The sequence below is a fragment of the Gambusia affinis genome, linkage group LG18 (assembly GCF_019740435.1).
Source record: "Gambusia affinis linkage group LG18, SWU_Gaff_1.0, whole genome shotgun sequence".
Lineage (NCBI taxonomy): Eukaryota > Metazoa > Chordata > Actinopteri > Cyprinodontiformes > Poeciliidae > Gambusia > Gambusia affinis.
Window position 1 is genome coordinate 10261806 of NC_057885.1, and position 121896 is coordinate 10383701.

General features: G+C 38.9%; 7 protein-coding genes and 1 long non-coding RNA gene across 21 annotated transcripts in view; 6 read left to right on the plus strand and 2 right to left on the minus strand.

Annotated features, from left to right (window-relative positions):
• The window catches only part of nelfa (negative elongation factor complex member A), a 6232-nt gene extending 4866 nt beyond the window's left edge, over positions 1-1366 (minus strand). The window contains exon 1 of the mRNA XM_044097729.1: positions 991-1366. Coding sequence (XP_043953664.1) covers positions 991-1200 — 210 coding nt within the window. The 5' untranslated portion in view covers positions 1201-1366. The remainder of the gene's footprint in view (positions 1-990) is intronic.
• lg18h4orf48 (linkage group 18 C4orf48 homolog) lies at positions 504-5667 on the plus strand. Of its 4 annotated transcripts, none has more exons than XM_044097732.1 (4): positions 504-646; positions 2664-2799; positions 3341-3429; positions 4673-5667. In XM_044097732.1, the coding sequence occupies exons 1-4, from the start codon at positions 542-544 to the stop codon at positions 4742-4744; spliced, it is 402 nt and encodes a 133-aa protein (XP_043953667.1). In that variant the 5' UTR covers positions 504-541; the 3' UTR covers positions 4745-5667. The 4 variants fall into 4 exon arrangements, with proteins under 4 accessions (XP_043953667.1, XP_043953670.1, XP_043953669.1 ...); XM_044097735.1 differs by lacking the exon at positions 504-646 and adding an exon at positions 660-765; XM_044097734.1 differs by lacking the exon at positions 504-646 and adding an exon at positions 1788-1849.
• Positions 5668-12106: 6439 nt separating this feature from the next.
• nat8l (N-acetyltransferase 8-like) lies at positions 12107-28488 on the plus strand. Its single transcript, XM_044097745.1, has 3 exons — positions 12107-12837; positions 14033-14197; positions 24815-28488. Exons 1-3 carry the CDS (start codon positions 12528-12530, stop codon positions 25180-25182), a joined length of 843 nt encoding a protein of 280 aa, XP_043953680.1. The 5' UTR covers positions 12107-12527; the 3' UTR covers positions 25183-28488.
• Positions 28489-34236: 5748 nt separating this feature from the next.
• LOC122820373 (DNA polymerase nu-like) lies at positions 34237-99487 on the minus strand. 11 transcript variants are annotated; one of them, XM_044097738.1, is made up of 28 exons: positions 99387-99478; positions 93517-93695; positions 93158-93242; positions 90974-91255; positions 90240-90898; positions 82473-82591; positions 80183-80893; positions 79449-79618; positions 79211-79296; positions 78388-78524; positions 77273-77341; positions 77136-77196; positions 76872-76936; positions 73945-74028; positions 73701-73796; positions 73218-73274; positions 72965-73021; positions 68303-68368; positions 54337-54394; positions 52593-52670; positions 49101-49212; positions 45407-45489; positions 42922-43053; positions 39143-39253; positions 38789-38867; positions 38312-38379; positions 37055-37116; positions 34497-36622 (listed from the first exon to the last, which is right to left on the minus strand). In XM_044097738.1, exons 2-28 carry the CDS (start codon positions 93647-93649, stop codon positions 36542-36544), a joined length of 3801 nt encoding a protein of 1266 aa, XP_043953673.1. In that variant the 5' UTR covers positions 93650-93695; positions 99387-99478; the 3' UTR covers positions 34497-36541. The 11 variants fall into 11 exon arrangements, 8 of the variants coding, with proteins under 8 accessions (XP_043953678.1, XP_043953677.1, XP_043953673.1 ...); XM_044097737.1 differs by having other exon boundaries at positions 78403-78524; positions 79211-79323; XM_044097736.1 differs by having other exon boundaries at positions 34498-36622; positions 79211-79323.
• Positions 66677-70635, plus strand: LOC122820377. The gene is made up of 3 exons (XR_006368781.1): positions 66677-66825; positions 67512-67561; positions 68162-70635. It is a non-coding gene; the product is annotated as an uncharacterized LOC122820377 (long non-coding RNA).
• Positions 99488-99561: 74 nt separating the features above from the next.
• LOC122820375 (prostaglandin reductase 1-like) lies at positions 99562-105126 on the plus strand. Its single transcript, XM_044097744.1, has 9 exons — positions 99562-99654; positions 100011-100132; positions 100246-100291; positions 100397-100456; positions 102404-102571; positions 102939-103212; positions 103300-103405; positions 104541-104659; positions 104746-105126. The coding sequence occupies exons 2-9, from the start codon at positions 100027-100029 to the stop codon at positions 104854-104856; spliced, it is 990 nt and encodes a 329-aa protein (XP_043953679.1). The 5' UTR covers positions 99562-99654; positions 100011-100026; the 3' UTR covers positions 104857-105126.
• Positions 105127-106382: 1256 nt separating this feature from the next.
• On the plus strand, positions 106383-115954 carry LOC122820386 (prostaglandin reductase 1-like). Its single transcript, XM_044097756.1, has 9 exons — positions 106383-106595; positions 108087-108208; positions 110083-110128; positions 110468-110527; positions 111925-112092; positions 113223-113496; positions 114208-114313; positions 114445-114563; positions 114696-115954. Exons 2-9 carry the CDS (start codon positions 108103-108105, stop codon positions 114804-114806), a joined length of 990 nt encoding a protein of 329 aa, XP_043953691.1. The 5' UTR covers positions 106383-106595; positions 108087-108102; the 3' UTR covers positions 114807-115954.
• Positions 115955-117312: 1358 nt separating this feature from the next.
• Positions 117313-120786, plus strand: LOC122819829 (thioredoxin-like). The gene is made up of 5 exons (XM_044096809.1): positions 117313-117453; positions 118740-118844; positions 119252-119317; positions 119513-119578; positions 120659-120786. Exons 1-5 carry the CDS (start codon positions 117430-117432, stop codon positions 120719-120721), a joined length of 324 nt encoding a protein of 107 aa, XP_043952744.1. The 5' UTR covers positions 117313-117429; the 3' UTR covers positions 120722-120786.
• The last annotated feature ends 1110 nt before the right edge of the window (positions 120787-121896 follow it).

Consider the following 121896-nt stretch of genomic DNA (forward strand, 5'->3'; position numbering starts at 1 on the left):
GGCAACGTATATATTTTAATCGCAAATCAACAGGTTGTCTGCCTCAACATGATTTCCGCAGATATTTGAATCAATGAACAAATCTTAATAGTTTAAAACATTAAATGATGTTTTAACACAAACATGGTGATTTCCAAATTGCAAGCTGACTAAAATATGAAACCCTACAAATAATGCTATTTTAGCCAAAATAAAGTGAATTCTTGTCATTTATTGTCATTATTATAATGAGCTACAATTTCATTGAGACAATTAATATTCGCATTCATTTATTTAACTTATTGATAAAATGATTTGCTTTTTAATTTTTTATTTTATTTTCAAATATATTATAAAACTTCACAATACTATTTTTAGTGATTACTTTTAACTTTGTAACCTTTAGCATCGTTTTTTGCTCGTCTTAAACTGTAGACCCAACTAGAGTTAGTATCTACAAAATGAGGCATAAAGAAATAATGTAAAAGCAGGTTCTGGTTCGGGACTCTTGCGTGTCTAACAAGATGACCGAAAGCTGCATTCGGCGCAGCTGAAAGCGGATATGTCGGGCCGGGTATTGGTACCGCCCTCCAGCGCAGCCAGATCCTGCGTCAGCCCCTCATCCACCACAATGTCTGCAGGAAGCCGCCAGGCTAATGTTGCCCGCGTAAGCTGCAGAGTTTCTGCGGAGAAAACCAGACTTTCTGCGTTGCTAATTTAGCCACGGAGCAGCCCGCCGTTCGCGTTTCATCAATATTACACGTAAACGGCGGTAGAAACGCCTCGGTTAGTTGCAGAAAGTATCCGTCTGCTCTTCCAAAGTTAGCTCGACCTGTTAGCGGTTAACGACAACAGTTTTAGCTTTCGGTTAGAAAACAAACGTATCCGCCGCTTTGTGATTTAGCTCAGCCATCTGCGAACGGAGCTCCTCTCCTGGATGTAAACGGGTTTTACCTGCGCCTCCCACTTCTACGCTTTCGAGAGTAACTTAACTGAAGCTCCGCGACCCACCTCGTCAACGGTCCGCCTGGGAAGATGCAGCATCCCGAGCAGCAGTTTGAGCTTCACCGGCGGCGACAGGCTCGAAAAACATAACCGTATATTGTCGATTACTGACACGGTGAGAAGGGAGGCGATGCTCGGAGGCGTCCACAGCTCGTCCGTGGAACCTAGTTTGTTGTGAAGCCACAGGCCGGTGTCGCTGTCCTTCATCGACGCCATCTTGGAAAAAGAAGTGTTTTGAGTTCGGGCATTTTAACAGGCTACCTAAGAAAAACAGCAGTCAGGACCCCGCCCACACCAGTTCGGGCGACGTATATAAACATTGAACTATGAAAAGTGCAGAAGGAAAGCAGGAGTTTATCCCTGCTGTGGAAAGTGTCGTCTGTCTTTACAATTGCGTCTTTTTCTTTGTGTAAAAGATCAGTTTGAATTGATGTTTTGACTTCTACATTTGCATAACTTAAGTTAAGCAAAATATTGAGACAAGGGGGCGAAATACAAAAGTATACTGTACCTGCATGCAGGCAAGTTTTAGTTTCGCAGTATCTTCATTTTAATGCATATTTAAAACTCCAAGCTGTATAAACTTGAATGCTTATTGAAAATAAACATATCAGCTGATGTGTATGTGTTTAATGAGAGAAGGCGGGGCCTAAGGAGATCAATACCCTAGGTGTGCATAATTATTAGGCAGCTTCTTTTTCTCAGGAATAATGGGCCATAAAAGAGATTTAAGTGACTCTGGAAAGTCCAAAATTATAACTCACAGGGATGCAGCGCACTTGAAATTGCTAAGATATTGTGGCGTGATCACAGAATCATCAAACGCTTTGCTGCAAAGAGTCAATACGGCGCAAGGAACGTGCTGGTATGTGCAGGTTCTACAAAAGATGAGCTAGTTGGACCGTTTTGGGTTGAAGATGGACTCAAAATCAACTCCCAAAACCTGCTGCCAGTTTTTAGAAGACACTTTTTTCAGGAAAAAGTCTGAAAAGAAGCCTATAATTTTTATGCAGGACGATGCTCCATCTTATGCATCAAAGTACTCCACTACGTGGCTAGTCAGTAAAGGCCTTATAGATGAAAGAATAATAAAGTTGATCGTCAACAGATCAAGAAACTGACAGACTCCACGAATGGAAGTTCATGGAGTCTGAAAATAATGGTGGCTATATTGGTCACTGATTTCTTTTTTTTTTATGTCATAAATGTTTGTCAATTTAGAGTTGCCTATGTATGCCTATACATTTATACATTTCATACTTTTATTTTATTTTTTTTCTATTTGCACAAGGCTTTATTTTGAATGCTGCCACCGGAAGCTTTAACTCTGTTCTGCAAAAGCTGTGTTCAGGTATCCTTCGGCGCATGCGCACGTCGCTGTTCTATATAAATCATTGCTCGGTGGGCATTTTAAGGCTGATCTGGTGGGTTTTTAAAAAGCATCCTCGGCTCATTGAAGGTAATTAAATATAAAAACTACGGAATAAGCCACAATAATTCTGTATATGGCGCATTCATAAAGGCGGTGTTCTGCGAACTGAACGTATAAATTTGATCAACAAAGCCCGTAATGTTTTTGTGATTTGATTTCCTGGCGGCCTTTTTATTACGCTCTCCGTAGCTTTTTCATCTGAAATGATTTTTTTTTCTTCTTCCACCCTCCAATCTATAAATAACAGGAGGCTGACCGGACCATCGCCATGGCGTCCAGTGGATCATATGTGCAGGTAGCGCTGGTTCTGCTGGCGGTCCAGCTCGTCTGTGTCGGAGCCGCTGAGGCGGATCAGGAGACGGGGACCGTGATCCCTGCCGAAAGTAGGTGGATCAAAAAAAAAAAAAAAAAAAAAAAAAAAAATTAAAATAGAATCTGAAACGCTGAAAGAGATGAAAATACGTCTTCCTTCGTGGTGTTAGTCTTTCATCCGCTAATGATTCCGCATCCCACAGGGAGCACACAGTGGAAATTATGGGTCATTCTTTGTAATGAATGCGACCATTTATCTCCTGGGGGCTTAAAAATAAGACCGGAGATGACAAAAAACCTCCAAAAAGACCCCACATGCAATTAATGCTTGTAGCTCCGCGTGAAGATGGAAACTGAATTTAAGACGAAGGCTCAATACTTTTAGTAATGACTAGCCAACATTTTCAAACCAGTTTTATTCAGTAGTTTTAAATTTATGTCCATTTCCCGTTAAATTTGCCTCCTGTTGTAGTAGAAGATCACAGCCTTGTCTCATTTTGGACCCGTTGACCTTATTCTGTACTGACGTTACTTGCACCTGTTTGATATAAATAAAAAGTACAAATTAAAAAAGCTAAACTTGTTACATTTCTTAACACTTTGTGCTTGCAGGTCGTCCATGCGTTGACTGCCATGCCTTTGAGTTCATGCAGAGGGCGCTGCAAGATCTGAAGAAGACGGCTTTTAACCTTGATGCCAGGGTCAGGGAAACTTTTAATCTGCTCAGACTATTAGAGCATGAACATCATCTTTTTGCTTTACCTTGTGGGTGTTGTAAGTAGAGCTACTTAAAGCTTTTAAGTAGCTCTACAACAATTTAAAAATTGTCTGAAGAGTTTATAGGGTCGGTTTATTAATCAAAATAAGTCACTTTGCAGTGAAAAATGGCTTTTCACTTTGAAGATTTATTCTGCTTTTGCTCGTCAAGCTGATTTTTATACCAGAACGCCATTTTTAAATTACAAATCGAATATATTTTGGTTCACTGCTTTTTGAGATCCTTTAAACCTGCTTCATGTCGTCAGAGGGGTCCTAAGTGATTACTTGATTTTACCCGTCAGTCCTGGGTGTCGACAAATTTAACCAAAACTGTATCTGATCACAGTTAATTATCACAAGGAAGGCAATTATATTTTCACAACAGGCCAGGTTTGATTGGGTATATTTTTGTCTCTCTAAACAATTATCTGAGAAAAACAGACATTTAGAGCTTTGTGACTCATCTTGTTAGAATATATTTAATGCAGTAAATACTGAAACTAGCTGACATATTAAGTCATCAAAAAGCCCAACTAAATGATCATTCTTCCCTCTTGAATTTGATAAGTCCAACCTGACCTTCTGCATCTTATAGGGCATTTATCATACCATTTATCTCTTATTGAGACAAATTTCTTACCATGATAATAATTTTGATTTATCATTCTCACGGTAAATTAAAATGAATTCTGCTTAAAAAAAAAATAAAGAACCGTATTACAAATGCACATTTTTCCAGAGCCATATCTGTGGTTGTGGGGCTGTAATTGTTGTGCCATGCAGTCACAACCACACATTTAATTAAAAAAGAAGCAATAAATATATCTTATTGTCACTTTTGTTATCACAACTATACCACAAAATATCGTGATGAAGCTTAAAATCCACCTCCGCTTTGTTGCTACAGCTCCAGTCAGAAAATATCCATCATTCTTGGCTTTTTAATATTGCATCTTTGCAGATTAATAATCATTCCACCCTGGGGGAAAAAAGAAAAACAAAAAAAGAAACAATTCAATCGCATTATTAAAATATCCAAATTAGGATGAAGACTAATCCAGATAATGAGTTTATGGAAACTTCCCACCGGAACTGTTTTTCTTTGGGCAGTAGCCTCTCCAAACAATCGTAATCTGGCAAACGGGATATCTGACGTCTCTCACACTGGATTGCTTCCTGTTGCAGACGGAGACTCTGGTGCTGCGGGCCGAGCGGAGGGCTCTGTGCGACTGCATGGCCACCACCACGCTGCGCTGAGCCCCGCCCGCTCCGACACGCTGACAACGATCCGTCTCAGACCTCTACACATGTACAGAAACTCCCATCTGAACTTCTCTGAACGACAGGCACTTTATATGATTTGTTTTCATCACATTTGGGTGCAGCTCTGATTTCCACCACAGGGGGGCGTCATTGTTTTTTTTATTTATTTTTTATTTGTTTGTTGTTTTTTTTCGTGTGTGTCTTACTTAAGACGCTGACGTTGATGTTCGCCACACCTCTGGATTGTCCTCATCGTCCTCGTCGGAGCATAAACGCGTTTTTCTACTTTCTAGTAACTGACTGTAAAACGTAGACACAGTAGGATGCATCTGTATATGATTGTGCTGTATGAGGTCACTGTTTACACTTTGAACTGTAGCATCAGAGTTTATTTGACTGCTCACAATAACAGCAGTTCGACATAGTAATTTAAGATAATAAGAATAACCTGACTGTCATTTAAATAATTGTAATTAGCTGACTCAGAGCGGATGGGTGACTTACAAAGGAAGGTTCTGTTTCCTCCACGCTCAGCTGTGGAGACGTTTTTTGTTTCTGTGAAGATACTTTTAGGAAGAACACGCGTAGGTCTTGGTTTAGCGCAGCACTGTAGCATGAATTTATAGCACTTTTGTTTCACGTGGTAAAGGTCGGTGTGGTGCAAATGGTGTGAACGCGCTTGCCGTGCGTCTGCGGAGCTCGGCCCGATTTCCAGGCGTCTGCAGGAAAAGTGATGAGGCGGGCGGGATCGGACGAGCTGCGGCATCAGCAGGGAGGGGAGGAGGGGATGGAGAGAACTGCAGCAGGGAACAGAAAATGGTCTCACCGTTTCATTAACAATGTAGTTTGCAAGTCACAAGAGGCTCCACTTACAGTGATAATGTTGTACCTATAAATAAAAACACCAAACAACCGTCGTTGCTCCTTTTCTTCTTTTTCTTGTGGGAGGCGGGGGCTGACCGGTAACAAAAGAGAGAAAATATAGATTTGTGACTGCTCTAATGAATAAATGCAACAATTTAACTTAGTGCCACTGGAAAAGGGAACAACTGTGGTACAGCAAATGCTTAAAACCAACAAAAAATATGATTAGGTAGTGAAATAAACCAAAAGCTTTTTGCTGGTCATCAGTTATTTCCTGCCGTAAAGCATCACCAAATTCACATCCTTTTAATATATTAGAATAAAAGTAAATTCAATTCAACTATAACACTCAGAGTCATCACACACAGAATGATGCATTTTAAGACTTTATTCCTGTTAACCTAATTAATCATGACAAACCCAAAATGTTTCTCCTAAAGGTTTGAATATTCTAAACTATCGATACAAAATGTGGTCTCAGGAAAAAGTCGTGGTCTACTCAAACTTGGAGAAGACAGTCGCTGACGCCTTCAAGAATCAGAGTGCTGTTCTCAAGCTTTTCCGTAGAAAGTTGAGTGGAAGGAAAAAGCCACAAGCAATATAAATAACTGCAGCTTTGAGAGGACTGAAGGAAAGCCTGTTCAACGGGCGGACATGTTTGTATGGGAACATAGTTTCATATCCAGGATTAACTTCTTCTCAACCAGAAGACGTTACAGTCACCGAGTGAGAGGACATACATTCGCTCACACTGGGTTTTATTTGGGGGTGTTGGGGTAGAGATGGTTCAAAACATTTGACTGTCACACATTTCAGATTTTTATTTGTAAAAAGAAATGATGAAACCCTGGATGCCTTTACTTGAGCCTCACAATTATGACCCATTTCATGTCAGTACCACATAACTCTAGTTAATTACGTTGAAGTTTGTGAAAAATAAGTTAAAGGAACAATATGAAGAATTTTGAGGATTTCTTTTGGGATTCCTCCAAACAAATAAAAATATTCTAGAGCAACGTTCTGAACCCTGGCGCCGCTTTAGTTCTGGGTTTTGTGCAGTGAGGCAACAAAAGTAAAGCTCTAACATAATAATGCTGTTTCTGCTTACCTCATCTCTTCCTAGACACACATACAAACATCTTAAAAAAAAAAACATTATTTAAAGCCGTGATTACCACCAGGAGGAGAAGGAAAACAAGAAAATGAAATCCATCACCTCAGTTAGGCTCTTATCTGCACCAGCAGGAGGCGCTCCGAGTGCAGGCAGGCGGGCAGCTGTGTCGCAGCACTGCGCCACTCTTCTTGCTTCCTGGTGTGTGGAAGCTGGCTCCGAAAGCGGTCAGGCCGAGATTCTGTAAACAGATACAGGCAGGGAAACGCCGAGGAGCCCCGCCGGGCGGCGAAGAGACTGCGGTGACCTGGCAGGTTTCTCTGCTGCCCTCCTGAGGGCGCTCCAGCCTGCCGGGGCCGATGGAGGTTTAGACTCGGTAACTTCTTCCCCCAATCCAACTTCTCTTTCATCTGCTCCTGGAGAATCTGACTGCATCGACAGCCAGCTGTCAGAAAGTCTCCAGAGGAAAGTCCTCAATACTTCCAGTCCCTTTTAATCCGTCCTTCATCTGGGTTCGGGGCTCCTCTCACCGAACCACAGGGGCTTCCGCTCGTTGTTCTGTTGTTGCAGAGCTTCTCAAAGCAGATCGCAGGGAAACCCAGGCAGAGCCACTGAGCGGGACAAGCCGAGTTGTTGAGCTCAGAATATAACTGCAGAAATGGTCATTAGAAAGAACTTTATGGGCATCATTATTTAGATTTCAACTAATTATTTAAGCAAGACCTAGTTTAAGGCACTTCCCCAGGGAGTCAAAATGTCAGGGGGCGGTATGAATGCTAAATAACATTGAAAACAATCAGCTGCACCCCAATTAAGTCTTTTTTTAAATTTCTTTCCAGCTCATCAAGTTAGTCAAACTGGAGTTATAAAACCTCCCGAGTTATAAAAGACTGTAAATGAAAGAATGACTGTGATCCTGAACTGCATCACCAAGCATAGATTATCACTTCAGTGTTAAAGCTGTGACTCTTGCATCCGTCCGGTGCTCTCTCCCTAAACAACTGTTTCACTCTCACATGCCTTGGGCCGGCTCTGCCCTCTAGCTTAAACAGTATGTTCACAACTGAGCCGCAGGCAGCCATTTATTTTCTCCACTCCCGCACGCTGAGGGAGTGGAGATACAAACCCGCTCTGTGGGGGGCGCTGACGTCGCGAAGGGCAGATCTAAGATACGGGATTGCTGCTGGTCGCAGAATGTCAGCTTTGTGTTTTCCTCTGCACTTCAATCAGGACGACGAGGCTCGCTATAAGGGAAACACCGTCGCACATCGTCGCCGTTCTTCGTGAGAACAACCAACCTGCTCAACTTTTCACATTCACAACCCTCAGATGTTTTTATCGAACAGATGGATAAATTAGTTCACGCTGTGAGGCATTGTCATGGGAAAGATGGAGAAACAACCAAAACGCATTTTCTTACTTTTGCTGTTCTAAAAATACTCTTCCCCACCTCCAGCCGCCTTACAGAGGAAACTCATTTCTGTCCGTCTTGATCCAGAACATCTTGACCACATGAGGGTTACAAGCTAGACAAGCTGGTCAACCGACAACTTCCATTTTTATCTCAACTTTCCTTCCTCACAACAGACTGGAGCAGTGACAAATTTACAGCCAACAAGACTCCAAATGCTCCACCAATCTCCTCCATTTTGCCATTCCTCCTTAACAAGATCCAGAGATACTTGAATTCCTCGCCTTGAGCCAAAGACAGACCCCCAATGGAGCTGACTCTCATCCCAGCTGTGAACACAACTGCATCATCTGCAAAAAGTAAAGCAATTTTGACTTATGTAAAAGTGGCTAATGGGTTAAACTCCTCAATTTGGATGTCTATGTTTACACTAAAAGACAGCAGCTGAGAGTTTTCTCTGAGATTTTCCACTAATGAAGTTTGGAAAACTGAGTGTAATTCACAACACTCCTCTGAAAATCCACACAAAAAAACGTAAAAAGGGTTTTTCTGTCATCCTGAAATCAGGCAGCTGAGAAACCTAAATATGTCAATAGCGACTGGGTTGACTTTGCTTGAGCTTAAATGATTCCCAACCTGCTGAGCTTTTGTTTTTACTTCAAACATGCATCAGATCTCTGTAACTTCCTGTGAAATACGTCACCTAAATGTCAGCTGAATCAGTGGCATCCCAACTTCATCTTCCGACTTGCAACTGACAGAGACTCAAACACAAACAAGCCCAAAGTACGGCTGTCACACACACAACAAGCCATGGCACACATTGTAGGATTTACTGTATATTTTTAACTTCTTACTGCAAATATGGTTAAAAAAAACTAAAAAAAACTCAAGCAATCCATGAATTCTTAATAGTTTCAGTTCAGGAGAGAAGCACTGGTCAGACGGATTGAATCTATCAGAGATCTAAGATCAGAGTTTATAGAAGACGCTTCCAAAGCCTTCAAGATATGAAGACAATCTGAAGGTCAAAATGGGTCAGGATCACACCTGAGGCATTTGTCAAACTGTCGATCAGCACAAACGTTCCTACCAAGTATTGAAAAATATTACATGTAATGTCTTCCCTTGTTATTCCAGCTAACTGAAGGATTATTTTTCCATTCCCGTATATGCATGGACTACCTGGATTACAACAGGCATGCGGGGTGAATTACATGTGAACAGGTGTGTCCAATACTCATTTTCCCCGCTGTGAATAACTGACAGAATATTTGTTGATTTAAAAGTTTTGGTTCGATATCAAAAACCGACTTTAATCTCAAAGAATAAAGTGGATTTTAAGGGAAAAAAATATTTTTTTTTTTTCCACCTTTGCAATCAATGCACACAGGTGGAGCGAACAGCAAAAACCTCACTTATGAAATTAAATGTAACATTCATTGCCTAGTTTTTGTGCCATTGCTAAGAGTGTTTACAACCTTCCCACTCATGCACACTGGCCTCGTGTTGCTACATTACTGGCAGCACATAAAGGCAGCACTCCAACAGGGCAGGCAAAGTGACGCACTGAGCATGCTCAGAGCATCCCGCAGCCGGTCGAATCCACTGTAGATGATGTTCCGATCTAATGAATAAAAAAAAAGAAAGAACATCTTCTAAGGTGTTTTTTTTTAGAGGAGAAAATGTTCACGCTGAGTCAACGGTATGAAGATTTCTGCAGGATGTCTGCCTTCTCCTCCTCTTCCTCCTGGTGCTCGCTGAGGAGGAGGAGGAGGCGGAGAGAAAGATGCAGCCTCATCAATAGAAAACTAGTTCTGATCCAGTTCAAACTAGCTCTGCTTTATTAGGCTGCGAGGAGATCCGCAGTTCCACTTTAAATGCTGCAGACAGAGGGCAGAATCGCACAGGGAGATCTGCACTTCTTACTTTACGCAAACCAGCAAACCTTTCCGTTTTCCAATCCTCAGCCGCTCTTCCTTACGTTCTTATCTCTATGCGTGCGTCACAAATTGCTGCAAACGTGAATTCAGATCAATAACAACTTCAGTCTTTGAAAAACAAATCAATGTAATATTAATGATTCGTCCGAGTGAGCTGCAACCGGTAACGGTTAAATGTCGCCAAGCGTGCGACGGGAGACAACAAAGGAGCAGCTCCAGCATCATCATCATCATCATCAACCTAACCACTGCCGCCTTAAAAAAAGCTGCGGGTTATTAATTTGCAACCAGTGTCCAATAGATGCTAATGGATGGAGTAGCAAGGCGAAGATAATCTCCGTGTAGGGAGAGATTTCTGGCAGAAGCAGGGTGGCGCGGCGGGCTGAAGAGACGGAGGATCACTGCAGTGCAGCAGAGCTGTCACTCACAGCCCCATTGTGAGTCTGGCTCGCACAGCCAGTCTCCTTGGGACTCGTTCTGTGGACAAATCCTGCTCTGATGTGGATTTAAAGAAGCCACACAAGGGCAGCTGTGTATAAAACAAAACAAGAATATTTCAAAACGATTCTGGTTTGGAATGGTCTGCAGTCGATCCACCGTGACGCAGCTCGCCTCGTGTCTGCATCCTATAAAACGTCAGCCTCTGATTCTGCAGCGACGGGGCTTTACGCCCAGGGGAGAATGCCCTGGGAGGGCGGCAGGAAACAGAAACACCCAGGACTGAAGCCAAATCTCTACCGGTCAAATCTGGGATTAGTTATTCTGCTGTATATTTAAATTCTGTAAAACAGCGTCATTTGTGTGCAGAGAATCTATTGTTTTCTGTCCATGTATTGATCAGTATTTAATAAATCGATATTGTTGATTTCTTCCCATTTCATAAGATAAATATCACAGCTGCAAAAGGATGTCGTGCAGAATGAAGTAAAAAAAAAAAAAAAAACATAAATACTGCCAAGCTTGTACTTTTCTAACATAAAAGCCAAGAATTTATCCCCCCAAAATTTTGTAAAAGATTTATAAAATTTGTATTTAAAATAAATGCTAAATATTTTTTTTATTTATACAAATATTTATTTTTTTAATTTAAAGGTTTTAATTGAAAATAATTACAATTTTTAATTTGAATTTAATTTAGAGTTAATTACTGAACAGTTGTATTCAGTTTCATTTAAAGCTGAATAAATATGGCACACATAAAAATATTAATATTTTTATGTGAATGTGTAAACTATTATTTAAGCTGTAATGTATTATGTGTTAAACTTACTATTTTATCTATTTGTTTCATATTTTCAGACAGATTAAATAAATACTGACTTTGAAAAGGTTTATATTTTTAATTAAAGAACTGCAGTTAATTACTGAAGTCGTTTATAAAATTGCTAACAAATTTAGATTATATAGAAACATTTATCTATTAAATTAATTCAGGTACTGTCAAGTTTATTGAAGATATATCAATATATTTATTAAGTAATTTATGTATTGAATTATGGCACTAATACACTTGGTCCTTAAAACTAACTATAAGGTATTATGTTATGACTTAAACACAATAACATTTCAAGACTGCATTAATAATTGGCATATTTAATTATTTATATATGCAATAAGTTGACACATTTGTGCAAATATGTAGTATTTATTTGACATGTTTCTTACAGAGTTGTCTAAAATTTTAGATAAACATTGCTTTTACGAATCCCTTTCTTATTAGATTTGTTTGATTATGGCAGTTTTGTCCCATGATAAATTATTTCTGATCAAAGTGATCCAAAAATTAGATTTTTAGATCGTAAGATAAATTCAAGATGTGCTTTCACATGACTATAGAATAAAAATGATTTCAACACTGAAATAACTATATTTAACTTTTAATTAAAGTTCTTCCATTTGTAATTATTTGATTAGGGATTTTAAAAAATGGAATTACTTAAGGATATAATGTATTTTAAATATTTATTTGATGATTAAAGACATCCCCCAAGCTCCCCGGTGGCGCCTCTGAAAGAAAACCAGCCTTTCTGCGCATCACCATCTCCTCCCTCCTCATGAGCCCACTTTCTCGAAATACATCCTTCGCCCCAGCACACACCAGCTTGCTCAGGCCTCTCTCGTCCCTCATCACCGCCCTCCTCCCTTGGCCGCCGGCATCCAATCTGAGTGGGCGGGAGGACCTCCCCAACCCCTGAACCCGCGTCTATTCCCGCCCCTGCGCGCTTATAAAACCGGCCCGGATCGCGCCGGAAAGTCTTGGGTCTTCAGAATCGCTCAGGGTTGCAGCAGAACATCCCCCTTCCTCCGTCTTATCCCTCCCCTCTCCATCATCCTCACTGTTTTTTAGGAGACTCTTTTTACGCATCATCCATCCTCACCCCATCCACCACCACCACCGCCACCACACTCCACAACTGTAGCGGGACCGTCTTTCTGCAGGCCAGTTGCATGCATTGTTCGTCTCCCAAAATGGTTTGCGAGACTAAAATCGTTGCGGACGAACACGAGGCTATACCTGGGACCAAAAAAGAGCCGATGATGTGGGGCTCCCCGGCGGCCCCCGGCGCGGCTCTGAGCCCCGCCGGCGAGCCCAAGGATGTGCGGAGGGACGGGGTGTTTATCCGCGAGTTCGAGCGGGAGGACCAGGAGGAGGTGCTGCGCATCTTCCACGAGGGCATCATGGAGCGGATACCCAACTCGGCGTTCAGGGGTATCTGGCAGCAGCCCCGGACCCAGTTCTTATACGCCTTTCTGACAGGTGAGCGGTCAAAGGAGCTTCCCCCACCCCCACAGCAAACCCACCACTGTTAATCTCTATGGTAACTCCAATCTGATTTAATTATATTTGTAATCAGGACCACACAATGCGTAGTTACGCAGAAATCTGTTGCCGCTTTTAAACTTTGCCCACCGGCGCACCGGCGTTCTGCTCCACCACGCAGCCAACAAAAGGCATGCGAGGCGCATGGAGCATGTGTAGAGAGGCGGATGGTGCTGATGCTGTGGTCACATGCCGGCAGTTTGACGATCGGCCCACAGGGTGCGCCCATCGCTCAGAAAATTAAAACAAAAGAACGGACAGAAAAAGAGAGAAGGGGAATAAAATCCCTCCATGCGCCACTGAAATTCTCTCTTTTGTTCATTCAAATTACAACCTCTTGACTGGGTGAGGTACCAGGAAGACATAACAGATTTCTACCTCTAAATCCTGCGAAAGTGATTAGTGAGAAAAACTAATGTTTGCTTTAATCATTAAAAGTGTTTTACTCTGTTGAGTAAATAGTTGCGTGGAGCTCAACATGCGATGCGTCCCATCTATCACTATTGTCTGCGTTTCCCTTTGCGCCCCCTAGCGTCGCACCCGACTAATTTCCAATCAGGCAAAAATTGATTTAATGCCGCCATAACCTTACGAGCATGCTCCGCTCCAGAAAGTTCAGAAAGAGGTAAAATGAAAATGAAACTTCTCTCTCAGTGTTGCAGCTGAACTCACGTGTCTTTCTCAGGGTTCCTAAACATCCTGAAAGTGAAAATTCAGGTGGTGGTCAGTTACTGAAGTATGAAAAGCAAAGTGCACTATAAAATTAACTGGAAATGTTTGCGCAGAGATCAGGCTTTCAATAAAAAAATTTGCAAAAAAACCCACTAGTTGGATGGATACAAAAAAAATGATGAATTTATGGATGATGTAAATAATGAGGCAGGAATCAAAATCTAGAAATAGTTAATGGTTTAACCTGGAAACGCCAAACTTCCCCAGAGTGTGTAGGAACCCTGGATACAGAGTAACTCTGCTCCCTGTCAACAAACTGTTCGTGTTCCTCCGTGTCGCCAATCTGTCTTGAACCCTTGCTGTTCTGTGTCTGTTGCTGGATTCAAACCCTGCCAGAACAGCCAGCTTGTGATTCTCTCTTCTGACAGGTTTCGCTTACTTTTCTTCCATTTCTCCACAGCAATGTGCTTTTACATGACCAAATCTGTCACGCTGACCTGCTGTGCACCGCTCATTCTCATGGGTGCGCGCTACTACTACAGCAGGAAAGTTATCCAGAATTATTTGGACTGTGCTCTGAACACGGACATGGCTGACATTGAGGCCTATTACATGAAACCCACAGGTAAGGAACCGCTTCTACTCACTGACGTCTCATTGGTATGTGTGATTTGTCAGCAGGCGGCTCCACCCGCAGTGTTGCAAAATAAATCCCAAGATTAGACCTAATGCTCGCCTCGGCTTGCTTTACACAGCAGCTTTCAATTAGCGGAGAGGACGAAGCCAAATAAAAGTCAGTGTGACTGACAGATACATGACGAGAACACAGTTTAGTCCTCAGGCAGAGGAAAATAGTTAAATATGCAGGTCATCCTTCTGCTTTCCTTCCTCGTTGTTCTCACCCCTCCTCCCTGCGTGTTTCCTGCTCCTTCCCCCCACCGGCTTCCTATCCTTGCTGCTCTTGGCCTCTGGAGTGGGGGTAGAGGGCACCGCAAGGCCTATTGATTGCACTGAGGAAGACTGCTGATACTCTCTCTGCAGTGAGCTCGGTGTCGTCGAGCCTCATTTCCTCCACTAAGGTTTCTAATTAGAAAAATCAATCAGACTATTTATTCTCCTCCGGCTACCTACAAATATGTGTTGGTTTTACCACATTCCCCTGCCTTGCCTTCGACGCACATGGCCGACACCAAAAACAGGTGTGAGTAAAGCCAGTCAATTGCCTTCCCATTGTGTGCTGCTCTCTCTCGCGCTGTGCCCACTTGCCTGATAATCCACAGCACACAGTTGCAGTTTAGCATTCCCATTATTGCTGCAGAGCCACGACGGTTCAGAGGGGGTCAGGCGTCGCTGCTCCTGGACAATGCTAATGATTACAGCCGCACAAGCCGAGTGGACCCAGAGGGACGAACACCGGGGTCCGATGGAGAGGCACCACTTACACTGCTATCATTTGTTACAGAAATTTGTGCTGCTTTTTGCTGTGTTACAGCCAAAAACTTCAATGTGTCTTCTTTTATAGGCTAGAGCAACACAAAGTAGAGCACAGTTCAGATGGGAAAGGACAATTGTTTTATAAATAAAGATAATGTTCAGCCCCTTTTACAGCAATAACTTCAAGAAAAAAGATCCAGATCAACCAACTGCCTTAGCTAACACAAGCCATGTCTCTAAAATTGCGCAAATTGGAATTAAATGTATAATTACATATACAACTAAATTCACTTACTGGGAACATGACATTTAAATAAAACCCTGATTTTTTGCTAAGTAGTTTATTCAGTAGGATGAGGTGGTTATCCGGCTGCATCAAACATTTTTTGCAAAACTGCAACGCATCACACGAGTCATGTGATCAACAACCAGATGTTGCTAGTGGCGGAAAAGACGGAGAAGACGACAGGAAGTGGTAGGAGGAGGACGTCGCAGCTTGTTTTAAAATTGCTTATTGTATAAAAACTTATTTACATGTGATTTTGATTGCGCTTCGTATGTAGTGGAGACACTGAAATTGTGTTTTTATGACATTAGTGGAATATCAACCAAGTTTTGCTGGAAACACAGCTGGCGTTCTTATTAATTGGATTTAAAACTCAAGCATAAGTCCAGCTGTTCTGTGAAGTTCTCAGAGAATTGTTGGAGAACATTAGAAAACAAGCAGCATCTTGGAGAAGAAGGAGCACAGCAGACAGGTTCAGGGAGAGAGTTGTGCAGAAGTTTAAAGCAGGATAAATTTACAAACCAATCCATCAACAGAAAAATGGAAATAATCGTCTTTCTGAACTAGCCAAGTGAGCAAGAGCCGCAACTGCTCAGATGTTTAAAACAGAGAACCTGCCACATTATGACTGGTCCAAGTCTGGATGAGCCTGTCCAGATGAAATAAGCTCCAACCTCTGGAACCCGTTCATCGGTTCCAGTTCTTCTTCTGCTGAGTGTTTTAACACAAACGCCTACAGTGATTCCCATAAACACTCTGGTCACTGTGGCTCGTTGCTAAAAGCTGCGCAGCAACATGGCAGTTTAGACTGATTGTGGTGCAGTCATGTGTTCAACTTTTCCTCCGTCTTTGTTAATGAATATGGGTGTGACATTGGGCTAAACACCCTGAACAGGATGGCAGCAGATACGGCAGAGCTTGGTGAGACACATCTTTATGTCATTAAGGCAAAAATAATCTCATAGTTGGCAACAACCAGATGGTCAACAATCATTAAATCACTTTTTATTTGTACAAACTGCTAAGGTTTTTGCAGACACAAGCGATCGCTGTTATGTGATTTAGCTGTCATATGTACATTCAATTTTACATTCAAAGTTATTGGTTTTATCTATCTTGAATCTATCAAAAATTATGAAAAATCTGTGTTGCTGAATCTGCACTGCAGTTTTCTCAGTCAACATTAGAGAGGAGCTGGATTGAGTTGTAGTCTTTATGTATTCATGTTCATCTGCTTTTCTTATCTCACTTGAAATGAATCTCTTTACTCATTGAACCCATGGGGCACTTTAACTGGTCTAACTGGTTTTAGAACATGTGAAGCTTACTGAAGGGTTACCCCTTCAGTAAGTTACCCTGGAAGTAAAAACAAACCCTGTCCGACTCCAGCAACACCTGCTGTGTACTAACACTGGTGTGGTTTCATAAGCACAAGATAAGATGACAGATTAGAGAAAATGGGGGAAGAAGTGCTTGAAAGAGAGGCAGGATAGAAAAAGAGGCAATGAAAAGGACTAAAGTTTATATGTGTTAGAATAAAGACACCAGAAGCTTCCTGGTCACCAGCTGGATAAAGAGAGAGAATATTTCAGATTTAAAAGACATACGTACCTCCTGTAGCGCTTCCTGTTGTTGTATTTTGAACCACTCTGTTTCCTTTCTTCCAAGTCTCTTTTTATGTGACCCGTGGTCCACGATCCAGACACAAAGGAAGTAATTTCTCCAATGAAAAGCCGTCTAAAGTGTTGATTGGTGGGAGGATACGGCCGTTGTTCCCTAATTTCAACAAAAAATGTATTTAAGCGTTTTAAGATATTTTTTTTAGACAAAAGAAAGTGCAGATATAGAAAACATCAGCATCTCTATCGGAATGATTGGTATTTCTAAAGTGTTGAAGATGCAAAAGTTGAAGTAAATAATCCACAAGCATTGACGTTCTGCGATCTACCACTTTGTAGCACAATGTGATCAGCAGCTGAGTCAACATGAGCATCACAACTCTGAGTTGTAATATACACCACACATAAAAACTAATTTTCAACACAAATTTATTTGTACTGACTGCATAATAATGCTATTTAATCTCTTGCTACGCTATGCAGTGGCTTTGTCTGCACCAATGAAGATTCAGTCACCTCTGCATGTTGAAAGCCTGAAGTAGCTGACACAGCAGGGGACCTGGCAACCTCTTTTGAAATAGTTCAGCTAACTGGGGGCAATCAAGAGGACAAATAAGCTTTTTGCTACAGATTATTTGGCCGTCATCAAGTTCCGAAATAGAAACATAAGATGGTTACGTCATGGCCAAAATGGCCGACTTTGTCCTGAAGTAGTAGAACATAGCAGAACCTATTTAATACCAATTCTTCACTGTTCTTAATTTCACCACGTATGGAACCTTATATGTTTTATAAAATATATTCTTGGATACGCAAACATAAATATCAAGAAGATAAACAAAAAGTGACATTACGATCATGGAAAAACGTACTGAATCATGCTAATTACAGGAGTACAATTAGAAAAATTTAAAACTGATCAATTTCATTTTCCTGTGAATTTTCAAGTTCTCTGAAACATCACACACACACACACACACACACACACATTGTGAGACTTTAAACGCGACACACTGCAGAAATCTTTCCACTTTCTTTCATCCTTGGTACAGACGTGTGTCTGGTTTATCCAGCGTTTGTAAGAAGTGGGAATCATTAATAATGCACTGAAGTCTCACTATCCATCTCTTACGTTTTACGTTGCTATTAAATCAATACTTAACTGAAGCGCACATTGGAGAGACTAAATGGTGTGTCATCAGCAGCTTCATTAATTGTCACGTTGAGCTTTTTCTGAGTCTCTGGCGATAAATTGAAAGGATTAATCATTACATAAAAGCCTGTTGTTTTTATCTGACCGATTACTTGTCCCCTGTAAAGATTTAGAGTTTGCAGTTAAAGTCGAATAAATCTGGACATTACACTGATGGGGAAAGTTAGTTTTTACTGCCTTGGAAAACCTCATGAACATTTCCACGTTTGTGATGTTCCAACTACAAACTTCAGTGTTTCCCATTAGGACACGTAGAACCAACACACAGTTAGCATGTGGTTGTGATGTGGAAGGAAAGTGATGCAATGGTTTTCAAATGTGCTGCGTGCGTTCAACCCTTTGAGTCAATACAAAACCTGAAACGTCACACACAAACACACACGCTTTGGATTAAACCTCTATACTTAATCCAAATATAGAGGCTGAAATTGCTGCCATACTTTCCATAAACCTTCACTTAGACTTTAAATCGCAACACTTGAACCTACTTTAATCTAAAAACCGTCCCATCGCAGGTTTTGTTGCGTGTTTAGTTATTGTCCTGCTTGGCAGGTTCATCCTACTTTCCAATTTCACACTACTTTAGGGGTGTCTGTCACATAAAATGCCATTAAAGTACATTTATGTATGTAGCTGTGACATTAAAAAGGTGGACATGTTTGATCAGTATGAAAACTTTGGCAAGGCTCTGATTCAGTGATGCATTTGTTGAGCATTTTCCATTGTAAGTGATATTGTTCTGGTCTTACATGTAAGGTCTAAGTTTAGCAACTTTTCGACGTTTTTTGAAAATTCGGATGAATGCGTTAACATGAAAGTAATGACCTGGACACAGTTAAGACCGGGTTTATGCAGGTTTCACCAACTCAAACTTCAGATGTTTTAAGACCATTTTGACAAACATTCGAGGCCTAAATCACTATATTACGATGAATGCGTCAGCCGCTTGTTACCGGTACACTTGAATCACAGAACGCAGTGAGCAAAGACGTCTGCATTCGGCTCAAACTTCAACCTGAACGAAAAGACACATGAGAAAAAGCCTATGTAGAATATATGAGTTTAAAAAGTGCTGCCACGTCAAAATTTAAGACCTGTAATTACTTATTTAAAGGTACATTATCTTGAATTTAAGACATTTTAAGGCCTTGATTTTTAAGGCCAGGTTGATCATTCAACCTGCCCAGGCATGCTGATGGGCAGCAAGGCTGTAAAACTGAAATGCACACAGCGAGAGCTCCTAATGGAGATTTCAACGCAGAGAGAGAGAGAGAGAGAGAGAGACAGAGAGAGACAGAGAGAGAGACAGAGAGAGAGAGAGAGAGAGAGAGAGAGAGAGAGAGACAGAGAGAGAGAGAGAGAGAGAGAGAGAGAGAGAGCATGTCTGCAAAATGCCACATCCAGGCAGCAATTTTCTCTGCAAAACAGTTCAGGCTGTGATGAAAACGACTTCTGTTTCAAATCCTCACTTCTCAACAAATGAATTATTTATTCACTGCGTTTCTGCACACGTGCACAACGTCTGACAGTCCACTCTCATTTAACGGGGGAGGAGAGAGAAACTGCTGATGCTTGAGTTCTCTGTGGCAGGCTAATCCATTCCTCCAGCGTGAACTTTGACCTAAAGTGCGGGGCGTTTCTTAGCGAGTGCACCAAGGAGGCTGTGTATGTGCACGGGTTATGTATTGCTAGATAATTTTATTAATATATATAAAAAAGCATGGATGAAATAATAGTAATGAAATTAATACATTCACTTTGCTTCTTATTGTTGTATTAAATTCAATGAAAGAAGTCTAGCAAATTAAAATTGCTTCCTCCAAAAATGACAATAGGCAGAGACAAACAATGCGATACAAAGAACGGTGCTCCCGTCCTGAGCGTGTTCACGCAGCGCGCGTCTTTTTGTGGAAGTGAACTACAGGACAGCGAAGCCGAGTCTAGACGAAACGCTTATCAACTGAATTAGCCCTGCAGGTTTCATCTGAAGGAAACAAGAATAATCCTGTTAGCGATCAAATCCAATCCCCAGTGCGCTTCTCTGGGTGTGTGTGTGTGTGTGTGTGTGTGCAGTTTGGGGGGATTTCATGCAGGCTTCCAGTCAGAGTATCACTGAGTGTTTGACACTCCCACACCGATGCCAGTACAGAGCAGTAATCAGATTTTTTTCTTCATGTAGGATGCATTACAAAGGATCTCCTCTGCTCTTCCTCTTTTTCTCGCCTTCGTGTTTTTCATCTGTTGACGTCCCTCCCCCTGCGGTATTAAAGGCAGATTATTCATCATTCTGTGCTCCCCTCTTTGTGCTTGGATGTCCTTTAAGGATCGTCACTATTACTGTCAACACAGAAGCCCCTCTAGTTTCTACACCTTCTTATCCAAGAGACATGAATAATTTCTTCTTTTTTTGTCCCTCTTTCCTTTCCTCCCCCCTTCCATGTCTTTTTTTTCCGAGTGAGTAAGCTCATTCATTCGACTCACACACAAACACTAAACCACTGGTGTTTAACTATAGCAATGCTGTCCTGAGCTCCTGCAGCTGCCGAGCTGCATCAACAGGGACCTTAATGCCCCAATGGAAAAAAAGAAAAAAAAAGAGCTGTCCCTCCACATGCCTGTGCAGATAGTCTCCTGGCTTCACAAACTGCACGGCTTGACTTTTTACGTTCTGCACACACTAATGAGCAGAAAACAGAAGCAAAAATGAATTCAGACCCAAAAACTACACAGAACCTCTGACTAAACAGTTACAGCTTCAACTAAAACAGGTATAAAAAATGCAACGTCTTTGTTTGCATCAACTGATCTCTACTTAAATATTTTCATAAATGCCTCGAAATCATTGAGCAGTGAAAAGGACAATGAAAATGCCCCAGTATAACCCGAAGTCAACATGCCAACAGTTTATTTCGGCCAAATTATAAACACTTGCTATATTTAGCAGTTCTTTCCCAAAGCTAACAGGGCAGAATATCACATCTTTTTTTTCCATTCTGGTCTTCATAGAACAACGCAACAAGCTGATATCAGACCATCATGCTATCTGCTCAAATTCAACCTGTCGTCCACAGGCTAACGCAACACAAAAATACTTTTACCCATCCATCCATTTTCTATTCACCATGTGTCCCTAATGGGGTCAGGAGGGTTGCTGGTTCCTCTCCAGCTAATGTTCCGGGCGAGAGGCGGGGTTCACCCTGGACAGGTCGCCAGTCTGTCGCAGGGCAACACAGAAAACAGACAGGACAAACAACCATTCACACACACACTCACACCTAGGGAGAATTTAGAGAAACCAATTAACCTGACAGTCATGTTTTTGGACTGTGGGAGGAAGCCGGAGAACCCGGAGAGAACCCACGCATGCACAGGGAGAACATGCAAACTCCATGCAGAAAGCCCTTCTTGCTGCAAGGCAACATCTCTACCAACTGCGCCACTGTGCAGCCCTATACTTTTATTAAATGTTTAAAAACAGCGACGGGTTAGAAAAAGTCACAAGCGGATGTTTTATTTTGCATCAACTATAAACAGCTCTGTCCTCTCTGCAGGTTCTCAGCTGTTGTCAATATGTCTCTCCAACTTACTTTACAAGACAAAATAAGAGATGCAGTTGGGGGGCTGCAGGGGAAAGGGCTATTTCACACCGTTTTCAGGTTTTCAGTGTAGCTCTGTGTCCCGTGCGTTGCGTCTGTGAGGCAGGGTTAAGTAATGTGAGCAGAGAGGCAGAGCGCCGCTTGCTGTCCTCACGCCTGGCGCAGGCTCAGCTCAGACAGATGGTCAGGAGGGCTTCATGGAGGCGTAATGCAAAGGAGTTGACACTGCAGCTTTGACTCCTGCTCAGGATAAACGTTCAGTTCATAATATGAGTAAACTCTGTGAGCTATGAGAGGAGTTTGACTGACCAAAAACCAACTCACATCAACACTCTGTCATTAACTGAAAATGTTCTTTGTTCTGAATTGAATTAAACAGCTCAGGCTCCCAATTTGAATATGTTGTGGAGAGACTCAAATATATTCATACCCCCTCTGATATTTACTAAAAAGGTTTCTTAACACGTAGCAGCCACGGTTGGATATTTGACCCCTGGTCCTGTCAGAGGTTGACCTAAATGAACTGGTTTCTGGGTTTGGACCGGCCGTTGAGACACAGCTGATGAGCTGGGTTTTACTCGCCCGTTACAGAAGCTTAAAGTTAAGCTGCTAGTGATACCGGTGCATTACATAAAAATAATGGGATAATTAAGGACGATTATAAAAAAAGAGAGACAGAAATAAAGAAAGACAAAAGGAGAGAAAGAAGAAAAGAAAGAAATGGAAGAGAAAGAATCAAATAAAAACAAAGAGAGAAAGAAAGAATTGATTTGGACTTAAAGTATGGATGGACAGAAATAAAAAGGAAAATCAGTGAGGAAGCAGGAAGGAAGGATGAAGTGAGTGAGCTAAACCAACTTGTATTTGCACAAAACTAGTGCAACTTCTGTTCTCTTCTGACTGATTCTTTTATAAATTAATTGTATTTATTGCACCACATAACTAAATAATGGTGGGAATAAGGAAAATAAAAAAAGAACACAGAAAGAAAGGAAAAAGCCTGTAGCGAGGACTACAGGCTGTACATAACCAGCCATTAATTAAAGCCTATAATTGAGGTAAATTTTATGATTCTTCTGTCTAGTTTACTTTATTTTCAAACTGATCTGCACTGAAGCTGCTTTCATTTTAAACTGTTTGTCACATCAGTATCTGCGTTTATGTGGAAGTCCCACCTTCAGCGATGCGGAGCCATCAGTGAACCAGTGTTTGCGCGGAGGGAACATGGGACCGTCTGCTGCCGCCGCGCCTCACACAGGTTTTATTCTGCCACAGAGGCGTCCGGATGGGCTTAACACAGGCCTGCAGAGGCATCCGAACCCCTGCTAACACCTGGGACTGCGGCGCAGGCTGATGTCATTATCAGCTGTTTCTGTGCGTGACGGCGTGAGATGCTCAGCTGGAACTCACAGCAGAGGAGTTGTGTAAGAGCAGAGAGAGATGCTGGATTCAGAGGTAATCGACTGCAGGTCAGAGGTCAGGCTCAGCCCGTCGTGGGATCGTCCGATTTAGTTTATCCGTAGCAGACAGATGGGATTTTGGTAGGAAAGCGTGTAACTGCGGCCAACGCATGACTTTAATCAAAAGGGGATTTTCAGCATAGTTACAGAAAACGGTTTTAATAATAAAAAGGTAACAAAGATCATAACAAAGATAACAAAATAATCATTATAACAAAGATCTTATGAACGTCCCTACTGTGTGTCAGTCTAATGTGTGTCATTAGCTTTGAAAAGGAAAATTAACTGACTGTTATCCAGCTAAACACATCAGAAATGGCATCTTGGATGAGAAGAAAGTTGATATTTCATGTTATTGTGATTCTCATGGTGGAGCTGCACAATTTGCTGGCAGGTTGCTCTAACCTTGGACCTCTGTGTGTGTCTGACAAAGTCTTTTTGTCTGTGTTAGTTCACAGTGCACACTGTGAACTAACACGCTGATCTAAGACTGAATCTTTGTGTTTCACTTTGTAATTCCTTTTATTTGACAAATATGATTTAAATGCAACTGAAAAACTGCAGCTAACAGGTAAAAAAACGGTTTAGTTTCTTTCAGTCTCTTTGCTTTCCACTTTGCCTCTGAGTTCATATTGACCATCTGTAATCCCAGAGCTTTTAATTAGTGGAGTCTTAATGAATAGCTGATGTCATTAGACACCAGAGACTGGTCATTATTCAAATCCCTGTGCGCCTCTCTCTGGTTTTCCATCTTTTGGTGTTTTAAGCAGATTCAACCCACTGCTGTTTAAATGTTTAAATGTAGGATGTTCTGATTCTCTCATGCAGCTGAACGCTCATGTTTGGATTTTCTGTCAGAAAAAAACCCATCTTATGTGATAGACTGTATAGCTGTATTAATGTATCTCCCAATAGAAAACAGTTAGCAGTAAAGATTATTACGATTTAATACTTATGTGAAATAAAGTCTGAGATTTTACAGTGTAGTTTGGTAGCAATATGCTATTAGCTGCAGTTTAGACATCTCTTCCCCACAATGTAATTCAAGATTAAACATTTTGTCTAAATTAAAGTGATTGAAATCCATATCATATATTCTTTCAAAAATGATTTGCTTTGGAGTTCATGTAACGTACATTTAATCAGTGTTACAGGATCTACATTAGCATGATTGCACATTAGATATTATCTGTATTCACTGTAGCCTCATGTTTGACTCACTAATTGAAATAGAGGCATAAATATAAAAAGTAAAAGCTTAAACAGTTTAATGCTAAACGGTTAGTGTTTGATTTTTATTTAGACGGCAAATCTTTGAGATTAAATAAAACACCGCAGTTATTTTAAAGGAATAATTCAACATTTTTAAAGCAGGCGCTCATTTTTAGAGTTTTTGTAAATTGTTAACCTACAAACAGCAGAGAGAGGCTAGATTTACAAAAGAAAGAGTCTAACGTTGTGCAAATTGGTTAATTTCTCATTAAGCTAAGCTACAGGTTCTGGGTCGCTCCAGTGACAGGTTTTTGCTTTTTAAGACTTTTAATCATTTCATTTGTCTTTAACAGTTTAAGAAGTGTAAAGGCCACATATTCAGAGAGTGTAATCTCTAATCTTTTCCTGTTAAACCTCATCAGGCTCCTGCTTCTGGGTGGCGGTCCTGGATGGGCGCGTTGTGGGCATCGTGGCAGCGCAGGGCCACGAGGACGACAACACCGTGGAGCTACGGCGGATGTCCGTGGACTCTCGCTACCGGGGCAAAGGCATCGCGAAGGCCCTGGGCCGCCGTGTTCTGGAGTTCGCCGTGCGCAACAACTACGCCGCCGTGGTCCTCGGAACGACCGCCGTCAAGCTGGCCGCCCACAAGCTGTACGAGTCGCTGGGCTTCTGCAGGACGAGCCAGAGCGAGGACTACAGGCTACCCGGGATGAGCCGCTCGCCGCTGGAGAGGCTCTTCTTTCAGATCCGCCACAGCCGCTACCGCCTGCAGCTCCGTGAGGAGTGAGAGGTGACGGAGAGAGAGATGGAGGAGGGGGAGATGGAGGGAGAGAGGGACAGAGAGAGCAAACACCCTCCTTCACCTTTGAACCCCAACCGCGTCCTCTCCTCTGACAGCTTTTATTTATTTTGAGTCATTGTAGTTATGTTTGAGTAATCCTTTTACTATTTCATGGTGAAGTCACTAATGTTTTTTATTGTTACACTTTTCTTGCTATAGTTTTTGTATTTTAATTTTACACTGAGTATATATATTTTTAAGTTTCATTAACCTAATTTTTTGGCTTTCTTGTCCCTCCCTCTCCATCGGAGAAATAAAACTATGTATTTTTACATTTAGCTGGCATCCAAACCAATCACTGTCCAGCCTTTGACCCCAGATTATGTGGTTCAGATCCAACCCACTGGAGGGGGTCGGACGCCACGGGGTGGCTGAGATATGGTTTTCTTTCTAGAGAGGTGAAGAAGTTTAATAATTATTCGCAGCCCTGGTAAAAAAAAAAAAAAAATCATCTTTAAAGTAAATGGTTCTCATTTTATGTTTCACATTTCTCCAAAAACGTTCCCATACAAAGAGTGTAAAATTGGAAAAAGCTTCTTTTTACACGCTTTTCTGTCAAAGTTTGTCTGCCAATCCAAGAAGACGTCTATTAACTAACTATTTCAAGACAACAGAGCAACTCGAGACCTACCTCTTTTGTTATTTCAAAAATAATTTTCCCATTCTGAAGACTAGTTAAGAGAAATGGGCCTCAGTAGCTGCGTTTCCATTGACCACATAATTCAGAAAATTGATTCCAAAATAGATTTCCTTAATGGCAATTTTGAAAAAAAAATTTTAAGAAAAAGTTTTTGCAATAGGATTGAGGTTGTTTTTCAACCTCAATGAAATTAGTGTATTTCACAAAACTGCTGTGGAAACATTTTCTGTCAACAACCGGATGTTACTACTGGCAGAAAAGACGAAGAAAAACGACAGGAAGTGGTCAAAGGAAGTTGGCGTGAACAATTTCTTTCACATGATCTGACTGCGTTAAAGGAAGCAGCAAAACTGTGAAATTGTGTTTTTTCTACATTAGCAGGATATTAACAAAAACACAGCTCACTTTATTTAATACCTCAGGAAACAGGAAGTCACAAATTAAAAGCTTCAACAAACTAAAAAAGGGGTAGAAATTGCAAAATGCTTCCGTTAAATTCATGTAATAGGAATTCTTTTTATTGACAATAATTAAGTGGAGATTTTGTTGAATAATTACTACAATTTAATATTTCTTTAACACATCTTTACCAGGGGTGCAAGGAAGTGTGGGACACAGTCATACTTTGCGTGTGCATTGTGATGTTTAATGTAACACAGAGGGAACTCATCTGACAGCTGGCCTCCGTCTGAAAAAACCACATTGAAGCACAGCGAGAGCCGAGTCCCGCAGTGAGGTTTAAGGACGACAGGATGGCCACCAGAATATGCTCAGGGCATCCAGGACGCATTCAGCAACGCAGTGAAACCTCCTCAAACACTCGTCTCTGTTGTCCTTCCAAACAAATTACTGAACTTCTTCTCTTCTTGTTTTTGAACTTATTTAATTGATGAATCACTGGTTTTATCTCTCCGGAGCTGTGGATGGGTTTCTGGTTTAAGGTGGAGGAAGGGTGGAGCTCAGAGCCTGAGTGTGTGTGATAACTGAGAGCTTGTCATGGCGTATGTATGCAGATTCACGAGGCAAGTGTGGTTGACGTGACACGAGCCTCAAGAGTGTGTGAGGAATCTTTCTCTTTGGCTAAAAGTCAGGTGTTATCTAACTTAAATTACTTTATGTGTGTGCTTATAAATTGTTTACTGATTAAATCAAGTCAAAGTCTAACATTTTGGATACGTTAACAGCCTAACTGGAAAATTTGTAATTTTCTAACAAAGTTCCACGTTTAAATATGCAAATTTTGCTGTCAAAACTACGACAATGACTAAATAGCTGCAGTCTACGTTTAATAAACATTCAGGTTATTGGGTAAAACACGACTAACTAGCAATACTTTGAAATGTACAGTACATGACTGAGCACAAATTACAACCCAGTATTAGAACCCATGTATTGGCATGACCATCCCTTCTGTTCTGCGTGTTCTTACTGTGTATAGAGCTGAAAACTCATGTAGCAAATACCGAAGTTTCTCTCGTACCTGCTTACTCCGACCGAACAACCAGCAGCAGATTCAGCAATCCGTGACTCTGAGCCTACGTTGTGTCATCAAACCATTTTTATAGTGTTATATGTACAGCAAAACATAACAAAACAAAAAAAGCACATAATGAAAAAAATAAAATAAAATTGAAAGGGGAAAACATGAACGTCATCGTCACAAATCAGCACCATCCCTCACTTTCCTTCACCCTCCTCCCTATTCATGAATCTGACTGCAACCCTGGGCTGGAGCAAACAGCCCATCACTCTGTCCACCCACAACCTTCTGCATGTGCCCCCCACCCAGAGCCTTGCTGCAAAGCTTTAATTACTCCATTTCAAACTGGTTGGACCAGTCCAAGGCCCGGTCCCCGATCAGAGATCAATGCGACGCCACCTCTGCAGCGAGGGGACCGACTGGCGCCAGGTTGCTCATGATGTACGGTTGTGTGTGCGAACGGGCGTGATGCGGAGGAGGCGGATGTTGAGAACGACAGGCCGCGGGCGCGCTTGTGTGGCTGAGAGTTGGTGCAGACGTACAGATCACGCTTTACCAACTGCAGCGCTGCCTGGACGACATTCTGCCCGCCGGCTCACCAACTGTAGAATGCAAACAGCAATGCAAGTGTGGCATGCCTCTGTACCCAGTGTGTGTCCGGTGCCTGCCCTGGAAATGCATAGGACAAAAAAAACAAAACATATGTACTATATAAAAGATTTATATATCTATATACATATATATATAATAAGAGAAAATACACCTTTTTAAGATAAACATATGAGATAAATGTGTTTCTTTAAAAAAAAAAAAAAAAGAAGAGTTGTACCATCTGCATGAAATGTGTCTTTGAATGCAAATATAACTTTAAGGAGAGGAACTCTGACCACATGGCTACAGAAAACACTTGTTTACATTACTTTGAATGGTCAAAATTATCTGTAATATTTATTACCAGCCACAAGCCAGTACTACAAATCTTCATGAGGACAAAACTCATCTAATAGCTGCAGTTATTCAGAGTAAATCCATCACTGACTGAGGGAAAAGAAGGCTTGTTTTTTTTTTTTTGTTATCTTCTGATAGATCAGCTTTAAAACGTTTAGAAGGCATTGGATTGAAGTGCAAAAAGCACAAATTACAAAATCCTGTAGGTGTTTACAAAACTAGATGCACCAGCGGACCAAAGTAAAAGCCGAACTTAAAGTTTAGCGTATTTAAATATCTAAAACACTGTACCTGTTTACTCTAGGCATGGGCCGGTAGGAGATTCTCAGGGTATAACCTTCAGTATGTTTTCACTGCATCACATTGTTTACACTAAATAATTAAAACAAAAATATTTCACATCGTTTATTTGCTTTATTTAACTCAGAAACGCAACTATTATTTCTTCCTATTGCAGAAATTGTATAACACAGATGCATTACATGTACAATTACTGTAATCATGTGTATTATAATAATGTCGCTGATAACAGTTATTTGATATGTTGACCTTTGGAAAAAAAAAAAAAAGCAGAATAAACACCTGCTACTTTTAGGAGTAGTTTTTACGTGCTTATCAGAGCTTAGTCAGCTGGTGAATTAGTCAGGTTATTTGCTCCGGTAGGGCTGACAGTCAGCTGCTTAACAAAAACTCTGTCTGCAGCTTTAAAACAGTTTTACCACTGATGGTTTCCACGTTATCTCTGTCCAGAAACGTTTCTAAACAACTTTCTATAACTTGTCAGTGAAGGAAGAGAAGAGGGTATAAGATTTATATAGCTGATCAGCAGTGCTCAAATTTAAGTCTCGGTATACCCTAGATTGCTGTAACTGGCCCATGCCTACATTTCAGCTAGTTTTGAATTCCATAGCAATGATTTTTGTTTGCATTATACCAACAATAGACAGAAAAAGCTAACCTCAGTTTGCTCTCGAAACACACATTTTATATCTCAGAAGCTAAAGGAGCTTCTTTTTTGTTCAACCCATGCGGAACAAAACACTCATCTTACACAACCACTCTGTTTTCTCACACTCTTTTGAGCAATATTTTCCTGATTTCACACTAAACTAACCACAGAGATAGGCAACATGTTAGCATCACAGCACAACAGCGCCACAATAATTGGACTGTGCCATTTTACTCCAGATCAACTCTGGTGAGAAGTCAGTGGTGCTGACAGACGAGATCTCCGAGCAGAAACATGTCAGAGGACTTACTTTGATGCAGATGAGACGGTCTTTCTGATCACTGTGGGAAGAAGGAGAAACCTGTCAGCTCTGCTGCTGTCATTTTCCCAATTTTAAGATTTAAAAGCTCTTTCACACATTTTGAGAGAAATCATTCTTGCTGATAAGCATAATTACAAAGGAAGGTCATATTATTCAAAATGCTTTTGCCAAGGCCTTTATGCACTGGAATCAAACATGTGGACTGCATGGTTTAAACTAGTCTAAGGGCAAATTTAGACTCCTAAAGACAAAGTGCACTGACTGTACTATAATGCATTTACTTATGGTCTGAGCAATGTATGTTTTCTACTTCACGTGAATGCTTTGCCCTGTGAAGTCTTACCTCTTTTGAAGACTTGGTCTTGCATATCTAATGTTAGAATGTAGTGACTTGTATTGAACATCAGTGTTAGCTAACATATGCTGTACATTTAGTTATGCTCCATTCTTTTTAAATATTCTGCTGATGTACAATCCAAACAATGAGTTTATGTTGTATTTTTCTGTTTGAGAGAGAGAGCGCTTTCTTTACCACGCTGATGTTTGACGGGCTTTGGGGAATCTCCCGTGATTGTTTTGCTTTTTGAAGCGGCCACAATAAGTTTAAAAAGGTGATCAATTTTCTTTCAGTTTATTACTGAGGAAAGAAGCTCATTGTTATTATAAACTGCACAAATGTACGGACTCTGGGTGTGGCGCTCTTAAGCAACAGCATTAAGAACAAACGCTCGCTGGTATGAATGTAACCTGCCAACCTTTTCCCTCATTATTTTTCTTTAATTGCTGCTTTCAATTTATTTTTTACTTTCTGAATGAACAAGACCTTTTGCAAAAGGTTTCGAGCGCCTGACGGTTTTCAATAATTAACTCAACCGCCCTATTAATGATCCAGCATTTCGAGTGATTGTAAATAGCTGTATCTCTACCAACTGCTTTTTTTTTATGCTTAGTTACCTGTCAGCCTTGCTGGTTTGGACGGATCCTGATGAGTTTGTTTTTGTGTCGCCGGGGAGCGCGCCGCCTGACGATGAGGACGATGAGGGTGGAATGTGCCAACACTGGCAGTCAAAAAGAGGGGGCTTTGTGGGGTTCAGCGCTGACTCCCTCTCTCTCTCTGATGCTGCTGCTGTAGAGGACTCTGGACTGAGGTCACACGATCCAAGAACGCCTAAGCACTTGTAGCACAACTGTCTCCTGTTTTGCTATTACTGTACAGTACTGATTGTTCTGCTTTTTCGTCTTAACATTTCCCATCAAGATTGTGGATGCTGTTTCCCTTTCTCCTGTATTATCAGTTGTACGTATGATAAGCAGATATACTGTATACAGGGCTTTTGCTTTTTGTGGAGGTGAAATAATTGCCAAAGGTGTCAGTACAGTGATTTACAAAATGTATTAATACCCCTTGAACTTTCCTAGGTTTTGCCACTTTTAAAAAAGTCTGCGTTTGTTGGACTTCATGTGACAGAGACCCACAAAGAAGAAGTTAGAGGGAAGATAAATTGTTTTAATGTTTTTTTTTTTTTTTTACAAATCAGTGTGCTGTCCATTCAGTACCTTGTCTTTTTATTGTAATTACCAATGTCTCTACTAGCCTTGCAAGTATACAGATTGAATTATTCCCTCAAAGTCCTAAATGGATGATCCAGCCTAATTCGCAGTACCGTAATTCCGCCACACTTTCTGCCATCTGACAAATTCCAACGGTTTCTGAAAGGGGAGACGTTGCGCTTTCCAGCCAATATCGGGTTATTACGGTAATTTCATCCCCGCCGTAACAGGAAGAGAAATTAATTTGAAGGGCAATCTTTTGATAGACTGTAAACTGCGAAAATAACTTGCTGGATATTGAAAGTTCCAGTTATGGATAAATGGGAAAACATATTTACTCACTGGACATTTAAAAAACTGCTTACAATTCAAATAAGGAAAAATATCCATTAAAATTTAGAACATAAAGGGTTAAATATGGAGGATATGTAAAACGTTTTTTCTCCCCTTAATATTGTCTGCTGTTTAGCTCCGTCAAGTTTCCCTGTGCCTGCTGAAGAAAAGCATCCCCACAGCATAATGCTGCCACTGCTAAGTTCAACAGAGACCACAGAATCTTGTGTTTCGGTTTTCTTCTGCAGCTTGTGTTGCTTTGTCTTGATGATGCTACTCGTTTACTAATGTTCTCGCACAACCTTCGGCTGGATTTGTGCAGAGATTAAATTAAACACAAGGCAGACTATGTTAATCAATAAAGTGGTATCGTCACAGAATTGGACTGGTAGGTGTCAGAGCAAAAGGGGCAGAATACACTTTTCAGAAAGTTGCTACTGTGTGTTGGTCTATCGCATGAAATCCCAATAACACAGATTGAAGTTTGTGATTCAGAAGTGGCAAAATGTTGAAAACTTCCAGGGGTGTGAATATCTTTGTGAGGCACTGTAAGTGTTGCTTATTTCCCCGCTGACATTACACAAACTTTGTCATACTCACTTAAAAATATAGGTTGTTTCCTTTGGAAAGAACTCCTGCCCACGTGCCATCTAATTAAGCAATAAGTACAACCAGACAAAACATGAAAGTAAGGAGCCCCTACACAGATTTTCCTGGAAAAGACGAGATGCTGCATTCACATCACTCCCCTTCGATGGCACCTATTGCAGTGGCACAGATGCCAGCAGACTATTGGCAATGACTTCTCATTAAATCAGCCTGAAGGGGAGATTGTAAAGTGTTTTTCTTGTTTTGTATGTTTTTGGGTTTTTTTTACTCAAAGCTGAAGTGCACAGGTGTACCTCTGAATAATTGTAAAGATGCCAAAAAGAAATGACAGAAGAGGGATGACGGATGCTAAAGAACATACAGTTCAAGCAGACATGAGGAAGAAACGGCGCAGCTGCTCTGAAAGCGGTTTTGGCTGTAAACACCTCTTAACTCAGCTCCTAGACTCCCGGTTAATTTACTCCGCCAAGACACACTGAACATGTTAATCATGCAGATGTTTTACTACAAGCGAGACCGACAGCATTTCTTTAAATCTCCTTGCTAGTAACTGTAAAACTGTAAAGTATATTTCAATGTAAATAGCACTTTGGGTCACTTTTACACCTTTTATAACTGTGAATATGGATTTAAAATTTATATTAAAAATTCTATTTACAAATGGTTTCAGAGCCTCAACAGTGGTGCAGGTGCTACCTCACCGCAAACCCACCATGAGTGGCAGCAAACCCTTTCAGAGGCAGCGGTAAGCGCCATCTTAGCCGTGGTTCCTGTGACCCGGTCTTTGTCCCGCAGTGACGGGTTCGGCCACGGCCTTTTCTCTTCATGCCTGTCTGCTTGAACTCTGCAGACGAGTGTCAAAGCGCTGGAGGCAGCAGCTTTGTGGGCTTGTAGCTCAGGACCGAGCCTGTGTAGCTACATGGAGCTGCTGTGATGCAAATGCACTCTGTGCCCCGGAGCTCTGTCGTGGCTATTGTCTGTTACTAGGAAACCGAGCTGCACAAAGAACAGCAGAGGACAGATACGCAGCCACACTGTGGGGAGGCAGACTGGTCAGGCAGGATGGAGGGATGTCAGAAGTTGCCACAAGGGGAACAGTTTAACAATTGTTTTAAAGTTTAAAACACAAAAAGAAACAATGGAATAACATTGGCTGAGAAAAGTAGGGTGTAAACTGTTGTAAACACAGATAAAGTGCCGAGTTAAGCTTTGCACATTTAGGATGTTTTCACACCTGGTAGTCCGGTAGACTTTCTTCGATTGGGGAACAAAAATTGCAAAATTTGTCATATTGTCAACTGCTGCGGTTCGCTTTCCCACTGTACTGTGTCAAAGGATCCAAAATTTAGAAAAAAAAACCCTCGCCTGTGGTGGCGCTGTACCAAGAAGAAACTACACAAAAACCTCAGAAGAAGACATTAGCTTACATCCTTCTTCACAAAATGTAAACAGATTTTAGCGGTTGCAGGATTTGTCTTTGGTAAAAGACTACGGGTCATTTCCTAGACGTTAGTGTTTGTTCTGGCTGTATTTACCCAGAATGCCCTGCTTCTGAAGCAGTCTATGGTCTGCTTGGCATTCATATATGCATTTGAACCGTTCCAGAGTTCACTTTAACCGAATTGAGACCTAGGTTTTGTAGTTCACTTTCTTGGTCCGCATCAAAGTTTGATAGTGGATTCACACTTCCCCAAACAAAACAGACTATCTCGGCAAACAGACTAGAGTTGAAGTGAAGTGGACTAAACAGGGCTGGTATGAACACACCGTTAGTGATCTCCAACTGGGAATAAAACTGAGTAGGCAGTAAAACACCATGAAGGCACGGTGGGTTCAATCAGTCTGCCCCATCCTCAGTGAGGCTGCACTGGAACGCTGTCTGTTAGCCTTCAGCTCCCTTTGTGTCATTCCTTTGACAGAATGCTGTAGTATCACACCAGGATTGCTATTATTATTGTGACTATAGCCCATTTCTTTTATACTGACAACTTGACATTGTATAGCTGTAAAGATTGACTGAAAGATGACATGGTGCGCATATGCTGTATCGATTAAAGACAATGCATTGAGCTTTTACATGCTCGAAAAAGTCAATTGTGTTTTTTTAAAATTCCAAACATAAAGCCAAGAGGAGGATTTTAGCGCCGTCAATCAACACTGTGTACGTGCTGCTAGTTATCTAAATGGTGGAGAAACAACTTATTGATAAAAAAAACCTGTTTATTCAAGATCGTAGGTGTCCATGGTAACTAGCCTGAGAATACATGGTGAGGTTGATTGACAGCGCTAAGACCCGCCTCCTTGCTGTGATTATTTGTTTCTACTTATGAGAAGGCAGAGCAGCTTGATTATCGGTCTCATACTATAATATCATGACATGGTGATAGTTTTAACAAATATGTAAGAATATGTAAAAAAAAAAAAAAGTAATTTTAATAAAAGCAGCTTTAAAAGTCAAATAGTGAATTAACCAGTTAAAAAATTTAATTAAGCTGTGCTGTAGTTAATCCCGATTAAGCACCCGATCTAAATATAAATGACAAAAAAAGGGAATTATTTAAAATACATTTCTTATTGTCTACATAACAAAATAAGGATTCTTTTCAATAGTTATCTGGAACTTTAAAAATTATAAAAGCAAAACTTTCAGACTTTGAAGACTATTTAGGAACCTCATACAAATAAAAATGCAAGGCACACAGTACCTTGCAGATATATTCATACTTCTTGTCCACATTTCGTAATGTTACAACCACAAACTTGTTGTAGTTATCCCAAAGTCAAAATGGTCAAGCAAACCTACATACAAAGCATTATATCTGGTGGACACGCCGTCCCCGCAGTGACACATAGAGGGAGCAGCATTATGCTTTGAGAGGCTTTTATTTTAGGAACAGTAAAGCTGGTCAGAGTTGATACTAAGTCGGTTTTAGTAAATGTTGCTTTTTAATTCAATCTTGACTAAAAAACAAGCTTTAAAGTGCTAAAAGACTTCAGATTAGTGTGGAGTAATATCTACAAAATGTAGCCGTTACTCTTTTCCTGTATTAAAGCGAATAAAAAACTGGATAACAGTGTCTGAAATGAACTCCAAGAACCTTTAATTCCCATTGAAAACAGCTTTATCAGTATTTACTTTACTGAATAAAAACTCCCGTTTCCACAAGTGCCTACGCGCACATACCAGTCTCACGCCTCCCTTTCAATAGAGGCAGGCTGGGGGGCTTGCACACTTAAACCACCGAACAATGAAAGAATAGAGGGCCAGATTTCCATAACACTATCCTCTGCTCTTGCTATAAAGGACTTGTGATTAAAGTTTTTCTTATGTCAATAAATTCAGAGTACATTTTTCACATTAGAAGACAAATGGACCATTAAAAATGACTAAAAACGTCTATAATTGGCTTAAATTGCGTGAATATGTTGGGCTCTGCCAATTTATTTCCAAGGCTAATTGAGGGGCTGGGAGGAAAATAGGGTGACATAAAAAGGGAGTCTTGCTGTGGCTGTCAGACAAAAAGAAATTTGGTCAGTGTGCCAGAGAGCAGATGAATGTGTGAGCATTTGTGGAATGTGTGAGAGTGAAAGAGAGAAAGGCAAAAAAAATTAAAAAATAGGGTGAGTGGGTTTGAAGCAAGTGAGCAGATAAAAGCTGAGCCAGAGAGAGCAAAGAATGGATGCTCAAAGACGAGCAGAAATTAGATCAACTGCTTTAAATCACGTTAACACATGCAACAAAAGGTAAAGTTTACTGGAAACGGAATGAAACCAAGATTTCATGGAGTCTATTCACCTCCTGGGCTCAAATTTCTCTTGTGAAAAATCCATTATGGACTACACTTCTTTAATCAGAGCATCAAATATGGGGATAATAAAAGATGGTTTTTAAATTAGCTTAAAAAATTTACTTGGGGTGGAAATCTGGTGTGTTTAAGTAAATCCAAAAGTCTCAGCATCAAAAATATATTAACGATAAAGACTGAAGAATATTTGGTTATATCTAGAAGCTCAACTAACAACCAATTTTAGGAACCAATGAACATTGAGACCTCTTTAAAACATGAAACTTCACCTTGGTAACGAGGCAGAGGAAACATTTTTAGTCCTAACGAGATGTTTGTGTGCGTGAGTGAAAATGAGTGGGAGAACAGGAGGAGGTGGACAAGAGAGAGAGGGAGAGAGAGAGAAAACAGAACTGGTCCAATCCAGTCAGCGGTTGCCCCCAGAAACAGAAAGAGTGGAGGCAAGAACCACGAGCTGCAGCTGCCTCGTTTCCATAGCAACCTGGATGCTGGACGAGTGAAGGAGGAGGCAGAAACTGGAAGCTGAGAGAGATGAACAGGATAAGAGACCAAGTAAGGGTCAAAAGATGAGTATGTAGCCAGCAGAAGGGTCAATGGAAAAAACTTGGGCCATAAGAACGGAGGAGATTAGATCATTTATCTTGGTGTCGGAGGTGCAGAGGAAGATTCAGGAGACAGAAGGCGGAGTGTGAAGCTCTGACATGGATCCCCAGGACTTGCCAACGGAGACCGCCACCTTCAGGGGTACCTGGGAAACACATAGAGGGGAAATGATGGCGTCACGTCACAAATACTCACCCAGTCAACGCAGAGTATTTATACCAACTCAGTGTTTTTCTAAAACATATTTTCTATTAGTAGAAAAAGTTTCCATTCACCACAGAATTAGTCACCGTAAGATTCCTAACAGAAGTTTGAATAATGTCACAAAATCTGAGAAAGATCAAGGAGGTATGAAAACCTTTTTATTAAACTCATAGTTTATTAACTTTAGCCACAAGATAGAGCCACTTTTTCTGAAACAACTAAAGAAAACATGCATTTCTAATGAGTTTCTACTGAGTTTCTAAATACCTGCATGTACTTCTAATGAGTTTGTTCTCAAGGCGACAACAAAAAGTTACATTTTTACTTCATTAAACATTGAAACCAGGAACAGAGTCTTTTCACTTCCCCTCACCGTCAGATGGACTCCTACATGGTGGATGTGCTGAAGAGACTCCATGGTGCTTTTCACCAAACCTGCACAAAATAACAAATGCAGATGCAAGTCAAGAAGAATATACAAGATAACAATACAAGTTTAGACTGTATTAATGTCTCTAAATACCTGGACTAAAGAACCTGGCTAAAAATATCATGGATAAAGGGAAGGTGAAGTAAGTACTGCTTCAGTCGACACCTTTTCTTTGACTTTGGGTTTTATGATTAGACTGTTTGTTTTTCCAGTTTTTATTGCACATTAATTAAATAAATCTATAGAACTAAAAATAATAAAAGGTAACCAAACAATAAACATAGTATGAGACTGTATTGAATTAAAATCTATTAGAAATGGTGCTGGATCAATCAATCAATCAATCAATCAATCAATCAAGTTTATTTGTAAAGCACATTTTAGCAACAAGGAAGTTCAAAGTGCCTTACATCATAAAGACGCAAAAATACAAAGTCATAAAAGACTAAACACAGTCAACAATTGAGGAAAACAGTAACAAACATCATATTTTATTCAATGCCGTCATCATAATCATCAATACTTGTGCACTGGGTATAGTTCTTTTCTGAATAGACATTTAAAGCTATATTCTATGTAGCTTCACAACAAACATCTCAATGAACTCTACAAACAGATTCAGTTCATGTACAGAAATAAAAATGTAACTAAATCCAATCATGAAGACAGACACAAAGTCTGTTATATATTTTCCAAATTGATCCTAGTTTTAAAGCAAAGCACTGAAATTCAGTTTGTTTACCACTGGTAAATGGTGTTATTTCTAATGACGTTTTAACTTGTTTTTGTATTTATTAAGTATCATGTTGAATGTGAAAACCACAGGAGGTAAAAGAAATGATTCAGCAAGTTTAGAAGAAATCTAATATGTGTTTAAATGATTTTCCCCCCTTAGACGTAGCTGCAGCGACAAACTTCAGTGTATCTGCATCTGGTTTTCAACAGACTGAATTACATCAGTCACCTAATACTATAATAACACGCATTTAGTCTCAATGTTTTACATGTGGTCAATATATTTTGATATTTTTACAAGTACTAATGCAGTAAGACATTTTTGAGAGGGATAAATAAAGTAGAATTCAATTCAATCATGTCTAACACACACATAACAAAAATTGAGGCCCTATAATAAAGTTTATATTAGTTTTTTTTAATAGAGTGCTTTTTAATTAAGTTTCTTAGGTGAAACTGGTTTACCTGCAAACTGCTCCACCTGAGAGTCTTCCACTTCATAAAGAAGCTCATCATGAAGCTGTGCTAAAAGCCTGTTGTAACATAAAACAATCAGAAACACATAAAATGCTGTTTGCTAATAAACAGTTATTGATTATCTTTTTCAAATAAACCAGAGTGAATGCGTCAGTACAGCCATGTTTACTTTGCACATTGCTAAGCTAACACATGATCAGACTGATGAATTTGGCGAATGCTTCAAGTGTGTTTACTCTAGCTGACTGCTTGCCAGAAGCAGTCAGTCTCAACTAATTTAGTTGGCTGGGGAGCCTAGGAGTGTTGTTTCTGTGTTCTGGTGTGAAAAACTCAGTCACTTCTCCAGTGAGACAACAAGACCACCTGTGGGCACACAAAGCTAAGATCCTACGTATATATTACTGCTGAGTCTTTTTTTACAAATAAAAGAAAGCTAATACAGAGTTTTATTTTTATTGTTGGTACCTGGCAGAGAGCGAGGTGGAGGAGGAGACCAGGTTAAAGATGGTGATCATAGCCATCTTACAGAGATCAGCAGCAGAGCCTGGATTTAGATAAAGCACAAAAATACACCTGTCTATTCTCAAAATAAAGCAGGAAACATTCAAAAGTCAAAGAAGATTTTTTTTTCCTTTGTGCTTAACAGACTAGCAGTTAAAAACACTTCAACTTTCTTTCAACACTTGTAGACTTCTCCAGATCTGGGAAATACTTTTATGAAATTCAGGACTTTTTCAGATTGAATATGAAACCTGCTGCCGACAGCCGGAACAGAGTGGAGCTGGTTCTGACCGGTGGTAAAAGTATCACAACTCCTACCCTGAACCACAAAGTTGACGGCCTGCCTCTCAGCCTGCATGCGGATCCCCCAGTCTGGGGAGCTGATGTTGGGAAGGAGACGTCGGCGTCCCATCAACGACACCACATAACCTAAAAAAACAAAACCAAATCAAACACTAACTATTTTATCAGTAATGCACACATTAAACATGGTGTTTATCCATTATGTGGAGGTAGAGTAACACATTATTCTTACGGAAGACAATCCGTTTTATTAGAACACAACCCGTAAATCTAAAAGCAACAGTTCACAAGAATTTTCCAACAAAATTCAGTAAGGTTTGCTTGCACTTTCTTAATATTTTAGAGTTCCACAATAAAACATTTATTGCCTTGCAAAAGTATTAACGTCCACAGATTTTTAAATATGTTTAAAAATGATTCTTTTAAAAATAAATATATACATAATTTAAACATTTACAAAAGCAATATAAACGCAGTTGCATGCATAATTATTAAACCTTCTTAAGATGAAAATGATTTGATTGAAACTGGTTGCAGCTCTATCTGTATGTTGAGGTGAACCTCCACTTCAGTCTGCAACTGGTTTTTATACAACAAACTGGTTCTGTAGACATGTATTCCCACTAGGACTGCACAATAAATCACCAATTTATTGTTTTTATTGCAACATCACTAATCTGTGTGGGGTGCAATAAATATGAGCTAATATTGTAAGTACCATGCAGTCAGGCTCTCTAACTCTGAAATATATGTGGTGAAAGTTGTTAATGCAACAAACCACAAGTTTTATTTATTTATTTTTTTATCTCAAGTTATATTATTATCACAACATTCACCAACATCATCACATTTTTTTCTAAAACTTTGCAGGCTTAATGCCCACAACATAATGCTGCCACCATGTGTAACAGTGAGGATGGGATTTTCCATATAGGCAAAGGGTTGTTATGCATAACACATGGACAGACACATTATTATATACAATTATGCAAAACCAACACATGCTGGTACACATGGGTGACTAGTACATTCCACCAATCTGGACAATAGATGAGGCTTTCCACCTAAAACCCCTCCAGTAGCCCTTAGTGTCAGCTAAGCCACCCAGGACATGAAACCTGAATGACCTTTGAACACAATCATCCTCAAAAACATCCACTATTCAGTAAGAAATAGGGCGAAAAAAACAGGGAGCAAAAACCACAAATCTGCTGCTCTGCTGACCTCTGGAGCATCCATATGACCTTTCCCAAGGAATGTGATCGTTGTTATGGGGCCCAGTAACTGTGATGTTTAGTGAGTGTTAGTAAAAGAATATCCCAGGAAGTGTTTCTGTAGGCAGACAGGTGTGACCCGAGTCCTGCTGGAATGTGTTTTCGGCCCCTGATGTTTTTGCTTGGACAGAAATCTAACAAAAAAAAAAAAAACATGTCTTTTCTTTTTTTCCATAAGGTTCTTTGGATGGTTTGAAATGGAGTATTAATATCTATCTACAAGCTTTTTGAAGCTTGTAGATAGATATTAATAGAATTAAGTAGAATACAGTCTATTACAGAAAATACTTCATTACTATTTATTTATATAAGCCGTGATGCTGAGAAATGATTTCAGCTTTTTTCTAATTGGCATCAACATTTTAGCACCACCTATTAATAATTAATATGTAAAAAAAATTACAATGTATCTTTAAACTGAACAAGTTTCATTTTTTTTATTTTTTTTTTCAAACTGTCTCCCAAACTGATCTGTTCGTCACAATCATGAAGCGGCTAAAATCTTTTAGAGCTGCTAAAAGCACAAAAAAACGATTAGGTCGTTTCACAGCCTCCCGATGTCTCCAGTCTGTTTTTATGTGTTTACCACAAAGAGTTTGAAGACTCAGGCTGAAGTCTTTGGGACTTTAAAGAAAACGGAAAGAGAAAATGCTCCCTTTGAAAATGATCTTTGGCATTCTTAAAGGTTGATGCTGCAGCATTTATCCAAAGAGCTTTGATGAAATTTGCATGATATAAAGAGCAACAGTGATCTCATTCACGGCGGTGGTTTTAACTCACTTAAACATCAAGGCAAAAAAGTCAAACAGAATTTAAAACATGACAAAATAACAGCCCAAAAAATTTGCCTGAATGAAAATCGGTAAACTCCTTTGATATTTTTGGTCACCGCTTTGCTTTCTTACCTTGTCTGTCAGCTGTTACAGCTGCATTGTGAGACCAGGCTCACCTTCACACAGCCCTTTAAAATATATTTTCAACAAATATGACATCAGCTGAGCCTGCATCGCTCCCCTCATCTCTGCATACCCTGCCGTCATCCATCCTCCCAGACAAAATATTGCCCTATCAGGTACCAACTGTAAAGGTGGCGCAGTGACCGAAACGCAGGAGCACAAATTATTTCCAAGTCCACACAGTAAGACAGCCAGACAATTTGCTGTCAAGACTTTAATTCTTCTGCCAGGCAGAGGACCGTTTTATCTTCATTTTCAGGATGGGACTAGGATGAGACAGGAGGTAGAATTTTAAAATCAGTGACCAATGAGATAAAATAGAAGTAGAGAGCAAATTCAAGGTGACAATAAACCCAGCAGAGTTTCTGAAGCTGAAGGTTTGGTGAATCATCGTTCTTCACCTGAGAAGGCGCAGGCCTCTCCGATCTGCACAGCATTTTATTACAGCACATCGATTAGGGAGCTGCCTCCGGAGAAAGAGGACATGCAGCGCGAGGAATTGGGGTGTGTCACTGCTGACGGGCTGTGACACAGCGTGTGACTGCAAAGCAGTGTTTGAAATAATAATTTAAAAAAAAATTAAGAAAATGAATGAACGATGACATGAAAAGTATCTAAAGCTTTGATGTTAGCCACAAAACAAGTTTTTTTTCAATGCTTTTCAGAATTCAATAACAACAGTGTTCCATTAAAACACTGTTACACAAATGCATCTTTATATTTTTAAACTTTACACTTTTTCAGGAAGGCAAAATAACCCACTCAGAGTATAAATGATAAACTTGAGACACTGAGCTGCTTGGCCACAGACTGAAATTTTAATTTTTTCACAAAGCACAAGTGTGGTGCATTGTGACATCATTATGCTTCATGTCCACTCTTGGTTGTGCTCAGTGAGGGTTTAAAGTGCAGACTTCACACTATTTTGTGTGAGCATGTGCAAGTCAGAGGTGTGCTGCGCTGGCAGTTCAGTCAGAATATATAAATAAAGTGTCCCGTCGGAACCATCAAACCCTTCCCTTCCAACCCTCCTTCTTGAAGCGCCCTTCAAGTATTGACCCGAGGCAGTTTGTCTCATTCCTGCCAATGCAAGCACATCTTCCTAACTCTTTAGCCAAACACATCCAGAGAGATGTGCATGTAAAAAATTCAGAGAGCACCCCAACTGTCAACAGTGTGTTTAATCAACATGTATGCAGCTATTGGACGAAGACAGCTTCTGTCACTGTCACTACAGTCCTGGGAAAAGTCCACCAGGATTCAGAGACCTGGAGAACAAGCTGTAGCAGAAAAACCTTAAAGCAGCTGTTGCTATCCTACTGTGAAATACGTTTGGTCCCACTTGTCTTTGCACAGCTCTGTTAGTGTTTCAAGAAGGCCGAGGTCCAGTTTTAACTGGGTCTCTGCGGTGTCACCACCTCCAAACAAAATAGCATATTATAAATATAATATTTGTAATATGCTCTACAGCTCTACTGTGTATTCGTCCTACGACACATTCGTTTCAGTATCAGTTTGTTTTCGGAGCACATATTTAATAACCGTGATGGCAAAACAGTCCGACCTTGCTTGTGGCTCTGCTGGATGGTTCTCTGGATGAACGCCTGGACTTCTCTGTAGGTCTGGAGGAAACTGTCCTGGAAACGACTAGCCTGCTCAACGTTCACCCCCAAAATCCCTGACAGACGTTCACGGCCTACACAAAGTAACACGAAGTGGGATTAGAGCCGGCTATAGTAAAACACAAAGTCCACTTAATGTATTCGTTGTTAATAGATGAATAGCTTTGAAATAAACCATTTTCTCAAACACTCAAATTACTAGTAGTGAATTCAGATTAAAAACCAAAAAAACTGACCTTATTTCTTTTGCCTGTTTCATTTTGATGTTGTTTTTATTGTGTTTGATCAGCCACTAAATATAAAAAGCACTGAAGTCCCTTTGGTGTAGTTTTTACTGTCCTTTTCACAAGAGCAGCTTTAAGAAGAGATGATAAAGTGTGGCTGGAATAATGCATTGTGATACGTGTATTGTGTTGAGAATAAAGAAAAATCCATTAATGATTTAATTATTATCATGACTGGCTTGTTAAGTGGATAAGAACGTGTTCTAAATGTATTGTTTTCAGACATTTTTGTTTATTCATATTGAGATTTTATCCACTGTTATGCAACTTTGTTGTATCTAAAAAGGTGTTTGATGAGGTTGGACATAAAAGTGAGGCCTTTACTTGGGCCTGTTGTGTTTTGTGTTGCTCTTGTGTGTGCAGGGCCCCACATTCCTGCTGAATGAGGTCAGCACTGAGGTGAACTTTGACCTTTATTACTGATGCCCTCTGTGCTGCTTGCTTTCACACCTCTAGCATGGCTTTATATCTTCTTTCCTCCTTTCTTTCAATTTTCCTGCCCTGTATCTGACGCCTTTGTCCCTGTTGAACTGTAAATTTGAAATGGAAAAACTCCTACTGCCTTTCAGATGTGCTCATTCAAGAAACACACATAAAAAGGAAAAACATGCACGTTCAGTCAAATGTAATAAAATAAAACCTGAATATGTATCTGTTGTTTGATAAGCAGATAGTTTACCTTTGACTAACCTCCTTCATGCCACTTTGTTCACCAGCATCTTTGCATTGCTCCACTATTTTCTTACCTATTTGTGTACATATGTCTGTGCATGAGTCCATAGCGCTGCTGCTGTTGTGCCCCTCCTCCCTGGCCTGATTGTCTCATGGAGAGAGCTTTCCTTGGTATTTAGTAACCATAGCAACGCATCCCTCCATAAAGAGCGGTCTGTCTACGCTGATCAGGATCTCCTCGAGGGCTCCTCCTTTTGTGTGTCTGTACTGTTCCCCACTCACCTAAGTTATGAGCGATGATCTTTTGCTCTTGTGATTTGTTGTACTATTTTTCAACAAAATCTGATCATTTATGCGCATTTATTTTTTTATATGTTCATCTTATTAGTTTAATTTAAGATGGCAGTTTTTTCAAACTGTTCAGACTATAAGAAGATGAAATGCGACAAGTGCTGCCTTGCAATTTATTATTTGATTATTTAATGGGTGTTCCTTATTATATTTATTATCGCTTTCTTAAATACTTTTTTATGTGGCCATTTTTATTCATTTACAAATATATTTATTATTTTGCTGATGTATTACTGCTAATTTTTTTTGTTAATTAGATTTTTGTTGTTAATGTTACTTAGTTGTAACTTAGTTGTATCCTTCAAGTCCAAGAAAACCTTTACATTTTACACTCAGCTGCCATTTTAGTGCAACACATTTGGAACAAGCTAAATTCTTTCAAAACAAAAGCCAAAATTAAACAGCCTTGCAGTGATTTTACAAGCTGTTTTGACATTTGGCTCTAAAACTTTAAGTCACTGGTGAAACTAGATGCTGATGTTTTCCTGTTTGTCCATACGAGTACATATTCAAGAAAACACACACATTTTAAATTACCATTATTATCTTTTTACTTTGCTTTAAAGAGTCTGTGGTCTGGTAGTCTCTTAAAGTTGTCTGGCTCATTAGTCTATGAAGGATTTTCTTTGTACTTTGGCTGTTTTCATAAATGTTAGGTTACATGTTCTTCCTGATCACATAGTACATGTGGTCTTAAAAAAAATCCTTCAACCAAACTTTATTTTTACAGCACTTTTTATACTGTCAAGCGTAGAAGATGAGGACAATGGATAAATAAAAGCTGAAAAAAGCTGCACTCTATGAACAGTAAAAGACGGTCGTAACCAAAGAGAAGAAGGATTTTTCATTTGGTCATCAACTGTCTGCCAAGTTTTTAGCAAAAAGCTCATTAAGAATGACTTTGTTGTTGCTAAAATGCTTCTGTTGGGTCAAAATTGTACTCTCTTTGGTATTTTCCAAGCATTTCCCATTTCTTTATTTGAATCCTTACATGTTCTTCTTCTATTTCTTACTGTTATTCAGACAGTATTTTATTTATTTTGGACCAAACATTCAGCTGAACACCAAGGTGCATGTTTGTTTTTTTTTTACTCTTATTCAAATGGCAGTTTGTGCTCACCTGCTCCATAAACCACAGAATATACGATGCGTTTGGCACGCTCCCTGTCTTCAGGAGTCACCTCATCAACACCCACCACTTTCCTGGGTGACAGAGATAAAGAAAAACACCTTTACATTTTTATATAACAAATAAAAGTTTGATCTAAAGTCAGTTTTGAACATTTTTAAATACAGAATAAACAAATATTTTTAACCCTGTTTTCCAAAGGTTTTTGTTTAATTTAGTCTAAGCCTGTCACTAAGGATTGTCAAAATTAGATTACTGATCATTTTTCCCCAATAGAGCTTTGGAAAGTGACGTCTCTGGGATGTAGGGGTATGAGCGCCATCTTCAGGGGCCATAAACATAACCGACAAAAACGACTTTCACAGATATTTTGAATCTAATTATTAATTGATTAAATTATTTAGCAATGGTACAAACTTGCTGCGTTATTGGACGTAATGTCGGATCACACGACTGAAACTATAAAAAGATGGAAAACGGGCTTTCGTTTCACTTTTTTTCCTGCCTGTAAACGAGAGGAGGCTAAGCTAACGGAGCTAAGCTATCGAAGCTAATGAAAAGGAGACGAATGTCCTGGCTATTAGCGGTGAGACGTCCTGATATCACGTTCTCCAACATCCCAAGATATCTACAAGTTTGCTCCAGACATGTCCATTCTGGTGAGTGTCTAATTTCGCTTTGTCGGTGTTGTGTCATAATGTTTTACTGTGATTTTGTCCGGGTGACTGTCAGTTATGTTGAGTTCATTTAAGTGGATCAACATTGTTTAGGTCGGATTTATATTTTTTATATAGCATAGTCCGAGTTTTGTCAGTGGACCTCGAGGTTATTCCATTATTGTGAAGTAAACTATTTTACTAGAGTTATCAAATGTACAGTATTAATACTGATGTGTGTTCTGATATTTTACTCTTCAAGGCAAACCGACTATGAAATGGATTTCATGTAATAAAACAGATCCTGTCCTAGAATTTTATGTAATTGAACTTTAACAAATGTGATGATCATCTGAGGTAATACATTTTATGAAATTTTAAAAAAATATATTTTTTAGACATAAAACTAGTTAAAAAAATAAAAAGGTATCAAAATGTAATAAAGATGAGTGTGCTTCATCTATACAGTCTAGTAGAACAATTTCACACAGATTCTGAGTTGATGGGGCACATAATTTGGAAGCTATTGAAGAAAACATAATATTAAAATTATTTAAAATATTGAATATGACTTAAAATTTTTATAGAGGATAGTATGCCTCGTGTAAGAGCATGAATTACCACTTTTTTGTATCAGTTGGTCACAAGGCAAGCCATTTATTTACAGGAGTGTTTGGTTCGGAAATTGACGGCCCCCAACCTGAACCTCTGAGCGCTTGAGGAGGGAGCGGTAGAGAGCAGCTTAAGCCATTTTGTAATCAATTTGACCATATGCATATAATTATTGTCTCTAAAACTTTAACTTACTGGCTGACATCATTAGACGTTGCTTCAGTATTTCCACATAATGTTCATTCCTCATGATGTCATCCATTTTATGAAGCTCATGCACCAAAACAGCCCCACAACATGATGCTGCCACCACCACACTACATAACAGGTGATGGTGTTCTCAAGTTTGCGAGTCTCCCTCATTTTCCACCAACTGTAACAGTCATCATTATGGCCAAACAGTTCAGTTTCAGGTTGATCAGAACAAACGGCATGTCTTCGAGAATTAAAGTCTAGTTTATTTGACAATAAAGTTGTTTTTGTGTTCAGCTTTGGCAAAAGATTTTTTGGGCAATTTTCAGTTTTCTGACATTGCACTATAAATATTCTGGATTTAAAATTTGATGGTATATTGAAAAAAAAAATAATTTAATTTTGTGGATTATGGTTGATTTTTAAAAGCAAAAAAAAAAAGAGAGAAAAATATCAAGAGCAGGACTTTGCTGTGTGGAGAAAGTTATATGTGGACAGCATGCATATACATCGCTACAAAAGCTGTGGAGCTAAAACAGACATAAAGGACCACTAAACGTACAGGAGTCGAGGAGAGGAGTGGTGGAGATGGACATGCAGTGACAGTTATGTGATGTGACTCGGAGAGAGCCGTAGTACTGCGGATCAGACAGGATGCAATGACACGTCTGCAAAGTGGCATTTCTGGAGGGGCTCATGAGAAACTGCCGTCTCTGTTCAGTGTTGACAGACAGCCTCACACACACACACACACACACACACACGCTAAATTATTGGTGTGTCTGAAGATCCTCAACGCTCCAAGGTTTTCAAAAGCATAATCAGATCAAATAATCCCTCTCAGGCCGTCTTTCTCATCTCCCATATATGTTCCTCTGTTTACTCGCCTGATATGTAGTGACTGACTGGGAGTACCGACATTTTAAAGATGAATATTTGCCCCCCTGTTGTGCATCTGGCCAAAGAAGGGTTCATACTAGATTTTTATTGCCCCCTGCTGGGGAATGGTCCTCAAGTTACTGGTGTTGTACAGTAATTTTGGGAGATTATTTTTTGTTAGTGCCCCTGGTAGAGATGCTTTATCTAAAAACTAAACATTTTCATTGCAGCAGCAATAATTAAATTACTTGTTTAGAAACTTCCTGGCACCAGACTTAATAGCACCCTTGCTATATCTCCTCTAAAATGAATGGAAATGACAGATTTTTACGGCGACCCAAGTACCAAGGATTTATTATTTTGTCAACCTTTGCCCTGTTCTCCTGCAGAACAAAAAAGAATGCAAAAGCCCCTCTTCAAAATATGAAAGATGTGAGAAAACAACATTCAAATAAGGCAGATCTGATTTTCATAAAGCAAGAAAACGCTGGAAGAAAATGGTTAATTATCCAAACCTGCTTGTATGTATAGTCAAAGCAACAATTAGATAGTCAAAAACAACTTGAGCTGTTGCAATCTTTATAATGCAATGTCAGAAATCTGAAAACTGGTCATCAGCAGTTATTTCAGCAGAAAATGTCCTAAACCAACAATTTTGAAACATCTTCTAGGAGACAACATGTAGAAAAGGTGTTTTATGTGATCGTTTACTTCACGTCTGCCTTGAGAAAGAATGCACAGAAACAAAAGCTAACTCAGCAAAACATAGCATAAGGCCAGACAAAAGGAAATCAAGAAGTGAGAGAAAGAAGAGCAGGTGACGTGAACTCTATACGAGAGGAAACTTTGTGCAGAAGAAGAAGCTCTGACTGAGTAATCCCAGCAGAGCTCAAATGACACCAGTTAACAAGGTGAAAAGAGTGTAAAGCCTGAATAGGGCTGTTAATGTGGTAATCTGCTTAACTGGTCGGTCAGCGCTGCAGAGGCGTCTGAAACAGGAGCATTAGTTTAACACGTTACTGACAGGCAGATCAAAACGATAAACCCAGCGAGTAAACACCACACACACATACGCCGATAGAGGGGAGGAGGTAAAACGCACCAGTCGTTAAAACACATCGAAAGCAAAACAATGCAATCACCAGGGTGACAATCCCAGAGGTCCCCTGGGCATGGAAACGGAGGCAGTTGGCGTGGTCGTCATGGCAACAAGGCGATTAGCATTTGAAGTGAAGGAGATGGTGAGTCTGAGAGAAGGAGACTATCAGAGACGCCCTGCGGCGCGGCAACGGTCACCTTGGCAGGGGGGACCAGGGTGCGCGAGTGTGTGTGTGAGGGAGACGCACCACTGAGAGGCCAGCAAGGTGAAGACGTCGGCCTGCGGGTCGGTAAAGACGCGGAGCAGCTCCGGGTCCGAGGAGAAGTGAGCCAGCAAGCGGAGCTCCACCTGGCAGAAGTCTGTCACAAACACAAACCTTTCAGTTACTACCTTAAAGTTGTGCACTGGTGTGTAAAAGTCTAAAGTCGTCACTAATTCCCTTTGTGCTTTGCTAGTAAGGAGCCAAGCTTTCTTGTAATCTACTAAAAATTTCTTGATTAAAATTTCTTCACATTTTCTGAAAATTTTTTGGAAGAGTTCCTAATCTTTCACATATTTTCTTTCTTTTAAATAACCCTACTGATGAAGAATATCTCTAAATACCAAACAGCTCATAAGGAGGACCACAGCAAAAACATCTGTCAGGTAAATAACTATTAAGGATCTTGTAAAGATCCTTAATAGGATCTTTAAGGAGAGAAATACTAAGATGCTCTGAGAGATGACGATGAAGTGAAAGATAAGGAAAAAGATACAACTGGCTCTGGCTGTGCTGACATAAGCGAGCAAGTTTCTAAAGATACCGGCTTATTAATATTTGATGAGCTCCAGAGCACTTCCCCTGAGCCAGCCTGGCAGTTCAGAAACATATTGCTGACCAGGATGTGTGGATGTGAGGAAGAAGAGGCAGCTATAAAGAAAGAAAAACGATTCATGTCCAGTACGATGTGGGGTGAAATGACACACACACAGAACATGTGAATACATGATCTTGTGAAAGCCTGAGGCCTGGTTATACCTGAAACTGTCTCTATATCGATCCAGATAAAAATAACTGACTTCCTGCAAACGCCTCTAAAGACCGATCATTAAATCTGGACCAGATTAACATCACAGCTAATATATTGAACTAATCCCCTTCGTTAATATTCATCAGAAAGTGCAGAAGTGTGCACTGTTTTACATTTGTCTTGACTCAAAATATGATTTATGTACCAATATTAAAACAACATTTGAACAACAACCATTACTCATGTCTCTTAAAGTCATCATTCATGTTCCCTTGAACAACCTATGGTGATGCACTGTAGCACACCAAAGCTCAGCGCTCATAGATAAAAGCTTAAGAGCTCAATGTGCTTATTGACTGTGTAAAATGCCTCTTGTGGGCTGTGGTGGACGTACAAAGGCTTTCAGGAGGAATGAATTGATCAGCATACAGAATAAAGAAACCCATACATCTGGATGCAAGAAGGCTACGAAAGGTAACATCTCTAAATCCATCCCTCAGACGTGAAAGTCTAAAAAGTAAATACAGAACAGCAACATTACTTAAAGATGACAACATTCAGTCAGTTTAAAAAAAACACAGAGAGACTGATTAAGCCATATATAGAGGGCACTGAAATCAAGTTACTCCTTCTAAAAGCAAATCGACAATTTACTGAGTTTAGTTTTTCACACACTGCTTCTATATTCTGGTTTATTTTCTATATGACGCACTAATCTCGTCTGTACGGACCACATTTTAAGACTTACGATGACCAAATTACTTTCATCATGTCCTTATATGTAAATAGAAATAAATGCATTTAGTTGCACATAAGTTATACAGCAAAGATATCTTGACATTAAAAGTTACATGTCAATAAGTTATTTGGTCAAGACTTTTCCACGGTAAATGATATTCTTAAACTCATCCAAAATTTTATTCTCAGCTAAATTTCTTTCTTTTCTGCCTACAACAGTAGCAATATATCTACCACATACATTATGGATACATGGTCTCATTATTTGACATGGTTGTAGTGTTCAAAACCTTTTGGTTTGCTTGAGCAGAAATGGCGTAATGTCTGGGTTTGTTAAAATGTTATAAGTTGGGCTAGTTGTCAGAAGATGTAAGCAACTCTCTGTGAGAGGGGGGTATTTAAGAAAATGCTGTGAGCAACTCTTGGAGCGTGGTTGACCTGTGAAAACAAGAAAAGGATTTGAAACCCAAATTCACTTTTAATCACGTTTTATTTTTTTTTTAGGAAAGCTGAAAGTTAAATATGAGTAGCATCACTTTGGCTTGGTTAGTCCCTGTCACATATTCTTAAGAAATACATTTACAGATGAGGAACATTTACTGAAATATATTTCACACTAGCAAGTGTTACAAAAAAAATATCTATAAGACTTAGAAATTTCATTGAACCAACCTTTACTATTCTGGAGAAAGCATGAATCAGCGGGAAAATCAGTGTTGATTCAACAGCAAGAAAAAGACTCAATGAAAGTAGCATTCACAATGATCCGAAAACTTCATAGGTGCACATTTGTGTCAAAAAGAATGAAGAGATGTGGTATTATTAACAGAGTTGGGGGTTAAATTAGATGAGACTCTTGTTGGTTGTCCTATGCATTAGGCTCCTCAGGACGGTTGCATCTTCTAGGGACCTAAACTGGACCTGGCCACGCGATTCAGAAGGAATCCACAGGGGACACGCAATGCCCTTTTTGTCACTTTGGCTACACTCTGGGGTTTATTTACTCTCTCAAAATCTCCCACACACAGAGAACAGAAAATATCCGAGTTCAGACAATTAAAAATAAACAAACACGAACACACAGCACAGGAAGAATGACTTGAAAGTTTGCTTCATCATTAGTAACACAAACTTTATCATGCTGAATGAGGTTTTGGATGTCTGGATTTGTAAAGACCATGAACACCTCAATACCTGTAGTGTTAAAGTCTAAAACAGGCAAACGAACTGAACAACAGTTTGGACTGAACATGAAGGCAGCATTTCTTTGAGGGAAAAACCTAATCCCTTTGACAGGATTGTCTCCTCTAAACCCAAGCGGTCGTGTGTTTGTGCCCGTGCTTTTGAGGACATGACTATGCCTACTGGAATAACAATGCAACTCTGTCCAAACTCAGTGTGCGCATATGTGGCATCCTCACTCCTATCCTGCAGCTTTCCTGCAGCTAACCCTGTTTTGTCTGTCTGGTTATGTAAGAGTGTGACTCTGTCAGGCCCAGCAGACACTCAGCAGCAGACAAACCTTTTCCAGGCTGACAGTGTCCCAGCGTGCTCCCTTGGCTGGTGCAACACAGGCGAGCGAAAAACACTTAAATGACCTTTCCCAAACAGAGGCCACGTCGGGACAGGAGGACTTTTAGGGTGAATGTAAATCTGAACGGCAAACACCAGACATATTTCACCAGAATAAGCTCAGAAGAACTTCTTTCTTTTATCAAACAGTGAAATTTGACTGTTTTCATTGCAGTGGTCAAAGAATGTGACACCTCAGTTCTGTTTTAGTAGGTGGATAATGGGTGTTGCTTTACAATTTACGCCCTGCAATCAGTTTATATAGGGAACACCTTTGTGTGTTGATTGAATATTTAATCATGAATAGATCATATTTCAAAATATCCTTTCAGGCTTATTGCTCTGTAATAAATGCACAGCACGCACTGCAAGTTAAAAAATGACACTGAAATATGTTACACAGCAAAATATTTTCCTACCCGCAGCAAGAAAAGTCCAGCCCTCCCGGGGAATGAACATGTCTCGAGGATGAATCGTCACGACCTCCTCCTCCTTTCCTGTGAAGATCAAACAACCATCACTTAATGAGAGTGACACCAGCAAACCGAACGCTACCTGAGACATACAGTATATAGTCTAAAACCAACATCGAGGAACCTATTGCAAGGTTAGCTTTATAAGCAACATAACAGCACATACATTTACAGCAATTATTGTTTATCAGTCCAAGAAAGACGGAAGACATTTTATAATTAAAAACAATTTTTAAAGTGGTCAACTTGGTCTAATCTCAAACCATAACCACATACACCAATAGAGAGCTGCTGACATCAAAAACATGGCCACACACACACACACACACACAGGTGTGAACATCTAAAAGTGTAACTGTACGAAGCTGTTGTGATCTCTGTCTGAACCTCTCCTTCTCGATCAACGTGATAACGGATGGAAAGAAGAAGCGATGAAAGCAGTGGAGGACTGATGACAGTGAGCCCTGAGAATCAGAGTCAGAGAGATGCTGAGGTCGGGCTTAGAGCGGCAACATGTCAGCGTCCTCCATCTGCAGGTCAATTCAGCAGATAGATGGACATATTCTGTTGTTCCACACACAGGCCAACTTCTGTTCTCTTGTTTTTCATTTGCGCTGTCAACCAATGGGGTGAGGTTTTATTCATACGACATCCTCCGCATAACAGGAGTTTATAGAAACTAATTAACATTGTTCTTAATTAGAAGCAGCTCATCTGCCAAGCAGATTCAGACTGGCTATTGATAGACTGTATATTTCAGCTACATCAACAAACTGTAAGTCATTTAAAATATATTTGATCATGTTAGTTAAAATCTGCCAAATAAGTCAGGCCCCATAATGATATGTATAGTTTTTTAAAGAAAAGTTAATTGCCATAGCGGAATCACAACTGAACCAGTTCCTACAGTTCTAGTTTGGTCTTACTGCCATATTGAGAAACAACCAATCAGAGCCAGGAGGAGGGTCTTAGCACTGTCAATAATGCTGGTGTATGCACTGCTAATACCCTCCCACTTGCTCCCTGCTGTGATACAGCTTCTCACAGTAGAGACTGTCATGAACAGGCTCAACATTTATATCCTATAAAAATATCTGCAGTTTTCTAGATGCCATAAATGTAATTTTTTTCTATGTTAGCCATTGCTTCTGAATGTTAGACATATAATCAACCTATGTCCCTATTAGATAATTACATATATTAGATATGGTAAATTAACCTATTAGCAAACAAAAGATCAGATAATGAGAAAATGATTCAAAACTAAGAGTGATCATCCTAGACTCATGGATATTATGGGCTTCTTTATTGTTATATTTGGTGCTGAGTCATTAGATTACCTAAGCCTGCAATTTTAGACAATTACTGTACGCAGCTGAGTGGTTTTAAAACTTCCAATGAGTAAATCGAAGGCCACAATGGAGGGAGACAGACAAGTATGAGACGCCGTTGAGAGTTTTTAGCAGGGGACCCTGTAGACTGCAGCTGTAGGCTTTTATTGTCCTCATAAACCCTCTTTGCTGGCTCCCTGCTCATCAGTTTCTGCACACCTCAGGAGATCTCTGCCTCGCCCACACACAGCCACACACCTCAACGTTTATCACACCCTCATCCTCTGAAATGTGTGCTCGGGAAGTTCCTCTGTGTGGGTGTGTGTGTATGTGTGTGAATAGGAATGACAGTGCCTTACCTTGAATGTACTGGTTCTGGCTGATTTGAAGCGGCTGCCTTGGCAAGGCTTGGAAGTTCTAGTTAAGAGGAGAAAAACACTTTATCAGTCAAACAGAGGTAACAGCTCCACATCTGAGCACATTTTTATTATAAGATACCTTATTCTGCAGTTAAAACCACTCTAGCTCTACATGAGAATTAAAGGCTCAGCTGTACAGAACTGCAGACATCCTCATTAAGCTCTATTAGCACAGTAAGGAAACAATTAAATATATTAGAAGGATCAAGTGTGAATAAAGGCGGGTGATGTGTCATTTTACCAACTGTCTGATATCCAATCATAATAAACTTTTCCTGTTTAAAAGCAGTTTGGATTACCAAAAATATTTCTACTTGCTAAATTTACTGATTTTAGAGTGAGTAAAATTTTTTATTTGGATCATTTTGCTAAGTTGGCTAATAAATATGCAAATCCTGATATTAGGTGCTAAAAGTATCAACTACTGTTTGCAGACAGCACTAGCAGTGCAGCATCTTCAGATCCAACCTATTAAAATCCCAACTTTAAATAATAATCATCGTACTTCCTTCGTCCTTTACATTTTGTTTGGCCCAGACTCAGTCTTCTTACTCACCATAGCTTTAGGTATTAAAATTCACCCATTTTGTCTGTGGTGAAGAAGCTTTGTGAAGTTGGTTAAACGTCCGCAGTTAATTTTTCTGGTTTATTCTGACACCCCCCCCCACATTTCGAAAAGCCCTGGCGTGGACTCAGATTCGAAGTCTATTTAGACAATTTTACAACATTAAATAAATGCCACAAACTTTGAAGCAAAGAAGTCGCATATCTCCTTTTGTCCGTGTCTCTTTTTTTTCTAAATGCTTTGACGCAAAATCATTTGCACAATCTAATCCAATTGTGCATATTCTTCTGTACAGTCAATAGGTAATGTAACTCCATCAATAAGCAGGAGGTCACTCAAAGGTTGATCAGCTCTCACACTCAGACAAATTTCAGAGTACTCTGGCTCAAATGGAGATTAGAACAACCAACAGAGGAAAAGGGTACAATAATTATATAAAGCTATTTCTTCAAATGTACCTGGACCCAACAAGCAATCTGAGTTCTTGTTAAAACATTCAACACCTTTTGCAGGATTTCTTCTAAACAGAAGGATAAAGAACTAAAATGACAAAGCTTCTGTTGCACATAAATGTTCAAGCATTACCCCCAGTTTGATGCACTGCAGAAAAAGAACTAGTTCAAACTCAGCACTTTCATTTCAATCCCTGTTAATCCCATTTTATCCACCCTTTCAAATAACCCTGACACACACACGCACACACGCATGCACACCCCCCCCGACACACACACGAAGAGCAAGAGAATGGGGATATAAAGTGATGCTAGGATGCTTAGGGTCACTTTCAAAGATGGGAAGGACACCTAAACCTGTGTGAACACACCTGAGCAGACTCATCATAGATTAATATAGATTAGGAAACCTGAAAAAGAAAAAAAACACAGAGACCACATAGGTAAAAGCAAAACTGTGTTTCTCTTCATGGTGTATATCCGCCTCTTCAGTTTGAATATATAGTGGGAGCAAAGGCTTCAAAAATGTGTGAGATCCAGAAGAAGAAACATGTTCTTGTTTCCACTATCTATTCATCATTTACTAGACGGGGCAGAAAGAGTGCGAGCCAATAAAGACAACGGAGAAGTAGGATGTGGAAAGACTGGGCATCAAATACCGCTGTGAAGCACAAAAGAAATAAACACACTCACACACATTCGGGTTCTGTTGAAAGGCACCACAGGTTGGTGTAGCTCCATAGCTGTATGGATTTTCAGTCCTGTGATTTAACAAGTGATCCAGTATGTAAGAAATAACTTCTCCACTTGTGCTGCACAGCGACAAGAACGTAAATCAATGGGAATACTTATACTCACACTACATCCAAGACGTAGACCGGAGTAAATTACCTGCAAGGCAGTCAACTCAGACATTCAGTTCTCCAGGATAAAAGCTTCTATGTTTGGCTGAATTCGTTTGATTATGGCAAGGCGAGATGATATGAGTGTTCTGTGTTCGGGTTCATTACGCATCTTACGGTCTCAACTGCATAGTATGATCTGAATGTCAGACAGCAAAGATGCAAACACAAACAAAAATACACTGAGATTGGAATTTCAAATAAAGTAGAAGGAAGATGAGATGAAGAAGAAATCAAAGACACAATGAAAAGACCCACAATCAAACAATCCAAATGGAGACTACAGTACATGCAGAGAGAAAAAGAAGACATTTAAAATGAACATAAAAGGTAAGTTTGCTCAGCAAACACAAGCTAAGTGTGGGATTTTGTATCGAACTGTTGGTGAAATATAAATCTGTCACACGTATATACACATATATATGATTTGTCCATAAATATAAGGTTATTTATGGGCAAACCAATCCAGTCAATGCAGACATGTCCAAGGTCACAGACATCAACGCTGATTAGAACCACATATAGACATGGACTAATTTACTGGCACCTCTGGTAAAGATGTGTGAAAAAGTCTTCCCACAATTTCTTCCTTTAAAGAAGCAGCACACTCGCAAAGGGGAAAATTAAGAAAAACCTTTAGACATAAGGAAATGCTTGTTTGTTTTTTTACAAACTCACCAGTGGAAAAAAAATATTACTAGTACTCTTAATAAAGAATTTAAAATAAATTGAGCTAAAGCATTGCTTCTAATTTAGACTTTATGCTACTAAGTAATCTAATTAGCAATCCACAACTTTCTGTTTCCCTCGGGGTATTTATGGCATTGGACAAAGGCTTCATTCTCACGCTTTTGTATGAGGAAATTATTCCATATCTTTCGATTAAGGGTGCAATGCACACCCAATTCCTTCACCACAACAAACATATCTGCGGAAATGCACACACATTTCAACATTTTTAACACACCCTGAGCCAGAAGACACACACACACACACTCACAATTTACACATTTGATGCTTTCATTTTCCCTCCAGTCACATCAGTGTCTCAGATGTACGGCACTAACATCTATACTTGTCGAAAGCATTACCCTCTGTTTTACAGAAACGCCAGAAACAACACTTCATTAACCCGTCAGAAAGATGCACTCGAACACATGGTGCTCAGTAAAGTGTCTGAGCTCTGACTGCCAAGCACAATGGCGTAAGTTGTTGCCGCGTGTAGGCGTGTGTGTGTGTGTGTGTGTGTTGAAATAGCCTCTTATTCATGCAGATGTGTTTGGTGTTTTGTAAGCTGACTTTCCACCTCTGGCAGTAATCAGCACCTTATCACAGGTTTTTAGCAATCAATGTTTTTGCATATGTTATTCCCTCTTTTCCCCTAATAACAGCTCACAATGGTCTAATGACGCAGCGACTGGTTTCCCCAAAAAGCCAACCTAATGATGCATCATTTAAAACCATCTGCTCCCGCTGACGAAGTGAAGAATAGCAATGTTGAATCTGTTCTGGCTGGAATATTCATGGCAGCCTGGGGAAATTGGAATCATTTGCAGGTAGAAGGCAAATAGAGAAACAACAGGTGATATTGTTCCTGTGCTAATGAGTGTGCAAATTAGCCATAATGAGATGCTCAACTGAATCACAAAGTGCTCGTTTTTTTCTCTGTTCAATGTGGATTTCGCTCAAGTTTTCTCCAGAGTTGATCTAGTTTGTTATTATTTATATATTTTTTGTATCGTCCACAGACAAAACAGTTTCCTCAAAAAGACGAGTTTTGTTTTTGCTCATTTACAACTTGATTTAAAAAGCACGTTATTTAATAAAACACGCTTTCCAGTAAGTATGATCTAAGCACTGATTCCATATACATTATAAGGAGGAATTCTAACATGCAAGACACACTGCATTAAAAAAATATTCGCACTCTACAAAATATTTTTGCATTTTGCCACGCTGCACCCACGAGCTTCAAAGCGTCTTTTTTGAATTTTAGGTGCATACTTGTGTGCATACCCAAACATGTATGCACACAAGAATTGATGGGTTAGGATTGACGCATTAGTGGATCTAGTAATGACTACACTCGATCTGTGACCACAAACTGAGTAGAAGGGTTACGGTAAATTTGCCCCTGCATCACTATGAATATATATATGACACAAATCAGGTCCACAGTGAGACTGAGATGGATTCTCAGAAGTGCATTTTCCTGCTAAACAGATGGGGGATAACCGAATCCCTGAGTTTGTGTGGGGCAATTCAATCTACACAGTGCCACTTTAATAACTCATCGCACATTATGCACACAAACAAGTATGCACGCATGAATTAGCAACACCAGCACACACCGCACCCACTAAAATCCATCTGCTCAGCCCACAGAAAGACTTCTGGTCTTTAGGAGCTGTAGTTAAAATGAGCGGCTCATTAAAAGGAAGCTTGTGGGTTTTTTTTTTTTTATCAACACATAACGGTACTTGTGTCGACTAGTCCAAATGAGCTTCTGCAAAATACAGAAACCTAAAATTGAATAGAATATAGAGCATCCCTGTGTATTAATTGAAGTTTGCTATTTGCATAAATTATTGGAGGTCTTGTTCAGACGAGACATTGACAAAAATGTTGGCTAATTTTGATGTGAGCAGACAGCATTAAGTAAGCCTCGTCAATCCGGGCCTTAATGACCCGACTCAGATAAAACTTATCCAATTTGTAGACCGACAAACAGATAGTTGAATGCAGAAATTTATATGCACTATGTAAAAAGATACACACAGTACTTTTCTCACTGGCTGACATAAAATTTAAAATGTTCCTGTTCCAATTTACTTATTTAAATTTTTTAAATGCTAGAATAATAAGAATATTTTAAAGGTATATTTAAAATATTATTTTCTTGCTATCAAGCCCTTGAAATATTTGAGAAAGCGCAGATGGTGATTTCGATGTGTTGAAAGCTTCTGATTGATTAATTTACAACATTTAAGTAATACTGAAGCAGATCGGTGTCTGTGTTTTAGGGAGGGAAAAAATTAAAAATTGTTTCTTATGTGATGTTATGGGAAAATCAAAAGAAAAAATAAAAGCGGAGATATAATTACTGAAGAAATTTTAATGGGGCCACCCAAAGTGTGACCGTTGGTTGCAACGCAGTCATTGGTGATAAATATAAAACAGACATTTAACACCAAAGTAATAATCTGATTTATACTTCACGGCAGTTCTTTAGCACAAAAACGCTGCTAATGCTTTTCTGCTAACGCTAGCAACTTTAATTAATAACTAAATTATATCTGTTAATTTGGTTAAAAGTAATAAGTAATATTATTGATTATGAAACATTAACTCTTTTGAAATGCTGCTTATCTGCTTAGATACAAGAAATCTGCAGTTGGTAAATTTTGCAAAAGTGAAAATCTAATGTTTACTTTGTGGCACTTGGTTACCAGAATTTTGCTCGTCTCTTAGCAACAAGTAACAACAACAAATATTGTTATTGTTCAACACACCTAAGATTTCTCCTACTCTTTTGAAATACTACCTATCTTATCTTTTTTATTGATAATGGTGGTAAATATAAAACAGACATTTAACAGCAAGGTAATAATCTGATTTATACTTCATGGCAGTTCTTTAGCAGAAAAACGCTGCTAAAGCTTTTCTGCTAACACTAGCAGCGTTAATTAATAAGTAAATTATTTTAGTTATTTTCGTTAAAAGTAATATGTAATATTATTGATTTTGAAACATTAACTCTTTTGAAATACTGCTTATCTGCTTAGATACAAGAAATCTGCAGTTGGTAAATTTTGCAAAAGTGAAAAACTAATGTTTACTTTGTGGCACTTGGTTACCAGAATTTTGCTTGTCTCTTAGCAACAAGGAATAACAACAAATGTTGTTATTGTTCAAAAAAACCTAACATTTCTTCTGCTGTTTTCATATACGACCTATCTTATCTTTTTTATTGTCATTGGTGATGAATATAAAACAGACATTTTAAACCAAAGTAATAATCTGATTTATACATCATGGCAGTTCGTTAGCAGAAAAACGCTGCTAATGCTTTTCTGCTAATGCTAGCAGCGTTAATTAATAACTAAATTATATCTGTTAATTTGGTTAAAAGTAATAAGTAATATTATTGATTATGAAACATTAACTCTTTTGAAATGCTGCTTATCTGCAGTTGGTAAATTTTGCAAAGGTGAAAATCTAATGTTTACTTTGTGGCACTTGGTTACCAGATTTTTGCTCGTCTCTTAGCAACAAGGAATAACAACAAATGTTGTTATTGTTCAAAAAAACCTAACATTTCTTCTGCTGTTTTCATATACGACCTATCTTATCTTTTTTATTGTCATTGGTGATGAATATAAAACAGACATTTTAAACCAAAGTAATAATCTGATTTATACATCATGGCAGTTCGTTAGCAGAAAAACGCTGCTAATGCTTTTCTGCTAATGCTAGCAGCGTTAATTAATAACTAAATTATATCTGTTAATTTGGTTAAAAGTAATAAGTAATATTATTGATTATGAAACATTAACTCTTTTGAAATGCTGCTTATCTGCAGTTGGTAAATTTTGCAAAGGTGAAAATCTAATGTTTACTTTGTGGCACTTGGTTACCAGATTTTTGCTCGTCTCTTAGCAACAAGGAATAACAACAAATATTGTTATTGTAAAAAAAAACCTAACATTGCTTCTGCTGTTTTCATATACAACCTATCTTATCTTTTTTATTGTCATTGGTGATAAATATTAAACAGACTTTTAACACCAAAGTAAAAATCTGATTTATACTTCATGGCAGTTCATTAGCAGAAAAACGCTGCTAATGCTTTTCTACTAACGCTAGCAGCGTTAATTAATATCTAAATCAATTGTTGTTAATTTGGTTAAAAGTAATAAGTAATATTATTGATTATGAAACATTAACTCTTTTGAAATGCTGCTTATCTGCTTAGATACAAGAAATCTGCAGTTGGTAAATTTTGCAAATGTGAAAATCTAATGTTTACTTTGTGGCACTTGGTTACCAGAATTTTGCTAGTCTCTTAGCAACAAGTAACAACAACAAATATTGTTATTGTTCAACACACCTAAGATTTCTCCTACTCTTTTGAAATACTACCTATCTTATCTTTTTTATTGATAATGGTGGTAAATATAAAACAGACTTTTAACAGCAAAGTAATAATCTGATTTATACTTCATGGCAGTTCTTTAGCAGAAAAACGCTGCTAAGGAATTTCTGCTAACGCTAGTAGCGTTAATTAATAACTAAATTATATCTGTTAATTTGGTTAAAAGTAATAAGTAATATTATTGATTATGAAACATTAACTCTTTTGAAATACTGCTTATCTGCTTAGATACAAGAAATCTGCAGTTGGTAAATTTTGCAAATGTGAAAATCTAATGTTTACTTTGTGGCACTTGGTTACCAGAATTTTGCTCGTCTCTTAGCAACAAGTAATAACAACAAATATTGTTATTGTTCAATACATCTAAGATTTCTCCTACTCTTTTGAATTACTACCTATCTTATCTTTTTTATTGATAATGGTGGTAAATATAAAACAAACATTTAACACCAAAGTAATAATCTGATTTATACATCATGGCAGTTCTTTAGCAGAAAAACGCTGCTAATGCTTTTCTGCTAACGCTAGCAGCGTTAATTAATATCTACATAAATTGTTGTTAATTTCGTTAAAAGTAATAAGTAATATTATTGATTTCGAAACATTAACTCTTTTGAAATACTGTTTATCTGCTTAGATACAAGAAATTTACTGTTGGTAAATTTAGCAAAAGTAAAATCTGATGTTTACTTTGTGGCACTTGGTTACCAGAATTTTGCTTGTCTCTTAGCAACAAGTAACAACAACAAATATTGTTATTGTTCAAAAAAACCTAGCATTTCTTCTGTGCTTTTGATACTACCTATCTTATCTTTTTTATTGATAATGGTGGTAAATATAAAACAGACATTTAACAGCAAAGTAATAATCTGATTTATACTTCATGGCAGTTCGTTAGCAGAAAAACGCTGCTAAAGCTTTTCTGCTAACACTAGCAGCGTTAATTAATAAGTAAATTATTGTAGTTATTTTCGTTAAAAGTAATATGTAATATTATTGATTTTGAAACATTAACTCTTTTGAAATACTGCTTATCTGCTTAGATAGAAGAAATCTGCAGTTGGTAAATTTTGCAAACGTGAAAATCTAATGTTTACTTTGTGGCACTTGGTTACCAGAATTTTGCTTGTCTCTTAGCAACAAGTAACAACAACAAACATTGCTATTGTTAAAAAAAAAACTAACATTTCTTCTGCTCTTTTGATATACTACCTATCTTATCTTTTTTATTGTCAATGGTGATGAATATAAAACAAACATTTTAAACCAAAGTAATAATCTGATTTATACATCATGGCAGTTCGTTAGCAGAAAAACGCTGCTAATGCTTTTCTGCTAATGCTAGCAGCGTTAATTAATAACTAAATTATATCTGTTAATTTGGTTAAAAGTAATAAGTAATATTATTGATTATGAAACATTAACTCTTTTGAAATGCTGCTTATCTGCAGTTGGTAAATTTTGCAAAGGTGAAAATCTAATGTTTACTTTGTGGCACTTGGTTACCAGATTTTTGCTCGTCTCTTAGCAACAAGGAATAACAACAAATATTGTTATTGTAAAAAAAAAACCTAACATTGCTTCTGCTGTTTTCATATACGACCTATCTTATCTTTTTTATTGTCATTGGTGATAAATATAAAACAGACTTTTAACACCAAAGTAAAAATCTGATTTATACTTCATGGCAGTTCCTTAGCAGAAAAACGCTGCTAATGCTTTTCTGCTAACGCTAGCAGCGTTAATTAATATCTAAATCAATTGTTGTTAATTTGGTTAAAAGTAATAAGTAATATTATTGATTATGAAACATTAACTCTTTTGAAATGCTGCTTATCTGCTTAGATACAAGAAATCTGCAGTTGGTAAATTTTGCAAATGTGAAAATCTAATGTTTACTTTGTGGCACTTGGTTACCAGAATTTTGCTAGTCTCTTAGCAACAAGTAACAACAACAAATATTGTTATTGTTCAACACACCTAAGATTTCTCCTACTCTTTTGAAATACTACCTATCTTATCTTTTTTATTGTCAATGGTGGTAAATATAAAACAGACATTTAACACCAAAGTAATAATCTGATTTATACTTCATGGCAGTTCATTAGCAGAAAAACGCCGCTAATGCATTTCTAACTCTAGTAGCGTTAATTAATAACTAAATTATTTCTGTTAATCTGGTTAAAGTAATAAGTAATATTATTGATTATGAAACATTAACTCTTTTGAAATACTGCTTATCTGCTTAGATACAAGAAATCTGCAGTTGGTAAATTTTGCAAATGTGAAAATCTAATGTTTACTTTGTGGCACTTGGTTACCAGAATTTTGCTCGTCTCTTAGCAACAAGTAACAACAACAAACATTGCTATTGTTAAAAAAAAACTAACATTTCTTCTGCTCTTTTGATATACTACCTATCTTATCTTTTTTATTGTCAATGGTGGTAAATATAAAACAGACTTTTAACATCAAAGTAATAATCTGATTTATACTTCCTTGCAGTTCCTTAGCAGAAAAAAACACTCATCTCTTAACACCAAATTAATAAGAAGAATTATTATTGTTTATAAACCATAAGCCCTTTTGAAATACTGCTCATCTGCTTGGACACAAGAAATTTGCAATTGGTAAATTTTGCAAAATCTGATGTTTACTTCGTGGCACTTGGTTACCACAGTCCTGCTCGTCTCTTAGCAACAAGTAATGACAACAAATATTGTTATTGTTCAATAAACCTAAGATATCTTCTGCTCTTTTGAAATACCACTTTAACAAGAATTGTTGATTTATACTTTGTGGCAGTTCGTTACCAAAAAAAAACCCCTCATCACTTATCACCAAATTAATAAAAAGTAATACTAAAGTGACAAAGTGTGCCCGTTAATTGGATGCTAAAAATTAGCAACAATTCTAGGCTTAGCTAACTTGTACTCAATATTATATGGAGAATTACAACCATGTTGATTAACATGGACTTATTCCATTCAGTATGCTAAAATTAGCCAAAATGCTATTGTTAGCATATTAGAGATGTGGGTTTTTCACAGTGTCAGTTACAATTTGTTTTGATTTGAATTTGGCTCGTCGTCATGGTTACTCAAAATGCCAACAAAAGTAATAGCCCACATGCCGAGATCTTGCTGCACGTTTTGGTATATATATTGTGAGGGGGTACACAGCGGTACGAGCCACCTTAATGGTGAAAGGATGATATTTTGAGGTGTAGAATAATAGGTGTCTTCTATTCTTTGCAAGGCATTTCCCTTGCATTACTATGGCAGGACACAATAAAATAATATTTTGGTAATTTTAACAATCCTACTTAAACAACTCAGGGGCGAGAATACTGTTGAGTTTGTGACAGAAAATTAGGAGGAGGAAGTTCAATCTAATTAGGTGTCATGTTAGTCTGCTTTGGATTTAAAGAATAAATAGAAAGAAAGGGCAAAAAACTACACTGAAAGTTATACAAATAATCATATACTAGAAGAGACAGGCATAGTTTATAACTGCGAAAGAAACATATACTGAACCACCAAAATAGCAGACAAGAGATTAACATGTTAAAGGAAATGAAAAAGAAGTGCATAGCACCAGCAGATATTACCATCACTGGGGATCACACAGACTGCATGGCATTTTCCATTTTTAAGATCAAAACATGAGCTAGCTCTGCGCAGACCTACTTCTTTCTCTGTTCAGCACAACAGATTTCTCACAGTGATGCTTTTATGTCTCCTCTGCTTTTACTGCAGACTGGGATTACTTCGACTATACTCATAACAGATGAAAGTCACTCTCCTGAACTACATCGGTGAGTGGGGACTGCCAGCACATCCTCTCCTTTTTAGTTTAATTCTTAAATTAACAGATTTTTTTCTATTTTCCAAATAAAAACTAAAAACAATAAGCTGTGCTTTCTACTGCTTAATGCTTTACTGAACTGTTCATACTATGCTTTATGTTTACTCACAATTGTGGTAGAGCCACATAGTATTTGTAGTAATTTAAAAACTACTACTCTATTTAACCTATTGTAATAAGCAAATTAAGATCCAACAAGATCTTCTTAATCTTTCAAGAAAAAAAAAAAATGCTATCTAGCATCCAATAATCCTCTACAGTTTTTCTTTTCACCTACAAATGGTTTCTGTCTTGACAACACTTTCTGACTCAGGATTACAAAATTATTTTGTTCCTAATTTAAAGGGAAAGAACAAAAGAACATGACATATTTTATACTTTGAGCTATAAGTTGATTACTTTCAATGTGCCTCCTGTGAGTACAGAGTGCAGAAAAGTGACTTTCAGCTGCTTCCATTCACACCTATAGCACTGTGTTTCAGTAAATGCCCTGCATAGACCCCTATAAAGTAGGCTATTCTGGTGACACAGTTGCAGGGAGAAATGGAAATGATGGTCGCACCAAAGAGCAACAGAGTAACAGTATTGGTTATAGCAGAAGTAAAACTTACATGTGATAAGATAAGAAGAATTTTCTTTTTTTTTCCCTTTTTTTTTTACTTTAACCATAAGCCAGTATAGCCATATTTACCAGTGTGGTGACAGACTGGATTTGCCATAAAGAGCTTTTAAATACCTGGATAGAGTGCCAGTGTTTTAGGTCTCCAAATTACTGCCATCATAGGACATTTTTTCCACATTTCTACACCTAGTGGGCAAACTGTCATAAATATTTGCTATATAAGCCCACATTTAAGCTAACCACTTTACATTCTTTCGAAGTGTATTTTTGTTTTTAGCACTGATGCTCCATTCTTACCTGCCATTTTCCTTCTTTTGTTCTTTTTTTTATATTGCAAAATGCAACTACCAGGGGCTCCGAACTTAAAATAAAAACAAAAACAAAAGCTAGTAAAAGGGGGGAAAAAAGACATAGACTCTTTAAGTAAATCTGGTCACAGATAATTTAGTTGCACAGCTGTTCTATTTTAATATAAAATCAATTAGAAATCAAATCCCAACCCTCACTCCCCTGATCAAACCGACTTGCTCATATCAACACAGGTACACATAAATTATTGCATGCAAGCATTTAAGCAAACAACCTTAATGTGATAATCAATCAATTCCTATATTTGCGTTTGAGGAGATGAAGCAGAGCGGTGTTACGCCACAGCAGTCACATCAATCATTTACTAGCAGCACAATCAATTCACTCTACGCCTCCTTTGCTCACGAATCGCAAAGGGAGATTGGACAAGTCCAATAGTTTCACACAGAAATAGATGTGTATTTCATTCAGATGAGAGCTAAAATACAAAGTGAAGGAACTAATGGACCCTGACACCTGGAGAATGTAGAAATGAGCTATCAATCGTCACGTATCAGGTAGGAGTGGTCAGGCTTTCTGGTGGAAGTAGAAAAAATGTAGGACATGTGTCTGAGTCGTCTCTAGATTTTCAGTACTGTGATAAAATATTGAGCGCCTACATTTCTTAGCATTTTGTATCTCAGACGGTGGACTTTCCTTGTAATATTTGTAAAGTGGTTTAGAGTGACTCTTCTCTAGGCTGTTTGGAGATTTTTCAAAGTTCTACTTGAACTTTGACTTTTTTTGTTCTTTTTTAATTTCTTGCAAAACACTATTTTCGGGGCATTTTTGAAAGGCCGATTTAAAGAAACATAAGCCACTTTTTTTGGTGCTGGTATGAGGGTTTTTGTGCCAATCGCTGATTAAAACTGGCAGAAACAGCAAAGATTCTTAAGTAGCCTTGAAATTAATTGATCTTTTATTGTAGAGTAATTTAATAGCTAAATGAAAATAAAAAGTCATGATTTACTGATTAAAAATTCCCAGATACTCTGATAATCGTAAACTTTTTAACTTAATTTTTAAGTTTAATTGTTAAAGGTCCCAATACTTAAGTCACAGATATTTTAGTAAATAGAAATTTTTCCACTGTGAATAAATACACTATAAGATTTTATGCAAGATCCTTAAAATGTTCTGTGAGATTATGGTACTGCAACCAAAGACAAATGTATTTTCAGGCTTTCTGGACATCTTTTCACAGATTACTAACATTTCTGGAGGCTCTGTATGCAGATTTTTAAATTAACTTAGGTGAGTAGAAGGAAGGTAAAGGAAAAGTCACCAATGCTGGAAATATTTTTCAAAGTATTTGAAACTGTCACTTTGAAGTATGTACAAGTCTGTGTCTGCTCAAGGAATAATAGTAAATTTTTCAACACCACTGTTTCCCTGATTCCATAAAAAGCATTTTAATGCAACACTGTTAGTCTGAATTATTCCCTTTCTGGAACACACAGAAACATTTCTGTTTTTGTATGGCTCATAAACACAGCTCACTGAAACCCTCATCTCATTATTCCTTATGAAAGCAAAAAACATATGTGTCTGTCACCATATTTTTGAACTAATTATTCAATTAAAAAACAAAAATAGACATTCAGAAACAAACTCTGAAAAGTTATTAAATGGTGACAACAAAATTACATTTCCAGCGTACAAAATGTTCCCTGCTTTATTTACATAATTGTTCAACACTAATTTTCTTCTGTCACAAAAAACAAAGACTTCAAGTAAACTTCATATTATTTAAATTCACAAAGTTTTATTTCGCCCTCATATTATTCTAATTGCTACATATATTTAAGTCTTTTAATATCTTAATATTATGATATTTTCTTTTATTTTCTGCAGGATCTTACAACTACAATGCAAGTAGAAAAGAGTCTATTGCTGGCTGAGGTTCAGCATCCTGGAAAGCTCCACTCAGTCAGACGACAACAACACATGAAGACAGAGACGAATCATAAGAGACGCCATGTTGGTTGTACTCACAGGGTGTTTGGCTGATATTCTCCCAGTCACAGCACTCGTCTGGTGCCATGTAGAAGAAATGTAGTTCTGATGGATTCAAATGGACACAAACATACACAAAGTTAAGGTGATACTAATCAAATCAAATAGGAAGACATCTGATCCAGAACTGTTCCATTCAGCTTATTGCTTTCCAGCTCAGACTGAGAAGAACAGCTGAAGCCACCACCAGTTTGTGGATTAGTGGGATTTTGGCCATCAACCATGCCCAGTTTGAACAATTTGGAAATTGTAGATCCAGTTACACGAAGAAGCAGAACTTCTAGCATAATAATGATCAAGTCTGCCGTTAAGCGATGTAACTTATACATTTAACTGCAACATAAATTGAAAAACAAAAGGTAATATCTGGACAAGATGTCTTATCAAAAGACACATCAGGCTTTAAAATTTTTTAAAACACACTTATATTTTGAGTAGTTTTGTTTGTTTCCACTTTCGTTTCTTTCGTTTCCAGGTTAGGTTTACCACTGCATAAAGCCACACATGTAAAGGAAGGGATTTGTATGCATCTCTTATGTTTTTTTTTCTGTCCGGGATTGCTGCCTGTTCTGGCTAAAAGACCACCAAATGAATCACTTTCACCATCAGCCAAACAGGCTGCCTTTGCAGGTTCGACAACAGATTTGACAAACAAAAGCTGTTGCTCCCATATGTGAGGTTTGACTGAGGCCCATGTGACGAGACAGTCAGATGAAGAACTTTCCTGACAAATTAATACAATACTGGCAGGAAAGGAGTGTGACAGCTTTGGGGAACTATCTCAGACATGGTGTTTCATTGCTTTGCTATTACAAATTGTCAGTGACAGAGCTCATTCCAGTTTATTTAAGGAGGAGTTTAAATTGTTTTATTGTTTTACTGAAAAAACTCAAAGCTTAATTCGGGATGCACACCCTTACCCCTACACCCTGTTTACCTTCAGGTTTATTTCCAAAATCCCTTTTCTTTCTAAAGTTTGCGTTAAAATGGCTTTTATAAAGGTGCAGACGTTTCTTGAGGGGGAAAGTGTTGATGAAAGGTTTCAGCCTGGCTTCAAAAACTACAGCAGCACTGAAACTGCCATTTTTTAAATAATTGTTTTACATAATTTAATTTAACAGCTCACTCCATGAAATCAATAATTGTGGTGCTTTTAGACTTGGGTGATGCTTTTAGGCACCTGATGGCACAGCTGGAACACTGTGTGGGGATTATAGGAACTGTTCTTGTTGAATTTGTCTAATTTTATTCATAAGAGCTTCGCAGCTCACACAGCCATGTTTCAGAAGCTGCACCAATTATATTTGGAGTACCTCACAACAAGACCCTGTTTGTTTTAAATCATATATGTTTCATTTGGGATATTTTTCAGAATATATTCCTTCCCTTTGTTTGCCAACAATACCCAAAGATACCAAAAATAATTTTTGGTAAATTTAGGAAGGCAGGGGGTTTCAACAGTGATCATTCTCATTTTTATTAATATTAAAAAGTTGACAAATTTAAAGTTTATCGAAGTAGAAGTCATTGTATTTGAGGCAACAAACCACTAACATATCATTCTTCAGCCAAAACATAAACATGTTAAGACATAAAAATTTCTCTTTAAGTTCACTAAAAACAACTTAAGTTTTCAAGGGTAGCTTTTTTTTTACATTTTACCTTCACGCTGGGGGAAGCATGAAGGTAAAATGTATGTTTTTATATTCATACATTTAGATGATTGCAACCCTGGTATGTGCTGCTGCAGCACTGCTTACAGGAACATAAGCATATATATTATTGAGTTGGCCTCCCTCCACTTCATGTTTGCCACATGTTTATAGGACTTTATGGCTGATTTTTAAGGTTCTTCCAAACAGCATCCTATTTCAGGGATCATGTTACATTAACTTAAACATGGAGGTGAAATAAATTGCATTTAGAAGTCTCTAGGTCCAAACAGAAAAGCAGAGGTAGCTGCTCCTTCTCGGTTTGCTGCTTCTAAATTATGCAGGAATTCCATAAAAAACTGGCCCTTAGCTTTGGACTCCAACAAAGCATTATATCCTAATTTTATCACTATTTTATTACATTCGACAGAAATAATCTACCACTGCGCTATGTTAGTTTTATTGTATTTGTATTACCTTCACTGTTTTATTTTTTTTTTGTCCTTATGAGCTTATTTTTACTGCTATTGGTTTTGATTGCATCTTAAAATGAAGGTTGTGTCTGGTAAGAAGAAATCTCCATGGAGAAATGCACAAACAGTTAGATCTGCAAGACAACTCTGCCGTAGGGCAGAACGAAAATGGCGTAAAACTCAACTTCACGTTCATTATGACATCTATAAAGAAAAACTACGTTACTATCATTTAACACTCAAACATGCAAGACAGGCATTCTTTGCAGATGTCATAAACAAAAACATTAATAATGCTCGAGCTTTATTTGCAACAGTTGACAGGCTCACAAATCCTCCTATCACGTTACCACCTGAATTTCAGTCTATTGCTGCCTACAACCAGTTTTCTAGTTTCTTTTCAGAGAAAATTAAAAAAATCAGAGGATTAATCTGCACATCCACTATAAAGTCAGTACCAACACTGAACCCAAACAAAACAAATACAGGGAAAATTACCCAATTTCAACTACTTAATTATAAAACCCTGGAGGAAATTATAAGTCAATTAAGCTCCAGTTCCTGCTGTCTGGATGTCCTTCCCACACATTTCTTTAAGAAAGTTCTGCCTGTTGTTGCTGCTGATCTGATCCAAATAGTAAACTCATCGCTCTCATCAGGCGTTTTCCCCCAGGCTTTGAAAACTGCAGTAATCAAACCACTGATAAAAAAGAACAATCTAGACAAATCACTACTGCAGAATTACAGGCCGATCTCCAACCTCCCATTCATCAGCAAAGTTATTGAAAAAGTTGTGTGTAAACAGTTAAATAGCTTCCTAACGATAACCAACTGCTTTGACTCCTTCCAGTCTGGTTTCCGGTCTCACCACAGCACAGAAACTGCCCTCGTAAAAGTGTTCAATGACATCCATATAAATACGGACTGTGGGAGAACCACAGTGCTGGTTCTGTTGGACCTCAGTGCAGCTTTTGACACTGTGGACCATGAAATATTACTGAATCGACTGGAGAGTTGGGTCAGACTCTCCGGTCCAGTGCTTAACTGGTTTGAATCTTACATAAAGAACAGGGATTTCTTTGTTTCAATTGAAAACTTCTCATCAAAGAGGTCAAAGGTCACATGTGGGGTACCCCAAGGTTCAATCCTAGGACCCTTCTTATTCAATATCTATATGCTCCCACTAGCTCAGGTTATAACAGGAAATAATATTAGCTACCATAACTATGCAGATGATACACAGCTCTACATTACGATGTCACCTGGAGAGTCAGAACCCATCCAATCGCTGAACAGATGCTTAGAACAGATAAATGTGTGGATGTGCCAAAACTTCCTCCAGCTGAACAAAAACAAAACTGAAGTTATTATTTTTGGACCTAAAGAGGAACGATCTAGAGTCAGTGCACAGCTTCAGTTATTACAACTAAAAACCAGCGATCAGGCCAGAAACCTGGGAGTAGTGATGGACTCTGACCTGAACATTCAGAGCCACGTAAAGACAGTTACAAAGACGGCCTTCTATCACCTGAAGAACATTTCCAGGATTAAAGGACTAATGTCTCAGCTAGATCTAGAGAAACTCATCCATGCGTTTATCTTCAGTCGTATTGATTATTGTAACGGCGTCTTCACAGGTCTGTCCAACAAATCAATCAAACAGCTGCAGCTGATCCAGAATGCTGCTGCTCGTGTTCTCACTAAAACCAGGAAGATAGAGCACATAACACCAGTTTTAAAGTCTCTCCGCTGGCTCCCTGTAGCTCAAAGAATAGACTTTAAAATACTGGTGTTAGTTTATAAATCACTGAATGGTTTAGCACCACAATACATTAAAGATCTGCTGCTGTTGTATCAACCTTCCAGAACCTCTCAGGTTCTGGTTCTGCTCTGCATCCCCAGAACCAGAACCAAACGAGGAGAAGCAGCATTTAGCATCTATGCACCGAAAATCTGGAACAAACTTCCAGAAAACTGTAAAACAGCTGAAACACTGACTTCCTTTAAATCTCAACTAAAAACCCACTTGTTTAGAGTTGTATTCGAAACGTAATCAATTGCAAATTTATTGATGTTGTGTTTTAATGTTGATTCTATGTTGCATTGTATTTTGTGTTTGATTTGATGTAAAGCACTTTGAAATGCCTTGCTGCTGAAATGTGCTATACAAATAAAGTTTGATTTGATTTGATTTGATTTGTTATTCAGCCCTTTAGGGAAACTTTGTTCATAAAGTGCTATAGATAAAGCTGACATAGATACGGTAAACACTATGAGACGAGTCAACAGCATTAGAGTTACCACATCATTACAATGATGGAGGCCTAATCCTTAAAAAGTTAGGAAAGATTTTTCATGTGATATTCAAATAAAAACATTGGAGCTTCCAAAAAGTTAAAAAGATGTATTTCTTCTTTTTGCATAGAAGTGAGCAAATAACTTTACAAATGTGTTGTATAGCCATAAATGGTGTGACATTGAACGGTTTTGTCACATGGAACCAGTGGTTGCCTCACCTTGTTCTTCATGCAGGACAAAATCCCATCAACAAACGTGGACTTCATCTTGTGGACCTGGAAGAAACAATATAACAACCTGTTAGGAACAACTAAAACAAAAATGCTCCACTGCTGCACAGTTTATACATTCACTTTATTGAAGAAATGAGATGGGGTCAGTTGGATCCAATCACAGAGTTTAGTTAGGTAAAATAACGATCCTACTACGGTAATTCAAAATTTGAAAAGAATGGCTATTAACATAGCCGACCTGTCGGTACTCCAGGATGATTTTTGGCAGAGGATGAAGGTCCTGGAGCTGTAGCAACTGCAACAAGAATATCATAATTATTAAACTTCAAAAGTAGCTTTTGTTGTGAATCTGCATTATTCCTTGTACTTTCTCGCTTTATGTTTCACTTCTTTTGCTTTAATTCTATGTATGAAAGTACTGTAACTTTAAAATATATTTTATAAAGAACTTTGTGCTGGAGGGATTTATATGTAGATGTTTGCTATCTTTGCTTTTTATGATTCATGTGCATAAAAATATGTATTCATCCATCCATCCATTTTCTATACACCCTTCGTTCCTAATGGGCTCGAGAGGCGGGGTTCACTCTGGACAGGTCGCCAGTCTGTCGCAGAAATATGTATTCATACTGGAATAATAAATTAGCCTAAGGTTTTATGAATTAGTAAAGACAAGCAGTTTAAACTGACATGACTGTGCGTGTTTGTGTGTTTCCTGTACCGCTGCCTCTGATGTTGACTGTTGTTGCTTGTTGATGGTCTTGGGAAGCTTCTTGTTCTCGCAGCGCTCCTGTAAGCGCAGCTTCTCAAACAGTACCTTCAAACATTGCATATTGAAAGTATGACACACATACAAGACACAGCTCACAGAAAAGTTGTGCAGATTTGAAATCTACCCTTTCAATGTTTTGTAGGCCCTTACGCTAATGATTCAGTTTGCAAACTGAAGTCCAATTTTAACTTACTGTTCGTAGCTGAGCGCTGCTGGTCACCAAGAATATTTCCCCAGCTGCTTTGTGGGCCTCTTGCTCCAGCTGTTTCATTTTAGTCTGCCAGAAACATAATATTTTTTAGTGAAAAGAAAACACAAAAAACTCAACGCATAACCTTGTTTTAGCTGAAAAGTTTTGCTTCATCATTCCATGAATATAAGGCCATTTTGAAGTTTTTGCACTTTTTTTTTTTCTCTGAGATAGGCTCACCTACAAAGCCACATTTTTAAGTCATACAAGATGTAGGAGATCCATTTAATTTGACTAGTAAATGAGCCCTAAGGTAAAGTTTAGGAGAATATTTCTTATTTGTTAAGCAAAATTTTCCTCATTTCTACCATTTTTTTAACACTGAAATCTATATAACTAAGTCGAGCCTCTTACTGCTACACATGTCAGTCAAGCAGAAACTATATGTAAGATACAAAAACAGCTGTCAAATATCTTTACAAACAAAGCAACACTACAGAAACTGAATTCTTCTCAGAGACCTCAAGATGATGCACTGGTTGAGGTAATAATCCATTTGCCAAGGCAGCAACTTTGTTGTAATAAAGTGCATGTCAAGAGAAATGAAATGAAACTGTATTGAGAAAAAGATAAAGGTGATAAATGAATGAGGAAGTTGAAGAAATCTAAGCAGAGAACAGAAAAATGATTGTAGTAATGCCAAATAATTCATACTCAGACAACATGAACTCAAACAGCTGGGTTTAAAGTTGTTTAAATATTATTCCTCCATAGATTGTGTGGTGGTTACATACGGCAGCTTTATGCTTAAGCTCTTCAAAGGCACAAAATAGACCAGAAAAAGTATAAAAAGTAAAAAGGATGACCACGTGAGAAACAAGATAGCACAGAGAAAATAACAGATTTGTGAGTGTTAAAGCAAATGAGGAACTATCAGGGAACATAAAGTGTTGGGACCTATTTTTAATAAAAAGTGAGAGGAATCATCTGAACAAAGTACAAAAATGAAAGACAATCTCTACACACATATCAAATGCTATTTGAAGAAACAAAAACTGAAAAAGAGACGGGTAGGAACGGACAACAAGGAGGAAGAGTAGATAAGAGGATCGATGGTTCCATCTTTTAGAGAACTGGAATTGATATAAAGTCTAAAACTCTAAAAGTTTTTATATTATACTTTGTCTTTCCACATATCTTCAAACATGGAAAAAACTAAGAGTTAATACCAAACGTTTCCAGAATTTTCCAGACTCTACAAGAACCCCAGGGGGTGGCAAACAAAGGATGCAAACACAAAGAAATACAGAGGCCGACAATGAAAGGGCAAAATGAGGCTAGCTGGCAAAAATCCACCCAAACTCCAAAAACTGGACTTTTTCTCTCCGTCTCCCTCGTTGCCTGCAGCAGGTTCCAGACTGCCTCATCAATATTAGATGCTAGCCCTTTAGACAGTACAGGCCTGGAGGAAATATCAGTGCTTTTTTGTTCTGTCAAAATGCTGTTTCTTTCCCCTTTTGATCCTGATTAACTAGAAATTAAAAGGATCTCTACTGTGATCTGAACAGCCCAGTCAAAAAGCGAAGGGCTCGTTCAGTGACACCTGTCTTGCTGAATTTTAGTGATGCTGTTTTGCAAAACAAAACACCAGGTGAGCATGTCTGTGAGACACGCCCTGACAGAACAGAGACTTGATGTTCAGACAGGTGAACCTGACAGCTCAGACAGAAAACCCAAAACGACAGTGTGGGGACACACCTGACTCCATTCATCATTGCTGAATATTGCGAAGAGACAAGCGAACACTCAGCTGTGAACATCAGTGTCTCTCCCAGTGTGCGTGTGTGTGTGTGTGTGTGTGTGTGTGATGTTCTTTCATGCAAGCTAGCCTCTTAAAAGAGAAAGAAAATCAGGAACATCGAGTCTATTTATAGTCCTAGTAGCCAAGATACCAAAACTGTCTCCACAACAACTCCCCTGCTGGTGCTTCCATCAGATGTGAATGAGTTTAAGGGCATATGTTTGATTCTGCGCCTGAAAAAAAAAAAGACTGCAGGGATCTGAATCTACAACATTAATCAGTGTCTTTGTCAGACCGTGATAAATTGCATATAGTCGTCAGTCTTCATTTTTATTTCTGAGAAAAAATTCGCCCAAAAGACGTTCACTCTCAGCAGAAGAAGGAAACCCAAAATGTATTTATTTCTACATTTTTCCACTTTGCACTCCAGAGGTCTCACTGTTTCCCCTTTCTTTGAAGCCTACTGTCTCCCACACGTTGCTTCCGTAGCCAAAACTTCACCCAGAATGATGGAGCACAAATCACAAACACATTTAAAGGCCAATAATCATCAAAGGTCAAAGCCTAAACATAGAAAATCTTAAAAACATAAAGCATACATAACCCACAACCACAGCTGTTCTTTAAAGCAGATTCATCATTTTGACGCTTCCTACAGACATAACATTCAGTGACACAGTAAACTCTGGAAGAATCGCATTGTTTTGTCTTTTAAGTAGCAATTATAGCTGGCTTGCGTCACCAACATGTTTTTACCACCTCTGACATGTAAATTTGTGAACAATATATTTAATGTCACTTGGACTGACAAATATTTATTTCACCCTCACTTTCAAATTCAAAACCACTGTACTAAAGAGTGTGTGGCAGTGTTTAACTTTCTAAACTTTAGTCTTTAATGGTATCTGTTACGTCACTAAACAAATTGATTTCAAATTTCAATTACATTGGAGGAAAATTGTTGACAGATTGTTTGCTAATGTAACCATAGCTTAAAAAAGGTATACTTTCTAAAATTGCAGCCAGTGAGTGGAAACTATTTGTTTAACTACACTGATCTTTTCCAGTGTTGTTGTGGCATACTGCTAAAATCTCCTGTAAAACATTTCAAAGACTGAGTCCACCTTACCCCAAGCAGGTCTGAAGTTCTCTTGAGTGCTCCTTTGTCCACATAGATGCAGTGGCTTTCCATGACTGAAATGCAACACACATGTTCTGACAGTCAATACTTGAAAATAAGTGTAATAATTAGACAATAAGGCTTTCTACTGGTAATAATAGCCCTATAATTTTATTTAAATCTTACTAATATAGGGATTAAAACAAAAAGTCATAAAAATGTATCTTATATCAAGATTCTGTTGCTTTTTCAGGAACCAACAATGGTGTTTACCAGCAAGAACAGTGATCATCCTCAGCTCAATTTCTGAGTAGAGTTCCCACAAGCCATGGCTCTGAAAATTCAATCAGTCAGGCAGGTTAATAGTGTCATTTCACACGTAGTTAATTAAAGGCGTGTGTACAACCAACCTGTAGTTTAGAGCATAAGGCCAGATTTAGGTCAAAGAGCCAATAGAGACTTGAGATGATATGAGAAACCTAAACAAAAGAGAGCAGACAGGTGAATGGAGTAAGATAGCTGAGAAGAGAAACAGTATTACTCAATATTATGGTGTTTTTGTGAATTTGCATCCGCAAAAACACCAAGTGATGGTGTGGAAATTAAAGAGCACTCACTTTAATTAACACAACACTCATTTAAAACTACCGTACATCTCATTAGCCAACCAAAATTAGGCTGTTGTGTTACTCTAAACAGCAGAAGGGCAAAAGGGGAACACATTCTGCACATTAAATATACATAAAAACATTTTGGAAAGCACATCGTAATGTTGCATACACTTTTTAGCTGACGTTTATGTGAGACATTAAAATAAAAAAAACCAAATTGGATTAGAAACAGTTATTCTAAATCACAGGCAGAAAGAAGGGCCACATATATTATTTTTTTCTCTATCCGCGTTAAAATGGTTTTATCCTAGTTGTTTATTAGTTTGGTAAAGAGGCCATTATGTCTGTGTGTCGCTACCTTAATTACTCTCCAATTCAATCAAGCTCTGGGATAATTGAACCTAAACTGAAAATGCACCAAAACATCCCCAAAACATATCAGCCTCCCCTAAATGTTTCATGAGGGTTTTGTTCAAAATTCAGATTCTACACTCTGGACTCAGTGAACTCAATAAACTTACTAAAACATTAATCTTTTGTATTTGTTGTACCTCTATAAAGGAATTTTTTGTTGTTCTAGGACCTCTGCAATGCTCGGATACATTTAAGATTTTATGTTTGTCTTTTTCCCAGCCAGATGATCCATAATTAAAAGGTGAAGAATAGAGTCAGTATGTTTTTCAGGTAAGCTAAAGTCACTTTGACCTTCAGATCCCTCACACATCCAAAAAGTTAGATTTATCTTGATCCAAATGTTACACTTTAAGACAGGTGCAGTAGATTTTAGTGAGAAATACTGACTGTGAACGGAAACATAGCATAAAGAAGAAGCCTCTGACAGTTCCAGATGTACAGCGCAGTAATTTTCAACCACTTGCTGTGTTCAGAAGCTAATTAAGTGACATTTGGCTAACCTTGTCAGGACTCACGGAGGGTGATGCACGTGACTTTTTGCAATGTTTATTAAGCAGGTCTTTGAAACAGGAGGAGGGATCAGTGGGATCCAGCAGCCACCCTGAAACCTGTGGATCTTGGATCTGACAACCTGCCACTGCAAACAGTAATAAGAAAGCACAAAGAAAAGAACATCACACAGCATAGCCCAATATGAACAGAGACTGGTAGAAATAACTGAATAGACCTGGTCTAGAAAAGGTTGACTGTGTTTGGAGAACTATTGCAGAAACACCCTAAGTTTGTTCCATTCAGAGAAAGCAAAATGTATTATGCAGCCACAATAATATATTTTTTAAAAGTATGTTATTTCATTTAATTTACATTGAAAAAACCAATGTCACAAGTATGCTTGGACAAAAATCAGTTAAGTAAAATGACTATATATATATATATATGAATGAGAAAAAAAACAAAAAAAAACAGGAGTGCACAAACACAAAATTTTTAAAATAAAAAAAACTGTTATAAAATTGTAAAGTACCAAGAAAAGCAAAAGAAATAAAGTTTAGTTTGACTTCAACTAGTCATCCTCCTATAGCTCAAATCTCTGTGTAGGAGTACAAGATATGCTCCTTATAAGGTACGCTCAGAAGTAAATATATGTCACTTAAAAGCTCAGGTTAATTTTTTCTGAAAATTCTTCCAAGCAACAACATTAACTTTAATAAGCCTATACGTGTGAAGATACACAATGATCCTTGAAGGCAGCTGAAGGTGAAAATTAACGCACAAATTGTGGTGTGAGAAGAGTGTGAAGATGCGTCATCTCAAGAGCTATACCTCGTTTCCAGCTTAGATCCTGTTTGTATAACAGCAGAACTGTACGAAGAAAATCCTTGGCTTTATAGCAAACCACCAGTTTTGACCTTGACAGCACACAGAGTATCATATCTCTGTGGCACACAATTTTAAAGACTCTTTTAGGACTTCAGCATGTTTATGAAAGATGTAAAATGAATTTAGATTTACAGTGAAGCTCTTTGTTGTACAAAGGTTTCTCTCATACAGACAGACAGACCTGGTAAAAGGCTGCTGAGTGTGCTGAAGTTGCTGTTGTGCCCATGGAGGGTTGTGCTCTAGTTTTAAGTAGACCAGGCTGTCATTCGGCCCCAGTGACCAACAAGGTGTGGCACAGCAAAGATCATTCTTCATCAGCACTAGGAGGCCACACACTGCTGGAGCGAGCTTCTATGTCAGGAATCAGAAAAGAACATGTTAAACAGAAGAGCAGGCATGTGTCAAAAAGGCTTTAAACCAAATTATTGTACTGATAAAACCAGGTGTTTACCATTTAAAAAGTAGTAAATACTAAAATTTCCTATTTGAGGTATTTTAAAGCAGTATTACTGGCAGATTTACAGGTTGTTTTCTGATGAAGAAAACAACCCCTCTAGGGATTTCACTAAGTTTCTAGTTGTAAAAATTAACAGAACAGTCCCTCTCCCTGAAGTTGGAATTTATAGGTGGAAATCCAATTTGACTGCCTTTTTATTTATGAATTTACCTTATCCATTTGTTAAAAAAAATCCTTACATTAAGAGGTAACTGTGGTGATTAAAGTTACCAAAATACAAAGAAGTGCACTGTAATTACATTGTATTAACAGCAGTTACCCTGGCTGCTTTAATACATTGACATGTTGAATTTACCCAAATAGAGCAAAGAACTCAAGCCAATTATATGTAACGCTAATGTTCAGGACCAATGAGCTATCTCGCAATCTCAGTGTACAGGCCACTAGAGTCCACTCACCTGTTCACGATCTAACTGAGTTGCTCCATCCTGAAACATCATTGTTAGCACCACCACCTCAGCCTGCCCAGCCTGCTTCAGCATCTGCACTCTCTCCTCTGAGTCCAGCCTCCCAGAATCCTTTATTCTGCCATCGAATGTCAGGCTTGTAGGGCGTGAGCCAGCCTTGGAGTGAGTTTGTAGCTCACTAGTCGTAACTACGTCATGAAAACCTTTCAGACCGTCGATGGCTGGATCGATCCTCAATTTGGCCAACCTATGTTTGCATAGTTTGGCAAAGAGCTTCTGTTTGGGCGCAATCGTTCCCATTTCATTGGAGGACTTTTCCAGTTTGCTCTGACTAATGGGCTGAGTTTGCTCCAGAACATGTGATTGTGTAGGGATTTTAAACCTAACATCTGTCTTTGGAGTGATCTTAACCTGCTGTTCTTCTGATGATGTTGGACATCCAGAAATGAATGGTTGAAGTCTGATTTTCTTCACCTCGCTGACGCCTCCTTCCACCACCGTCCGTGGTGAGGAGCGCGGCGGTTCCCACTTTGGAGGGTGACTTTTTTTGTGGGTCTTCAGGGGTGGACTTACACATTGATGGTGGAAAACATCACATTTTCTTTTTTGGGGAAAGGATGGCGTGAGGGGAGGATGATGTGAGTGAGTCTGTTGTTTTATGTATAGTTCTTTGTCAAGTGATGTTGTAGTTGTGAGCAAGCTCTGGGGAAAGGAGGAGAAAAGAAAGCAAAGCACAAAACACTAAAATCAGAAGGACTGTTTATGAAGATCTTATATGATGTTGTACAAAGAATATCCACAAAGAATGACATGAATAAAGACACTTTATAGATGTACATATAGTACTTTGCAAAAGTATGTTGGAACCTGTTCACATTTTATTAAGTCACAACCACAAATGTTAATATCTTTGATGCACAAAAACAGCACATTACAGTGAAATGGGAGTAAATTGTCAATGCCTTTCAATAATTTTTAACAAATAATCACAAAAATGCATATTTACATTCATCCTGAAATAGATAAAATGCAGTGTCATCTATCGCCTTCAGATGTTACCTAACTGAGAAAGGGTAAAAACTGAATGTGGGACTCAGCCCTCAGCACTGCTTCCCAGACTAGAAGTCAGACAGCGGAGATGTTGTTCGTCTGAGAAGTCTGCCTGAAGCTAGGACAGGGACACGGGGTCACCTTCCTACACAACACCAAACCCCATCTGTTCCCACATTTTTTTTTATTTTTTATTTTTTCAGGAAAAGTTTGTTCTTCTTGGTTTTTTAGTTAAATTACATGGTTCCATATCGTGATTACTGCAGTAGTTAGAAGTTACTGACATGAGCTTCCTGATAATAAATTACAATTAATTATTTATATAAAGTCTCTAAAATACTCTAAGACACGTAAAAGAGATGTGATGACTTTCAAAGAATATAATGAGCAAGTGGATGAAGGTGCAAAATTCTGTACGGTTCAGTGGACAGGCATTCCTGTGAATCAGCTCCCCCAGGAGGATCTTCCTGATTTCCCTGTAAACACAGCCTGTTTTCCTGCTGACAAAGTCATGAACCTCCCTCGGGTGCTGTGCTACAGGATATAGATAGAAAACCAAGGCAGGCCGTGGCCCGCAGCCGAGCGCTAGGCGAACGGAGCTGTGAGAGAGTGAATGACAAGGGAGAGAGAGAGAACATCCTCTGCTGATTGTAGCAATACAGTATCGCCTTGCACCTCTTTCTGTAATCTCCTTCGTCCCGCCATCTTTTCCGCGCACTCCCACATCTTCGATCCGCTGATTTGTCTGTAAAGCCATGAGCCCCACCCTTTTGTTCACTTTGGACAACAGCACCAATAACGTCGGGACAGCGTTTTAAGAACTTTTGGTGAACTTTACAGCTTAGCAAAGAGCCTTCAGTTGTCTGTGTGCTGGAACACTCCCTCTACTTCCCAATTTCATGCAAGACAGATTAATTTGTCAGTGTGTGAAGACACAGAGACCTAATCCCCTGCTGAAAGCAGCGATTAAAATTTAAGGACTTTTTGGATGCCTGCAATAACAGTAACAAGTGTCCCCAGAAAGAGGGATTAAGAGGCAGAGGTTGTGGTTGCGTAAGTCTCTATGAAAAAAGTGAGGAAGTCCCAAATAAACTACTTTTTGTGTTATTTTCCCGGACAAAAAGTTTTCACTAGAAATTTCAGCACATGATTAAAAAAACCATCTTCATTTCATTTTGGATCGTCTCAGATTTCTGATTATATGCTGCTGTTTTGTGCCACTAAGACTCACCTGCAGATCGCCATGATGTTGCTGGCTGTCGCGACGATCGAGAGGCCTGAACTCTGACCTAAGCAGCTCAAACTCCAGGGAAAGTGTTGGTACAAGACATCGTTCGCCATCCGAGCCCTCTGGAAGAAGGCAAGTGACAGCGTTTTTAAAAAATCAGATCAGCACTTTTCTTGCACATCATGAATCAATAAATCTATTCTGTTGCGTATGCGTATTTTTTAGTAAGCATGTAAAAGTCAGCCGAATGCGTCAGTCAGCACAGAGCGACAAAAGGGGCTCTGCCAGGATTATATCAACCTGCTTGCTCCTGATGGGGAATCTGTACATGAGTTTGTGTGTGTCCGTTGGTTCAGCACTGTCTGTGCATCTGTTACGGTCATTGACCTCTAGGGGCTCTCTTTATGAGAGAGCTTCTTCTTTGTGTTTCAGTTCCACCTGGCTGCCACAGGTGTAATGTGTTGGAGCTCGTCAGCCACCCCATAAAGAGCTCCAAACCTGAGATGTCAGATCCCTTTTTCCCTGGGCCTTGATCTGGTGTGATCATGTCTGTGAACTGACTTTGTTTGAGACTTTGGATAACTTTGCTGTGAGCATTTGTGTGAAGCTTAAAGTGGTTATAATTTTGTTTTTCTTCACAGTGGAAGCTGGTAGGGGTTCTCTGCCATTTTGTTTAACTATTTTTCTCCTGTTTCTTGGTTAGTCAGGGAGTTCAGGTTTTGTACTTTGTTTTCAGTTCTCTTCTAGGAAGTGTTTTTATTTTATAATTAAAAGGGGGATGTTTTGTTTGTTGTTTTGGCCTTGGAGACCCTGAAGCTAAAAGCTTCCCTGTGCATGTTTATTGTGACTTAGATTTTATGTTGAACTGTCAATTAAACTATCTTTTTTCTACTGAAGCCAACTGCTCCAGATATTTTATTTTGTGTTACATCCAGTGCCAGTATTTACCCTTGGTGGTCTTGGGGGGGGTTGTAACATAAGTGGGGGCTCGTCCGGGATTATTTTTGAAAATGGCACAGTTTAATTTGGAGGAGTTTTAGGTAATCCTACCAGTACAGCAGTTGGATGTTTGTAGAAAAGATGATTTATTTGAAATTGCTTCATATTTTGGTATCAATGTTTCAAAGTCTTTGCTCAAACGTGAACTAAAATCTCTTATTATTAGTAGCTTGGTTGAAAAAGGAGTTCTATCCGTGGAAATGGATAAAGAGGACACCACCTGTTCTGAATCTGCTGATCAGCCTGAGGTCTATGCTGAGGAGGGAGTGAAGACACCACCTTTTGCTGCCAAACCAGAGGGGGAAAAACCACCAGTCTCTCCCACGGTTTGAGCCTTTCTCTGTTGAATCCTCAAATCCTAGTGTTGAGGCACGTCTAAAGGTACGTCTAGTTCGTCTAGAACTTGAAGCTAAAGAAAGGGAACGGAAGGATGAATTTGAGTTCCAGCTTAAATGCAGAAGACTTGAAGCTGAAACTGCCATCAAAATGCTCAGTTGGAGCTACAGTCTCATAAATGACTGCTGTTACTTCAGATTCTGGTGAAGAAGACAATATCAGTATTCCCTCAAATAAACCTTCCTCTTCTCCAGCACCTTTTACGTTTGACATCAGCAAAAATATTGCCCTGGTCCCACCATTCCGGGAGACGGAGGTGGAGGCATATTTTAATGCATTTGAACGTATTGCTGTTGCCCTTCACTGGCCCACAGATGTCTGGTCCCTTTTGTTGCAGTGCAAACTTACTGGTAAGGCACAGGAAGTATGTGCAGCACTCACCATTGAAGACAGTCTAGTGTATGACAAAGTTAAAGCTGCCATACTCAGGGCATATGAGCTGGTGCCTGAGGCATACAGGCAGCGGTTTAGAGCCTTAAGAAAATCCTCTGCACAAACATTTGTTGAGTTTGCAAGAGAAAAAGGAATGTTATTTGACAGATGGTGCCAGGCAACTAAAACTTCTGATTTTACTTCATTACGTGAGTTGATATTATTGGAGGAGTACAAAAACTGCCTTCCAGATCGTACAGTTTTGTACTTGAATGAGCAGAAAGCATCCACCTTACAAGAGGCAGCTGTACTGGCTGAAGAATTTGCCCTTACTCACAAAAATGTTTTCGTGGGTAAATCTGACCAACCTTCTCGTGACAAAACATGGAAAGATGTGCCACAATCTCAAGTTAAGAACACTCCAATTTCAAAATTGGAGAGACAATGTTTTTATTGTCATAAAATGGGGCATATTGTTTCTGACTGTTTGGCCCTAAAACGTAAACAAGCACCCCAATCACCAAAACCAGCTAAAGGGGTTGGCTTAGTCAAGACTCAGAGATTTTCCCCACCACTCTCTGAGTGAACCTGATGACTGTTTTAAGCCCTTCATTTTTGATGGTCTTGTCTCCCTAACAGGACGTCCTGAGGATGAGAAGTCAGTGAGGATACTGAGGGACACCGGTGGTTCCCAGTCGTTCATCCTGTCCAGTTTTCTGCCATTTAATGCTGATACCTCCTGTAATGCAAATACAATAGTGCAAGGAATTGGAATGGCATATGTACATGTACCTTTACATCATGTTCACCTAAAGTCCAAGTTGGCCTCTGGATTCTTCAAAGTTGCGGTGAGAGACTCATTCCCTGTTCAGGGGGTTGAATTTATAATGGGTAATGATCTTGCTGGAGGCAAGGTATTTCCTATTCCTGAGGTGGTGGATAATCCCAGTTGCATGATGGGTAAAGATGAAATGTTGGAATCCCATCCTGATGTGTTTGCTGTCAGTGCTCTTACCAGGTCCCAAGCTTGCAAGCTGAAAGAAGTGAACTTGAATGACTCAGTTCTTGGCTCTGCCTTGATGGAGGACAAGCTGCCAGCAGACGACCTTTCAGAATCAGCACCCCAAAAGGAGGACGTCACTCAAAAGACTGAGGTTTTTCTCCCACTATCACTGTCACATGAGAGTTTGAGCCAAGCTCAGAAAAGTGATGAGACGCTCTCTAAATGTTTTAAAAGTGTGAGTGATTCAATAAATGACAAAACCCACAGGTTTTATGTTGAGAATGGATTACTCATGAGAAAATGGATCTCAAGGCCTGCCTTGCATCAGAAGGGTATTGAGGAGGATTGGGGAATAGTACATCAAATTGTAATTCCTCAAGGTTATCGTGAACAAATACTGCAGCTGGCACATGACCACTCATGGTCAGGTCATTTGGGAATCACTAAAACCCATGACCGCATCTTGCAGCATTTCTTTTGGCCAGGCCTGAAAAAGGATGTTGCCAGGTTCTGTAGAACATGTAGCATTTGCCAAATAGTGGGTAAACCTAATCAGAGGGTACCACCTGTCCCTCTTAAGCCCATTCCTGCAGTTGGTGAGCCTTTTGAGCGTGTTCTGGTGGACTGTGTGGGTCCTCTGCCCAGAACAAAAGCTGGTAATCAATTTCTCTTGACTGTCATGTGTGTTGCCACCCGTTTCCCTGAAGCCATTCCACTAAGGAAAATCACCGCACCCACCATAACTAAAGCTCTTCTAAAGTTTTTTGCTACTTTTGGTCTGCCTAGAGTTATTCAAACTGATCAAGGCAGCAATTTTCAGTCCAAAATCTTCAAGCAGACACTACAGTCTTTTGGCATTAAACATATTCCCTCCAGTCCCTACCATCCTCAGTCACAAGGCGCTCTAGAAAGATGGCATCAGACTGTCAAGGCCATGATCTTAAATATTGTCATGAGACAAACAAAACTGGGATGAAGGACTTCCTTTTCTGCTGTTTGCAGCCCGAGCTAAACAGGAGTCACTTGGTTTCAGCCCTGCTGAACTGGTTTTTGGGCATGGTGTAAGAGGACCACTGAAGGTTCTGAAGGAACAGCTCCTGTCAGCTGACACCCAGCCACAATCTAACGTCCTTGAGTTTGTCACACAATGTCGGGAACGTCTATACCATGCTTGCTCAATAGCAAGAAAGTCTTTGTCTGCTGCCCAAGGGAAAATGAAATGGCTATATGACAAAAAGACTGTACAGCGGTCATTCGAACCAGGTGATAAAGTGCTTATGCTGGTGCCCACACCAGGCCCATCTCTTTCAGCCCAATTTGCAGGCCCATATGTGGTGAAAAGCAGAGTCAATGACACAGACTACATTGTTCATACTCCTGATAGGAGGCGCCGTCTGTGTCATATCAATATGTTGAAGCTGTTTCATTCCAGAGAAAATGACCACAAGGACACATGTGAGGACTCTCCAAAACCTACATCAATTTCTCTTGTGTCTGGAGATACTCCTCAGGATGGTTTGAAAAAGTGTGATGAAGGCCATTGTGGTAGGCTTTCAAACTCTGTTATTCTTGATTCTTTGGATGCATATCTGTCCTATCTTCCCAGTGCTGAGAAGGAGGATGTGACAGGACTGATCCAGCTGTACCCTGCGCTTTTTGGAGATGTGCCCTCTAGGACCTCGGTACTGGAGCATGACATTGACGTGGGCGTCGTCCCCATCAAACAACATCCATATCGTTGTCCCCAGTCAAGAGGGAAATGATGAAGACAGAGGTTCAGTATTTACTGGAAAATGGTTTGGCTATACAGAGTCGTAGCTCCTGGAGTTCTCCGTGTCTTCTGACACCAAAGTCAGATGGTTCACAACGTTTCTGTACAGACTTTCGAAGAGTAAATGCAGTTACAGTTCCTGATTCACATCCATTGCCTCGCATGGAAGACTGCATAGACAGCATTGGGCCAGCCACCTATATAACCAAATTAGATCTGCTGAAGGGGTACTGGCAAGTTCCCCTGACTGCCAGAGCTTCTGATATTTCAGCTTTTGTCACACCAGACCACTTCCTACAATATACAGTGATGGCATTTGGAATGCGAAATGCCCCAGCTACCTTTCAGCGACTGATGAACACTGTATTAGGAAATATTAAGAACTGTAATGTCTACTTGGATGACATTGTAATTTATTCATCATCATGGACTGATCACATTGACACTCTGAAAACTGTGTTCGCTTGTCTAGCTCAAGCATCCCTCACCTTGAATCTGGCAAAATGTGAGTTTGCCAAAGCAGTAGTGACCTACCTTGGAAAGGAAGTGGGCCATGGTCAGGTACGTCCGGTGAATGCAAAGGTGGAGGCTATCCTAAGCTACCCAGTGCCCACCACAAGACGTGAGCTCCGACGATTCTTGGGTTTGGTTGGCTACTACAGATGTTTTTGCAGGAACTTCTCCATGGTGGTGGCTCCTCTGACAAAGTTGTGTAGTCCGAAGGTACAATTCATGTGGACTACTGAATGTCAACATGCATTTGACTGTGCAAAGTCCTTTCTATGCAGCGCTCCTGTTTTGGCGGCTCCAGATTTCAACAAGACCTTCAAGCTGGAGGTAGATGCAAGCGCCACTGGAGCTGGAGCAGTGTTGCTCCAAGATGGCACAGATGACATCAGTCACCCAGTTTCCTACTACTCAGCTAAGTTCAAGCCTCATCAATTAAACTATTCTACAATTGAGAAGGAAACATTAGCCATGCTACTGGCTTTGCAGCATTTTGAAGTTTATGTGTTTTCAACAAGTCCTGTTATAGTCTATACAGACCATGACCCATTAGTCTTTCTAAATCGTATGTACAACCACAACCAGCGGTTAATGCGATGGGCTTTACTGGCCCAAGAATATAATTTGGACATCAGGCATAAGAAAGGAGCTGAAAATGTGATAGCTGATGTACTTTCCAGGATATAATGTTGCTTACCTCACTGTAGTACAACTGATGATGAAATATTCTTATTTCATGAAGGATTTTATGGGGGAGGGTGTTACGGTCACTGACCTCTAGGGGCTCTCTTTATGAGAGAGCTTCTTCTTTGTGTTTCAGTTCCACCTGGCTGCCACAGGTGAAATGTGTTGGAGCTCGTCAGCCACCCCATAAAGAGCTCCAAACCTGAGATGTCAGATCCCTTTTTCCCTGGGCCTTGATCTGGTGTGATCATGTCTGTGAACTGACTTTGTTTGAGACTTTGGATAACTTTGCTGTGAGCATTTGTGTGAAGCTTAAAGTGGTTATAATTTTGTTTTTCTTCACAGTGGAAGCTGGTAGGGGTTCTCTGCCATTTTGTTTAACTATTTTTCTCCTGTTTCTTGGTTAGTCAGGGAGTTCAGGTTTTGTACTTTGTTTTCAGTTCTCTTCTAGGAAGTGTTTTTATTTTATAATTAAAAGGGGGATGTTTTGTTTGTTGTTTTGGCCTTGGAGACCCTGAAGCTAAAAGCTTCCCTGTGCGTGTTTATTGTGACTTAGATTTTATGTTGAACTGTCAATTAAACTATCTTTTTTCTACTGAAGCCAACTGCTCCAGATATTTTATTTTGTGTTACATCCAGTGCAAGTATTTACCCTTGGTGGCCTTGGGGGGGGTTGTAACAGCATCTTAGACTCAAGCTCCTTCATGCAGCTGAAAACCGAGTGAGCACAATATTATGTCAAAGATGTTTCCCCAGCACTGACATGCCATCGCTGCCACTCAGCAGAATGGAAGATGGCGGAGTTGCACTGATGTTTGAGTTCAAATGTTTTTGTATTTCCCTACAACAACTCCCTCAGACTTTATTACTATTACTAAAGCTGGTTAGCACTGTCGCCTTAAAGTAAGATGGTACTGGTCCCAGATTGAGCTTTAATCAGCATGTAGTTTGCATGTTCTCCTGGCACATGCGTGGGTTGTCTCCTGGTTCCTCCCACAGTCCAAAAACACGATTATTTGTTTGATTGGTTACTCTACAATACAGGATGAATAAGAAAAATTGATAAAGCACTCTTTAGTGTGCCATCTACTTCTTTCTTGTTTAGTCTGAAACGTAGAGCTAAATAAACGATGTGCATCTCAATGATCAACTCAATTTTTAGAACATTTCTATTTGCTTCTGCTTGTAGAATAGTTGAAAAAAAGCACTTCCTTTGATTTTTTTTGTTCAAAAGTTACATATGTTTAAGTTTCTTTGTGTAAAAAGAATTTGAACAAGTTTAAAGTATCTTTAAATCCTCTTTTGTTGCCACCAAAGTAAAAACTTTTACTTTTTCCAGGGCTCCAGCACATTTTCCCTGTTACAATTTTGTACTTTGCAGGACTCATATTTCCAGAATCCTCAGTTCAATTTTAGCAACAGACACAAGACAATAAATACATAAAAATCTCATTTTGAATTCATGACAATTTTTAGAAAGGTCAGTCTTTAAACACGGAACTAGCAAAAACCACAGATAGATTAATTGGACGGATGAACTTTTAAACAAGGGTCTTGCTGATGCAGTCTAAGAAGAAACATTTTTCCATTTTCTGTTTTCCATACTTATCCAAACCTAGACGACACAAAGTAGAATTCAATACTTTTCCAGATTACACAGGCTATATTCTACATTATTCACATATTTTTATTCTATTCAAAATTGCATTTTTAAGATTCTTTTACAAAACTTTATCCATAGTATATAAATCCTTAATTCTTCCAGTGACTAACTGAACTAAACATATTCTCAGTTGAATTGTTATGGTAACCTATATTTTTAATCTGTTGATGAAAGCATGCATTTACAGGACTGTAGCACCCCCTGGTGGTGAGCAGTGTATGTAAAATTAATTAATACTCGGGAATAAATGGGTGATGATTAGTCAATTTAAGACAATGCTATTAAGCATGATGCTACAGAAATGTAAATACATAGAAGAAACTGAAAACAGAAAATTATACAATAAATGGCAAATAAGAACGCAAGAAAACTCACCTGCAGATTTAGGCAAAAATCTGACTTCCTCCAACTTCTGTACATCTGTGTTTATTCTGTGCAAATCTGTGTCTTTAGTAGCAAAGCAGTTCAGCAGTTTGTGTTCGATGTTTTCCCCATAGTCTGTTTCTGTCCTGCTTTCCACCGCCACAGCTACGAGGCCAAACCGTTCCAGGTTGTGAGCACAGTTGTCCTCCAGGATAAATGTAGTGGCTTCAGACTGAACTAGTGGTCCCTCTGAGAGTCTCCTCTCCGCTATATCAGCCACTGTCTGGCACACGTCTTTTGTTACAAAGTCAATGGGAGGCAAGTGCCCCCTTTTAGTTTCAGTTGTGTTCAGCTCTGATTGCTGATGTTTATCTACACCACCAGCAGCCTCTTCTGAGAGACTAGACACACTCTCTATCCACTTTACTCTCCTGCCTGAAAGTTCAAGGCTCTCTGCCTCATTGGCACCAACATCCCAGATAGCTTCGTCTTCATTATGTGCACTTGATGAGTTCACTGTCTCTTTACGTTCATCAGAGAAGGGTAATAGAGTGTGACAAGCTGCAGAATGGGAATCAGGCTCCTCTGTTGTCGAGGGAAACGTTTCATCAGGGGCTTCGACGTCTTTGAATTGACTGAGCATGAAAGCTGGCTTTAATATACCTGCAGATCTTTGGGAGAAAAACAACAATTAGCATAGAAATTTGAGCATTGCAACTGTAAGGTTCCCTTTCTCTGCTTCTTACCTGTTGCAGGGGGAAGTTTGTTGATCAGACAGACAGTTTGGTAGTTGGAGAGAAAAGGAAACTGTGTCGTGTGGGTAGAAGGATGATTCTGTCTCCTGAGAGGATGACACCACCTGTCTGGGAAAGTGAGGAGGGGGGTCTGGGCACAATCTGTGGGAGTCTGTCTGGAAATGCTGATGATCGGGGAACGCCAGAGGAGTTTTCTTCTGGAGAGAGGATTGACCATTGGCAGGAATCTGATGACTCTGTGTCTCGTTGGTAGAGTTATGGTTACGGATGGGCCTGGATCGCAGCAACACAGAATAATACAAGTAGGTATTCTAACATTGTGCAATATCACCTTGAATAGGAGTATCCAGAGATTACTTACTTACACTTATTTAGCAACCCAGAACAGGGATTAAAACTTGGAACCTAGAAAAACAACCTTAGCAACTACTTTTTAGACTCCTATTCGTCCACACCAGAAAAGGAATTAGACCAGAGGATACTTCCTAAGACCTTATCTACCAACCCTGAATAGGAGTATCTAGTTTATTTACTTTGGATCAACATTATTAGCTTTTTCTTCTTTTGCTCTTTCCCTTGGTTTGTTATTTTGTTTGTATTTCCTTTTAATTCCTGTAAAGCACTTTGTATTGCCTTGTTGCTGAAAATGTGCTATATAAATAAAATGACCTTTACTACAGTAATATAACTTATTTATGAACCCTAGTTATGACATAGAAGAGCCGGTAAAAAGTACTGACATTTTCCAACAAAGCAAAACAAAACAATATATTTTATTCAGATTTGAAGTGTTAGATCAATGCAAAGAAGTATATTTTTGTGAAACTTAAAAGAAAATAATGTGTAATTTTTATGAGCCATTTGATTCATGTGCGTTAAGGGAAGAAATGCATCTAAAAGTAACAAGATTGTAGCTCTCAAGGATTGCAGTAGGGCATCTCTAAGAGGAACCCTATTTTGTTAGATATGATCCACAGCTTATCACCACAGGAACATAGACCAATAAATCAAGAGCTGTGCTTTTTGACAAACAAGTGAATGGATTACAGTAAATGAGGCCCCAATCAGACTGTCTTCTGCTCCATCCTGTTATCACTTCGATGCCTCTAAATAAAATCCAGAGCAATTATAAGCTTTAATTAGACACCAGAGTCCAGCTCTGTATATTTTAAAATCAGTATAAAATGCTGGTGTTCTGTGAAGGCCTCAGGTTGTTATATCTCAGAGATCTCTGTTCAATACATCATCTGAAAATGGAAGGAGAGGCACAGCTGCAAACTTACCAGGACCTGGCCCCAACAATTATTTTCCATCAGATTAGGACAAAATTGATATTGGCCTTTATATAAAATGTTGTGTTTGAAAATACCGCACACCTTCCCCACATGATGAAGCTTGATGATGTGGGAATGTTTTTCTTCTTAGTAGAAAGACTAACAAGAAAATTGTCCTAATATACAGTCAGAGCTACAATGCAAAGGTTTAAATCCAAGCATGTTAAAGTGTAAAAATGGAAAAGTCCAGATATAAACCCAGCTCAGACAATATGACAAATCCTGTGTCTTGTATAGACACAAATGCTGTCTGTCCTCTCTAGCGGTGATTGTGTTATGTTACTTTAAGCCACTGCCCTACATTACAAAAAAGAATGGGGATAAATGATGGGCCAAGATCTGCAAACCTAGTAAAAACACACCGCAATAACATGCAGCTATTTGTTGCAAAAGTTAAATCTACCAGAATTGAGAAAAGAGGCTACAAATGTACACCACACTACTTCTTTTTACTCACAAAACATTTTGAAAATCTTTTCTTTCCTTCCACTTCACAGGAAGACACTACTTCATGTTGTTCTATCAAGTACAATCTAGGTTGGTGACACAGCAAAAAAATGATTAAAAAAACTACCCATCATGACTTTGCAATATTTGAGCTCTATTGACATTGGACATGGTGTGAAAAGAGTCGATAGCAGTTATCGCTGAACTTTGGTCTAGCTAGGTATTTTATGGTTGATAATCAGCAATCTAATGGCCTCCAGTAGTTTATGTTACTCAGATGGAGCCAAATTCTGCTCTGCTGAGTCATGGCCGGATTACCCAAAGGCCATCTTTTTAAGAGAGGTGCAAACTAATAAACTATATTTATTTATGTTTCTAATTTCATCTGACTTACCAACAGGAGAAATTGTCTTTACTTTCCAACTGACTGCAGCTGCTTGGAGTCCATGACTCCACATGGGCGTAATTACACCTTTCCACTAACATAAAAACACAGTGTAAGTAAATCCAAATACATAACAGTTTATGACTTGTATGTAGGTCAGAATAAGCAAAAGCATTTCTGTACTGATTATTCAGTTGCCTTGCTTCATCACAAACATCTACAAAATGTACAAGCGGAATAACATGTTAAATAATAGTAGTGCTTAAAGTACATATATAGTCTAAAACATCAGTTATGGCAGGGACCCAAAATGGATAGGAAATCTTATTTGCACACCAACGTAATGCTTATTTCTACTCTTGACTAACTTTGCCTGCGACTGCTGGAGGAGTGCAGATTACACCTGCGCTGATCCTGATTCTCGGCCCGTAGAGCTGCCAGGATCTTCAGGGCCGCCTGGGAGAGTGGACCAGCGTACAACCTGCCACTTGACAGCTCCATCTGCTTCCTAACACAGTGTCTGCTTCCTGTTGGTCTTTGGCTCCAGCTTTTACAGGGCAAAAGGGACAAAAAAATATATTTCAGTGCTACACAGACCTGAAATCTTAATGAACCAAACCTTTTGAAAAAACTGATCCCCTCCTCGCCTTTGGTGGAGTTGCACCAAGAACCACTGAAGCAAATCCCTTTTTTTAAAAAGGGATTTGCTTCTTTGTGATTTTAAGATCACAAAGATCTTAAAAAAAATATGTGTGGGAACAAAATTATAAATATTAACACTCCATGTTGATTCAACTGAATTTTAATTAACAGATAAACATAAACAAGTCGAGTAGGATAACAGGAAGATATGGATATGAAACAAAGTTGTTTTTTTTGTTAGCTTTTTTTTTTTTTTGAAATACCACAATATTTAAACAGAACTGCTCAATTTTCCCAAATTAATCATTATTGCCTTCACAAAAGAACAGTGGTTCAAACTTCCAATAGAGTCATCTCTATGGTCCAAAAGAGTAATAAGTCCTTATTGTCATTAGCAGGGACAGAAGAGGAGCTGAGACGACTGGAAGAGGTCCTCATGGTTTCACTGGTCTTTTCTGTTTGGTATCTTGTTCTCCAGATCTTCCACTACTTTCTGCAGAAGTCGTGTGTCCAAGTGGAAGAAGATGTACAATTCCCTTTCCTGCCGGAGCAAGGGATTGCGTTCTAGCTGAGAGCGCTTTGCCTTGACTTCTCCCAGGATTTCCTGCATCACTTGTTGTAGATTCTTCAACTGAGAATCAACTTCTACAAGTTTCAGTGTCAGTTCCTGTCCAGGGGGAGGAGAGCCATATGAGAAAAGTACATAAGGATCAATCTAATCAAACTATTTAAAAAAATGTTTTAGGTTTTTCACAAGTATTTTTCTAAACAAATGTTCCACATTCACCACTTTACATGGGCTGTTAACTAGGCAAGAGCTATTATTTTATTTGAAAACACAAAAAATAGCTTGAAAGTGTTTTTCTAACTGCAAGTTTTCTACACACATCTTAGTTCCTGTGTGTTCTTCTCCACAAGGCAGCCTGATGGGAACCTGTTCATGACTTGGCAGAAAATACTCTAAATGCAGCTCAGTAACACATGCCAACAAAACTGATGACTCACCACTACTAAGCAGTACAATGTCCACGTTTTAAGGATGTTTATCTACAAGTAAGACAAACAGCTTGGTGCCTTAGGAATTTTTTTTTATTTTTTATTACATAGATCCGCAGTGTTCTGTCTCCCCATTATAGTCATGACAAGGTTGGTCCAGACAATAAAAAGATGAACAATCACTTATTGAAGCTATAGTACTACTACATTCTGGCAAACAAGACTGTACAAAATTTTAATTACTGTTTAATTAACTAGTTAGTCATAATCAAACAATGATTCTAGGGGGAAATAAATATTTCCTTCTTCCACAGTAAATAATTAATTATACCAATTAATTCAGAAACTTGGCTATATGTTTAACAGAAATAACACAGATTTTCTCTAGAGACTCCCTTATTATCCAGAACCGTATAACCCAAAGTGTGACACTGCACCACACAGGAGCCAATAAAAAGAATGGTACTACCAGCTTCCCTCACCCAGAGTGACCAATGATTGTAAAATGAACAGACTCACGTTAAGAGCTGGGAATAAAGCATGGCAGATTAAGAGAAGTGAAAAGAAAAACACCCACCTGTGCATTGGGACAAAGAGAGTCCTGGTCTGCAGTGGCCGTTGGACGTACCTGAGGGCCTAAGAGCAACTGCTGAACTTCAGTGTATGTGGCCCTGTGGAGCGCTTCGCAGTCGCTATACAGACGAGCGGCCATGTACTGCTGTTCACGACAGGCACTAGCTACTGAGTCTCGGCTCAACTGGATGTTGGTCTTTAGGTTTTGGGCCGCTTGATCCAAACCTTGATACGTTCGAAAAGGCTCTGATCGACCGCAGTCTGAGTCATGGTCAAGGATCTGAAGAAGTCTGAGAAGAAAAAGCAACATACAAGAATGAGACATCATTTGTTAAAAGGCAAGTTGTGGTTGGCAAGGAAAATCTGTAGTTGTAGCAGCACAGAATTGCATAAGCTCATACCAAACATGTTACCAAATGGTTATTTTTACATCTACCAGAAGATGTGACTTAAAGCAGTGGTCCCCAACCACCGGGCCGCACAAGAAATAATTAAATATGTCCGTTCTATGTATTGAGTCTGGAGGAGCTTTTATTTTAAAAATCCTAAACCGGATGCTGTCGGTTACATCTTGCGCTCCAACATGCAGCAGAATGAGTAAGAAACAACAGCATCGGTCTCGATCGCCCCCCCATCTGCAGAAAATTTAAGAAAGGTTGACCGGTCCGCTCTACTAAAAAGGTTGGGGACCACTGACTTAAAGAACAAAACTAAGTGATACACGTACAAGCAAAATCCTGACATTTGAAACACAAATTCCAGCTTAAAAGTTGTTCTAAAGCAAATGTCAAAGACAAAGACAGTAACCCACTCCAGAGCCAAAGATTAGAAAATAAAACACATTCTTTGCTTAGTTTTGCTGAAATTCTGCATGGTTTTTGCAATGTTGTTTAATCCCGTCCAGTTTAGTAAGTGAAGACTATCCACACTATATTTCAAACTCTGGTCACTGATCTTTTTCTCCCTGAAACTGAAAAAAGTCTTACCTGCATAAGGCAACATCCTGGGAGCTAATGATTGGGTTGGGTCTCGGGTTGATAACCAGGTCTGGGTGAGCCAAGGACTCTATTCGCAGAGATGCTGCCTTGTCTTCCTCAGACAGTCTGCTATCAATTTCCATCAGCTGATTCTGGCAGCACTTCCATCTTCTAAACTCCAGCTCATGAGCCAAGAGGAGCAAGTCAAAGGACACTTTCTGACGAAGTAAATAGTCACGCACCTATGCGATGAGATTGATCTTAATCAGTTATTAAATTGTGAAGCACATTTCTAGTATCACAAAATAGCAATTTATTTTGACAGGGAAATTGATAATATAGTGGATAACATATGGCTAAATATGACATAAAGCTTTCAGAACTCCTGTTAGGTACTGCAAAAAGACTTTCAGACTGCTGTGAAGGTCCACCTTCCAGCAGGTGGACCTGCAATGTCCAACCAGACATGTAACCAGAGTTAAAATGAAAAAGCTTAGATCAAAGCACATTCAATTTATCATATCTAGATATCAATATAATTGAGACTAAGTTCCCAGACTTGAAAACTGATGTTCAGAGATACTCTCTATCCAATGAAGACTGGAATTGTTTTTGCAGAAAAAAAGCAAAGACTTAAATTTCCAGATCCGAAATGTTGGTAGAGATCTACTCCAAATCATTTGAAGTGGAGCAAAAAGTGGGTCTAGAAAATTTTAACACAACATACGAATTGTTTGATCCTTGGCCCACGAACGGATTAACAAGCATCACATGAATCCTAATATGGTATTTCAGAGTATATTGACCTTCCCAAAGTGTTAAATAATGTGAAATCAGTATATTAAGCGACTCACCTGGTCCTGCCTAGAAATGTAGTAGTTTTGCCTGGCAAGTTGTAGTGCTAGGTCTCCCCTCACCACAGGAACATTCAGCAGCCTGGCCGACTCTCTAAGAGCAGAAGGCACCGGTCCATTAAGCAGTGCTTCTAGCTCAGCCTCCACAGCTTGCAGCTCTTTCTTAGTAACGACATCACGCATGTGCAGGGAGGAAGAAGTTGAAATGCTCTGCGAGGATGACAATAACAGACACAAAGGTAAGTTTTAAAGACAAATCAGGATCAACAAAGCTTTAGTATTAATTTGTTCACAGCACATCACCTTAATTTATTTTACCTTTGTATGACGAGCCTTTTCTGAGAGCCAGTCCAAGCCAGCCTTGACAGCCTTCTCTTCTGCCAAAGCCTGCATCAGCTGGTGCTCAGCCACAATATGCGACCACTGAAGTCGGGCCATTTCTGTCCTCCTCTGCTCAACCACGCGACCTCCACTTGATTCACTTTTATAATCAGTATTCTTCTCCTTTTCATCTTCATAAGAGCTGAGGTCAAGCACCTGGAAGTGCTCAGAACATGATGCTTCGACAATGTCCGATATGCCATGAAAAAAATGCTTCTGAGTGAAGGCAGTGAGCGTTTTTGTGTTGAGCGCCTCCTGATTTAAGTAGGGATCCAAAGACAGCTGAGAGAGGAGAACTTTCGGCTTTTGGGAAATGGAAGGTTTTAACTGGTCCGCTTTTTGTCTAGCTTCTGGCTGAGGGAGGAACGATCCAACCCTGCCAACCTCATCTCTTAGGTTTTGCAACACTGCGTTGGTGTCAGCATTCTCTGCTCCAATTGACGCAATAGCTTCCTTAAGCTTGCATGCAGCATGGTCCAGCTCAGCACCAAGTTGCAAGTCAACATCCGCATGGGATGTGGCTGCCACCTGCAGCTTGTTGTAGCGCCGCTGTTTTAACTCCTTCTCTTTACACAGCGCCTGGATTTCTGCCTCCAAGTCTTCTATAACGAAATCCCCCTCCACCACAAACACAGAGGACGAAGAACGATGTCCCAAGATGTTTGTGCTGCTCCCATCAGACGGCCCGATGGTTTTGAGAACCTCTGCCAGAGACGTTTCATCCAGGATATGTTTGCCAGACTTCTGCAACTCCTGAAACGCAACCGCCTCCTCTGTGGTCAGAACGTTCCTTTGGTTGAGGGTGCGACAGACGAAGCGCAAGAAATGAAGGTTCTCCGGGGCGCAGTCGAACAGCCAATCAAACTCAGAAGCCTGCAGTGAAGCTGAACCAGGATATCCCAGACGGCCCAGGGCCTCCACAAACTGGGCACCGTTTAACATGTTTAACCTTACACTGTGCTGCTCAGTCATCCAGCAGCACAATGCATAACAAGAGTAATGACAGTCAGAAGAGACATTGAAATAAATAAATGCATTAATGAGCTTTTGAATTTAGATTAAGCACATGTTTATTAAAGATTAAATTAAGCTGATCAAGCAAAAGATGGCCAATTTCCATCTGTAGCTCACTGGCTGGAGAGTATCTCCAAATATTACATTCACTGTCTATGAAAGTTAAGTTCATGCTAAGTATTATTTTTGACTCTTTCGACTGTTTAATAATAACCACCTAAGTAGGTCAGTATAATGTATATACATACACATATACACACACACACATGATTTTACATCCTATGATAATTAGCAGGTCTGATACTTTGTAGAAAAAAATAGAATTGAAACTTCACTAGATGCAAAGGCAAGTTAAGTCTGTCAGAGGTATAAAAAACGAAACTTTAGGCAAAGTTAGTGCGTCTTTGTATATTCTTCATTTGATATTATCGGTATCCTGGCGAGAAGATGTCTAAATGTCATACAATTAACTGGTTATCATTACATGAACACAACAAGGCCAAACTGTTCACATGACGCAGTCGATTAAAACTCTGCGTTGGCACAAATACTGACGTCTAAACATGCGTAATACTCGAAACGAAACATTTAAACATCAAATTATTATACATTAGGTGTCAAAATATAAACGTAACACCATTTATGATAAAATGAAAGGTCGTAATGACGAGTTTAGCAACAAACGTTGGCAACTAGCTTGAAAGCTACAAAAAGACAGCTGTAGCGCGTGAGACTGTAGGTGACTAGATTGACAGGTATAATGAGTTTAACCCTTTGGTTTTGTTTGAACTCAATACTTACAGTTCGACTCAAAATGATCCAATTTTATCCGTTAAAAGTTTCAACGAAAGCCTTCCTCGCGCCAACTTTCCAAACTGAACGTCTTGACGTTTTGCGTCATACGTAAAAGGCTGACCTGCTTATTCAACCAATCACATTAGTGTGGGGGAAAGCTCGTGTTCCGCCCACTACTGCAAATAAATAAATGAAGTTACAATCTGACTTATCTCACAACCTCTGCTTATTTAGCAGCTCTTCTGTGAGACTATAGCTACTACTAATACTTCTGGTAAGTCGGTAAAAACACTAAAACATGTACAGTGAATTGTTTTTGGTTTTGCTGTTTTAATTGAAGCATTTTTAAGTCGTTTATACTATCTTGTCACCTGTTAAATTTAGATTCTCTACAAAATATAATTCGCAATTTTTTGACGTACAACCTGAAAAATAAGTGCTTCATATGAGTCTCTTGTTGTTTTTTTTTTGTTTTTGTTTGTTTGTTTGTTTGTTTCTTTACACCTATCTCAGTTTTTATTCTGTTAATTGAACACGATTTTTATAATCCTTTTGAGTGTTTCATTTTTAACCAGGTAATAAATTACCACTACTTTCATGTGATTCTGCCTGTTTGATCTCTCTCCGCAGCCCTGAGTAAGTCACCATGGTTCAGGCTAAGTCATGGGTTATGGTCAAGCATTTCGATGGCTTCCCAAAGAACAGCGACTTCCAGCTCAAGGTGGAGGAGGTACCTGAGCCTAAAGACGGAGGCAAGAATAGATCCCTCATTCTGTGTCTGCAAGACTGAAGAACAGCAAAAAAGTTATTTGTCTCTAATGTTGCTTATTCTAATAAAATGTGATCCATCTTGGTTTTGTTACAGAGGTGCTGATAGAAGCGGTATTTCTCAGTGTGGATCCATACATGAGGTACAATGACATGCATCCAGATTTGACAATATTACCAGTTGTTACTAAATCACCTCAGAATAACTTAATTATCATGCATTAAGTCTATATTTCTCTTTTATTCAGACCTTTCAGCAAACTCTACATGAAGGAAGGGGATGTTATGATCGGAACTCAAGTGGCAAAGTAAGGAAAACTTTCTTAGACTCAGAAAAGGCCCTTTGTTGACAGATTTTAAATGTGTACATAAAAGAACTTTAAATTATGTTCACTTCCTATTTCAAGAATATAATATCAGTTTTCCACATCCTATATATACAAAGGTTTTGATTCATGAACACTAGGTATATTGTTCAGTAATGCCAGTAAAAGTTCCACATTAGTTTTGCTTTTAGCAAACTAATGTCTTTGCTTTCTCAGAGGATTTTAAGAACTGTATTACTAAAATATTCTTTCTTTTGAATGCTTTTATGTATTGCAAAAAGACATTTCTATTTATAAATCTACGCCTGTCCCGAATGAACGCTTTGAACTTTTCACTTATGGTGCTTAACATGTGTAACAGGGTTGTTATCAGGTGAAGGCGGAGCAACTCGTAGTAGAGTCCTTTGTTTGCAAGCCATTAAGTGTAGCAGCATGATTTATGTGAAGGAGCATTGCCTCGTATAAAAAAATATATAACCTTTGTGCATACTGCGGTCCTATTCAAGTAGTAGCAAATTTATTCTATTCTCATCCATCATGAAAAAAAAAGTTAAGTAAGCTAATTTCCAGCAGAGTCTAGCTAGTACTTACACAGTTTTAGAAAAATATTTTGATGATATTGGAGTTTTTATTTTTATAGAAGTGTTTATATTCCATGCTGCTATAGTATAAGTTATAAATTTAAAAGAAATAAAAGTTGGTTATTACATTTCTAAACTTTTTAGGAAGCTGAACTTAGTTTTCTATTCTTGGTAGACAGTTTATTACCATGACATGCTTTTTAATTTAACGCTATCCAGCCTTGTAAGCTGCAAAACAATAACCGTTCACACAGAAGAACATATCAGGGAATCTGCTCCATCTGTTATAGGATTATATTGATTGACCTTTAATACAGATTAACTCAACAATTCATAATACCCTTCTCTTTCTTGGAAATAACACTTCTAAAGGTTTCCTCTGTACAACAGTGGACACAGAAAGTGTGTACGGCTCTGTGAAAATGTCGAATGAGATAAATGACTTCAAAACATAAAAAGACCTACATTCTGGACAAACAAATCTGTTATGGGAGGCAAATAATAAATCAATAAAGCGTGCAATAAATTTGCACACACCTAAACTAATATGTACCTTGCTGAAGCACCGTCTCATTCAATTCCAGCTTTCAGTCGTCTTTGGTAGGAGTCTATCAAGATCCCACATCTTGACTTGCCAGTACTTGATCACTCTGATTGTGTGGGCCTCTAATTTCCACAACCATATTCAGGTGAATCTGTGGATTTTCTGTTGGATTTACATCCGCTCTCTGGCTTGAAGATAAATAACCCCATGAGCATCAAGCTGCCACCAACATATTTCAGAGTGTTGTTGTTTTTTTTGTGTAAAACATCCCTTTTTAGAATCGCAACCCAAAACTTGATGACATGATGACAGCAGGCTGCACGTATAGAGGCCATTACTTCTTGATGCAGACATCTGAATAAAAGCAACAAGTGGCACAAAATCTTTTTGATCATTTGTAACCGAACAGCTGTAGAGTATCATCGAGATGAATAGTCAGACTTTTTTCACTACTCTGTCTGTTTTTCCCTTACTCGATTTTTAACTAATGCAAATGTACCCCATTAACTCAAACACACTTCCAAGAAAGTACAGCTAGTACTGAATTGAACTAAGTTGTAGTTTTAAATTGCACAATGTGAATAGATCTCGAATCACTATCCAACAACTGCTGGCTACTGTTATTTGTAGATTAAGAATCTTAAGGCACTTTACTGTTTTTCTGTTTTAAATTTTTTTTAAATGTGTCAAACACGTCACATTAGTCGGCTCCACACTGAGTGAAGTTGCTTGCTAGAAAGCTGACTTGTTTTTAGTTTGTTTTTTTTTTATGTTTTTTCTTTTTTGTTTTTCATTTTTGCATAGGGTGATCCAAAGTAAAAACTCAGCATTTCCTGTGGGAAGTCACGTTGTGAGTAGCTGTGGATGGAAAACTCACGCCACCAGTGATGGGAAGGACCTCACTCTCCTCATGGCTGACTGGCCCAAGAACGTGCCGATGTCGCTGGCTCTGGGTGCCATCGGCATGCCTGGGTAAGACGGGTGTTAGCTTTGTTACATTTGTTTTAAGGTAAACAGGAACAATTGAGTTACTTGATCTGACTGCCAGGATTATAGTATTATAGACATAAAATAGAAGTTTCATTTTCAAAAGGATAGTGATGCATTAAAGCTTTAAGTTCAGGGAGTATAATTGCCATGAGTGCTAAAAAACAAATAGGGAAATAGATTCTGTAATCTGCAACTGTTGATTCCAGCAAAAGAGGAATATAATCTATACACTGTAGAGGTTGATGACTAACTCTGTTATGGAAAAAAAAAAAAGTTACAAGCTTCTATGCGTGTCAGGAAAAACTCTGATTTTAGAAAAATCTGTTTTCCCATTCCCTCCTGCCTGCAGACTGACAGCTCTGTACGGCGTTGAAGCCGTTTTGAAAGTGCAAAAAGGCGAGACTCTGCTGGTGAACGCCGCAGCCGGAGCTGTGGGCACCGTGGTGGGACAGATCGGCAAGATCCATGGCTGCAAGGTGGTGGGTTCAGCCGGGTCAGACGCCAAAGTGGCTTACCTGAAAGAGCTGGGCTTTGATGAGGCTTTCAACTACAAAACTGTCCCGTCCCTGGAGGAGGCGCTGAAGAAGGCAGCTCCAGAAGGATATGACTGCTTCTTTGAAAATGTAAGCTGGTATAGCTCCAAATGTCTTTAAACTCCTCCTGTTTTGAAATCTTGTTTCTAACTTGTTGTGGTTTTGTCCTACTTTTAGGTTGGGGGTCAGTTTTCAACATTTGCCCTGCAGCAGATGAAGGAGTTTGGTAGAATAGCTGTGTGCGGCGGTATCTCCACGTACCACGACGCTGCGTACCAAACAGGTGTGTCCCTGTCAAAACTTCAAAAACATTCATACCCTTTTAAAGCTTTTGTTTTGTTGTTGTTTTTGGTCTTATATCTACCCTAAACTTTAGTGTTTTTTATTGGAATTTGTAACAGAGCAACAAAAAGCAGTGAACAAACGGTAACAAAACTGGTGTATATTTTTCAAATTGTTAAAAAAACTTAAGTGTGAAGTTCATAAGTATTCAGCCTTTTCACTCTGATACTTCTGAATAAAATTCTGTGAAAACAGCAGGATCTTTCAAAGCTTTAGTGAACAACCAGGATCATGAAGACCAAGGATCACAACAGACCCGAATAACAAGTTTCAATTGCAGATTACCACAAGCCATGTACAGTCCTGGATAGAAACATGTTGCAAATTTTACTTTTTTAGCCCAAAGTTGCAGATTTTATTTTTTTTTTTCCAACCAGATTTTGTTAGAAATAGATGGATTTTGATGGAGGTCTTTTCACCTTTCACTTTTCTGCCATCCTATTGTTTTTAGGTAGAACGCAATGTCATTTTTAAAGCCCATTCACCTATGTTTTACAAAATGGTAAATAAAAACATTTTCCAAGTAACTTGGCAGAGTTTAGACGTAACTCCAAATGAGAAGTTGAGGCTACGCTTGAAAACTGGGGTTCTCTCGTGTTTCAGTATCACCCAGGTTGGGCTATTTTTGTAAAGAAAAATGAGCTGAATATTTCTATATCTATATCCAAAACTAGAAGAGACGTTTCCCTAAAACACTGATAAGTACATTGGTACTGAAAGCTGGTCATAGCAGTGACTCAAGGAGCTGAACATAAATAAACGGCAGATTTTTATTTATGGAAATCTTCAGAAGTGTTACGATTTCCTTTTATGCCACAGTTAATTATACTCATACATTTCAATAAGACATGTCAAAGTTCGTGCTTGTAATGTACCAAAATGTGAACTTTTTAAAAAAAAAAAAAAAAACGTATTACCGTAAATATTAAAGGCACTGTGCATTATGCTTTTCAAAATGTTTACATATTTTGTACACTAGAGGGCGACCTGGACTTGCTAAACTTCAACAAAAGCTGTGTATTATGCAGAATCCAGCTCTTGTTTCAGCTTTATAATGTTGGATATATCTTTCCCAGGGCCATACCCTCTAACCACCATAAACTGGAAGCAGGTTAAGATAGAAGGCTTCATGCAAAGTAGGTGGCAGAGCGACCATCCCCAGGGGCTCAAGAAACTGATGGGGTGGTACAAAGAGGTATTATTGCTTCTCGCGCTTTTCCGTGAATATTTAAGCCACGTGTCCTTCCATGTGGGCGTAATGTCTGCGTTGTGCCTCCGCAGGGGAAGCTGAAGAGTCGGGAGCACGTCACCAAAGGCTTTGAAAACATGCCAGCTGCTTTCATGGGGATGCTGCAGGGAGAAAACATCGGCAAGGCTATCGTCACTGTTTGATGCCTCACCAAGGGAGGGACCTTCTTACAGAACGCACTCACAGTTTGACAGAGCAATAATAATTATTTATGATTACCCCAGAAATAAAGTAACTACAAACGTCAAGCTATTAGTCATTAATGATTTTTAAAATGTAAAAAATCTTCTTATATTCTTGTGCCTTCATGTGCAGTGTGAATGTTATGTCGCTGCACTGACATAATAATTATTCAATATGTATTCACTGTGAGGTTTTGTATTGATTAATAAATGTTTTTGTTTTGTTCCCAGCAGAATGTCCTGTGTGTAATAACTTTCCTCAGTGTCTGAATTGATGTAAAATACTGTCAGGGGCAGGTGCCTGAAATATTAGCATGAGCTCAGTTACGCTTTTGTTGCCAGCGGCTGCCTTTTGTCTGAACAGTAAAAAGACTGCACAATTGAATTTCATTGGGTTGGGGAGATGCTGAGCATCGGGTTCAGGGAAAACACAGGTTGTCCTTCAGGATTGATGTGGATATGAAATTGGCTCTCAAGGCCCCAGGTCCAAGTGGTTTTGTGCATTTGTTTTTTTCAATTACAAATTATTTTTAACTCCACTGCATTTAAACAAATACATTATTAGGGAATACTATTTTTTATTTTTTTTTTGTCGGTACATTATTTGAAAATAAAAATCCAAAGTGTGCAAGATTTGCTTCTGAATGCCAAAAATCCTAAATTGTTTTGGTATTCACATCCTTTGAAAATGGATGTGAATATCATTTCCACATCCATGTAATATTTTTTTGTTGAAATGTTACACATAACACCCCTTGTTTTGGGGTTTACTAAAATAAAAAAAAAAGTCCCAAAAATGTCAGTCACATCAACAACTTTAAACAACTTGTTAAATAATTACAAAAAAAGCTTTTATGTTGTCATATTGTTCTTTTGCTCCATGGTGTAGTTCTGATGGTCAACATGCCAACTGTTGGTGCTTTTAGAGGAGCAAATGGGTCAAAAATGGGAACTCCGACTGCTCTGTTAGACGTTTGGGCTGCAACAGCTTTGTTAAATCATTCCACACAGGCCAGTCCTGCCCGCATACATTAATGACCCTCGGTAATCTACCACCCAGCTCACCACCCTAACTTTCTTGTGCAACTTTTGATAGATACTGAGCTCTGCAGATCAATCACACTTTCAAAGCTGTAGTTTTGGAGATTCTCTGACACAGTCATGGTCCATGTCGTATGCCTGCCTGTTTTCCCTATTTCTTACACACCAACTTTGAGAACAAAATGCTGTTTTGCTGTTCAATAAGCACACCCACTAACTGGTTCCTTGATAAAGAGATAATCACTGTTTTTCACTTCAGCTGTCAGTAGTGATAAACGTATACCTATCCCTTTTGTATCTGTTTACTTAAACTGTGGCAATAGCTAATTTTATTGTCTGAAACAGCAAGAGATTGTTGTTTGAACTTTATGCTTCCCACCTCCTTGAAGTAGAGCTACTCCCAGTGTACTACGTCATACGTAAGTTCTTTGGCTAAACTTTAGACCAATCACGTGTCACGCTGGAAGCGTTTTCCCGCCCTCTCTTCTCGAGGCGTTTAACATCACTTCTCTCTTCTCGAGTTATTTAACATCACGAAGTTTCGCTGATTAGTGAAACTTTATTTTTTTGGTCGCTGTCCCACAGTTAGAAAGAAAGACTAAAGTTCTCACGGTTTTACTGGAAGAAACTGAAAGAAGGAAGTGCAGCAGCCCGACAGAGTGAGTGTACTTCTTTCATAGGTTTTGAACTGTTTTCTTTTATGTGTTTTGACTAAGTTAATGATAATTTAGTCTTTTTTTTTGTCCTCCTGTTTGTTTGTTTTTGTGTTTTGAATGCAGTAATTATACAAACACGTTCCCTTTTTACTCTCACGCAAATCGTTACACATTTGGTCGAAAAACAATCACATCTTCCTGCTTTTTATATTCATAAATGCTCGTCTGGATTCGTGCAGGCATGTTTGTTGTTTCAGATTCGCTCATTGTTATTGAAGCAACACCTTCCATCAACGCTTACGGATGTCTTAATATTGAATGTAATTAATCTCATTAGCAAATGTTAGATAGAAGCAAATGCTTCGGTACCATCTTAAGATCTCTGCAAAACCATTCCGAATCTATTTATACTTTGCCTCTCAAAAGTTTGGTTTCTAATGATTTCTGAGTGGGGTTTTTTTTTTTTTTTGCTACTTTTCCATTGGTTTGTGTCCAGTCTTTGTACTGTATTTTGGTAATTTATTGTCCATAAGTTTATTGGCTTGAAGAAATAAGAACAAACGTCTTTATCTGAACGTGATGTATTATAAACTAGACCTAAGAGATGCATATGCTAGTAGCGCCCTAAACATGGACGTTTTGGTCCTTGAATACTATTTTTCTATGCCGGAATGCCACCCCTTTTTCATATATTCAACTGAAAACATGAAACCAAACTATGAAGTAAAAATTTTCGTAGTTTTCCATTGTTTGTATACACTTCTGGCTCACGTTGGAGGTTTTTATGCCTGGTGATTCATAGGTTGGAGTTTTAAGGATTTTAAAAATCCTGACCTTGACCAAAAATACCCAACAAATCTCATACAAAGCTTAGGCAGGTTGGGTACCAACTAGAACTCACTGCTTTTTTGAACTCTTGTGAGTTGGCTAAATAAAATGCATATCTGTGGGGCTCCTTATGTAGGTCTTAGCTGGGTGGGTATTGAAAAAAAGTAAGAAAGAAATCTAGGACCAAACCAAGAGTTGTCCTCTGTCAAATATATGTTGGTGACTACGAAGTGCCATTATGTAACCCTAGGAAGCCTATCTGAGATGAACTTTTGGTAATTTCCTGCTTATTGGAAAGTTGCAGAAGTGCACTGCTTTCACAATAGGAAAGGAAATATAGACCCTTATCTTGTGATCATGAGATAAGATGTCTACTTTTTTTTTTCTTTCATTGAAAGCAATGCACTTGCGTAGGATGTGCCCAATGAAAATCTTGGAAAGACCTAAAGAGCTGACCACATTTTTCTTTTTAAAGCCTACCTCTTTGGAATTATACTTATAGAAATCAGGTGTAACTCAAAACTTTGCAGAAGTGTATAATTATATTTTTCTATGCATTGTGATGAGGTAACTTCAATTCTTTATAAAAGCTACTAAATATTTCACGGCTGTGCCACGTGTTCCTGCCTGTTTGATCCCAACCTGCTGCTCTTTTTTTGCCTGCAGCCCAGAGTAAGTCACCATGGTTCAGGCTAAGTCATGGACTCTGGTCAAGCATTTCGATGGCTTCCCAAAGGAGGGCAACTTCCAGCTCAAGGTGGAGGAGCTTCCTGAGCCTAAAGATGGAGGCAAGAAAACATTCTTTATTGACTTTGAATAAACGTAAAATGTATCATTCCTTTCAAAACTGTTCACTTTGAACTTGTTCACATTTCTTTCACTTTACTACCAAACACAAATAACCTTTAGATTTACATTTTTTTTTATTTACACTCAGCACACATGGAGCTATTCTGTAAAAGCCTCAGAGTTGTGTAAGAAAGCATTAGTCTTTATCATAAATGCCAACAAACACAGCAGACAAGGCCAAAGATGTGGGGAAGTTTAAAGCAGCTTTAGGTTATAAAATAATATCCTATGTTTAGATCATGGCACAGAGCCATGTTCAGTTTCTCATTTTGAAATGTGAAGAGTTTTGGCAAAGCTACAATACAAATATCTGTTACTAATTCATTTGACTCACGTGATGTTTTAAAAGAAAAAGTGATAAGAAGAAATTAGGACAAGATTTAGTTTGCTACAGTCCATGTAGAGGACACACAAAGTGCTCTGGTCAGATAGTGTGAACAAAAGCAGAGCCTTTGGGTCGACGTGCAAAACACTGTGGGCACTTATTTATTAAAAATAGGTGCAGATTGAGATGTAAAAATGGCCGTAAGATGAGTACATCTGATTTAGAAACACTGGCCAAACCCAGTGTATGAACAGCTTTAAATGTTGAGGGTATTATCAATTGAAGACCATTTGATTTATGGTTTTAGTGACCGGGCTACAAGAATGAACGACTGGCAATATTTAAAATAGCCCTAATTTCCTTAATTTTGGGTGATCGGCAATCAGCCAGTACTTGCACGAGAAACCGATATTATCCATTGCCACAAAAGGAAAAGACTGACTGAGACAGAAAGCTGCAGTCGGTGGTTCACCCCTAATTTAAAACGACAAAAAGTTAGTCCTACTCCAGATCCGTTTGGTTCCAAGCCGATTGCCCACAACCTTTGGTTCCAAACCCAGAATGTTAATCCCACTTAGCTGCTTTGCTGTGCTTCACTGTTTTATTTAAGAGCTCTGTGGAGGAAGAAATCGCACTTCAGAGTGCCTGCAAAATCTTTCACTTGTGTGGAAGAATGGGCAATGCGCAAATCTGACAGAGACAGAACAGTTACAGCAAAAGAATACAAACAAAAAAAAAAAACTGGGTGGGTGGTGGTCAGCCGTTACTTGGTTCACTACTACAGATTAATGACCAATGTGTCAAAAATTAAAACACACACCACACTTTTCAGATTTGCCTTTCCTGCAGCTTCACCATTGAGAATGCTCTCCTTTGTGTTTGTTTGTTTATTTGGAGAATAACCGCCAGAGTGGTTACTAATCTTCCTGGGGTCCAACTAATAAAAACACAAAAATATTAATTCAACACATAGTTCAGTTTCAACGTTGACAGATTATATGCATAAGATTAATCAGTCATTTTACAGATGACACACATAAACCTGGATTTTAAAAAAATAACAATTTCTGTGCTCTTTTGAAAGAAAGTGTGCTTTTTAAATCTTTTCAATCTTTGCTTTAAGATGGAATAGATTTCTGAAAAGTGCATTCCATTTGTCAATAATAAAGGGGCTGAATTCCCCTTCATTCTTGGAATAAATTCAGTAGACAACAGATTTCTGTTACAAGTTCGTCTTTTCACAGTTTGCATTTCCGTCTCAAAAGAGTATCTGGTAAAATGATTATGCATCTGATGAGAATAAATAAGTTTTTCACGAAATAATTCAGGTCTCCCAGTTAGTGTTGATCTGTCGCATAAAAGCCCAATAAAAATCTGTCTCGGTTTTGAGGTTGCAGTGTCACAAAATGTGAAAGGCCTTCAGGACTTTCAATGCTCTCAAACGCTTTCTAAATAACCTTTAAACATCAAATTGTTTATTTCTTTCAGAGGTGCTTCTGGAAGCGGTTTTTCTCAGTGTGGATCCATACATGAGGTGGGTTTTCTAGAGCAAACATCCAGAATGTTGAAAAACCGCTGAAACTATCTGTGCCTTTAAATCTAGACTTAAAACTCACCTGTTTGGAGTTGCCCTTGAAGCATAATGAATGTAAAGATGGCACTTGACTAAATGTGCTGTTTCAGTTGTTGATTCGATGTTGCATGGCTTTGTGTTTCTGCGTTTTTATGATGTAAAGCACTTTGAAACGCCTCGTTGCTGAAATGCGCTGCACAAATAAAATTGCATTGATTTTCACTTGCTTTGGAAAGCAATCATGTTAAGACTTCAACCAAACGGCAGTGAAAGAGGTTTGTTGCTTTCTGGTGTCCGCAGGCCGTTCAGCAGGTTCCACATGAAGGAAGGGGACGTGATGATCGGAACGCAAGTGGCGAAGTAAGATAAACGACCGCTGTCCCGCTCACCCACCGGATAAACCTTCGCGATGCATTTAGCATGTCTGACGCTTAGCAAAGCAGAACTCATCCTACACTTGTGGGTTTTTACCAAAGCCTTTGGTTCAGTGAAGGTCTGTAGCAGAGAGTACACACCCCAAACATTCTTGGCTGGGTGTTTGTAGATGCATAACTGCTGATGTTTTGTTGATGAACCTCCAGAGATAAAGCTCTAGGTAAAAAAAACCCCAAAACGCTTTCAGTGAAATCCTGGCAAGATTATGTCTTGCATTTCCCACATTGTGGAGCTTTATCACGATGCAGAGGAAAACATCTGCATAGTTGAAGTGCAGCCAAACGGCAGAAAACCCAAACGGCTCTTCAGATGTGCGAGAAGTTAACCATTAGCTTTGAGTTTCCACTGAGATCTAATAAATAGTCTATATACAAGAATTTTATTTTATTTTTGAGAATGTATAATCTTATTGCCGCAGGCTGAGGGAGCGGTGCATTGTAAAAAAAATAAAATAAAAGAAGGGGAATAAAACAGAACTTCAACAGTTTTATTTCATTTTGGTCATTTAAGTTGCACAACAATTTAAATTAGATAAACATGTTGCAGTTCATTCAAACTCCTCCTTGTAGTTTTCAAAATATTCTATTTATAAGACCACGCCACCAGGGGGAGCAGTTGCGAGCCACCGAATGCACATCTAGTAACGTAAGACTGAGAACTGATATAGGATAGAATAGAAATGTTCTCCGAATGTAAGGACGCAATAAGGAAAAGTAAAACAATGTCATGAAAAAGCAGCACATACAGATGAATTAGTTTCTCACCAACTCCGATTTCAAAGTCCAACATGGCTGCCTCACAAGTAAGAGTCTAATAGCTGTTTGACAATGTAATTTGCTGCAATGGTTGAAAGTACAAAGAAATAAAGGCATTACTCTTTAGCTGAACTGGTAATAATTAGCCTGACTGCTGAACACATAGTTGAACACAGCAGAACTAGATACCAGGACTTTTTTCTAGGTCCACACAGAGATGAACACGGTAAATTCTCATAAACGGTTTTTGAAAAAACGTGCGTCCCACAGAATCAAAGAATGACACAATTACAGCATGAGTAACGAAGTCACGTAGCTTTAAAAATGTAATCATTTAATCAAATTCCACTTTAAATAGCGTTTTATGATGTGGCTTTTCTGGTTCTAAAAACATTGACGGGACTAATTCGCTTCTGTGGAATTTTTTTTTATTCTTAAATTTAATTACACAAGCCCCCAATGGAAAATACTTTTCGTACGCCTGATGTATTCTTTGTCACGACACAAATGCATTTTGTCCCGCGACTGAATCGGAAATGTCACTGGCAGGTAACTGTTTGTGTGCAGGGTGGTTCAGAGTAAAAACCCAGCATTTCCTGTGGGGAGCCACGTTGTGAGCAACAGTGGTTGGAGGAGCCACTCAGTCAGCGACGGGACAGACCTCACTCCCATCATGGCTGACTGGCCTTCAGACGTTTCGCTGTCTCTGGCTCTGGGTACCATCGGCATGCCAGGGTAAGACGGGCTGCATCTAGACTCAATATTTCAAAGAAGCGCAATAAGTGTTATCTAAATATATATGTGTCGTACATTCCCGCTCTCTGTGCTGTGAATTTGCTTGATTGATGCCTGTTGTTTCATGTTGCCTAAAATGTTGTGGAAGATGAAGTGGTAAGTATTTAAATATCACAAGTCATGCTGTTTTTGTGAAATTTACCAACATTAGGCAAGGCATTGTGCCAAACCGCATGTCTTCCTGAAGAAACACTTTGCAGATATACTGGTCCGTCTCGTAAATTTGACTATCATTAAAGAGTTTGAATTTTTTCAATAATTCAGTTTGAAAAAAGCAAAACATGATTATTCTGATCACACACATAGTGAAATATAGTAAACGTTTCTTTCCATATTATTATTTTTTTCATGATTATGATTATGGCTTACATCTAGTGCGCATGTGTCAAACTCGAGGCTCGGGGGGCCAAATCCTGCCCGCCATAGCTTCTTGTGTGGCCCTCTAGACTCCAGAGGGACGCATAAAAAAAACCTTCGAGTTGTTTGGTTAAATATTATTTTATCAGTCAAATCAACGCTTTACTGCCAAATTACGCCAATTAATCCCTCCAGTTTTTCTGCAAAATTCTCACAAATTCAACACATCCATACAGCTTTTCGCATTCATTCATAATTGGGAGTTTATTGAACATTTTTTGCAAAAATGATGAAAAGCGTTAGGCTTAAATGATGCTAACTTCCACCTGCGGGTGGCAGCATTTGTTACCTCTAATATACTGCTGCCTCAGCCTGACTTGGTATCAAGTGATCGTCTGTGACCGAAAAAAGTCACAAATGTCGCAAAAGGTCTTGCAAATATTTCTGACGTATTTCCGCAAAATCTGTGATTTTTGATTGCCGAAAAATCATGATATCCTAGAGAGATTGAACAAGCTATTTGTTAATATTTTAACAGTTTTTTACTGAATTTTATTGATACATTCTGGCACAACCAGCCGTTTGAGAACAGTCGTGATCGTGACGTGGCCCCCGAAATGAGAGTAAACTTGACAACCCTGACCTGAATTCGAAAGAGGCTGGAACAGGATATGGGAGTTGACTGTCTTTTATTTATTTTTTCCTGTCTGCAGGCTGACGGCTCTGTACGGAATAGAGGAGGTTCTCGGACTGCAGGAGAACGAGACTCTGCTGGTGAACGCCGCAGCCGGAGCTGTGGGAAACGTGGTGGGACAGATCGCCAAGATCAAGGGCTGCAAGGTGGTGGGTTCGGCCGGGTCAGACGCCAAAGTGGCTTACCTGAAGGAGCTGGGCTTTGACGAGGCTTTCAACTACAAAACTGTCCCTTCCCTGGAGGAGGCGCTGAAGAAGGCAGCTCCTGAAGGATATGACTGTCTCTTTGAAAATGTAAGTGAGGTTTTGGTGCCGTTGTCTTGAAATAACCAGAGGTAGGTAGAGTACCCAACCGTCGTAGTCAAGTAAGAGTAGCACTACTTCAACACATTTTTGGAGAACGTCTGATTTAATATTGAAAAATAAATCAGTCATGTTCAAATTGTGGTATTTTAAAGACCAAAACACCAAATTCAAGCAGAAGAATTTTTTTCCCAATATAAAGTTTGAAGCTAATCCGTACAGTAGGTTATTTATACGTAGTGCATGTGGGAAAAGGGTAAAATGGTTCCAGGGACAACGTGTGGTGTTTATGTGTAAAAATGACACCACAGACTCGGCAGGTTCATGTGGAAAATAACAGCAGAACAACAAAGATTGTCTTCAAATATGTCTCGCTGTAACTTAAAGTGTAGACGTGTAACCGTGTTTGGTGCGTTTCTGGTTAAAAACACGTTTGTTCTTCATTTAGTGAAGTTACTACTAGTGGGTAGAGAAGCCAGAAATTTTCCTCAGATAAGGGTAGTGATACTTTGTAACAATATTACTCAAGTAAAAGTAAAAAGTATGGTGTTGTAAAACTACTCCCAAAAGTGCACCTTTTTTAAAAAAAAAAAGTTGCTCAAGTAAACGTAACTCGATTAATATAGCTACTTACTGCCCACCTCTGGAAAAGATGACATTTTCGTCCAGTTCTTGTTCGTGACAAATTTGCACTTTCATTAGGTCGGAGGTTATTTTTCAACTGTCGCCCTTCAACAAATGAAGACCTTTGGAAGAATAGCCGTGTGTGGGAGCATCTCCACTTACAACGACGGCACACCTCAGACAGGTGTGTAATCTGTACATTGTTCAGAGTACAATCTGAACCAGGTGGTAAGTCTCACATTACCACCTGTAGACAGGCAATGTTGGAAGAGTGCGGTTCTGACCCGATTTTTTTTCAACTGGAACAATTCTCAGGGCCTTACCCACACATGACGATGATTGTCAAGCAGCTCAAGATGGAGGGTTTCGTGCAAAACAGGTGGCAGCACAAAAACCCAGAAAGCCTCAAGAGAATGATGGACTGGCTAAAAGAGGTATGGTCATCGTTGTAGTTGTTTTGACACTGGATCATGTTCAGATTCTGTTGTGTTTTGGGTAAACGTTTCAACTTGATGTCATTCTGTATCGACGTGATTAGATTTGACATACTCATTCTGCCTACGCAGGGGAAGCTGAAGTACAGGGAGCACGTCACAAAAGGATTTGAAAACATGCCAGCTGCTTTTATGGGGCTGCTGCGCGGAGACAACATCGGGAAGGCCGTTGTTGCAGTGTGACCTCTTGCCAATGGGAGGCGCTGACGAATTCACGCACGAGGAAGGCAGTGTCGATGAAGGGGGTTCTTCGTAAATTGTTGGTGTACATTTCTTAGATATTTCTGTTGATGGGGTTATAAATGAGTTTGGAACTTTTAGTTTAGTCAAACTTTCTTTGAAGAATCATTAAAACATTAAATGTGAAACAGTGTACCAACCTGAACACTTGACAATGTGACCTTTGGGGGCTGCTGATATGGGTGCAGCCCAGAAAGGCCCCACCCATTCTTGGGGTTATGCAACTTCTCCCAAGCCTCACTTCCCTAATCTTTTTGTACTTTGCCTCACTTACAGATAGCTGAGGTTTCCTTTTGAGGGGTGAGCTAACTGACTGTCCAGTCTGTGGCTTTTGTTTTCTTCTGCTTACTTCCTGTTTCTTGGTATACATGCATTTTATATCCACCATAGCTAAAGTTGCATGAAAAGTATTCAGGAGACCTGAAAAATTGGTGGTTCTGGAGAAAAGAAGGAAGAAGTTAATTCAGTCCTATGATAGACCAACATGAAGTAGTACTTATAATACAAATCTGAAATGTAGGGAATGCATTTGTGTTCAGACCTCCTGAGTCAAGACTTTGCAGAACCATTTTCTCCTGGTTTCACAGTACTTCTTTGCAAAATAGCTCAAGCACGGTCAGAGTGGATGGAGATGATCTGCAAGCGTTCATTTTTGATTCTATCCCAAGCAACACTAACATCACTACTTCATTCTGGTCTATCACAAAAACCCCATTGAAAATAAATGTAGGTTTGTGGTGACTAAATGTTAGTCAGACTTCAAGAGGCATGAATACTTTTTGGAAGCTCTAGTATCTTCACAGCCTTACTTTACTATAAAAGTTTACTTTTGTGCTTGTAATAGGTTTCTAATGGTGGTTATATAGACTACAAACCTATTCATTTGTTGTAACGAAACACAAGAGTAAAGATTACTAGGATGTTATACATACTCACAACTTTGCAAATACTGTTGTTGATTTAACATACAGTGTATTGTACTTGTCTTTAGTATTTACTGCAAGCTTTTGTATGAAAAAATAAATGATAAAAAAAAAATTCTGAAATCTGTTAGGGGGGGTACACAAATAAAACATATTTTATTGTTGTGATTTCTTTTGTTACTATTAATGTTTTCTCAATGTCATCTTGGAACTATTCCCAGTCACATCTCATGCTTAAAGTCATGATCCCTGACAGCCTCCACAGCCAGTCAGAAGATGAAAGTCAGGAAAAGAGTCCTAAAGAACGTTAAAGAAAATGCATATACCATGGATCGCAGTGCAGACGTTGTAGAGAACAAGCATTGATCCCAAGAATGGGAAGTTCCTCCAAAACTAATGAAAGTACTGGTAAGAAAACTGGCCAGAAAGCCTACCAAGAGGAATAAAGCATCCTACACTTTTCTTACACTTAAAAGGCATAATGAATTTTCTTTGAACTAAAGTTTTCTGTAAATAGAGTGCCATTGGATACATATCTGTTGTAATAAGTTGCTATATAAATAAAGTCAATTAAAATTTATTCCTAAAATTGATCCAAATAAGAGCAAAGGCAATTGAGCTCGACCCTGCTTCTTTCTGTTTTAGATTGTGCTTTTTGTGCAACCCCGTCGTTTGCTTTTAGATCTAGGATATGAGAGATTAAAAAGGACGTGAAGAGGAACGGCGCAGGGGCACGTACACGTAATTATGCGGCGTAACCATGGACGACTTGCCACAAAACCATATAACTGAGCTGCGCTGAGTCAATCATTTACGGTAAATCAACGATTTGTCAAGTCATTATGACTTGTACCACTGGGTTCGCATCATTTTACCCGTACACGAAGAAGCGCGCGGAGTGGGCGGAAATTGGACACGACACACAATCCGTTTCGCATGCAAAGCTACGCAAGTTCCAGCTGTACGAGAAACGTCAGTAACATACACGATAACAATAAACTGCTAATAAACAAATAAAATTTATTTAATAAAGTCAGCCAATTTGATGTAAAGAAAAAAACAGAGAAAGAAATGGAGAGTTTTAGCCTAGTTTAAAAAAAAAAAATTAATCTCTGTGGCCTATACCGTGTCAGCGTTGAGGTGGCATTTGATTGTTCGTTTCCCTTTGTAGTCGACACCACCTTATACTGATATACTGATTTAGGCACAAACTCATCACTTCTGGCTGGACCTTGCGCCGGTGAAGCAGAAAGGAGCAGTCTTAGTACTGGCGTTTCTCCTTCTTACGTCTCCAAGTATATAAAACTGAATTCAAGGATCCATTCATGTTCATAACACCATTGATAATGGTTTTCAGAATAAAAGTAATCGTACGATGATTTAATTTACGATAAACAAAACATTTATAGAAATCGACATAAAATGAAAATATAATTTATTATATTACAAAGTTTCAATTTGGCTTCATTTCGGCGGAAAACTGTATTTTGCATCGGTTATTGAACTAAAGACTTTTATTTTGCTAACTGCTAAACTGACTTCCGCTACTGTTGGGACTAGCTTGTCCGAGGCTTTAAAAGGCCTAGGGACGTTCACTGAAACGAAGGTATTTTCGTCGAGACACACATCAAAAAGCAGCTATCATGGTCCGGGAAGTGAAAGATTTAGTAAGTACTTATTTAGTCGGGCAGCGTCTTGATTTTACAGCTTTAATTTCCGTCATGATTGCCATTATTACTTTGGGGTTAGGTATACTAGAAACGCATCCATGCTTCTGCCCTGGCGCCTTTTTTTTCTTTTTCTTTTTTTACAGCTCTTGAGTTATTGTGATGCTTGATCCGCTATCTCGGCCTATCTGTTTGGAGTTCATTTAGCTACGTTTATACACAAGATGTGTAGCTGTTAATAGCTTATAAACTCTTAAACCTGCCGTCACCGTGGTCCCAGCAGGTTACACGAGGCTTACTGGGTCATCGTGCGCGAGGCTGCTGGACTTTTACTGTGATGTATCCCTCGCCGCTGTTATGAAGTTGGCTTTCGATTCATAGCGCTTGAATCCTGTGGTTAGCAATTTATTTAATCATTGCGTGCCTTTTTTTCTCTTCTTAATTAAATCCGCTTTAACATCGAACTGAATCGTCTAGGTTCTGTATTCTTATAATGTAAATACATACGTTTAAACTAGACTCTGCTATATTAGAGACGGCTATAGAGTTGAGTTGTCGAGCTTTTACTTGTATAAACATTCTAGTTATTGAAGCGGACATGGTGTAAGGGAATTTGGAGGCTAAAATAAGCAGAATTAGTCCTTTACGTGGCTGCCAATTCCGCGCCGTCTTAGCCCTAGTTGATACACCGCCGCTGTCAACGTGTGTTCAAAAGTATTGCTTGGACTGTGTGCCCGTCTGGTTTACTTGCTAGAATCATTTGTACATAAAAAGTAAATAAAGTTCAGGAGCAGACAAAACTCAAAGTCGGGAGCTTGTGGAGCAATTAAGCTTTAGGCTACGCCGCCTTGCACAGCAGGCCCAGGGCGAAGGGTGGAGACGCTGATGATACATAAACAGCTCAATAAAAAAATGCAGCTATCCGATATGATGAGATAGCAGCAGAATTGTAATTGTGACTCAATGATCAGTCTGTTTAGCACAGGATTCAACCACAACGACCCGAAAATGACGACAGTTATTAATTTCAGTGGATGGATGGATATTTTGAATTGTGGGACTGAACAGCATGACAAAAGATGTTGAACAAATGTAGATCTCTACTTTTGAAAACCGGTGAAAAGGGGGGGGGGAATCATGAAAAATTAAAATTCTTCCCAAGCTGTTGTGCCTTGCCAAACTTTATACCCGTAGGCAAGGGCATGCCAAAAATAAGAAACAACACGCTGCAGAAACCCAAAAGTGTTAACAGTTTAAAAATGTTTTGTGTGTAATCTGTTTCACAGGCAGACTTTGAGGCCATCCTGAAGGAGGCTGGAAACAAGCTGGTGGTGGTGGACTTCACAGCTACGTGGTGCGGTCCCTGCAAACAAATTGGCCCAGAGTTTGTTGTAAGTGGATGGGTTTTGAGTCCGAATATTTGTTTAAATACAAACTTTGTGTGTATTATTAGGGCGGCCATTGTAAAGTGAAACTCTGCAAACAAGCAGCTCTGAACCAAATGCTTTGGATCATTGCCCTAGGAGGCTCAAAGGGTGTGGCATCTGTTTGGAGAGGAAGCTTGTTGCTGTGGCAACCTTTTGTTTTGCTTACCCCACCTTGAAGGCAAATGCTTCAGAGGAATAAATGGTTACTTTGACTAAAGTTGATACCTTTTCATGGAAAAAACATTTATTTAATAACTTGTGTTGGATACCAAAATACTTTTACTTTAAAAAAAAAAAAATCCTTTGTACATTTATTTATTTATTTATTTTTTATTTTAATTTTTTTAAATAATCCATCGGCTTTCTTCCAGAAACTGTCGGAGAAGGATGAAAACAAGGAGGTGGTTTTCTTGAAAGTGGACGTAGACGAGGCTGAAGTAAGTCTCCTTTTTATGTCTCAATCATTGTTAATTTTATATAAACAAATTAATTTACAAAAAAGATTCAGGTTATCATAAAATGGAATGTAGAAAAAATGCCTTCAATAACCAGCAGCCCTGATTTTCTTTTTTCTCATTTCCTTTAAGCACTTGTGGTAACCCCGTAAAATGTATATTTTCTTGTTTTGTCAGGATGTGAGCAGCCAGTGCAAAATTTCCTGCATGCCTACATTCCACTTCTACAAGAATGGCGCCAAGGTGAGTCCAAGCCCTCATTTGTAAAATGTTTCTTTTCTAAAATGTGTCCTCCTCCCTATTGGAGGAACACTAGTCGTCTGTTATTTCCGAGATCAGGATCCTAAAAAGTTACAAACATGTTTTTGTTGGTATATTTCCTCTGCGTGGTTCTTGCATATTTGACAAGTTCAGTTTAAGAGGAGACGCATGCTGTGGGTTGGTTGGGGGAACTGTTCTGGTTTTGTTGTCGAGTCCATTTCATCTGACAATTTTGGGAACTATGGTGCAACAACTTTCTACATGCATGTCCACAATGACTCTGGTATAAAAACAATTTTAGGGTTTCTGTAGAGCTCAAACTCTCAGACTGAAGTGTGATATTACATCCTGCTCTTTAAAGTGAGACTACAGAATCATGGTCACAAGGAGGAGATTTTAACTTTTTCTTTTTTTTCTCCTACACAGAGTAAAGATTTGCTATTGAAACCATTTTAAGGCATCTGTAATTAATGTCAAAATAATTCAGTTCAACTATTTTAATTGCAGTTTTTAAATTCTCAGATACATGTTCCAAACCCTCACAAAAGTAATGATAAAAACTATGAATCACATTCACTCATGGGTTAAACTTGACTTGTTTTAAATTGCATCTCATTTTATTTTATGGAGGAAGTGGAACAGACTCTGACATTAGCTTTTTGACGCCACCTAGTGGCGTGTTTGTCCGAAACGTCGCATTCATTAAAGTTACCACGTTTTTTAGTTTGCTTGTTAAACCAGCTGGTCTGCGGTCACTCAGCAGGTTTGACCCCCGAGTCTTTTAGTAGTGAAAAGCTGCACTACTTGATAAAAACCACCAAAACAAACACCGAGAGGCTCAAACAATAAATGAATGAGCTCTAATGGTTTGGCTCTCAGGTGGCGGAAAAGCAAACCGGTTCTTTACTGAACAAAAGAACTGGAACCAGAATAGCACCGTCATCCAGGCTTTAGATCAGTCTGAGACATGTTAAATGATAAAACAAGATCACAAAGTATTGAAATGTAGGAGATGGAATATGTCACCACTATGCGCGGTAACTCTTGTTTTCTGTGTTTCAGGTGTTCGAGTTCTCTGGAGCCAACCTGGCGACACTAAAGTCCAAACTTGAAGAGCTGAGATAGACGCTGAAATCCTTCTGACCAATCCACACGCGACCACACTGTACAAAGCCTCCAGAAGAAGCTGTTACCCTCTAAACACACATGAAAGGATTCCTTCTTAAATTTCATGTAACCATAATGTCAGCTGTCCCATTTCAGCAATAACTTATGTTCCACCGTTTATGTGACGACCCTGTGGTCCTGTTTAATTCAGCATGTCTCGACTGTCTTTAGACTGAGCTTCAGCTAGATTCAAAAATGACTGACTAAACATGTCTGTATGTTTCAAAGAAGGTGGATTTAATAAACAATGAATCCAAAAAAATTTTTTTTTTTTGCAGTTTTTCATTTAAAGTAGGAACACAAGCTGACAGAGATCTGAACAAGACTGAATGCTACAGAGGGGTGGATTCATGCCGATGGGAAAGGAAAGTGGCTTCAAGCTTTTTTGCATGGTTTTGAATTTTTTGATTTTAAGTCAGCTTCAATAAAGGAAACACTAGTCCTCTAGATCATCTGTTACTTTAGGAGACATAATTGCTAATTTAATAGGAATTGCCTATCTTTTTAATATGCAGTGCTGTGCTTAGGGTGTGTTGTGTTTTTTTTGTTTGTTTGTTTTTCTGGTGTGAGGCCCTTACACCTGCTGTTGCAGAATCACTATGGTCACTTAGGATTCATGAAATATATAGTCATAAGTATTCATATATCCCTTGTACCTTTTTCATTTTGCAACCACAAATTTTGGTAACAAAACTGAAGTAAAAGGACGTATGGTTTAAAAATGTAATAACAAAATCAAAGTAGAAAAGTGTCAGTACTTTTCAGTTTTAGCTACAAGTCTATTTGATTTTGTATTGTAGCTGCGGTAAGATTAAATCAGCAAATGGGAACGTCTAATATTTAGGTCTGAATTCTAGTCTGTATAGGAATATAGGAACAAAGAGTTGTATGCATGTTACACTTACAGCAGGCTAGTTAGTTAGCTGGGCTAAGGTGATAACATTTTCAAACATTGATATCGAAGATACACAACTAATCAATCTATTAACCAATTAATCACCAGGCAACTCTGTTAAAACAACGTCTGTATCCCCCACACACTGGGTTTCAGACTATAATGCCCAAAACAGACGTATAACTGGCCAGAAACCAGTTTTCTTACGCACTATATCTCTGGCTACTTGTAAACAATA

Excerpts from the sequence above, each read along its gene's own strand:
- LOC122820375 (XM_044097744.1), top strand. The coding sequence starts at position 100,027 with ATGGTTCAGGCTAAGTCATGGGTTATGGTCAAGCATTTCGATGGCTTC. Across the intron at positions 102,572-102,938 it reads GGTGCCATCGGCATGCCTGG|ACTGACAGCTCTGTACGGCG; the intron begins GTAAGACGGGTG and ends TCCTGCCTGCAG. Across the intron at positions 103,213-103,299 it reads ATGACTGCTTCTTTGAAAAT|GTTGGGGGTCAGTTTTCAAC; the intron begins GTAAGCTGGTAT and ends TCCTACTTTTAG.
- LOC122820386 (XM_044097756.1), top strand. The coding sequence starts at position 108,103 with ATGGTTCAGGCTAAGTCATGGACTCTGGTCAAGCATTTCGATGGCTTC. Across the intron at positions 108,209-110,082 it reads TCCTGAGCCTAAAGATGGAG|AGGTGCTTCTGGAAGCGGTT; the intron begins GCAAGAAAACAT and ends TATTTCTTTCAG. Across the intron at positions 110,129-110,467 it reads AGTGTGGATCCATACATGAG|GCCGTTCAGCAGGTTCCACA; the intron begins GTGGGTTTTCTA and ends TGGTGTCCGCAG.
- lg18h4orf48 (XM_044097732.1), top strand. The coding sequence starts at position 542 with ATGTCGGGCCGGGTATTGGTACCGCCCTCCAGCGCAGCCAGATCCTGC. Across the intron at positions 647-2,663 it reads GCCAGGCTAATGTTGCCCGC|GAGGCTGACCGGACCATCGC; the intron begins GTAAGCTGCAGA and ends TATAAATAACAG. Across the intron at positions 3,430-4,672 it reads CTTTTAACCTTGATGCCAGG|ACGGAGACTCTGGTGCTGCG; the intron begins GTCAGGGAAACT and ends TTCCTGTTGCAG.
- nat8l (XM_044097745.1), top strand. The coding sequence starts at position 12,528 with ATGCATTGTTCGTCTCCCAAAATGGTTTGCGAGACTAAAATCGTTGCG. Across the intron at positions 12,838-14,032 it reads CTTATACGCCTTTCTGACAG|CAATGTGCTTTTACATGACC; the intron begins GTGAGCGGTCAA and ends ATTTCTCCACAG. Across the intron at positions 14,198-24,814 it reads CTATTACATGAAACCCACAG|GCTCCTGCTTCTGGGTGGCG; the intron begins GTAAGGAACCGC and ends AAACCTCATCAG.
- LOC122819829 (XM_044096809.1), top strand. The coding sequence starts at position 117,430 with ATGGTCCGGGAAGTGAAAGATTTA. Across the intron at positions 118,845-119,251 it reads AAATTGGCCCAGAGTTTGTT|AAACTGTCGGAGAAGGATGA; the intron begins GTAAGTGGATGG and ends GCTTTCTTCCAG. Across the intron at positions 119,579-120,658 it reads TCTACAAGAATGGCGCCAAG|GTGTTCGAGTTCTCTGGAGC; the intron begins GTGAGTCCAAGC and ends TCTGTGTTTCAG.
- LOC122820373 (XM_044097736.1), bottom strand. The coding sequence starts at position 93,649 with ATGGAGCTGTCAAGTGGCAGGTTGTACGCTGGTCCACTCTCCCAGGCG. Across the intron at positions 78,525-79,210 it reads GGATCTAAGCTGGAAACGAG|TGGCAGGTTGTCAGATCCAA; the intron begins GTATAGCTCTTG and ends TACTGTTTGCAG. Across the intron at positions 73,797-73,944 it reads GCAGCGCTCAGCTACGAACA|GTACTGTTTGAGAAGCTGCG; the intron begins GTAAGTTAAAAT and ends CAATGTTTGAAG.